This window comes from Pelobates fuscus, chromosome 1 (genome assembly GCF_036172605.1).
Source record: "Pelobates fuscus isolate aPelFus1 chromosome 1, aPelFus1.pri, whole genome shotgun sequence".
In the NCBI taxonomy this organism is placed as follows: Eukaryota; Metazoa; Chordata; class Amphibia; order Anura; family Pelobatidae; genus Pelobates; species Pelobates fuscus.
Genome location: NC_086317.1, coordinates 161,595,717 through 161,739,895, shown reverse-complemented (window position 1 = coordinate 161,739,895; position 144,179 = coordinate 161,595,717). Strand labels below are relative to the sequence as shown.

The 144,179-nt window shown below is 43.6% G+C and overlaps 2 protein-coding genes across 2 annotated transcripts; both read right to left on the bottom strand.

Moving 5' to 3' along the window:
* Positions 1 to 26,061: 26,061 nt before the first annotated feature.
* LOC134608587 (cathepsin E-A-like) lies at positions 26,062 to 94,045 on the bottom strand. The gene is made up of 9 exons (XM_063451511.1): positions 93,889 to 94,045; positions 74,523 to 74,676; positions 73,424 to 73,541; positions 63,923 to 64,041; positions 57,055 to 57,254; positions 55,082 to 55,204; positions 35,258 to 35,405; positions 32,596 to 32,688; positions 26,062 to 27,716 (listed from the first exon to the last, which is right to left on the bottom strand). The coding sequence occupies exons 1-9, from the start codon at positions 93,951 to 93,953 to the stop codon at positions 27,306 to 27,308; spliced, it is 1,431 nt and encodes a 476-aa protein (XP_063307581.1). The 5' UTR covers positions 93,954 to 94,045; the 3' UTR covers positions 26,062 to 27,305.
* A 32,353-nt stretch (positions 94,046 to 126,398) lies between these two features.
* Positions 126,399 to 129,666, bottom strand: LIPT1 (lipoyltransferase 1). The gene is made up of 2 exons (XM_063444353.1): positions 129,602 to 129,666; positions 126,399 to 127,543 (listed from the first exon to the last, which is right to left on the bottom strand). Exon 2 carries the CDS (start codon positions 127,535 to 127,537, stop codon positions 126,419 to 126,421), a length of 1,119 nt encoding a protein of 372 aa, XP_063300423.1. The 5' UTR covers positions 127,538 to 127,543; positions 129,602 to 129,666; the 3' UTR covers positions 126,399 to 126,418.
* Between the last annotated feature and the right edge of the window lie 14,513 nt (positions 129,667 to 144,179).

The window sequence follows — 144,179 nt, the reverse complement described above, 5'->3', positions numbered from 1 at the left end:
CAGGCAGGATGCACGTTTGCAAATTATCATTCATTTGCTTTTTGCAAATTTGAAGTACTATTTGCCTGGTGGCAGCGCTAGCAGCCAGCAGGGAAACAGTTAACAAAACCCCTCAGTGGCGTAAGGCTTAATTATGTGGCAACTGGCCAGTGCTTGCTGGCCAACTGCCTCATTAATACAAAGTAAATTTCTGCCCAGTCACTAGGAAAGACCCCACGACTTGGGCATTGTTTGGGGGCTACTCTAAATATTCCTAAGGCAAGACCCCCGCCCTTTGCACTAATATAAATATTATAGGTGGATGACATAGGGTACCCCCTTGAATCCCATTAGTGTGCAACATGTGGGGTCCCTCTTATTAATAATAAAGGTGGGAGGATCTAGTGCCCCCCCACTGTGTGATGGGTGGGGTCTATAAAATTAATAATAAAGGTGGGGAGAACCTAGTGCCTCCCCCATGGTCCAAACCCATGGGCAATGGAAGGGAGACCTAATATTAATAATATGGGGGAAATCTTATGCCACCCTAGCCCCCGCACATAGGCAGTGGGGGTGGGGAGTAGTGGCCCTAATTAATTATAAAATAGGGAATGGACATGCTATTGTCAACTCCCAACAAATAATAGCATGCTTAGCCCAGAGGATAGGGGTCCCCAAACCCCTAACCACCTTCCTAAAATATATTGAAGTCCCTACTTATTCTCCTCACACTATTAATAGTGAAGAGGACAATAAAGCTTAATAAAGTCTTCTTTCTACTAGTTCTTCTGTTCTTCAACCCTAAAAAGGGGCAAATAAAATAAACCATAATAACCAGCGCCACTAAATAAAATAAAAAAGTCTCTATCACAAAAAAAAAATGCTAGATAATCAAAAACGCACCACAATAAAAAAGTCAATTTTCACCTATGAAGGGCTCACCGCAGAATGAGCTTTGATCCCAGGGAATGCTATATAGGCTTTCCCATGCTATATCAGCTATTGCAAAGTGTGGGACAATTTGTGGGACAGGTTGAGTCTATCATGAATTTCAAATTAAAGGCCAACATAGCTGAACGGGAAGCATAGATGACTTTTACAGTTCTGCTTTTGTGACCTTAAATTTGAAATTCACTTTGAATTCCTCACAATTCCCACTTTTGGGAATAACCCTGAAAGTAGCTTTCTACTCCTTACAGTGAATAAATGGATTACTGACTTTAAAACATGACTTTAAAAACTTTACTGTGGATGTATTGCATGGGGTTATTTAACGTATAAAAAGAAAATGACTAGTTTCCTACACAAGGAGTGGTACTACTACCACCTGGTAGTAATAAGATCCCTGCAAATATACCTAAGTAAAAATATATGCATACATACTACCAGGTGGGACCAATCCTCGTGTAGGAAGCAAGTCCTTTTCTTTTTGCAATTTGAAATATTAGGGTTACGCCCTCGGAGAGTTCTTATTTGTCCGACTATTGAGTTGGACCCACAGTTCATGTAATTCCAGATTTGAAACTTTGGCATTCAATTTGAAATTCACTTTGGATTCCCAACACGTCTAACTCTAGTAAATAACCCTGTAAATGACTCCTCAGTAGCAGAGAAGTCATTCTTAAATTATTATTATTATTGGCATTTATATAGCGTCAACAATTAAGGGAACTTTAACAACAAATTATTCAAACTATTACAGATTTTGACAAGAACAATAGGCTGATGAGGATGCTGCTCAAAAGAGCTGACAATCTTGGGGAATTGTGGTATAAAACCACAATAGGAAGGACAGTGTGAGGAAATGGAACTAAGTGATAGGGTGGAAAAATAGCATAATTAGGTGAGAGTGAAGTGGAGAAAAGACTCACTAATAAAGTGTTAGTTACCCTTGTGGTCCATATGATTTTCTGCAGAGGTGGGTTTTTAGGGGTCAAAGAGCAGGGGAGAGTTTTAGCTGCTTACGAGAAGTCCTGCAAGCAGACAGAAGAATTCACACTTTTGGTGACTTTCCCACAATAAAATAACATCAATTGGCAGTTCATGTTGCCCACCCTTCTTTTTATTTTTTTTGTGACCGCCAGAGCAGTATACCTATGAATTAGTTTAGAAATTTAGCAAGGGTAGTGTTGTTAAAAGCTATGTAGGTAAGAGCTACAATTTTTAAATGAATCCCATAGGGCACTGAAAGCCAATGTAACGATTGACAGTAGGGTGATGTATGAGAGGAGAGGTGGGAGATAAAAATAAGTCTGGCAGCAGTCATTACAGACTGCATGGAGGCTGTATGGTGTCTGGAGAGACCAGTTAGGGGATTATTACAGTAGTCAATGAGTAAGAATTATAAAAGCATGTAACAGCTTCTTATTATTAGCATATTCTGTAAAAAATAAAAAATAAAGGGTGGGTGTGTGTAATGTTTTTAAGGTGAAATTGGTAGGATTTGGTGACAGACTGAATATGAAGTTTAAAGGTAAGGCCAGAATCAAAGCTAACACTAAGGCAATGGACTTGGAAGGAAGAGCTGATGCACATGCCACCAACATGCTGGGAGAGTGACAAAAGAGAATTAGAAGAAAAGAAGCTCAGTTTTAGAGAAATTGAGATTTAGAGTGGACATCCAATTGGAGATGGAGGAGAGGGTCAACCTAGGGATATGATGAAACACAAAAAAAGGATAGTGTCATGATGGCCAAGGGAGTGAAGAGGAAAGAGAGCACGATCAATAGTGTCAAATACAGCAGAGATGTCTAGAAGAATTAGTAGTGGAGTGGTTTAAGTAGTGGAGTAATAGCCTTTGGATTAAGCTGCAATTAGATCATTATCTACTGTATTAAGCTGCAGTCTCGATACAATTTAGAGGTAGTTAGCCAGATTAAAGAGGGTCAAGGAGGAGGTTCCAGAAGCTTTGAAGAGAAAGCAGAGATATGAAGATTGTTAGAAGGGGAAGATAAATCAAGTAATGTATTTTTTAGGAGGGCGATATCAGTAGCACGTTTGAGCGAAGTAGGAACAATACCAGAGAAAAGAGAGCAGTTGAAGATATGTGTTAAGAATAACACAAGGCAATGGGTGAGAAATCTGTGAGAGCAAATGGGATCAATAGGACAATTGGGGGGAGGAGAAGAAAGGAGAAAAGGAGCAGACACTTCTTGTTCAGTGCCGAGGAGACAGCATGAAGTGTAGAAGAGGAACAGTCTAAGTCAGGTTGAAAGAGAGGGTAAAGGGTGTAGAATTATTAACAAAATATAAAAAAGAGGAAATATATTTTCTCCTTAGTCGAAGATTAACGAAACGTCAAATCTATGACTAGGAAAAAATTGGTCAGAGTGGGTGGTACCAGCTCCACCCAGTTGGGCATGAACCCTTTAGTTGTGAGAATAGAAAAACACACAAGATACTCGGATGTTATCCCTTTAAGAGAGAAGGGGGAAACTACCAAGCAAGCTGGTAAAAATACAGATGTAGGTACACATAGATGTTGGGCCAAATAAATCTTAGAATCTAGAGCCCAGTGGACAGGAAAGAATAGTAAATAAATGGGGATAAATTGCAGAGCAATGCTAAATATAATCGATACGGTGCATAGAGGGTATCTCTAGATCCACTAAAAACATAAAGACTTTATTGACCTGTTAAAGAAAAAGAGATACAGTAGCAACTATGTATCGATAAAAAAGCTCTCTGGTTCCTCTAATTACCTATAATGTCTACCCTTGGTATGAAAAGCGAATCCATTGTTCTAAATGCTATTACCAAGGGAGTTATAGGTGGAGGTCCCCTAAACAGCGTAATATCTTCAAAAGTCCCTGTGTGATAAGTCAATTACGAGATATAACATTCAATATGTACACAGTGTCCAGTCTTGAAGGATGTTAGACCAAATCTTGGATATAGCAAGGAAATAGACAGTGATAGGAAGTGTCTAAATAGACAGAGAGAGATACAGTAGGATCAGGGTAAAAACTGACATAAAGTCAAAACCTGACAAAAGTAAATAGTCTCCTATGCTGTTTCTATTTCCCTTGCTTCTGCTAATAAACACCTTCATGGGTGTTCTGCACTAGGTCATTAAGCTAAATGCTGTTAGCCTGTCGTATAGAGTTAGACTCCAGAGAAAATCATTCAAGGAGATAGTAATGAAAGTTTGTGAGAAATCATAACCAAAAATGTGAAGAGGAAAAGGAGGATTCCCTCAGTGCATCGTGAGCGGTGCTTAGTGCAGTGTCAAAGTGCTGTGACTCGGGAATCCCCCCAGAGATGATCCGACGCGCGTTTCGGAGTAAGCAACTCCTTCGCCAGGGACCAAGGGTGTAGAATTATTTCCTTAAATAATTAGTCTTGTCAGTAAACTAGTAATAAGGTTAGTAAGGGGGGTGGCCACAAGCAGATGCCTGGGATTTTGAGTGTATATACTAATAAGAGATGAAAAGTGTGATTGTTTTGCAAAGAAGAGGGCTGTCCTGTATGAGTGCAACATGAATTTGTAATGGAGAAAGACTGATAAGGTGCAAGACATCTTCCAGGAGCATTTTGCAGAATGGGAGCATCTTTGTATGTAGCAAGTTAACTGACCATAGGCATGCGCACAGACACACCCTAATGCAGCCGGAGTGCCGGCTGCTGATCAAGCTAGCAGGGAGATGGAAAGGTCTCTCTTACCAGCCCTGTGTTCCATGGTCCCCTCCCCTTCCTGAGAAACCAAGCCAAGCAATGGCTGCCACAGTCCCCAACCGGCCCCTGATCCAAGGGAGAGGAGGGAGAACTTGGGCAGGCCACGTTCTACACCCCTTTTACTGTATAAGAGCGGTGCAGACAAGCTGCATTTTCCATTGGACCACCAGGGATCTGGATCCCTCCCTGGCCCAAGGTAAGCCTCAGCGGGGAAGAAATGGCATTTTGTTTTTTCTTTTTAATTAGAGCTCATTATCTGCCCCACTACACCACCTAGCCCTCCATCTAAGCCTCTACCCCCCTAGTGTATTATGTCTGTAGGACTGACTGAATAGCTTGAAAAAACTGCATTCCAGCACCAAAATACGATTTGTGTGCTATTTTTAATAGGGTTTGTGGCGAAACCAACCTCGCCACTGGGCCCTGGAGAAGCCTGTTTGCTAGCCTCCTACCTACTGACTATGGCCCCTGGGTTATTTGGGGCATATTGTACTGTATATTGCTGCTACTGGCCCTTTTAACAGCATCTATGGACATATTGGGACTTTTGGGACTACTGTCCCTTTAAGACTGTGAAGCATATTCGAGTGTACTGCCTGTAATATTATATGTATTTATAGATGTGTTAAGTGTATCCTGGGTGATTTGTATGCAACATTCATCTGATTGTTCGGTAGAATCACTCCATTCAGTATATTGAGTGAAACTACCGAACAACCAGACCACCCAGGAATGAGTGTGCCTCCAATTACCGTTTGCAACAATGTTGCAAACAGGTAATTGGCAATCAGTGCAGTGTGGTCTTTGTCCTCTGGGTGGCCGCCATTCGGGAAACAAACACGTGGCGGCGGCCATCTTAAACTACCGAACAGCGGTGTTTTGCCGTCGAGTGTCTGGAACTAAAATCGGACACTTGACTAGGCAAACACCGCTGAGACCTCCATACTTCCAGAAATTCGTATAGAAACTACCGAATGACCCACCGTTCGGTAGAAAGAACCCCACAAACAAGGGAATTCATTCAAACCCTCTCCAGGCTCTATAACACAGGCAATTCGCCTGTTTTCATTCCCTTGTTTGTGACCGACCGCAGGGCCAAAATGCATGGAACTGTTTTCGGATACTTTACCCATGCGGTCGGTCAAATCTTTGGAACCTCATATCTCCCGAACTGTTAATCCGAATGACTTGAATTTTGGATATGTTGTCCCCCTGAATAAGGGCTATCCAGCGATGCTGGATTTAAAGGTGTAACCCCTGTTTTTGGGGTACATCCAGAACTTGGCTGGAAAAGTGTACAGGATAATTGGGTTTAATGTTATCTGAGGGGAGGGGATGTGTGGGCTGAACCATGTATGTGATTGGTTATTTTATGCCTCCCCCTGGGTGTGGCCTGTATGTGGATTATTGTAATAAAAGCCAGGCTGGATGAGCCAGTCCAGAGTTCCTGTTTTTACCCTCAAAGTGATGTGTCGTCTCATTATTGGGGGAAGGATTTATTGAATGCTGTTCCAGTTGACTGCTAGGAGTACAAGCCTATTCGTATGGTTCCTATTCAATGGTCTACAGCATTCATATGCTTGGGAGAATTTAAAAGGTTTCTCGGATTCGGTGATTGTGGTGTCTGCCAGAGTGCTTGGAGTCCTCAGGAAGCACTAGGAGCATCCATTAACGGAGGTACCAGGTCGGGGTGCCAGGTGATCCGTTACATTGGTGGCAGCGGTGGGATGGCGTCCTAGTGTGAGGTAAAGCAGCTCGGAGACACAGTTCGTTTGGATTTACAAATTGAGGGCAACGCTAGCAGTCGTGCAGCGCCCCTGGGAGCAGACAAGTATGGAAGGTTCTGGCTCTGGAGATGATTGGCTGGCCGAGGTGAGGCAGCGAGTGGCCGAGTATGGGGATGATATACCCATGGAGACACGCCGGGTGATCTGGAACCAGGTCATGGCCGAGCGAAACACAAGGCTGGACCGAGAATTCCGGTTGGCAAAAGAGAGGAAGTATGCTCAGCAGCAGGAGCGTTACAGCAGCCGAGTAGAGGCTGCATCCGAGGAGGTTAGCCGTCTTTCCCTGAGGCGGCGGGAGGAACCCGAAGTGGGGGTCCTCATAGACTGGTCCTGTGAGGAACCACAACAGGCAGGTAGAGATGGGACCAAGGTCTCTCCAACGGGCCCACCGGGATGCTGGGCAGCCGGCCCAGATCCCCAGCAGCCAGAGTTGCCAGGTGGGGAAGCAGGTGGCCCTTACTCACAAATGTTGAGGGGCCTCACGGATTGGTCCTGGGAAGACCCACAGATGGCAGGTGGAGATGGGACTGCGGTCTCTCTACCGGCCCTACAGGGATGCTGGGCAGTCGGCCCAGATCCCCAGCGGCAGTGTGCGTTACAGGGAGCTGAAAGTGCCGTTCTTGCTCCCCAGCGGCAGTCTACGGTGCAGGGAGAGGAGCCTGTTATCCCCTCTCCCCAGCGGTTGAAGGTATGTAAGGGAGAGGAGTTTGTTACCCCCTCTCCCCACCGACAACCTAACCCACCAAGGGGAGACAGTAAACCCCTCACCAGCGCAGATGGGACCGTGGTCTCTGCGCCCAAGTTACAGGGAGCTGAAGGGGCCGTCCTCCCTCCCCAGCGGCAGTGTGATTTGTTGGGAATTGGGAGCCCAGTCTCCATTCCCCAGCGGCAGTGTGAATTGCAGGGGATTGGGAGCCCAGTCTCCATTCCCCAGCGGCAGGCTGAGTTACAGGGGGCAGAGGTAGTTGGTCCTACCCCCCAGCAGCAGAGTGATATGCCGGGAAGGCAGTGTGAAGTGCAGGGAGAGGAGAGCAGCGTTCTCCCTCCCCAGCGGAAGGCTGAGCTACAGGGGGCAGAGGTAGTTGGTCCTACCCCCCAGCAGCAGCGTGATTTTTTGGGAATAGAGAGCCCAGTCTCTATTCCCCAGCAGCAGGACACTGAATTGGGAGGAGAGACAGTCGGTCTCCCTCCACAAAGACTGAAAGTAGGCATGGGAGAGGAGATTGTTACCTCCTCTCCCCAGCGGCGGATCATCAATGGGCAGAGTGTTCTAATGGGAGAGGAGCTGGTTACCACCTCTCCCCAGCGGCAGCTTAATGTACCAGGGGGAGACTGTAAGCCCCACACCTGTGCAGATGGGACCGTGGTCTCTGCACTTCCAGCACAGGGGGTAGGGACGGTCGGTCCTGCCCCCCCACAACAGGGCTGTTTAGCCAAAGGGGAGACAGTCGGTCTCCAGCAGCAGAGCTGTGTAACTAAAGGGGAGACAGTCGGTCTCCAGCAGCAGAGCTGTGTAACTCAAGGGGAGACAGTCGGTCTCCAGCAGCAGAGCGGTGTAACTCAAGGGGAGACAGTCGGTCTCCAGCAGCAGAGCTGCGCAGCTAAAGGGGAGACAGTCGGTCTCCAGCAACCAGGCTCCAACCAGACTACTCCTGTAGTAGTGCTGGCACCAGGGCAGAGTACCGCTGGTCTCTGCCCACTCAGCAACCCACCAAAACAGCCTACCAGTCCCCCACACAGCCGGGGTGAGGCACCTGGACCTGGACAAGTTTTTCCATTACTCAGGTGTAGTAACCATTCATTGTGGGTGGACTGTACTGCTGTTTCTGTTTTGTGGGTGGGCTGCTGGACTAACAAGGGCACTGACCGGCAAGAGGTCAGGTACCCTGTTAGTCTGTTTGGAAAAGGGGAGAAATGTGGCGAAACCAACCTCGCCACTGGGCCCTGGAGAAGCCTGTTTGCTAGCCTCCTACCTACTGACTATGGCCCCTGGGTTATTTGGGGCATATTGTACTGTATATTGCTGCTACTGGCCCTTTTAACAGCATCTATGGACATATTGGGACTTTTGGGACTACTGTCCCTTTAAGACTGTGAAGCATATTCGAGTGTACTGCCTGTAATATTATATGTATTTATAGATGTGTTAAGTGTATCCTGGGTGATTTGTATGCAACATTCATCTGATTGTTCGGTAGAATCACTCCATTCAGTATATTGAGTGAAACTACCGAACAACCAGACCACCCAGGAATGAGTGTGCCTCCAATTACCGTTTGCAACAATGTTGCAAACAGGTAATTGGCAATCAGTGCAGTGTGGTCTTTGTCCTCTGGGTGGCCGCCATTCGGGAAACAAACACGTGGCGGCGGCCATCTTAAACTACCGAACAGCGGTGTTTTGCCGTCGAGTGTCTGGAACTAAAATCGGACACTTGACTAGGCAAACACCGCTGAGACCTCCATACTTCCAGAAATTCGTATAGAAACTACCGAATGACCCACCGTTCGGTAGAAAGAACCCCACAAACAAGGGAATTCATTCAAACCCTCTCCAGGCTCTATAACACAGGCAATTCGCCTGTTTTCATTCCCTTGTTTGTGACCGACCGCAGGGCCAAAATGCATGGAACTGTTTTCGGATACTTTACCCATGCGGTCGGTCAAATCTTTGGAACCTCATATCTCCCGAACTGTTCATCCGAATGACTTGAATTTTGGATATGTTGTCCCCCTGAATAAGGGCTATCTAGCGATGCTGGATTTAAAGGTGTAACCCCTGTTTTTGGGGTACATCCAGAACTTGGCTGGAAAAGTGTACAGGATAATTGGGTTTAATGTTATCTGAGGGGAGGGGATGTGTGGGCTGAACCATGTATGTGATTGGTTATTTTATGCCTCCCCCTGGGTGTGGCCTGTATGTGGATTATTGTAATAAAAGCCAGGCTGGATGAGCCAGTCCAGAGTTCCTGTTTTACCCTCAAAGTGATGTGTCGTCTCATTATTGGGGGGAAGGATTTATTGCATGCTGTTCCAGTTGACTGCTAGGAGTACAAGCCTATTCGTATGGTTCCTATTCAATGGTCTACAGCATTCATATGCTTGGGAGAATTTAAAAGGTTTCTCGGATTCGGTGATTGTGGTGTCTGCCAGAGTGCTTGGAGTCCTCAGGAAGCACTAGGAGCATCCTTTAACGGAGGTACCCGGTCGGGGTGCCAGGCGATCCGTTACAGGGTTATCTATGTAGCCTTCTAAGTGGCGATATTGCTTAGGGAATTACTTCCTTCCCTTTGCAGGGCTGCCTCCAAGCAGCAGGGTATAGGAGGGTGGATTTGGGAGAAACGGTCCTATACTTAGCAGTGCTGCGGCTTAGCGTTGGATACTCTACCAAGGGATGCATTGAACTTGGCTTAATAAGACTGATGTGTGGGGGCTTTTATATGGAAACTCTGTTGTTTGGTATTATGATAGGGACATTATTATTTAGTATGCTTATATCCTGATCTAGGTTTATTTGGATACCATATTGACCTATGATTGGCTGCAGATATTTTGTTGCCCCAACTACCAATTTTGACACACATAGCCCCTGTATAGGTGATTCAATCTATTGATCTGGGTTAGACTAGACTGGCCTTGAGAGATTTAGGATTATTGTTTCTTTACTTTTATACTCGATACCTTAATTGGGGATTTTTGATCAGTAAGGTGTGGAATTTTCTCTAAATTCTATATTTTACATTGATTATAGTCAAATATCCTGATCTTTGTTAACAGGTATCTCTTGAAATTATATTATGAAATAATTATGAAATTATATTCATAATCCTATACTCATATCTCTGTAACCAAAAACAACCCCCTACAATATACCTCCGCTGGCGAGTTAGGTGTATAGCACCAACTCTTTAAGCTGGTCTTTCAAACACACTAATTTCTCCTCTCTTTCCCTCTCCTCTGAACCCCACAGACTATCATTAGTAAACGGGAATGGTAACTTTGTTTACTACAGTAGATAACAATTTAGCTGTGGAAGGGCAAGTCGTTTGCTATCTTTATATACGGTTCTTGATGACTAATACTACTACACCAGTATCTATCTTAGGAGAGTTAATAGCTCCATGTGGCAGGCTACATAGCTTCCCCCTTTTTTATTAATTTTTCCCTGTCACGTTTTCTCATATTTATATTTTTCTTTACTGGTTATGATTTTATGCTTATTAGCATGTGATTCATTATTATTAATAAAGATTAGATCTACGTCTGCATAGCAATAAAAACCAGGATACACTCTCATTATTCATGAACTCATTATGACAAATCTATAGATGTCAAGCCTACCTGTTTTGAAGTCACACCGACAGACTCTCCATAGTGTGGATGAACCACATTGTTACAGAACAAAGGTTAGCCAAGAGATTTAAAAACCAAAGAAAAAAAAAAGTTACCTGCGCTCTCATATATATGTATATTTAAACAAATGGAGGTCATTTAGTAACTCCAATGGCCACTGGAGGGAATGCCCGCCTGCCAACGTCAAGGCAGACCCCCCTAGACGGGTCCTACTCTAACCCTTCACCTTGCTTCCTTGAGCTTCTGGCAAAGATATCTCTAATGAGACAGAAAGGGGTATTTTTTATATACACCCCTATATACTTATTAGGGAACACATGGGATGCAACATTGTAACCTAGCTGTGTGATACAAAAAGTGAATACAAAAAGAAAAGTCCTGCACTCACTCCCATCACTCCTGGGCGGCAGCAACGACCACATTACACATCAGCTCCAATACATATAGTAAAAAGCCAAGAGATTTACTAAAATTTAAAGATTGCCATGCAGTAGTTGTGCAAATACAGTGTACTTGGTAAAATGAAATATTTTGCTAATTTCAGAATCATAACCTTTGCATCACTTTAGGGCCAGGAGCAAAATCATTATGTAGGCAATCAGAAGTTAGTTTGAATATTTCTCTCCATTATAGTGTGATCAGTGAACATCAAAAGAGATAGGAGCACCTGTATTTCCATAAATTTGAGGACAATTAGAAAGTGTATGAGAGTAAATATGCTGAAAAGGTTAGGGATCCAGATACCATCTAAAAATAACTTTAAATGGGTTATATATTATATATGCTTTCCTGTAGGGGAAGCCCTAATGTGAGCACGGCTAGCGTGGCGCATGCACATTAAGCCTCGCCGACGTCAGTCTGGAGCGGAGGCGGAGCACAAACCAGTGCTGAGGGACATTGGCGCTGGTCTCAGGTAAGTGACAGAAGGGTATTGTAATCCCTTCTCCACTGTGGGGTGGGGTTAGGAGGCAATATAGGGGACCTATGGGGAGCTAAAGTACCTGGAAAACAAAGTTTCCCTCTCAACTTGGGTCAAGCAAATAGTTTCAAACTGAGTAGTGGGTATATTCCAAAAACAGGTGTAATAGCACAAACAATTTCAAATTGTAGACAGCAAAAATGTATTGGGATTTATATGGTTATATAATATTATAATAGTACAGTTATGTCCAGTTGACACATGTAAGCTGTTATTTCACAAGCTGGTAAATAAATATAGAGCACAACATGGGTATTGCATAGAAAAAATATACAATATACAAACAAAATAGCAAATTGGAAACAAATTGAGAGCAGGTGGAGGCTTAACGGTCACCTCGTAATGTAGTGCAAGTGAGATGTAAACTTAGCAAACTCTTTATGAACTTTGAAGTCCGAAATATTCATTGTTTTCGGTGTATAGTTTTATACAAATGGGAAATTGTAGGATTTCCAAAAAAAGCATATCCCCTTCAGTGTGGTTTTAGAGTGGATAGTAATATCGATAAGATAATCTGTGTGTGCAGTCCGACTGGGGGAGTGGTAAGTGGATCTTGTTTTCAACGTGATATCTCTAAAATGGAAGACACTCGGAGCAATCATATGTTCAGCATGTGCTCGTTTGGTATTGTATTGCTCTGAAAGGCAACATACAGTATCTCACAAAAGTGAGTACACCCCTCACATTTTTGTAAATATTTTATTATATCTTTTCATGTGACAACACTAAAGAAATCACAGTTTGCTACAATGTACAGTAGTAAGTGTACAGCCTGTATAACAGTGTAAATTTGCTGTCCCCTCAAAATAACTCAACACACAGCCATTAATGTCTAAACCGTTGGCAACAAAAGTGAGTACACCCACCCCTAAGTGGAAATCTCCAAATTTGGCCCAAAGTGTCAATATATTATGTGGCCACCATTATTTTCCTGCACTGCCTTAACCCTCATGGGCATTGAGTTCACTATAGCTTCACAGGTTGCCACTGGAGTCCTCTTCCACTCCTCCATGACAACATCACGGAGCTGGTGGATGTTAGAGACCTGGCACTCCCCCACCTTCCATTTGAGGATGCCCACAGATGCTCTATAGGGTTTAGGTCTGGAGACATGCTTGGCCAGTCCATCATCTTCACCTTTAGCTTCTTTAGCAAGGCAGTGGTCGTCTTGGGGTCGTTATCATGTTGGAATACTGCCCTGCGGCCCAGTCTACAAAGGGAGGGGATCGTGCTCTGCTTCAGTAGGTCACAGTACATGTTGGCATGGTTCCCTCAATGAACTGTAGCTCTCCATTGCCGGCAGCACTCATTCAGGCCCAGACCATGACACTCCTACCACCATGCTTGACTGTAGGCAAGACACACTTATCTTTGTACTCCTCACCTGGTTGCCGCCACACACACTTGACATCTGAACCAAATGAGTTTTTCTTGGCCTCATCGGACCACAGGACATGGTTCCAGTAATCCATGTCCTTAGTCTGCTTGTCTTCAGCAAACTGTTTGCGGGCTTTCTTGTGCATTATCTTTAGAAGAGGCTTCGTTCTGGGACAACAGCCATGCAGATAGTGGATGCATGGAATAGCCTTCCAGCTGCAGTGGTAGAGGTTAACACAGTAAAGGAGTTTAAGCATGCGTGGGATATGCATAAGGCTATCCTAACTATAAGATAAGGCCAGGGACTAATGAAAGTATTTAAAAATTTGGGCAGACTAAATGGGCCGAATGGTTCTTATATGTCGTCACATTCTAATTTGATGCAGTGTGCGGCGTATGGTCTGAGCACTGACAGGCTGACCCTCCACCCCTTCAACCTCTTCAGCAATGCTGGCAGCATTCACACGTCTATTTCCCAAAGACAACCTCTGCATATGACACTGAGCATGTGCAATCACCTCTTTGGTTGACCATGGCGAGGCCTGTTCTAAGTGGAACCTGTCCTGTGAAACCGCTGTATGGTCTTGCCCAGCATGCTGCAGCTCAGTTTCAGGGTCTTGGCAATCTTCTTATAGCCTAGGCAATTTTTATGTAGAGCAACAATTCTTTTTTTCTGATCCTCAGAGAGTTCTTTGCCATGAGGTGCCATGTTTAACTTACAGTGACCAGTATAAGAGAGTGTGAGAGTGATAACACCAAATTTTATACACCTGCTCCTCATTCAAACCGAGACCTTGTAACACTAACAAGTCACACAACACCGGGGAGGGAAATGGCTAATTGGGCCAAATTTGGACATTTCCACTCACTTTTGTTGCCAACGGTTTAGACATTAATGGCTGTGTGTTGTTATTTTGAGGGGACAGCAAATTTACACTGTTATACAGGCTGCACACTTACTACTTTACATTGTAGCAGAGTGTCATTTCTTCAGTGTTGTCACATGAAAACATATAATAAAATATTTACAAAAATGTGAGAGGTGTATCTTTTGTGAGATACTGTACATGTTTTCTTAAAACATTGTTTTTTAGTTTAAGCAATCCTTTAATATTTGAGTCGAATTTATTTTCTGTTAATTGTGATTGACTGACACATGCACTTAACGTTAGACATGTGCAATTCGTTTCGTTCCGTATGTACATTCGAATGAATTTCGTGCAATTCGGACATTCGGATGCTTACAAATGTCTGAAGTTCGAATTGCTGAAGTGGGTTAGGGTTAGAGTTAGGGTTAGGGTTTAGGGCTAGGGTTAGGCCAAAGTTCCGAATTGCCGAAGAGCCGAAGCAGTAAAAAATTTTTAAATTAACCGAATCAAATTTTTTGCCCATGCACATCCTTACTTAACTTATATAAATTTTAAATAAATAATAAGAATTAAATAATAAAGAAAACTTTGATGTTAGAAATAGAAGCATGTATTACTAATGTTATAGACTCATAGACCCTCCTTAAGTCTAAAATGTGATAATGATGATCTCAGCCAACCTAATTCTCCTCCATATTCTTCTCCATTAATGCACAGTAATTACTGTGCTGTGTTAATCAGCATCCCCTCAGATATGTTGTATTCCAATGTATCTCAATGGTGGAGTGTGCGACATCTTCATGATAGACATAAGGTCACCGAATGTCAGTCCGGCAAACATTGGAAGAAACACATCTGGTGGCTGTCTGAGTGATGGCCATTAGAAATGCTCTGAGAGTAAGGTAAACACCGTGTTTTCACATAAAAGGCAATACTTACAATGGTGAGAGTCATATCCAGTCTCTGGATCCCCATCATAAGGTTCTTGTTGACAAACCATATCAAGTCAGACTGGTACTTTTTGCTAATCCTTCACAGATAACATCTCTTTTGAATTTGGGTACTTATTTGTACTTATTTATTAGGGTGTTTGCTATTGTAACACAGAAAGCACCAGGTATTTTCTTTAATTTAGGGAAAAAAAGGTGACTGGTATTAGGAAGTGGCAGCGGGTAACTCACTGAAGCTACTTGTTGTTGTTAAGGGACAATGAATTCCATGCCAAGATGGGAGAAACTGATATTGCTAATGTAGAAGTAAAATCATCCACATAATATTAGAAGAGCTGGAGACATTGGAGATCTAGATAAGAGACCACAGGTGACACAAGATTCAGATAAGTGTCAAACCATTTGAGAATCATTTGACTCCTTACACTTTAAGACTAACTAAAACAAATGTTTATTTAATAACACAGAATCTTTTACAATGACAGTTCTCCTTTAAAACAGTGCCTCACTATAATGCATTGTGGCGTTCTGCAGTAACAAACAGCGTGGCTGTACTAGAGCAGTGCTTCTCAGCCTCTTCTAAGCAAGTACTATATCACATTATTAAGTTGATGTACCCTTACTGTCAAAGATCCAAAAAAATCCAAAAATGAGGAGCAAGTGGAAAAAGGAGATAGGAGGTAAAGGTAATTGAAAGGATAAGAGTGAATTTGAAAGAAAATATAATAATAATGGATGAATAAGAATGGGACTGAAAATTGGAATAAGGAGAGAAATGGATAGACTGAAAGCTATAATGGGGAGATGGAATAAAGAAGGTAGTGGAGATATTTAAAAACGGAGAGTGAATGAAAACTCTGGGTCCCCTTTAAGTTGGTTCATCAAAATTTGCTTCTCCACACCAAAATACATTGGACAGCACAGCTATGCATAAATGTTAAATGGAGTGATAACGTGATTGGAAACAATAATAAGATATATACTATAACTGATTTCCTGTACTCATGCTAAGTGCCTCCATTAGATCAGCTTCCTCGCCCTTCCAGTGGATTTCAAACCCAGTCATTGAAGCTGGACTGAGATCTCTGGGGACCTTTTCCTCTTGACAAGGCTGCAGTGGTTATATCTCTTTTCCTCTTAAGGCTTTCACTCCTGTACAGCCTATTTTCTCAATCCGTAAGTGCACTAAAGGCAGGGATTACGCTAAGAGGTTTCAAGCTGGCCACCTTAGCAACCCCCATTAGGTAGCCGGCTAGTGGATAATGATGGCAGAGGTGCAATGGAGCTGTGGACTGCCAGCACCGCTCCCTCGCATGCCCTAATGTGATGCCAAGAGCCAGGTTATGATGTCACCCTGGCACTGGCATCACTAAACAGTGAACAAGGGAGCATTGCTGGAAGAGCATAAAGATTACAGATTACACAGGCTCCCCGCTGGACTCCAGGGAAAGGATCACCCTGGACCCAAGAGACAGGATCCTCACTGGATCCCAGGGAAATGATCCACTCCAGCTTTCCCAAAGATAGTGAGGCTGGGTGAACTTAAATAAAAATAATTTTAAATGAATAATTTGTGAGCGTGTATGAGAGAATGTATATGTGTCTGTCAGTGAGTGTGTGTTTGTCATTGAAATTGTGTGTTTGTCTGTCAGTGTGTGTCAAATCAGTGAGAGTGTGTGTCAGTAATTGTGTCTGTCAGTATGTGTTTAATCAGTGGGTGTGTCTGTCTCTGAGTGTGTGTGTCTGTCAGTGAATGTGTGTGAGTCAGTAGGTTTGTCTGTCAAGTCAGTGTGTGTCAAATCAGTGAGTGTGTGTTTGTCAGTGTTCTCTGTGTGTGAGTCAGTGTCCTCTGTGCATAAATGTTTGTGTGTCAGTATCATCTGTGTATAAGTGTACGTGGGACCTTTTTTGTGATAAGCCTATCATGGCTTACAAAAGGTCCAAAAACATCAAAGCCCTGGTAGCATCCTATTGTGTTGCTCTATGCCCTGTTACATGTTCCAACTAGCTCACCCCTGTACAAGGAATGCATAGATGTGGACAGTGTGTCAACTGCAACAGTGTTGTGGTTGGCACTGGTTTCACCAGTTAAACAGGTAAACAGTTCTTGATCAAAGAATTCCTTAATTGCCAGTTGGATCAGGAGATTTATCTTATCAAATATCCCTGTAAACATATGGAATCACAAACGGCCAGAACACTGATCCTCTTCATACCCCTTCCCAGTTTCCGTGTATACATAACTCCATGGCACCAACAACGGGCACCTACCCAAAGGATGAACAGAACTCTGCGAAGCAGTCGCCTCGACAGAGCAACCTAGACCTCAAACCACTATTAGGAACACTCGTAACGATGTGCAAGGTCTGACCACAATGAAGATGCACCTCCTAACAGAGGCCCAAACCTGTACACAGTCATAATTATTTTGTACCCAACCACAGAACGTCATAACCGACATTGCAGAAGGTTTGATGCTATATGTTGGTGCCACACCCTACCCTTTCTCTTCTGTACCCCCTATCAAATGAAAAACAGAATGTTAAAATATATATACAGGGAGTGCAGAATTATTAGGCAAATGAGTATTTTGACCACATCATCCTCTTTATGCATGTTGTCTTACTCCAAGCTGTATAGGCTCGAAAGCCTACTACCAATTAAGCATATTAGGTGATGTGCATCTCTGTAATGAGAAGGGGTGTGGTCTAATGACATCAACACCCTATATCAGGTGTGCATAATTATTGGGCAACTTCCTTTCCTTTGGCAAAATGGGTCAAAAGAAGGACTTGACAGGCTCAGAAAAGTCAAAAATAGTGAGATATCTTGCAGAGGGATGCAGCACTCTTAAAATTGCAAAGCTTCTGAAGCGTGATCATCGAACAATCAAGCGTTTCATTCAAAATAGTCAACAGGGTCGCAAGAAGCGTGTGGAGAAACCAAGGCGCAAAATAACTGCCCATGAACTGAGAAAAGTCAAGCGTGCAGCTGCCAAGATGCCACTTGCCACCAGTTTGGCCATATTTCAGAGCTGCAACATCACTGGAGTGCCCAAAAGCACAAGGTGTGCAATACTCAGAGACATGGCCAAGGTAAGAAAGGCTGAAAGACGACCACCACTGAACAAGACACACAAGCTGAAACGTCAAGACTTGGCCAAGAAATATCTCAAGACTGATTTTTCTAAGGTTTTATGGACTGATGAAATGAGAGTGAGTCTTGATGGGCCAGATGGATGGATTGGTAAAGGGCAGAGAGCTCCAGTCCGACTCAGACGCCAGCAAGGTGGAGGTGGAGTACTGGTTTGGGCTGGTATCATCAAAGATGAGCTTGTGGGGCCTTTTCGGGTTGAGGATGGAGTCAAGCTCAACTCCCAGTCCTACTGCCAGTTTCTGGAAGACACCTTCTTCAAGCAGTGGTACAGGAAGAAGTCTGCATCCTTCAAGAAAAACATGATTTTCATGCAGGACAATGCTCCATCACACACGTCCAAGTACTCCACAGCGTGGCTGGCAAGAAAGGGTATAAAAGAAGAAAATCTAATGACATGGCCTCCTTGTTCACCTGATCTGAACCCCATTGAGAACCTGTGGTCCATCATCAAATGTGAGATTTACAAGGAGGGAAAACAGTACACCTCTCTGAACAGTGTCTGGGAGGCTGTGGTTGCTGCTGCACGCAATGTTGATGGTGAACAGATCAAAACACTGACAGAATCCATGGATGGCAGGCTTTTGAGTGTCCTTGCAAAGAAAGGTGGCTATATTGGTCACTGATTTGTTTTTGTTTTGTTTTTGAATGTCAGAAATGTATATTTGTGAATGTTGAGATGTTATATTGGTTTCACTGGTAAAAATAAATAATTGAAATGGGTATATATTTGTTTTTTGTTAAGTTGCCTAATAATTATGCACAGTAATAGTCACCTGCACACACAGATATCCCCCTAAAATAGCTAAAACTAAAAACAAACTAAAAACTACTTCCAAAAATATTCAGCTTTGATATTAATGAGTTTTTAGGGTTCATTGAGAACATGGTTGTTGTTCAATAATAAAATTAATCCTCAAAAATACAACTTGCCTAATAATTCTGCACTCCCTGTATATATATATACCTGTACACTGGAATGTTGATCAGACCTCCAGGCCTTTGATCGTTTGTATAGGGGAGCACAAAAGCAGCTTACGGACCAAAAAATACATTATTATCTCTTGGCAATTCTCGTCACTCGGTGTCTCAATTGAGATTCCAAGCTATACAGCTAATCAAGAAACCTCACCCTGGTTGTTCTCTTACAGATTCCCTCAAACGTTTTGAACTATGCTGGATTTACAAAATATTTTCCCATGTATTGAATGAGGAAGGCAACTTCAATCCTTTTAGATAGGATTGGCATTGGACTTGCGGTATGTTTTGGTTATTTTTCTGGGATTCGTCTTGCTGCCTCTGTTGCTGCCTACATATACTCTTTTTTGCTTCTTAGTGTTTAATTTTTTTTTTCTAATTCTTTATTTTCATTGTGCAAAGATTGACATACAGATTTGAAATGCCATGACGGCAGTAATAATTATTCTAGGAACATACATCAAAATGTTGTGTCATAGCATTTGAGGATTGTGCACATTTTTATAAGTTTAATAAACAAGCTAAACTGTTGATCTAAACAGAAGGTCTGACTGAGATTCATGTTTATCATGTTGGGGTTACACACCAAAGATATTATGCCACTGGCCCCTGACAACAAGTATACAACCTTAACTAACTGTGATAATTAACAGAATAAGCAAAGAAAGCAATATAAAACAATGATGCAACGGTACTGGGTGCCTGCTCTGCCAGGAGGGTTAAGTAGCTAGCAATGGAAAAAAGCAAGCTAAGCTAGCTGGGTTAAGTACTGCTGTGTGTGGCCTAGCGTGGTGGGAGGCCTGTGGCAGGGTATGGTCCTGTGTTTGCAGCTACCCGATGCCCTTCAGTGGGTATCTACAGTCCTGGTCAGTGGAGTGTCCAGTCAGGCAAGGGAAGTGCAAGGCTTTGTTTGTCCCTGGTGAACTCAGGTAAGTACAGGCTTGGGGAGTAGAGTTGATCATCACCTGGGACAGCAGCCCTCCTCCTTGGTGCTTTTCCTTTTGATGAATCAGATCTCTCACAGGCTGCGAGTTGTGCCGTTGATGGTAGGGTTCAGCCAGAGCGAGTCGGCAGCCCCTGGCAGTCTTCCCCACTTTCAGCAAAGCAGCAGTAATTCGCCTGGTGGGCTGTAACTTAATGAGGCATTGCAGGTGAGTCGGCTCTGCTATGACTTTTTTCCTCTTACGGACTGTCCTCCGCTTCTTAATTTGAGTCAATGCTTGTGTGATTACCGATGAGCGGCAGACCCCTGTGGTGTGTGGTCGCAGAGTGGAGGTTACCCGTCCGTGCTTAGTGTTTCATTTTTACTGGTGTTTTTATCTTTAGAAGATTGGAATTTCTTTGTCTTTGGAATTATTGTTGAGCCACCTCTGTTTTTTGGATATTGAGATATTCTGAAGTGAAATATCTTTGCACAAGTGTTAATGCAGAACCCAGGGAAAATATCATGGATATCATGAAAAAACCAATTAACACACTATAATGTGAGCATCTCACAGACTATGGAACATTGTATTCACTTAGATCTGTTTAAGATACCTTTATGGTATCTTTAGTAAAATAATTTATTTTATATGGTTGGTTTTATTTACTTCTTTATGTTCACATTTCCTTTATCATGTGTTCACCATTACTATATGATTATTTTTTCCTCTTTTTTTCTTCTTTTTTTTATTCATCTACAGGTCTCATTAGTTGCATATGTATTAATTTTTTGTTTTTCCGTTTTTTGATTTTTTTTTCGTTTGATTGTTTCCTTGCATTTTGCTGTTTTACATTACCCTCTATGGGAATCGTAGCTTTAGAACGAATATCCATTTTATTTACATTTTGCTCTGCACCGTGCCATGTCCTGCCCTGGACCCTGTGGAACACACTCACGTTTCAAGCCTCCGGCTTCAGCCCGCGCATGTGTTTAACAAGGGTCTATTTTGTAAAGGATGGCGTGGTTGAGCATTCTACTTTATGTTTCACCGAACTATGCCTCAATCAGACGGACGGATGTTATGCCACATTTTTGTTTACAATGATTAATTGATCCTGTACACCCTCAGGGTTCAGGTGATGTTTATTTTTCTTATATTGTTATTTTCTGTTGTATCTTTTTGTAATCCTTGACATCCACAATCATGTGATCGTGGATCGTATCTATATTTCTTTGGTTTGGTATTGTCTTCTTCTCACACAAAAATGTTTTTACTTATTTATTTATATGTATTTTGACTTTTTGTATTTCATGTAACATTATCATTGATGGGTGCATGCCAGTTTTGTTTCCTGTTTTCTGTTTAGTTATCCATGTTTTTCTCTTTATTTTTTCTATGGTTTTGCACATCAGGACATGATCACAATCATCTCTTCCTAAGCTGGTCTTAAAATTGGTAAATACAACCCCAGATGAACAACACATGACATAATACACCATTCCATGATTTATGTAAAAAAAAAAATAAGTCATGTGTGAAAAACTAAGTACATCCTTACTGTTTCCATATGAATTAAGAAGCTAAGTAACAGACAGGTGCTGCTAATCAAATGCTCTTGATTGATTTATTAATTGACCATCAGCAAGTGTGACCATCCAAGCCAACAGTTTAGCAGTGTGCAGGTCTGGAGCATTCAGGTGTTTAAATATTAACAGACCTGAAACATAGCACAACACACCTCACTTCGCATTTCGGTTGTTAGCACGCAATTGTATATTAGCACATTTAGTACAAGTAAATTGGTGTACTGTGTACTCTTTGGTTATTTTTTTGTATAAGTGTGTGTGTGTGTGTGTTAGTATCCTCTGTGTGCAAATATGTGTGTGTGTCAGTTTTCTCTGTATGTGTAAATGTGTGTGTGTCAGTGTCCTCTAGGTGTAAATGTGTGTTAGTGTTCTCTGAGTGTGTCTGTCAGTGTCCTCTGTTTGTAAATGTGTGTGTGTGTGTGTGTCTGTGTACTTTGTGTGTATCTGTCTGTGTCAGTGTCCTCTGTGTGTAAATATGTGTATGTGTGTGTGTGTGTCAGTGTCATCTGTATGTAAATGTGTTTTGTGTGTCACTGTCTTCTGTGTTAACTCTGTGCATGTTTCAGTCTCCTCTGCGTGTAAATGTGTTTGTTTCATTGTCCTCTGGGTATACTATTGTGTGTTATATTTTCATTTTGTGACTTTTACACTTCAGATTAACAGTTTATACACTATTCCTTACTTACACAATATTCACATTATGTCATATTTACTTAAAATGTAATTCTTTACTATCTTTACAGAACTCACAGAGCTTGCTCACTGGAGTTTGCTTGAAAGTAGACTGTTTAAAGTAGTCTCTTTTAAGTGGGAGTTGAAACAACAGGAGTTTTAACTAAAAGTGAGTTTAAACCAAGAGGGTAAATATTATTTTGCTCACTTGTGTTTTTGGTAACTGGGCATGAGTTCTAGCAAGATTGAGCGTTTTACTCATTGCACATCCTGCTACATGTATGCATGCCTGGATTCATCTGTCCAGGGTCAATACCTCTGTAGCTGGTGTGAGTGAGTGGCTTCTCTTGAAGCTCAGATTGGAGGTCTGGAGAGGCAAATTGCAACACTAAGGGAGATTAACAATCTTGAGAGGAGTCTGCTGCTCACTGTGCAGAGCTTAGTGGGGGCAGGTAGTGGAGTGTGAGGAGACAAGACAGCTGGGGAACAGGAACATAGCTGGATAACATTGTGGGGAGGAAGCAGGGAGGGTGGAAAGATGAAAGGTTTAGCTAGTCCTGATCTTGTGCAGCCTCACAGATTTGCCGTTTGAGTGAAAATGTCAGGAACATCAGCTCAGGAGTAGATGTACTGCAGGAAGCTGTTCCTTCTAACAGCCGTGGGAACAATCCCTCTAGTACGGGTGGGGTTGAGCGTGTAAGGAAGGCTAGACAGGTTGTGGTGGTAGGGGACTCTATTATTAAGAAGTGCAGGAAGAAGGGTTTTAGAGCACTGGGCCGATTTTGTGCCCTAAACAGAAGAGGGTCTGCTGTGCTGGAGGATAGGATGGCTAGAAGGTTGGAGGAGATTTTAAACTAGTGGTAGGGGGAGGGACATAGAAATCTACAAAATGGAGATAGGGCAGAAAGGAGATGGGCTTTAGCTCAGCATAAGCTGGGTAGAGATGGGGCAGGGGCAAGACTAGAACTGGGGAGGTATTCAACAGTAATACAAATTTGCATAAAGTGACTCAAGATAATATTAAATGTATGCTTACTAATGCATGGAGCCCAAATTACAAAATGGGCGAACTAGAGGCAATAGCATACACTAAACAACATGACATTATAGGCATAACAGAAACATGGTGGGATGAGACACATGACTGGGCAGTTAACTTAAAATGGGTATATGTTATTTAGGAAGGATAGGCAAAACAAGAAGGGTGGTGGGATATGTTTGTATGTCAACCACTAGTTAAGTCAAATCTTAGGCATGTGTAGTGTGACGAGGAAAACGTGGAAGCTTTATGGGTAGATATCTGCTTGGGGCTAAAGAAGGGAAATCAATTATTGGTTGGGATATGTTATAAACCACCTAATGTAAATATTAATGAGGAAGAACAGCTGTTAGAGCAAATTGGGAAAGCTGCCTAATAACATGTTAATTATTGGAGATTTTACTTACCTGGACTGTCATGATCTGCTCTGCTCTGTTCTGATGTCTGGACTTGGCTTCTGGTATCCAGTACTCTTTTTGCTATTCTTGCTTAGTTTTCCTTGGTTTTTTGGTTTTGTAGTCTATGTCTGGTTTTCTTTATGCTGGGATTTCTGGGTTCATTCCTGTAGTTCGTCCCTGGATTTCCCAGTCTCCGGGTTTCCTTTAAATGTTTGTTTTCCATCATTCCTTTCTGTTTCAGAGTCCTGCAGGCAGCTGCTCAAAGCTTCTGCCCTTTCTTGCAGGTAAGTGCTATATATGTGTTCTGAATCTGTGGTTGTTTTAGTATACATTAGGCAGTGTAGGACCTGCCAGATATGGGGTACATTGGTGTTGTTGGCAGGCTTATGCAATGTATGATCATATAGTGTGACTAAATCCCCATGATTTTCATATGTAGTACTTGGTTATTTCTCCTCTTGTTTTGCCTATGTTATCTTGTCTTGTTTTAGTTTGTATACCCGGTCCATGTACAGTCCTGTCCAGTCATGCCCATGTTATGTTCATGTTTTCCTCATGTCTTGTGTATATGTTCTGGGTTTAGCTTACTATCCTTCTCTGGTTCTGGGTTCTACTAGTTCTGTCTTGTTTTCATGTTTGGTGCCTATCTCTAGTCTAGCCTTGTTTCTAGTACTGGGTACAATCTTGCTGCAGAGCCTCCCTATTCAGCTCCTGGGAGGTCTGCTTAATTTCCAAGCTCCTAGTTCCTGGTATGCGCTGAAGCTGATTCAGGGTCTTGGTGTGTGGCTGCACAAACGCTGGTGCTCAACACCAGGGGGCGTGCAGTTACCCTGCACCAGACCCTGCTAATCCACCTCCACGCTGAAGACTCCCACTTAACATCAGGCATATTGGGTCCCGGTCCACGCGCCGCCGCCTGGACACTGTGTCTGGGTTCCGGGCACCGGACTACCACCCTGACATATGGCCATAGGCGGCGGCGCGTGGACCGGGACCCATATTAAAAACATAATCTACAAAAATGCTAAAAAGAGAACCACAAATAGTGTAATATTGTTAAACACCATAAAAAAGGTTTAAAGATATATTGCGCTTACAAACTGGAATTTGATAGCAGGCATATAGCAGATAAAATACTGTGGAACCTTCTTTCCTTTACTCCATCTTTGAATATAGGAATATAGAGGGAAAGAAAGGAGACAAATACATAGTGTACAACTGTATATAAATACAATCAAAATGTATTGCAGGTTGCACTCACAGGATAAAATCAAAAGATAAGCTCATCAGAATTAAACACCTTCCCCAGTCTAAAAGGATAAAACCCGGATCTCTGGAAGCCATGTTGAGATGGTTCAGTTCTCAAGGTGAGGTGGGTAGTGTAAATACAAATAAATAAAATAAAAACAATAAAATAATGTAGAATAATTAAATTAACTGTCTCCCCTTGCCCTGCGCATTTTGTCCGGCTGGGGACTTCATCAGGGGTTCCACAGTATCTGTATGGTCTGCTCACGCTGCATCTTCATTTAAATCTGTTTGATGAGGGCACTCTAGGACCATGCAGAGAGCATTGAAACACCACTTTCTGCAAGGTCTACCTTTAGTGGCCTTGCCTGTGAATTTGTCAGTCAGCCAGGAATACATTCACATAAGTCTAATCTACCTCTTCTTTGAGCTGGCCCACCACCTTTCTGGACAGATCCACCACTATTGGGGTGGTAGGAGTGAGGAAATTTGCATCACTGGTCTGCTCCCTTTTATCCAGCTGCGGACAGTGGCGTACATACCATGGTCGCAGGGACCGGGCCCATCACTATGCTTCTGCAGTCCTGGATTCCTTCATCTCAATGTTTGAAAAGTATATTTACCACTCTTGCATAACTGCAACATTGTACACTCACTAACAAAGCAAGAGTAAAATTATCATTGGTTGTATATGTCAACAAGAAGCCAGTGAAAGAGTAGAAGCGGCATGAGCAAGAGCCCTCTTGGTTTATTTCCATTTTCAGATGCTTTTATAGAGCATCACTGAACACCCCACCCCCATAAAACTCAATATTAAGCCACAACTATGACATGAGGATGGCGCAAGACAGGAGAAAGACACTTGCTCAAGCTCCACAACTTATGGTCTATTATTACCCTTTTAAAGCACTTATTCCTGCTTAAGGTATTCACTCTATCACTCAATCTGATGTTCATTGAGCCAAGAGCAAGACTAGTTAGAAATTAAAAGCTTTCCCAGTCAGTGTTTATTATACCTTCCGTTACATATTACTTTATACTCTTAAAAAAACTTGTATTTTTTTATTTATTCTACAGTCAGACATAAGATAGACATAGCATAATGCAATAAAACATATACATAGGTAGATAAATAAAGGTGTGGTGTAGGGTTTCCACTCTCGCCTTACTGCTCCTTCAAACCTCTACCCACCCTCCTTCCCTCTCTTTCTCATCATTTGAAATCCATTCGATTCGCCTTTAAAAACCCTTCTCTGCTAACATTGCCATTATTTATCACCTCCCTGGTTCCCCTCTCCTCTTCCTTGACCACTTTGCTGCCTGGCTACCCTACTTTCCCTCCTCTAACATACCATCCCTTATTCTCGGGGACTTCAACATTCCCATTAACCCACCCCCGACCTCCGCAGCTTCTAAACTACTTTCAATTACTTCCTCCCTTGGGCTTTCGCAGTGGACTAATACTCCCAACCATGTAGCTGGCAATACCCTCGACCTCATTTTCTCTTATGCGTGTACAGTGTCTAATATCTGCAAGACTCTATTTACCCTCTCTGATCACCACCTCTTATCATTTGCTCTCGAATACCCCCTCATCCAACAACCTCAGCCTGTGGTCTGCTCTGCTTTGGTTTGGTTTCTTGGTCTTTCTAACCATATATAAATAAGTATTTTCAGGCTTCAACATTGCCAAAAGTGCTTTTGATATAGCTCTAATTTGTGCCATGTTGTACTGTTTAGACAGATCACTGCGGGCATGCAACTGTTTAGGTCAAGAGCAAGCTCCACCCCTCTATTTTCCCAATTTATTATGCCCACGATGCTGCATAGCCCAAAACCATAAGTGCCTCAGCTCACAAACCTATGCTCAATATCCACTAAGCTCCCCTGCAATCTTATTTAATCATTTCAGAATGTATTATTCCTATTAGTATTTCATTAGTATGCCTATCTTGCCCTATAGTCCTTAGAGACCAATTTATTATACAGCCTGCTTTTTCACTCAATTTATCACGAAGAACTGCTTCCACTAACACATCCTACTCATTCTTAAGTAGTAATCTGTGTTTGATGCCCGCTTACTGTTTCTTCTGTTGATTTACAGTACTTTGTTTCTGTTATCCTGTGCAATGGTTTTTCTAGTGATACATTGAAATGAAAAAAAATCTCTAATTTTACACCCTTTTTAAAAAGAAATTGACAATAAAGCAGACTGTAAAAAAAAAAAAAAAAATGATTATACCAATGGGTCAAGTGAAAAAAGGTACAGGTTTTGAGAAAAAAAAAATGTTTAAGAGTTCTAAAAAAAGAAATACATTTTTATTGCCTAGTGTAAGAGCTAGAAGAATCGATAACTGGATCTTGCACCGCTTGTTGCAGGGGCTATGGAAGGGGCTGTAGAAGGCACTGTATAAGGGGCTATGGAAGGGGCAATTGAAGTGGCTGTAAATAGGGCTGTAGAAGGGGCTGTAGAAGAAACTATAGAATGGGCTGTAGAGCGGGCTGTAGAAGAAGCTATAGAATGGGCTGTAGAAGAAGCTATAGAATGGGCTGTAGAAGGGGCTATAGAAGGGGATATTGTAGGTAGTGTAGGTGCCACAGGAGCAAGTCCCACTCTGTTATTACCTCGATCAAATACAGAATAATATTGTCGAATAAAAACATCGCCAAGAATCCACAGAGGCCCATTTGAAGATGGAATATCCAGGCCCTGGAAACCACTGCTACAGGATCCATTGCCATTATTCACCTGTGGGAGCAGGTAAAGAACATGTTAACTGTACAGATCTGTGGACCTGAGCAATATTGAATTAACCCCAAACACCCTAGATGACAGATCCATTAGCAATAACCTCTCATTACATATAAGTAGTATTACAGGATCTGTCATAGTCTTTTTATATGCAAATACAATAAAAAGAGAATTTTTTAAAAATCTGAATAATGTTTTTTTTTTTACCCTGAATCCTAGAGCAGAATACTAGTATGTGTGATTAAAGGAACAGCTCTGGCACCAAAACAACTTCATAGAAATTAAGTTATTATGGTGCCAGGAGGTCCCTGGTGCTGACTTAAACCATTCGCAAACCGTTTAACACCGAAGTTTGTATTCCAGTGTTGTTCCTTTTCACACCCCTGTCATTCTGCTTTTTGAAATTCTTCATAATGGAAGGCTTGGGCTCTGATTGTCTTATATTGGTCAGCTGACACTCTAAGCCAATCACTAAATCATCATTATAAAGCTTCTGTACCATTTTTTTTTTTATATCTCTGACATTATTAGCCATTCTTTTATTTGTGGTTTATATATTACTTGAAAATTGTATAACTGAGTTTAGAGACAGTGGCAGGAGACTTTATGGTAATGGTTATAATACCTAAATAATGCAAGTGTCCATTTAATCACATATTGCAGCCAAACATATTGGGATATATTATCTTTATAAACACACATGTTTTTTAGTTATTTATTTAATGATATTGTACTTCTTTAATTCTAAAGAAATGTTTGTTTTCTTTTTTTCTATCTATCTATAGAATATTGTATTATGCTGGTGAAACCACTTGTTTAATGAATTTTAGCGGCTATATCATGAAATGTTATTATAAACTGTTATTATAATATTGCAAATAGGGGGAGGGGTCGTTATTTAATGAGTGAGCGAGTTCAAATGGGAACTTAGCAGGACAGTGTAGGCACCCAAACCATTTATTCTTATATAATTAATTATAGTACCTTTACAGCCCTGGCACTGTCCCTCACTTAAATTCAAACCATTGTTTAATAGTTTAACACTGACTAAGAGTCCCTGGTCACCCACAACCCAGCCCTACTGGAGGTATGGATAAGGCAAAGCTTACACACCTCATTCTAGCCATTTCAATTTATACCAGCAGTAGACTGAAAGTGGTCATTCACTGCTGCCCATTGATGCTCATGTGCACCGTGAGGATAAGCTGCGGACAGTGGCATACATACCACTGTCACAGGGGTTGCACCTGCAATCGGGCCCGTCACTACAGGGGACCCGGCTGCCCTGCGGACCCCTGCGACCGAGTGCCCACCATCATGTTTTGTGGCCCCGGCCCACGCGGCAAACCGTCAGGTGGCCCATGCTGTAAGGGGCACCCGATGGGTATGGATTTCCAGGGGGCCCGGTCAGCGTGACCGGGCCCCCTGTGATGACATCAGACAAAGCTGGGAGGAAGTGACTGCCCCGGTCACTCCTCCCAGCTATCAGAAAGCCGCGCGGGAGGAAGGAGAGGGAGTCAGAGTGGGAACTCTGACTCCCAACAGGCTGAGCCCTCACTGGACCCCAGGACCCTCCTGCAAAAGGTAGGAAACAGGAGGGTGACTTAAACATTTTATGTGTGTGTCTCTGTATGTGTGTGTGTATGTATGTGTGTGTCTGTATGTGTCTGTGTGTATGTGTGTGTCTGTATGTATGTGTGTGTATGTATATATGTGTCTGTGTTGGCAGGGGGGTGTATGTGTGTATGTATCTGTCTGTATGTATGTATGTGTCTCTGTGTATACAGGGAGTGCAGAATTATTAGGCAAGTTGTATTTTTGAGGATTAATTTTATTATTGAACAACAACCATGTTCTCAATGAACCCAAAAAACTCATTAATATCAAAGCTGAATATTTTTGGAAGTAGTTTTTAGTTTGTTTTTAGTTATAGCTATTTTAGGGGGATATCTGTGTGTGCAGGTGACTATTACTGTGCATAATTATTAGGCAACTTAACAAAAAACAAATATATACCCATTTCAATTATTTATTTTTACCAGTGAAACCAATATAACATCTCAACATTCACGAATATACATTTCTGACATTCAAAAACATAACAAAAACAAATCAGTGACCAATATAGCCACCTTTCTTTGCAAGGACACTCAAAAGCCTGCCATCCATGGATTCTGTCAGTGTTTTGATCTGTTCACCACCAACATTGCGTGCAGCAGCAACCACAGCCTCCCAGACACTGTTCAGAGAGGTGTACTGTTTTCCCTCCTTGTAAATCTCACATTTGATGATGGACCACAGGTTCTCAATGGGGTTCAGATCAGGTGAACAAGGAGGCCATGTCATTAGATTTTCTTCTTTTATACCCTTTCTTGACAGCCACGCTGTGGAGTACTTGGACGCGTGTGATGGAGCATTGTCCTGCATGAAAATCATGTTTTTGAAGGATGCAGACTTCTTCCTGTACCACTGCTTGAAGAAGGTGTCTTCCAGAAACTGGCAGTAGGACTGGGAGTTGAGCTTGACTCCATCCTCAACCTGAAAAGGCCCCACAAGCTCATCTTTGATGATACCAGCCCAAACCAGTACTCCACCTCCACCTTGCTGGCGTCTGAGTCGGACTGGAGCTCTCTGCCTTTTACCAATCCATCCATCTGGCCCATCAAGACTCACTCTCATTTCATCAGTCCATAAAACCTTAGAAAAATCAGTCTTGAGATATTTCTTGGCCCAGTCTTGACGTTTCAGCTTGTGTGTCTTGTTCAGTGGTGGTCGTCTTTCAGCCTTTCTTACCTTGGCCATGTCTCTGAGTATTGCACACCTTGTGCTTTTGGGCACTCCAGTGATGTTGCAGCTCTGAAATATGGCCAAACTGGTGGCAAGTGGCATCTTGGCAGCTGCATGCTTGAATTTTCTCAGTTCATGGGCAGTTATTTTGCGCCTTGGTTTCTCCACACGCTTCTTGCGACCCTGTTGACTATTTTGAATGAAACGCTTGATTGTTCGATGATCACGCTTCAGAAGCTTTGCAATTTTAAGAGTGCTGCATCCCTCTGCAAGATATCTCACTATTTTTGACTTTTCTGAGCCTGTCAAGTCCTTCTTTTGACCCATTTTGCCAAAGGAAAGGAGGTTGCCTAATAATTATGCACACCTGATATAGGGTGTTGATGTCATTAGACCACACCCCTTCTCATTACAGAGATGCACATCACCTAATATGCTTAATTGGTAGTAGGCTTTCGAGCCTATACAGCTTGGAGTAAGACAACATGCATAAAGAGGATGATGTGGTCAAAATACTCATTTGCCTAATAATTCTGCACGCAGTGTGTGTGTGTGTGTGTCTGTGTATATGTATGTGTCTGTGTGTATGTGTGTGTGTCTGTATGTATGTTTCACACCGGGGGCCCCATGGATTGTGTGTACACCACTATCTGCGGAGGACTCTTATTTAACAAAAAAACATTAAAAATTTATTGATGCTGAATGACAGGACAGCCTCAGGGGACTTTACACACTGTAACCAGTTAAATAAGATGAAACAGTAACAGTACCTACAGTGTACGTTTAATATTAAAGCACTTTGGACCTTGAGAAAGTCACTTGGACAAAATCGTGTGTCAGTGATTTTGCGGTCTGGAAGTCCTCTTTAACACTTTACCCTGGGAGAAAGGAGCTCACAAACTAGAAGAAATCTCATCCTTAAAGTGACAACTACTGCTTATCGTGTTGTTCCCATTCCCATTGTGGTAGATATTCCTTGCCAGAGAGGACAAATTGCAAATTTTGCTATTTGTTTCTTTGAAGCACAATTTTCATTTCTAAGTTTAAACTTGCTAGTAGCGCTTTTTTACTCTTTTTCACAGTGTTACACTATGATTTTTTTCTGTTCCTCTATGTCAGGCTTTCCCAAACTCCGTCCCTCCAGATGTTGCTGAACTACAACTCCCATGATTCTCAGCCTATTTAATTCCAAGAATCATGGGACTTGTAGTTCAGCAACATCTGGAGGGCCGGAGTTTGCGGAAGTCTGCTCTATGTGATTAGAATATATCTTATCTTTTGACACATTGTATATTAGAGAAATTATTGATATGTAATTGCACCTGACTTCTGCTGGGAATTATTCACTATCTTTAGTCATACTCACTTAGTTCCCTTTTTATTTATTTTATATCTGTTTACATACTGCCTTTTGGAGTTGGGCACTAATTCTGGCTGCATTTGTGGGTGGCTTTTTATTTATTGTTAGCCTGTAATCAGATATTGTAACCCTCTATTCATAGGGTGGTCTGTGGAATACACCATCATATTCTGTACATACTGAATATTAAGCATGATTACTTTTTGGTTTGTTTATTTTGCCCGAGATAGAGATATTGATGCTTTTTGTGAACAATAATAATTTGTACGAATAATTCATTGGTTATATGGAACAAAATAGCAAAGGCAATTAAGGCCATTTTCCACACCTGAAAGAAGTAAATATTTGGCCGAACGACTGACTAATTTCAATTTTAAATTGTGCTCACCAAATATTACTGGATGACCAGCTATTACCAAGTATGCCTCACTATTTGCAATGCTTTCTTCTTATGTACTGAATTGCCCACAAGATAATCTACTAAAGGATAAAGCAGTATATATAGAGTAATTATGAGGCGATTAAGGCAATCCATGCACATGCACCAGAAAATAATTAATCAGCTCATGAAAATCAATTCAAAATCATTTGAATTTTTATGAGCTAATTAATTTTGTTCTGGTGCATGTGCATGGATGATTGCCTTTATCCATCCAAAATAGTAAAAAAATAAAACATTATGGTAAGGCTGCCTACACATGTATAGAGCAGGATGTGACCAAGACTTACTGTATATTCCGCAGGTGATAGTGTGTACCCGATTTCATTAATAGTAAAAGTCACACTGGCCAACATACACAAGTAGTAGCAATCAAATTCATACTAAAAAAGAAATACAAATGAAAAACAGGATAGCCTAGCATTAGTACTGTAGCAAACAGAAATATTAAATTTACATTCATAGCTCACAGAGGGTAAAGAGAAAATGTGAGAGAAAGAGGTTTAAAACAGGATGACTAGTAATTGTAAATCCATTCAGCTAGTATTCTACTAGCATGGCATTTTTGGGGGGATAATTGTAACACATTGTGCCAAAAACAATTCATTGTAAAGCAGGCATTTTCTTAAATCTTTGATCCAGAGCACTGCTATTTATCATCAGGTAAGAATGTAAAGAAGCTTGGATGTGTACGATCTCTGGGATGTGTGACATGCAGACACTTAATCCCTTCCAAGAACTTTAACCATCCACTCACTGGAAAGACATAAAGGATCAGACATAGGATCAGCTGCCATACTGACTTTGTAATTTATAAATTGACAAGTCAGTCTGGACTTCACTATGTAGACAAGACTGAGATTGCTCTCTGTGAAAGAATAAAGGGACATAGAACAAGCATCCATCTTGCCTGGATGGGAAATCTGATAATCCAGTGGCCAGACATTTTTGAGAAAAGAGCATCCAGAGCATCCACTGACATTGTTTAAATGTATTGCAATAGATCATGTCCGTATTCCCAAAAGAGGGAGGACAGACCAATGCTGCTTTTCCAATGTTTCTACATTTTGTATACAAAAACTTAACACTTTATCTCTCAAAGGACGTAATGAAAAATGCTACTTTGCTACTTTTTCATAGGCTAATAATGAGTACAATCTCTCCATTTGATCCATATCAAATTAGTTTAAGTACCTTTATTAGTATTTTGTAGCTATTTTATTTCTTTTTCTGAACATTTCTTTTCATGATTGCTTTTACTTACAGCTGTTTTTTTTATTATTATTTTTCTCCTTGTGTCTGCCATTTTTTTTTATTATTACGGGTCTTGGATCCATACAGTGTCACTTCCTCTTTTTAACCCCTTAAGGACACATGACATGTCTGACATGTCATAATTCCCTTTTATTCCAGAAGTTTGGTCCTTAAGGGGTTAATTATTTTGCACTGAGGAATTATGTTTTACTATTTGTTTAAAACAGATCCTGTCTGGATCTCCCTTTGTTCACTTTCAGACTTATGGAATAAAATGCACATAGGCACTTTAATAGTATCAAGATCTATAGTAGGGCACTTTATTTAGTGTTTCAAGATTCCTTTTACACCTTAGAATTTTGTAAACGTTTTATATAGAAAGTTGGCACAAGTTGAGGCATACTTTAATACATTATCATTAGACAAGGGTACGAAGGATAGTCAAGTTCAAAAATAATCTCGTTATTGCACCATGCAAAGGGAAGGAACCATGGGAAGTGAATATATGTCCCCTGCTGAATTACATGCTAGCCCATAATATTAGGGAGGATGGTGGGGGGGGGGGATAAAAGTGTAGAGTAAGAGTCTGCTTTTGGGACCAGTTCAGGTTGATAAAAGTGGACAAAGGGTGGTCCTTTAGTCAAGCTCCATGGCCTTTGGCAACTTTGTCATTGGCTGTCCTCACTTTCTCCCAATGTAGCACCACTTCTGGGACTGGCACATCACTGCCACTCTGTTATCGCTCACATAATTGTGAAAGTTAACACAGGTCCATTGGAGACCTTATCATTTGACATGCACACCCAAGAAAGGACAGAATATGGACATCCTGGCCACCACGTCTTTGGAACACAAAGATGGTGGCGCAATTAAGGAAGACCCACTAGGACTGGCACAACATTGGAAAAGATAAGGTGTAGGCCTGGAGCCTAAAATGGTTGGCGCTGGAAGAGAGCTATATGGAAGCATCCCAGGGCTGTGAGCCCGGGCATATAATTAGTGACAGAGCAGTTTTATTACTACCTAACTCTTGTGGACTAATGTAAAAAAGAAGGCAAGTCATGAAACCCTAGAATTGAGTTGCAACATAAGTTATTGAAAAATAAAGATTGGGCAGAGAAAAGTTCACATTCTCGCTGCTTAGACCTACATTAAAAGAAAGTAGCTAAGAGAGTGATTTGAGATAAGTGTATGTAAATGCATCTGAGGATAACTAGTTCTATTATAAGCAACACAATTCCTCTCTAGAGTCTTTGGCATTGGCATAGGCAAATCTGGGGGTATAAAGAAAATCTTATAATCTGACATTTACCAAGATAAAATATATTAAAACACACTTTTTTTTTTATATAAGCTAAAATACCTATCTATCTATCTATTTATCTAATCTATCTATCCTTTGTAACAAGCATTTCAATAAAGGTACTTCTAAACTGACTTAGGTTAAAGTAACTATGCAAGAAATATGTAAACTAAATAATTATAAACATTTCAATGTATTCTGTTAAAAATGTTTGGCAGTATCACTGCACACATGGAATAATTTATTTTATATCATTATGGAATAAATAAGAATACCAGGGTCCATTTGTTAAAGTATTTGAAAACAAAAATATGTATTTTTCTGGTGGCAACAATCAAAAGAACCAGAATCTGGCCCAACATTCAGAACATATAGTGTTATGGTGTCATTCTCACCTCTCCATTAAAATCTATGTCTCCGAGTCCAGTAAGATTCAAAAGCAGAGCAATTGCAGAAGTAGGACCAATAAGCATGGAGGTACCAGTGTCTAATATGGCCTGACATCCTTCACTGCAGAGTGCAATCTCATTTGCCACCTGTATGCTGAAAGAAGTATTAGTGTATTTTAATGTACCGTATATACTCGAGTATAAGCCGACCCGAATATAAGCCGAGGCCCCTAATTTTACCCCCAAAAACTGGGAAAACTTATTGACTCGAGTATAAGACTAGGGTGGGAAATGCAGCAGCTACTGGTAAATTTCTAAATAAAATTAGATCCTAAAAAAATTATATTAATTGAATTTTTATTTGCAGTGTGTGTGTATGAGTGCAGAGTGTGTGTATGAGTGCAGTGTGTGTGTATGAGTGCAGTGTGTGTATATGAATGCAGTGTGTGTGTGTGAATGCAGTGTGTATATGAGTGCAGTGTGTGAATGCAGTGTGTATATGAGTGCGTGTATGAATGCAGTGTGAGTGCAGTGTGTGTGTATGAGTGCAGTGTGTGCAGTGTATGTATGAGTGCAGTGTGTGTGTGAATGCAGTGTGTGTGTGTGAATGCAGTGTGTGTGTATGAATGCAGTGTGTATATGAATGCAGTGTGAGTGCAGTGTGTGTGTGAATGCAGTGTGTATATGAGTGCAGTGTGTGCAGTGTATGTATGAGTGCAGTGTGTGTGTATGAATGCAGTGTGTATATGAATGCAGTGTGAGTGCAGTGTGTGTGTGTGAATGCAGTGTGTATATGAATGCAGTGTGAGTGCAGTGTGTGTGTGTGAATGCAGTGTGTATATGAATGCAGTGTGAGTGCAGTGTGTGTGTGTGAATGCAGTGTGTATATGAGTGCAGTGCGTGTGTGTGTGTGAATGCAATGTGTATATGAGTGCAGTGTGTGTGTGTGAATGCAGTGTGTATATGAGTGCAGTGTGTGTGTGAGTGCAGTGTGTGATGCAGAGCCTTGGTGGGGGGTGGGCTTTTTAATATATTTTTTATTATTATTATTTTAATTTTTTTTGTTATATTATTATTTTTTATTATTACTCTTTTTATTATTATTGTATTATTATTATTTTTTTTGTTATATTATTTTTTTTATTACTCTTTTTATTATTATTGTATTATTATTATTTTAATGTTTTTTGTTATATTATTATTTTTTTATTACTCTTTTTATTATTATTGTATTATTATTATTTAATTTTTTTTGTTATATTATTAATTTATTTATTTTTATTACTATTATAAAAAAAATTTGTCCCCCCTCCCTGCTTGCTAGCGTTCCATGGAGGGGGGTTCCTTCCCTGGTGGTCCAGTGGGATTGGTAGTTCAGTGGGGGGGAGGAGGGGGGCTGTGAGAGATGTTACTTACCTCTCCTGCAGCTCCTGTCAGCTCTCTCCTCCTCCACGCCGTCCGGTCAGCTCTTCTGTCAGCTCACACTGTAAGTCTCGCGAGAGCCGCTGCTCTCGCGAGATTTACACTGGGAGCTGACCGAGGTGCTGAACGGACGGCGCGGAGGAGGAGAGAGCTGACAGGAGCTGCAGGAGAGGTAAGTAACATCTCTCACAGCCCCTGTCTGTATTATGGCAATGTAAATTGCCATAATACAGACTATTGACTAGAGTATAAGCCGAGTTGGGGTTTTTCAGCACAAAAAATGTGCTGAAAAACTCGGTTTATACTAGAGTATATACGGTATATTAGTGAAAGTGTATTAAAGATAGAGGTGAGTGCAGGAGGCTTCATATTTGCTTTACTTTCTTTACTCAAACCTCCCAGCAGCAAAGAAATGGTTAACAGTGTAATGTAAAAACAACCAATCACATAAAAGGTATCAGTAACAAAGTAATGAAGCTCCTCCCACTTTCTCTTTCTTTACTGCTTTCCTCCCAGGGGAGTCTATTCCAATTATCCTGCAATTAAAAAAAATAAAAAAAAAAACCTGCTATTATATTTTGTATGTTCCTTTAATCATACCTTTAAAGGAACACTATAGTCACCTAAATTACTTTAGCTAAATAAAGCAGTTTTAGTGTATAGATCATTCCCCTGCAATTTCACTGCTCAATTCACTGTCATTTAGGAGTTAAATCACTTTGTTTCTGTTTATGCAGCCCTAGCCACACCTCCCCTGGCTATGATTGACAGAGCCTGCATTAAAAAAAACTGGTTTGGGGGGCGGGGCCTGACCGCCATGCTGACCGGTCGCAGGCCAGAGAGGCTCCGGATGACTTTGGTCCCAAATGGCACAAAACCTCAACATTAACACAATTTGAGTGACCAGAGACCGTCTTGAACACCCTGGCAGGAGCCACCGCAGTCCCTGAGATCGGGAGTTCCAGAGCCCCAGGGAGCGAAATGGGACTTTGGGGCCTGCGGCCCATTGGGGTGGAGAGCGGGACGGCCGGCCGCCGTCCTGCTTGTGAACCTGGCCACCCTGCGACAGCCCTGGGATATGCCTTGCAGGCCCCGCTTCCCCCCCCATGGACCGGGGGGGTTATCCCGGTCCCCATCGGAGGGAAACACTGCCCTACATAGCTATGCGCCATGAGCCAGGGCACTAAAATGGCGGCGCCAGGATCCACAATGGCCGACGCAACCTCGCCGGTTTGCATGCGGGACCACAGTGCTAAGCAATATCCCTACCCAAACAATCCTGCCATCCGACTACATGGCGAGCGGGCTGGGGCTGGAGGGTAGCATCAGCATAGGGGGCCCACGGAAGCTCCACTCACTCTGTCCAGTAACCCTGCTAAACCACTTACCCAAGCCGATACCACAGCAAAATCGATGACTCTCACCGCCCGCACACCACCAGGCACCGCTTGCCTACACCACGAGACTTTTATATACAATCTCCCATACCTCTTCACCCACTCAGGAGGGCTCAGACCAGACCCGAACCTACTGACTACACCATTTGCAGCAAGCCCAAGAGATGCACCGGGAGAGACATCGCTAGAACCTCAGCCTAGAAGGACACTAACACCGAGTCACGCGAACAGGCAATGGCCGACCATGTGTCCACTACCACCCACGAAGCATCGGATACTGAAATGTGCAGTGTGCAGATCCCTGAACTTTTGAGCAGTCTGGGTGATGTTATACCTGTGGATCATTGCCTGGCCTTAGCATGTTTAATAAGTTTTATTAATCATTTTCTGTTTTTTTCTGTTTAACCACCTAAAAATTGCTAGCATTAAGGGCACCCTAAAAAAGAACGTTAACTAACCTTCACTCACGCATAACCTGCATTAGAAATGTTCGGCTCCAGCGCAGATTCACACTTATGATGAGCCTTAAAGATATACCTAACTTGTGATGCTGGAGATTAGGCCTGTCGTTAGAATATACAAGGCAGAGTGTATGTTGTGATGATTTAGACCAGACGTCATTGTATAAAATGCATGTCCCTCTCTTAAGCGTAGATAAACGTACCCAAACCAATATCGAGAAATTGAAACGATGACACTCAACATGAACACTAATCTTAAGCTACTGTACTACACGTGTATATAATTTACAATTACATCGAACACTCAAATGTTTATGCTTAATACGTTTACAATGTAAAAATGTTCCTAGCCTGTTTCATTCAAAAAAAAAAAATGTGCTGTATATTTCTGCCATTACAATGTACACCATCGAAACGCCTGTAACCGCTGTTGTGGCGCCAAAGGCTACTCTGTTAAGTAATCCAATGCACAAGAAAAATAAAGAATAAAAAAAAAAAAAAACTGGTTTCACTTTCAAACAGATGTAATTTACCTTAAATAATTGTATCTCAATCTCTGAATTGAACTTTAATCACATACAGGAGACTCTTGCAGGGTCTAGCAAACTATTAACATAGCAGGGGATATTGTCGAACATAGCAATGTAAATAGTACCACCCATATTGTACATATTGAAACACTGTACCAATTGAACCAAGTCGGTTACTAACAAACGCTAGCAATGTGATACTTGTGAATCCCTTCTCCCCTTTTTTTCTTCTGTATCCCTAGTTTTGACTTATGACAAAATAAAAATTGTCAAATTGGAAAAAAAAAACATAGCAGGGGATAAGAAAATCTTAATTTTATAACAAGACACGGAGGCTCATATTGCATATCCCTTTCTTTACTGTTCACAAATAGCAGCAAAGGAAACAAACAGAATGAAAAAAGAATGAACATGTGATAACATAGGCCCCTCCCCACTCAGGTCCCAGTATAACAGGCAGCACTTCCCTTCCATTTCCCTCTTTCTTTGCTGCTCTGACACAAAGATAAGTACATGCCATATTTTTTCTCCTCATATTCTCTTAATATACTGATTTTGTTCACTGATATTTCCTATTTACTTGTATTTATTTATCCACTTATTTATTCGGTTATTTATTTATTCTTTTATTTCTAAAGTTAGTATTTGTCTCATTGTACACTAGCCTCAGGGCCCAGACCTCCCCTGCCTATGTAGTCTTGTCTCCTGTCTGTTTCTTCTGCTCGGGCGCCTTTCTGCGCATTTTCTCCTTCTTGTTTGGTAGTTTTACCGCGTATCTCGCGGGTGCCGCGAATCCCGCGAGATTCCCGGCGGCCATTTTCTGACATCCTGTCCCTACATCTTAGTGTGTCACTGGTCTGAGCCCTGGTGAGAGCGTTTTTCCTTGCTTCTTGCTTCGCTGTTTGGGTGACTAACCCATACGTTCTTTATTTTCCTATTACTCCTGCTAGTTTCCCATCATGCCTAAACCCAGACTATCTGCTTGGTCCGCTCACTCTGGGGAGTCGGATACCCCACTAATTAGAACTGAGGCCCCTGTCACCTCAGATATCTCGCCTTCTATGGCGGATGGAAATACCCACCCCGGTGGGTCACAGTTTCTAGCGCTACAGCGCTCAGTAACAGACGCCATTATGGCAGCTATGGGGTCTATGTCCTCCACCCTCTCCCACACCATTTCACAGGCCCTCTTGCCCCGTCCTTCAGACGAGCAACTCTCGGGCCCATTGACACCCCAGGGAGAGGTGTCTAAAGAGGGTTTCAAAAAGGCTACCCGTAAGTCCAAACATTCCTCTGCCTCCAGAAACACCATGACTGGCGTACCTTCGGTCGCCCCAGAAATCGTGTCCCATCCACGCAAAAGAGCCTTTCCGCGCCAGGCAGAACGGGCGCGGCTATGGAAATGTGCCAGAGCACAGATTGAGAGCGACACCGACTCAGAAATCGGGTCAAATGAGGAGGCTATGAACAAGTCGGATACCGACTCTGATGCGGATTCCGCCGATGGCGCTCTTGACCTCCTTTCCTCTGCTCAGGCAGAGATGCCCGGAGGCGAGACAGGGACCAGGAACCCCGCGGCTGCGGGGCCCTCCCTCGTGGATCCTTCGGGGGTCCCACTCTTCGACCCGGATGACCTACACCATCCGAGGTCGGCGGAGTGGCTCCCGGCCGACCACGTTGCCACATACCTAGAAAATTGGGTCAGAAAACACTTAAGCAAGGCGGCCCGCAACAAATTGAGGGCGGAGTGTCCTAGGCCTATGGTGCCCAACAAGGTGTGTGACACCCCAGAGGTTGACCCCAAAATGACTCAGTTCCTCACTAAAATGGGCTGGAATCCCCGTAAAGGACTGGAGTCCGCTTTGAAGTCCTGCCAGGACAACCACCTGGACATATTCGGACCTTTGGCCAAATTATTTGACTTGGCGGAAGACGCCAGAGCGGAGAACCGCATGGTCGACCCTGAAGACCTTAGAGGTTGGGTCCAGAGAGCAATTTGTATTGCTGGGAGTGTAAATACCTCCCTATCTATAGAAAGGCGTAAAGCCATATTATTCAAAATTGAGCCCAAACTGGCCAACCTCGCCCTTACGGAAGCGGGCAAAGACGCCCAAGGACTCCTCTTCGGAGATTCCTTCATTAAAGATTTAGGGCGCTTTGTGGGAGCATTCACGGCTCTAGACAAGGCCCAAGCCTCCATGAGGCGAGTATTCCAGGGGCGGGTCTCTACCAGGGCCGGCAGACTTAGGAGCCGTCTGTCCGGCCGCAGCTACCCCCAATCCCGTGGCACGGGAAGAGGCTCCTTTCAACACCATAATCAATACCAAGAGGCCTCCCGCCCCATGTTTTTTCCATCCCACGGACGTCAATGGCGATCCAGAGGCCTTCGGGGTAACCCAAGCTCAAGACGACCATACGGTGAGTTACCTCATACCACACATTTCTTCTCCGGGTTACGTAGGGGGCAGACTCCAACATTTTTTCCCAGCCTGGTCACAAATCACTTCAGATCCCTGGGTACTGAACACTATTCGGGGTTTCAATGTAGAACTCACCAGCCACCCCATACACATTCCCCCTCCTCGACCGATCCGCTTTTCCCTCCAGGACCGCGGACGGATCGACGAAAAACTTTCAACCCTCCAGTTCAAAGGGGCTATAGAACTAGCACCCCCCAACCCTGCGGGCGTAATAAGCAATATCTTCCTAGTGGAAAAGAAAGGCGGCCAATTGAGGCCAGTCATAAATTTGCGCCCCCTCAATGCCGTAGTCAGGTACCGCCATTTCAAGATGGAGGGTATTCACCTGCTAAGGGATCTCCTCCTCCACGGAGACTGGCTAGCAAAACTAGACCTAAAAGACGCGTACCTGACAGTGCCAATAGCGGAGGCCTCTCGGGACCTCCTACGCTTTTACTGGCGGCACGAAACATGGCGGTTCACCTGCCTGCCCTTTGGCCTATCCTCAGCCCCGTGGTGTTTCACAAAGCTTCTACGGCCTGTTATGGCCTGGCTACGCAGTCGAGGAGTTCGGCTAATCGTCTACCTAGACGATATTCTCCTCATGGCTCAGGAGCGTTCCACCCTCCTCACACATCTACGGCTAGCCATAAACCTCCTGTCACGCTTAGGTTTCATAATCAACTGGGAGAAGTCATGCCTGACCCCCGCCACCCGCTTGGAATTCCTAGGATTCCAAGTGGATTCGGGGGCAGCAACGCTGAGCCTCCCGATATCCAAAATTCGATCCATCCGCAAAGAGTTACGCAGGGCCCTTATCCGGCCCCAGCTCACCTTACGCCAACTGGCACGCCTCATAGGCCTGCTGGCCTCCTCAATCCAGGCCGTGTTCCCAGGCCCACTCCATTATCGAGCGCTACAGCGCCTAAAGATCGCTCACCTAAGAGCCGGGGCATCCTACGCGGATCTGGTATCTTTGGACAACGAGACGAAAGACGAGTTGCGATGGTGGATTCTCAACCTGTCCGCATGGAATGGCAAAGCCATCTTCGGCTCAATGCCAGAATTCACGATCGACTCGGATGCGAGTCTACACGGTTGGGGAGCCCACTGCGAGGGAATCTCAACTGGGGGCCGGTGGTCGGAGTCCGAATCCCGACTACACATCAATGCCCTGGAACTTCTGGCAGGCTCCTTCGCCATCCGCAGCTTCGCCAAGGACCGTGCCCTATCATGTATTCGGCTCCGCATGGACAATGTTTCGGCGGTGAGATATGTCAACCACCTGGGTGGTACACAGTCGGCGGTCCTGGCCAGATTGGCGAAAGACTTTTGGGAATTCTGCCTGGAACGGAACCTGATGGTCTACGCGGAGTACCTACCTGGTCTGCACAACGTCCAGGCGGACTGGGGTTCACGTTATCTCTCAGACACCAGCGACTGGAGATTGGCCAGGAAGGTGTTCTCCAATATATCATATCTCTGGGGACCATTTACCATAGACCTTTTCGCCTCCCGGCTCAATGCCCAACTCCCACGCTTCTTCAGCTGGAGGCCGGACCCAATGGCGGAGGCAGTGGATGCCTTCCTACAAGATTGGAAGGGAGGCCTCCTTTATGCCTTCCCCCCATTTTCCATGATCCCCCGCTCACTCCTGCAGGCCCGCAAACACCGGGCGGAACTGGTCATGGTCACCCCATTCTGGGAAACGCAGTCATGGTTTCCCCAAATGCTCGAGATGACGTTGGACTACCCTCGACTCCTGCCGGGACACCACGACCTGCTGCAAGACCCGACGGGACGCTATCATCCCCTCCGGCTAGAGGGCTCTCTCCCACTTCTGGCATGGCGAATCTCCGGGGACCCTGGGAAATCCAAGGAATTTCGGACGCAACTAGACACTTATTGGCAGCAGCATGGGCTCCCGGCACTAGACGGGCATATGGGTCAGCTTGGCGAGCTTGGGCTGGCTGGTGCATGGCTCGGAACGAGGATCCCGTTTCGGCCTCTGTAACAACGATCCTGCAGTTCCTGACGTCTCTCTTCGAGGCCGGTAAGGCTTACAGGACTATTAACCTTTACCGTTCCGCTATCTCAGCGATTCACCAAGGTTTCGAGGGCCGCCCCGCGGGACAACACCCACTAGTGTGCCGACTCGTCAAGGGTTCTAGATTTTCAAGGCCACCCAGGCCCCGCTACTCCACGACCTGGGATGTTTCCGTTGTATTGGCTTTCCTCTCATCCTGGCCCGCTAACGCAGGACTCTCCCTCAAACAGCTGTCCGCCAAATTGGTTTGCCTGCTCTGTCTCATCTCATGCAAGAGAGTCTCGGATGTCAGTGCACTGGACGTCGATGCCAAGTCATACACCCCGGACGGGGTAACTTTTAACATCAGCAGGCGCACTAAGACTTCCATCAAAGCGGTATCATACCCTAGTTTCCCTGCCTCTCCTTCACTATGCCCAGTGACCTGCCTTCGCGAATATGAAACTCGCACCGAACCGCACCGCTCTACTGTCTCTCCTCAGTTGTTCTTATCTTTCCGTCCTCCTTTTCATCCAGTTTCCAGCACTACCTTGTCACGCTGGGTGAAATGGCTGCTGGCCCAAGCAGGCATTGATACTACAGTATTTGGCGCCCATTCAGTACGGGGGGCATCAGCCTCTTCTATGATGTCGGCAGGCGCCCGCCTAGAAGACATTATGACGACAGCTGATTGGTCTAGGGAGTCTACCTTCCGAGAATTCTACTTTCGGCCGGCCCCACACACATTCGCTGTGGTAATGGATCAGCTTTAAACTTGCAATATGAGCCTCCGTGTCTTGTTATAAAATTGCATGATTTTGCTATTACATGACGAAAAGTCATGATTTTATTAAAGACACGGAGGCGAGTATTGTCCCACCCTTTTTTGTTGTTCTTACACACTGGTAATTATATATCTCCCCACCCAAATTACTCATACCACGACACACCGCATAGTATGGTTCGATACGGTAAGTGGGGCCATCCTTAGACTTTGTTGTTTTCAATAATACTGGATATATTAATTGTTTTGTGGGACTGTACATACGGGGGTCTTTTGTTCTCACTGGTGTAACCTTGAAACTAGTTGCAAGTATCGACTTTAACCTGTTTGCTCCTGTCCTTTATATCTTTGCAGCTTAATCCGGCAAGACATCTAGCAATGGTCCGGTTTATTGGTCTCCTCCCGCTGTTCTCCATCGGTCCTATGGATTCTATGGTCACACTTCCCAGTTTTTGATGTTCTACCTTCTTCGGTTTTATGCTATTACCTTGGGACTTTATTCTCACACTACTCTAGTTATGGACATTGTTCTTTGGTCGCATCTGCAGAAAGAGGGAAATGGAAGGGAAGTGCTGCCTGTTATACTGGGACCTGAGTGGGGAGGGGCCTATGTTATCACATGTTCATTCTTTTTTCATTCTGTTTGTTTCCTTTGCTGCTATTTGTGAACAGTAAAGAAAGGGATATGCAATACTCGCCTCCGTGTCTTTAATAAAATCATGACTTTTCGTCATGTAATAGCAAAATCATGCAATTAAACAGAACTTGCAATAAAGAAAGCCTAAATAGGGCTCTATTTACAGGAAGTGTTTATGGAAGGCTGTGCAAGTCACAAGCAGGGAGGTGTGACTAGGGTTCATAAACAAAGGGATTTAACTCCTAAATGGCAGAGGATTGAGCAGTGAGGCTGCAGGGGCATGTTCTATACACCAAACCTGCTTCATTAAGCTAAAGTTGTTCAGGTGACTATAGTGTCCCTTTAATCATTTATATCATTATTGTGCTTGGATTGCTTTCCCTATTTTACTTACCGTATATACTCGAGTATAAGCCGAGTTTTTCAGCCCATTTTTTGGGCTGAAAAACCCCAACTCGGCTTATACTCGAGTCAGAGTCTGTATTATGGCAATTTGCATTGCCATAATACAGACTGGGGGGAGAGGGGGGCTGGCAGAGCTGTACTTACCTTTCCTGCAGCTCCTGTCAGCTCTCTCCTCCTCCGCGCCGTCCGTTCAGCACCTCGGTCAGCTCCCAGTGTAAGTCTCGCGAGAGCCGCGGCTCTCGCGAGACTTACACTGGGAGCTGACAGAGGGAGCTGCACAGACCGCGCGGAGGAGGAGAGAGCTGACAGGAGCTGCAGGAAAGGTAAGTACAGCTCTGCCAGCCCCCCTCTCCCCCCCACTGAACTACCAATGCCACTGGACCACCAGGGAAGGAGCCCCCATCCCTGCCATATATCAAGCAGGGAGGGGGGACGAAAAAAAAAAATATAAATAAAATAATTAAAAAAAATTAATAATAAAAAAAAAAGGGGTATAAGGACCACTATGGGAGGGGGGGGGGTATAAGGACCACTATGGGAGGGAGGTAGTGGGTTAAGGACCACTATGGGAGGGAGGGGGGTATAAGGACCGCTATGGGAGGGAGGGGGGGTATAAGGACCACTATGGGGGGGGGGTAAGGACCACTATGGGAGGGAGGGGGGGGATAAGGACCACTATGGGAGGGAGGGGGGGGGATAAGGACCACTATGGGAGGGAGGGGGGGGATAAGGACCACTATGGGAGGGAGGGGGGCTATAAGGACCACTATGGGAGGGAGGGGGATAAGGACCACTATTGGAGGGAGGGGGGTATAAGGACCACTATGGGAGGGAGGGGGGGTATAAGGACCACTATGGGAGGGGGTGGGATAAGGACCACTATGGGAGGGAGGGGGGGTATAAGGACCATTATGGGAGGGAGGGGGGGGTATATGGACCACTATGGGAGGGATGGGGGGGGGATAAGGAACACTATGGGAGGGAGAAGGGGGATAAGGACCACTATGAGAGGGAGGGGGTGGGATAAGGACCACTATGGGAGGGGAGGGGGAAGTAAGGACCACTAGGGGAGGGGAGGGTAAGGACCACTAGGGGAGGGGTGAGTCAGGACCACTGGGGGGGGAGTGAAGGAACACGGGGGTGGGGAGGTAAGGACCACTGAGGGAGGAGGAGGGGAAGTCAGGACATATGGGGGGGGGAGGGGGCGGCAAAAAATGTTTTGCCTACGGCGGCAAATATCCTTGCACCGGCCCTGCACACACTGCATTCACACACTGCATTCATGCACACACACACTGCATTCATGCACACACACACTGCATTCATGCACACACACACTGCACTCATACACACGCTGCACTCATACACACACGCTGCACTCATACACACACACATACGCACACACTGCATTCATTATACACACACTGTAAATAAATATTCAATTAATATATTTTTTTTAGGATCTAATTTTATTTAGAAATTTACCAGTAGCTGCTGCATTTCCCACCCTAGTCTTATACTCGAGTCAATAAGTTTTCCCAGTTTTTTGGGATAAAATTAGGGGCCTCGGCTTATATTCGGGTCGGCTTATACTCGAGTATATACGGTAATCTATTTCTCATTATCCTTGTACTATTATATCTACTCTTATTGTTCTCCTCTCAGGCCGACTTCTCTAGTATTCCCAGTGCCCTTCCAGTGTGGGGGCTCCTACACTGTTTCCCCCAACACCCAATCCTACTTTCGTCCGTAATTACTGCTCAGGGCACCTTGGCTTCCGCGGCCGGCCTGCTCTGTCTGCTCAGCTTTCCCTTCCTCGCGTCTATCACTGTCACTCAGCTTCGTCCTCTCCTTTAATCGCGGCAGCCATTTTTCAAAGTTTGTTCCCGCTGTTTTTCCCTCTGCCTTATCACCTCACCTCGTTGGCTCGGCGATTCGGCGGAAAAGCAATCAGACGCATGGATCCTTCCTGCTTCACTCTTCTAAGGGTAAGTTTATTTTGCATCAACTCTATAATGTTGTAGCGCTTTCCATTCTACTTTTAGAGGATTTTTATGCTGGTTACTCTCTCCTTTCCATCTATTACAGATTTAAGAGGCTCTCCCTTACAATGTTATGCCTTACCCCTGTCACCAACCCCTTATATATCACACATAAATTCTTGGTCTACCAAATTACCTCTAGCTTGCATCGATTATTGTCGGTGACCCCCACTGTGATTATTAGACATTTGCAATTCATTTAGTTCCGAATGTGAATTCGGATGCATTTCTGTCAATTCGGAAATGCTTCCGAATGTCTGATGTGCCAAAGTGCCGAATTGCCAAATTTCCAAAGTGTCGGATTTCGGAAGTGCCGAACCGAACCAAATTAGAGAAGTGCGAATTGCTGAAGTGCCGAATTTCGGAAGTGCCGAAGTGCTTCGGATTTCTGAAAAGTGGTAAAACAAGAGAGGGAGGGAAAATTACGTGAATGATGACAGGAATCTTTACCAATAAGCTAATTCCTGGCACTGGGAGCCCTATAGATGTGTAAGTGGTTGTGGTGGTTAGGGGTAGGGTTAGGGGTAGGGTTAGGTGTAGGGGTAGGTTTAGGGGTAGGGTTGGGGGTAGCGTTAGGGGTAGCGTTAGGAAGCCCTACAGATGATCCGAAGTGCCAAATTACTGAAGTGCCGTTTTTTTTTTTTTTACTTACCCAAATTTCCGAATAACCAAATTTTGCACATTGCACATCCCTAGTGATTTTAGTACCTCTGCTGTGGGTGAACCCCACCATATTATTTTGCCTTTTACCTTAAACTGGTTTATATTTTGTCTGTTTTTTATTTGTTGATATTGTGGGTTATCCCAACTTCTGTAGATATTAGATTTAAAAAAAAAATAATAGTAGCTAACCCCACTTTCAACTGTTTAGTGGCTAACACCCATAGGGTGTGTAACGGACCGTTTTGCACACTAGAGGTTAAAAAACGTTTAGGCAATATTCCCCTTTTCAGATGCACAGACAGCTACTGCAATCACCAATCTCCCGAACTGCAAACACATGAATACTCAAACTCCTGAACTGCAAACACATGAATTCACCAATCTCCCGAACTGCAAACACATGAATTCAGCAATCTCCCCAACTGGAATCAGGGTAATGCTCCAAACTCCTGAACAGTTTACACACGAATACTGTAAACAGCCAAACAGGAAAAACCATACGAACAGTTTACACTCCTGGCAATCAGCATACAATCCAATTCCCCCAATAACGAAACGACACTTCATTTTGAGGTCAAGCAGAACTGATTTACTGGGGCTACCTGCCCGGCTTTTATGCAGGTCTCCCACCTGGTGGACACTCCCCTAGGGGAACAGATGGGAAACTGGGAAACATATTGGACATTGACCAATCACAAGCTTACAATCCCACAATGCATCACAATCCCTCCTCTCTGTCCTGGAGATAATTGGGAAGTAATCCAATTATCTCCAAGGACAGAGGCAAAACTCCATTAACCACATGGCAGAAAAAGGACAATAAAAGACATAAAAATACATACTGTTACATTTATCACATAGAACATACACATTCTACCCCAGATAGCTTAGATCTGAGCGCACATTATTACCGGATAGCGCTCAGATCACATACATACAGTTCAATCGCCATGGAGCCAAAGTCTTTCATAAAGTCTTTCGGGATACGGCTGGGCTCCATGGCATAGATATCTGGGGTAGCATGGCTTTAACAGTCCGCAGAAAGGCACAAACCAGCCTTTCTGCAGGGAAAAAGAACAGTGTTAAACATGGGGCCATAGTCCAGCGGCAGGAGGCGGGCGGTCAGGCTCCTCCAGTGGCCAGTGGCAAGGTTGGTTCAGCCACAGGGTGACCCTCAACTGACTACGGGCAAAACCCGATTACTGTGTATCTCACCACTGATATTGGCTGACCCAACTGGTGAACAAAATTTCACATACTTAGTTACCTTATATATTTTTAAATAACTTAACCAATATGTCTGACCTACCAGATGCCTCTATATCGGCAGAACTGCAGAGTCAATCCCTATTTTCCTGGAAGTCAGAATTTGACCGACCGCACGCATGGTCCTATGCCCAAAATAGTGCCATAAAATCGCGGCTAATTGCCACTGGGGACCGACCAAAACCACAAAGTCTTCATGCCGAAAATAGTTACAGGGCAATCGCGGCTAAGTCCCCCTGAAGTCTATTCGCGGTTTTGGTCCATGCGAACAGCTGCCGGGGAGCTAGTGGTTCTATGCGCACGAATGGAAAGTGCCGAACGAGGGGATCTAAGGGGAATAAAAGATGGGTCTTTACAGTCAATGACCTAACTCATAGTTGGTGGGCAGGAGGCCAGCTTCCACACCCCTCCAGGAGTCCGTGGAAAACGTCTGTGGAAAGCAGCATTTGTCACAGTCAGCACCAGGTGCACTGGGCTCTTAATCTGGTCCTGATCGGAATCCCCACATACCGAAGCTAACTACCAACGTGGACCGGCATTGGGTAGTATTATGAGCACCCGGTCTAAGTGATGACATTGCCCCTTGTTATATTCACCACTTAGCTGTGAACCATGTGTGCCAAATTTTGGAACATAGTGGATACCTGCAGCTTCTATAAGAGACTTACAGTTGGGTAAAGAGGAATGGTCAAGAATTACTCCTGACCGTTGTGCACATCTGATCTGCAACTACAGGAAACGTTTGGTTGAAGTTATTGCTGCCAAAGGAGGTTCAACCAGTTATTAAATCCAAGGGTTCACATACTTTTTCCACCTGCACTGTGAATGTTTACATGGTGTGTTCAATAAAAACATGGCAACATTTCATTCTTTGTGTGTTATTATATTAAGCAGACTGTGATTGTCTATTGTTGTGACTTAGATGATGATCAGATCACATTTTATGACCAATTTGTGCAGAAATCCATATCATTCCAAAGGGTTCACATACTTTTTCTTGCAACTGTATGTCTGTGAATTTATCCCTTGAACACATTAACTAAGATTGTTTTCTTTGTGGGATATGTGACTGCTACATTGCTGCTTTGAGATTGTTACAGTGTACATATCATTTCCATTACTTGCTGCTATGGTATTTTAATATTGTTTTTATACTGTGTTTTCTTATTGAATTTTTGCTTTTATTTAATTTTTTTAAAATAATTTTTGCGTTACTAATAAATTCAATACTTTTCTATCATTTATGTCAATTAGTTTTTGCTTTGCATTGTCTACACCACGGGTAGTCAACCTTTTAATACCTACCGCCCACTTTTGTATCTTTGTTGATGGTAACATTTTCAGGGATGGAGGACAATGCTGCAAGCCCTGGTGGTCCAGTGGTGGCATTTTCACTTTAGCCTTCAGCTCCTCTGGCTGCAGGCTGACTCTCCTGTCTTCCTTCGTGCACAGCATTGTATCGGAGTGTTGCCATACAGGCAACGCTCCGACCAACCTGCTCATGGGAGGTACACAGAGCCTCCCAGGCTCTTCCCTCCTTCTGGAACTAGTGCCAGAGGGCCGGTGAGGAAGATCTTTGATATCCTCACCAGCCCGAGAGGGCCTACAGATATTTGATCTCCTCACCAGCCCGAGAGGGCTTACAGCAAGGCTGGCTCTGCTCGGGCCAGCAGGGGAGATCACTTCATCTCCCCTGCTGGCCCATGCAGAGCCAGTCTTAAGACCCACTGTGCATTTTCTGCAGAACCCACCACTGCACACCTGAAATCCCAAACCACTAGTGGGTGGTAGGGACCAGGTTGATTACCCCTGGTCTACACTCTGAGCTGTTTTTTTTTTTTCTCCCTTCTCTTCCCTAAATATTTGCTCCTGGTATTGTGTTTTACTATTAGACTATTAGTTAGGTTTATTGGTGGCCTTTCCGTACAAGTTTTTATAGAGGTGCCATGCCAACAGGGGTGCCGGGCGGCTTACACAGCTTGAAACAACTATGGCTTGCCTACCTTAGTGCGCCCTGGTAGGTGAGAGATTGCACCCCGGCCGGTCCGCCCACCCTCAGAAAGTAAGCCTTGTGTCATTATTGGCCGGTGGGGAGGGGCTCAGAGCATTTTTTTTCTGCAGATACGGTTTTTCATGTCAACACTCTGATACCATCAGTGTGAAGCTCATGAGAGGAAGGCTCCTCTTTTGCTTCCGGTTAAGGGGCAGAAGTAAAATGCAGGAAGAGACCCCTGGACCACCAGGGGATCAATATCTTCCCCTCCCTAGACAAAGGTATGCATGAGAGAGGGGGAATAATCTTTAATATTTTTAAAAATGAAAATTATTAATTAAAAAAAAGTGGCTCTCTCATCCCCTCCTTCAAAGCCCTGTCACCCCTCCTACACACACTACATCCTTATCCCACCCCACACTATGTTCCCTGTACACACTATATCCTGTCCCACCTAACACTATGTTCCCTCCACACACTGCATCACTATCCCACCCACACTATCTTTGTGCTCAAAAGTTTGCATACCCTTGGAGATTGGTAATATATGTACCATTTTAAAAGAAAACATGAGTGAACAGGCAAAACACATTTATTTTATTTCTTATGAGATTCATTTTCAACTGTAGGTTATAACAGAATGGCACAATCATAAAACAAAACATGGCAACAAAGAAAAAAGTAAATGATCCCCGTTCAAAAATCTGCATAGCAATAGTTCTTTATACTATGTATTGCCCCTGTTATAGGTCTGGTGTAATGATTTCTGCCGAATTAGGCTGACAGGTAGACACTTACTCACTGACAGACACACACACAGGCAGACACTCACTGACATACATACACTCACTGACCGACACAGACAGGCAGACACTCACTGACAGCCACACACACACACTCACTGACACTCACTGACAGTCAATCACAGTTAATCACTCACTGACGCACAGGCTCAAACATCCAGCCCCCCTGCCTCCCTGGGGTCCAGTGTGGAGCAGCTCCTCACTCCTCCACCGCACTGTTTAGTATACCAGGGCCAGAATTACGTCATATTCCGGCTCCCAGCATCACACAAGGCGCGAGAGGGAGAAGTAGTGAGCTGCAAGACGAGCCTCCCTTGCTGCCGCCTGCCCCCTCTCCTCCAGCATTTATCGGCAGAGCAGGTACCAGCCATCAGGGTAAGCAGGTGCCTGCTCTGCCCTACTGAAGGACAGCTTTGGGGGCGCCCTGAAGTGTGAAAGGGCTCCTCTTGGCACCCCCATTTCCAAGAGCCACTCGCCCAGCGCTGAGGCCCAGGACAGGAGGAGCCCACCAGGAAATATCTCGGTCGGCACCCTAGGCGAATGCCTAGTTCGCCTAGCAGTTGCGCCGGCCCTGCCCCTTTAGCATCAATGATAGCATGCAGTCTTTTGTAATAGTTGTCTTTGAGGCCACAAATTCTTGCAGGTGGTATAGCTGCCCATTCATCTTGGCAAAATGCCTCCAGGTCATGCAAAGTCTTTGATCATCTTGCATGAACTGCATGTTTAAGATCTCCCCAGAGTGGCTCGTTAATATTAAGGTCAGGAGACTGCGATGGCCACTCCAGAACCTTTACCTTTTCCTGCTGTAATATTAACCGTAAAATATGGTTAAATATGGTTGACAGCCATATTTTACGGTTAATATAAGCCATATCTATGTAACTATATAGTTTTAAATCTGTTTTGAGTTTGTTTTAAAAAAAAAACTTTTAATACTTGTTTGTAATTGGTGTAACAGATTTTGGCGCCATTTTTAACCACTGTGTACTCTTACAAATACTGTTCTATGCCAGGTATATTGTTCTATTACCATTTTTGATAAAGCCTTATAGGTGAAACGTGTTTATGGTTTTAAATTGTGTATTTTATAACAATAAAAGTTATTTTTGGTTACCTTTTCTATAGGACCAATCTTTTACTTATTTTATTGTATTTCACATACACTTTTACTATTATTATTCCTGGCATTTTTTATTGTATCCTGTTCCAAGAAATCCATAGGTGGGGATAATTCCACCAGCGCTGTGGCAATAGAGCAGTATTTTCTGCTCTACTCTTGTGAGTATATTTTATTGTATTTATTTTATTGTTCTTACTGAGAGCACTATTTGCTGTTTCTTATACCTTGTGGAATACGACGGAACCCAAGCCAGACGGACGGGCCTACCCTTCCAGTACATCCTTTAGTGGGGATCACTAGCTGGCCCTAGCTCCATCAAATGTGAGTGTACAATCCTCCTTTTTACTTACTTTTACCCTTGGAGCTACAATATTTCACCATTGGCAGTTTTTTGTGTTTTCTTTTATCTTCACATATACGGATTATCTACAACCCGGACGGATCAACTCCTGAGGATTGTACACATACCCTATCCATATATCAGAGAGACGTTTTTTATTGTTTTTATCATTTGATTTTTACTGAACATCTGGATGGACTCTGTTTTATTTATTATTTTTAAAATACTGTAATAGAGACTATTATACACAGGTTTTATCACTTGCTGATTATACACTTCAACAAATTGGTTTCTATTTTATGGTACTGTTTTCTGTACAATAGCGCAGCCCTTAACTCCTCTTCTTTCCACATACAGTCACTAGCAGACACGCATACACTCCCACTAACAGTCACACACATAGTAACACACTCCCTAACAGACGCACTCCCAGACATAAACACACTCACTAACAGACACACACACACACACTCACTAAGAGACACACACACACACTAACACACTCACATTAACACACTCACTTGTTTGTTTGTTTTAAATTCACCCCCCCCCCTTTTCCAGCCTCCTTACCTTTGCGAATGCTGGGGGGGTTCTCCCTTTCCCTGGGGGTCCAGTGCCTGCTGGGCGGGCTAGTGGACCGGCGGGCCGGCGGGCTGGCTGACTGCTGGGCAGGCAGGTGGCGCTGGTGAGGGAGCACTTTTCCCTGAGCTCTCTGCTCAGCTCCCTCGCGCGCCGCAGAGTGATCTTGGGAGCCGGAATATGACGTCATATTCCGGCTCCCGACATTCACTCTGCGGCGCCGCCCGCCCGACCACCCGACCACCTGGACTGTTAGGCTAACAAGACATTTGCCCTGGGCATTTGGGGGCAGCTTTTTTTGCCTCGCGGCTAATACGTCCCTGCATGTATAACATATTCAGTTGTTAATTATGAATGCATGTTTGAGGTTATTTTATATTTGCAATATCAATTCATTAAATCCATTAAACTGAATGCGAGTTACACCTGAGCTTGTACTAGGTGAGTAGGACCACTACGGATTACATATTTCCCATCACGTGCCTGTGACATACTATATCCCATTTTAGTTTTTTTTCTTTCGCCCTATGTTTTAACTGGATCAAGAGAAACCGCTATCTCAAGACTCTTACGAAGGAATAACATAATAAGTCTATGCCTCATTATCTATGTACCTCCTTCTAATTTTTATATATTATCTTTGAACTTTTTTACTCTAAGTACAATTTCTATCATACTTTTAACATATACTTAAAAAAAACAAAAAATAAAAACTGTGGCGCAACCTAACAATTGTTCTATTGTACATTAAACTTCCTGTATCTGACTTTTATTTTGGGGGGGAGGAGGGATCAGAGGGCACCTTAGAATTCTGTGCCTATGTGCCCTGCCTGTAAGTATGTATGTATATATTATACGTTTGTTTTTCTATTAGAAGAGTAAGGGCAAATGCCATCTACTTACTTGTCTAGTTGTATCTGCCAATAGCCCTGGTAAGTGACAGGTACCCAGTTCAGTTGTCCAGTAAAGAGAGATGTGTCAATACCTCCAAATGTCAGCTCCCCTCCATTAGATAAGTTAGGATCACTGAAAAAAGGAAGATCAAATTACTATTAAAGTGTATGCTAATAAAGACATGGAGGTAGTGTGACCACTAAAGTCTACATTATGTTAGCGTTGCCATGTTTTCCTTATACAAATTGATATGTAGTATGGGAAGTGCTGTATTATGTACAAGTCAGATGTTGCAAGCAGTAAATAAGGTGATAAATTAATCAGAAATCCTGTAAAACATAATCACTACATACTTCAGGGCAGTATTCTCATGAACTAACTGTCAATATGATAAAATTATATAAAATTTAAGTCAATGTGACCAGGAAAACATGAAGGAAGTGGCACCCAGTTATAGGGTTAACAGGTGCAAACCTAGAGAGGATAGTAGTTTAAATATATGTTTTAAGATTATGGTTCCTTAAATCTTAGGACACCACTGGAATATACATTCAATGCTGGATATGGGGCTTCACTGACCTAGAGCTTAAAGGACCACTATAGTGCCAGGAAAACAAACTCATTTTCCTGGCACTATAGGGTTATTAGGTCCCCCCCACCCTCATAGCATCCCTCCCGCTGGGCTGAAGGGGTTAAAAACCCCTCCCTCGACGCTGGTGACCTCTCCTCCTCCTACCGACGTCAGCTCTGAATGCGCATGCGCATTCAAATCGCCCATAGGAAAGCATTACTCAATGCTTTACTATGGACGTCCAGCGTCTTCTCACTGTGATTTTCACAGTGAGAATCGCGGAAGCTGCCTCTAGTGGCTGTCAATGAGGCAGCCACTAGAGGCTGGATTAAACCTCACTGCAAACATAGCAGTGTCTCTGAAACTGCTATGTTTTCAGCTGCAGGGTTAACACTAGAAGGACCTGGCACCCAGACCACTTCCTTGAGCTGAAGTTGTCTGGGTGTCCCGAAAGTGGTCCTAAAAAGCATGAACCCAATTGAAAAAAATTTAATTTGCCTTTTTGGTCATTTGTGCAGAGAAAAGCACATCTGCGACTAAACTGGTGATATACATAAAACAAGAAAGCAAGTTGAAATATAGAGAACTCAGTTGGGTGAGCATGGGGTAGAAGTTATCACTAACTGCCCAGAGAATTCATCATATGTGTCATTGGGCAAAGAAGATCAATATGCATTGGGCAGAGAGGAGTAGTGTCTATGTGCAATGTGTTTTCAGGTACATTTAAGTCCAACAAGTTATCAATTAAGGCACAGATCAGATACAAGTTAGATCAGATCAGACATCCAAAGCTACCTTAGCACTTAAGCTCTTATGAACAGTGTCTTCCCCAGTACTTGGCCAGTGAAGGGAGGTTATCGGAAACTCCCCCAATGTACACTATGATTATGGCATTAATATTCCACAGCAGCAGCAGATCACCAATATAAAGATTTTTGCAGATTGGGTCTATATCAAAGTAGCTTCAGCTCGAGTAGCCCTACATTTATCTGGCCATGTATACATGTTCCAGTATTGCTCTGCAGGGTGGACCCTGCTGCCATTATATGCCATTATATCTTGACAGGGATACACTGACAGAAGAGCTGCGGAGACATATGTGAGCCATCTCTGCCTTCTCAGCTCTACTCTGGATTTATCATTATCAGGAGAAGGTTGGATTAAAACATCAGCAGCTGCAGATAGATACAGTTTACTGCCATCCAGTAACAGTCTGTGTGCAGACTGTGACATGGTACTGTCTTGAGATTGGGGACCCCTCACTGTGTGGTGTGATGTTACAAGAAATAGTACATGGATGGCATGAAATTCACAGTGCTGAATGGATTTTGATGTAGTGTTTAAATAATGGGCCAATCTCTTGGATAAATAGAGGTGAGGTCAACAAATTGGCATATCTTAATGTTGTTACCTGCTGAGATAGAAAGCAAATACTGGGCTTTCCACTAAATGCTGATTAATCATGTTATCAAACACAGGAGTGCAACCGCCTGCTGCCAGAGAGGGATATGCGAGACCCAAGATCCCATCAAAAGGCATATTCACAAAGGCATTTCCTGGTTCTAATATACTCTCACCAAATGGTTGATTGCGCACTGTGATATCTTGAATCTGTAGAAGAATAGAAAATAGAATATTTACAATTATAATTAGTTTTATATAGCTTCTTCATCGGTCCCCTAAACACAGTAGTTGCTTTTGAGAGTTACTCAGCTTCTGAAAATGTATATATTATCTGTTATAATGTTACCATTCATCTACTGCACATCCATCTGAAGACATCTACAGAAACAGGAGATGTGTTTTAAAGTGTGGAATCGGTAGAACCACTGCTGCTGGAAACACTACAACTCCCATGATGCTTTGCTACCTTTAGGATGCAATAGAAGCATGGGATTTTCCACTTTTAAACACCTAGAGCTCTACCATTTGCCTATTGAAAGTCTAAATTAAGTCAATTGTTCTCGTGTAAATAACCTACTCTGGTGTCTTTAAAAAAATTGTTGTGTTAGATGACCACAAGAGACGCCTAATATTTAAGGTGCTGAGGACCTTGAAAATAAGCGTGGTTTGTGTTCAAGAGACACACTTTAAAATGGTATCATCCCCGGCTTGATTGTGAAGCATTTTGCTATGCAGTTTCATTCTACTTTTAGGTCTAACTTGAGGGGTGTCTCTATCCTGTTTAGTGGCATGTCATACTATTAAGAATATTGATGATCTGGAGGGTAGGTTTTTATTTTGGATTGGAAAAATAAACAGTGTGGAACATACAGTAGCTAGAGATGTCCCGAACAGTTCACTGGCGAATAGTTCCTGGCGAACATAGCTTGTTCACATTCGCCACGGATGGCGAACATATGCGATGTTCGGTACGCCCCCTATTCGTCATCATTGAGTAAACTTTGACCCTGTAGCTCACAGTCAGCAGACACATTCCAGCCAATCAGCAGCAGACCCTCCCTACCAGACCATCCCACCTCCTGGACAGCATCCATTTTAGATTCATTCGGAAGCTGCATTCCTTTTTTTTTTTTTTTTTTTTTAGATAAAAGTGTGTTATATTTGAGCATGCTAGGCTAAATGTGCGTATATCATGGCTAGTTGCACTGAGGGTATGAGTATATAGCAGTACATTGTTGTGAAAGATGGCTGTCATGTTTAGGATGTAGCTTGCACGTTATCAACTGTGTATTTATATCAGCAGCTCCACCACTAGTTATAAATCAAGTGTGAGTCGCCCCATGAGATGAGACTAGTGAATAACATAATACATGAACGGTTAAGGTAAAGGCATGTAAGGAACTACGACAATAAACTCTTTAGGAGGTTAAATAATTACATGTTTAAACGCTTGCTACGTTACAATTAGTTAATGTGCAGAGAGCAGTTCATGTGATCAGGCATGGTGTGGAGGATCGGCTATAGTGGGACATGCTTGGCAGGCTGCTGTTTACTGCTTGTGCTCATCCGATCCCTTCTGGGCGCCAGGTGCAGACCCTGGGAGTCCCTGATACCTGGAACAACAAAGGCAAGTCTCTGGCTGAGTGCCGGGTTCGCGGCTTGAGGTGGTGGAAGCTTGTTTTGTCGGGTGGTCGGATCTGTCCCGGTGGTGCTTCACGTCCGGTGCGGGATTGTGGTGGCTTAAAGTGGAGGCGAGTGCTTGATGTTGGGCAGGTTCTGCATTTCTGTTTGTGCCTCCGGTCCCGTCTTCGACGCCTTTTGCGTTGGTGGATTTTATTGGGGACTGCTTCGCTTAGCTGTGGTGGAGCTTGTTGGGGCTGTGGTAGAGCTTGTTGGGGCTTCCTGCTTGTTATTTGCTTCCAAAATTGATTAAAGAATCTGTCCAGCTTAGACTCAATATCCTGCCATGCTTTGCTGGTACCAGGAGGACACGCGGCTGCCGCCATATTGGGAGAGTCGCAGATGAGTATGTCAGCCTGGGCGGCTCTGTGCGTCCATTAGCTCCAGACAGCCTCTCAGGGGTGGACCGGGATAACCCCCACCGGTCCGAGGGGGGGGTATCGGAGCTCCTGCCGGGAAGTAGCTGCTCCTGGGCATCTCAGGATCGGGAGATCGTCCGCCTCTCCCGCCTGGTGACCACCAGGCCACACGGAGGTAAGTAAGACTCTGTCAAGTTGCTGACCGCTATTAAGCATGTCGGGTCGGTCAGGTAGGAGCAACATTGCTGGGTCATCCCCTTCTGGGGTGAAATTCACTTGTTGATAGCTGCTTAAAGTGAGATATTGAGGGAGCTCACACGAAGTGCGTCTTTCCTCCATGACAGCTTGCCCCGCTAGGCCCCGCCCCCCGGAAGCTGCATTCTTAGTGAGAGGAGGGACAGTGTAGCTGCAGCTGATTTAATAGGGAAATCGATAGCTAGGCTAGTATATTCAGTGTCCAATACAGTCCTGAAGGACTCATCTGATCTCTGCTGTAAGGACAGCACCCCCAAAAAGCCCTTTTTAGGGCTAGTCTGCTTTTTTTTTTTCTGTGTAATCTAATTGCAGTTGCCTGCCTGCCAGCGTGTGTGTCAGGCTCACAGCGTATACTGTGCCCACGTGTCCAGTGCCACCACTCATATCTGGTGTCACAATAGCTTGCATTTAAAAAAAAAAAAAACATTTTTGACTGTAATATAATAGAAGTCAGTTTCCTTCACACGTGTGCGTTTCAGGGCCTGCCAGGGCACAGTGTCACACCAGGGCAACTCATATCTGGTGTAACAGTAGTGTACATAAAAAAAAAAAACTAGAAATGTGACTGTGAAATAATAGCAGTCAGTTTCCTTCACACGTGTGCATTTCAGGGCCTGCCAGGGCACAGTGTCACACCAGTGCAACTCATATCTGGTGTAACAGTAGTGTACATTTAAAAAAAAAAATTGTGACTGTAATAGATTGAATAGCAGTTAGTTGTCTGCAAGCGTGTGTGTCAGGCCTATAGCGTCTACTCTGCCAACTTCTGCCAGTGCACAGTGCCACTCATATCTGTTGTCACAGTAGCTTGCACGCATAGTACCACTAATCGAAAAAAAAATGACAGGCAGAGGCAGGCCACCCTACAGGAGCCGTTGTGGTCATGGTGCAGTGATTCCCTTTGGCCCTAGAATAATGCCCAGTGTTCAGAGGCCACGTACCCTGAACTCGAAAAGTTCTGAGGACATAGTTGACTGGCTAACACAGGACACCCAATCTTCTACAGCTTCCGCTCGGAACTTTGACGCACCATCCTCCTCCAGCTTAGCTTTGGGCACCTCTCAAGTTACCACTCGCCCGCCTGCCGCCACCACCAACACTAGCACCATAGCCGCTTCACTTGATCTGTCAGAGGAGTTATTTACACATCAGTTGGAAGAAATTAGTGATGCGCAACCATTATTGCCAGAGGATGTAGATAAAAGGGATATGTTTAAATGTACACTACTGTTACACCAGATATGAGTTGCACTGGTGTGACACTGTGCCCTGGCAGACCCTGAAATGCACACTAGTGAAGGAAACTGACTGCTATATTACAGTCCAAAAAGTTTTGTTTTTTTTAAATGCAAGCTATTGTGACACCAGTGAGTGAGTGGTGGCACTGGGCAAGTGGGCACAGTATATGCTGTGAGCCTGACACACAGGCTGGCTGGCAGGCAGGCAACTGCAATTACATTACACACAAAAAAAAAAGCAGACTGATGTTCTAGCCCTAAAAAGGGCTTTTTGGGGTGCTGTCCTTACAGCAGAGATCAGATGAGTCCTTCAGGACTGTAGTGGACACTGAATACACTAGCCTAGCTATCAATTTCCCTATCAAATCAGCAGCAGCTACACTGTCCCTACTCTCACTAAGAATGCAGCTTCACAATGAATGTAAGATGGATGCTGTCCAGGAGGTGGGAGGGCCTGGGAGGGAGGGTCTGCTGCTGAATGGCTGGAATGTGTCTACTGACTGTGAGGTACAGGCCAGGGTCAAAGTTTACTCAATGATGATGAATAGGGGCGGACCGAACAGCGCATGTGTTCGCCGTCCGTGGGGAACGCGAACAAGCGATGTTTGCCGGAAACTATTCGCCTGCGAACAGTTCGGGACATCACTATTGGAGTACTTTCTCAGCTAGCAGTTTATTCTCCTCACCCAACACCATGTAATCGCTTAATTTTCAGGCACAATCTGGATTTGAGAGACTCAGATAGATGAAGAACAATGGAAGCGTGGTCTGACCATTTGACATCCAAGATTTCAACTTTGACAACAGAAGACAATGTTATTTCATCCAGTAAAAAGCGATCTATCCTTGAGTACATATTGCACAAAGTGGAATGATAGGCATAATCTTTTTCTCCCTTTTGTAGTGCCTTCCACACATCATATAATCTATTTTCAAATAAGAAGTCAGTGCATAACTTGGCAAATCGGTCTGTAGAATAACCCTCTGCTAAGCTGGATCCCTCTCTGTTGATGTCTAAATCTCGGTCTAAAACAAAAATTAGTGTCACCGCAAATTACAAGTTTATTTTTAAGTATTTTACCCCATAACATTTTTTAAAAATTCAGTTGCCCATTGTTTGGAAAATAAACATTAACAATAGTAAATGTCCCTTAATTAACATTTTCCACCCAAATAAGCAATCTGCCGCTTTCTTCAATCAATACCTTTTCAGTAACATAAGCATAATTTATATTAAAAAAGAGAGATGGGACATGACTGCCCTTAAATATGAACTAATGTCTTCACCCTCCCCCCTCACCCCAATATACCGCAACAGGGCCTTCTTGCCGGGCATGAGACCGTGGGACTTCAAGGGCCTCGAGCGCGCAGGCCTCCAGAGAGTCCACCAACTATATGTGGGGGACTCTGTGGTCTCATTCCCGGAATTGCAAACCAGAGCAACCCTAACCCCATCTGACTTTTTCAGATACCTTCAACTCCGAAACTACGCTACCCGAACGACAGTAAAAACCGCCGCCAAAACCAAACCGACCTTTTTCGAACAAATCTGCCACACATAGGCATACCAACGGGGCATGATCACCCGACTCTACTCCCACCTCTGTTCCACCACCAAGGAATGGGGCACTCTACATTACACTAATAAATGGGAAACCGACTTGGGCGAATCACTAGAGGGTATCGACTGGCAAGACATATGGGAGGCCAACTCAAAAACCTCTATATGCGTCACAATGCAAGAACAATCATATAAAACAATGTTCCGGTGGTACACCACGCCAGTCCAATTGTACCATATGAAAAAAAGACACCCACAGACCTCTGCTGGCGGTACTGCGGAGCAAAAGGGACATACACCCACATGTGGTGGACCTGTCCCCAGGTTAGAACATTTTGGGAAGGCATCCAAACACTGACATCCCAGATTCTATCCAGACCTGTCGAACTAAACCCATGGGCGTTCCTCCTGGCTAAACCATATGATAATTCGCCCAGGCTAGAACAACAGCTGTTCAACAAAATCGCCCTAGCAGCCAGAGGGGCCTTGGCCCAAACCTGGTTACGACCCACCACACCCCCCATGACCACAGTACTCAACAAAATTAAGGAATGTCACCTTATGGACAAAATGACAGCCCAAGTTCGAGGCTCCATAAAGTCATTCTCCAGGACGTGGGAACCATGGGAAAACTACATTGACAAACAATAATGACACCCGGATCGACCAACGAACCAACACATAATACACCAAACAAGACGTCATCCTTAAACCCACCTATGTACCCCCCCCCCCTTCTCCTTACCCCCAACCCCCACTTCTCTTTCTTCTAGGCCGAGACAACCGGTACCCCGGCCTTCTATACACCACACTAAGCTACTGAAATACTACCTCAGTTAAACCCATTGTTACTTCCTGTTATGTAAGCAATTTCTCTTCATGTTCTACAAAAAACGCTGACAGACGGCGACTACGCCACAAGTGCAAATAAGACATATTAGGTATACTGCCATTCTCCATACAAACTGCTCACTTTTGAACCATGCACTGGCTTTTGCGCAAGCCTACATTGATAAAATATGTCATATCCTCTGTCAACGCAAAAATAAATAATTATAAAAAAAGAAAAAAAAGAAAAGAGAGGCACTCCTCTGGATTTGTTTATTAATGTGGAGTGAAATTGTATGGGAAACTTTTTAACCATAATGTTCCTGAAATTGTTATCTCTTAGTGGTTCTCCTGAACACATGTTATATCAGCCTTCTGAACCTTTACCTCCTTGGTCAAAAGTCTCCTTTTATGCGGTGTGTTGAGACCCCTCACATTACATTACAAGAATTTTAACACCATAATATGGGATATAAATACCAATAGGTCACAAGGGTCACAATATTGCAATCATGTTTTTTCCAATGAGGGAATCTACAGCAACAACTGCACAAAAGTATAAAAGCTTTGACATTATTGAGCAAGGAAGTTTAGAAGTCAAAAAAGGATCCAGGAGAACACTCACAAGATCTAACCATAGTAGTATGAATCTATGTTTTATTCAACATTGTACCAGTGAACAGTTGGTAAAGCAGAACAATCAGAGTTGTATTGAACCAGATATAGGATGGATACCCAATAATAAAATGTAAAAAAAATAGAAAAAAAATTAAATATTAGGAAAAATAACTTGGTTAGTAGCTCCAAAATAGAGCCAATAAAGCAATAAAATATTTACAAAAAAAGTTTAGGCAGTGGGAGTAGGAAAAAAATATGATGTCGAAAATGAATTATACCAAATAAGTTTTCATAATGCACAGTTAATGCAATTCAGATTGTATCTTTTAAACTCACCGTAACCTGATCGACCGCTATTTCGCAAGTGACATTGCCCGTGCCATACTGGATGAAGAATAAAGATCCATTAGGAACGTAGGTGCGTGACTTGCTGGACTGGTATCTGGAGTGTGTAACTGAGTAGAAATGATTACTTATGTAGCGAATTTCACTAGACACAATGGTCACCAAACTATATAAACAGTGGTGTATCCTGGTTTTGTGCTGCCCTATGACGTCATATTCCGGCTCCCAGCCTCACTATGCTGTGCGCAAGGGAGCTGTGCAGACAGCTCAGAGGAAGTGCTCCCTCGCCAGCCTCCCGCACGCCCGCCAGCGCCGCCCGCCCAGCATGTCAGTTAGCCACAAGGCTAACAAGGCATTTAGGGCGGCGTTTTTTGCCGTCCCCTGGAAAATGCCGCCCAAGGCAAATGCCTTGTTTGCCTCGTGGCTAAAACGTCCCTGTATATTATGACATGTATCTATGTGTGTATCTGTGTGTTTGTGTATGTGTGTATGTATGTGTCAGTGTGTCAAGGTGTGTGCATCTGTGTGTCAGTGTGTGTATGAATATTTATGTGTCACAGTGTGTAAGTGTAAATGTGTCTGTGTGTATATGTAAATAAAGGTGTGAGTATGTGTATCTGAGTGTCAATGTGTATATATGTACACTGTAAGTATGTGTGTGTAAAGGTGTGTGCATGTATCAGTGTGTATCTGAGTGTGTGTGTATGTGTCAGTGTGTGTATTTCTGTGTCAATGTGTGTGTGTGTCAGAGTGTGTATATGGGTGTCAATGTGTGTGAATGTTACAATGTCTGCATGGATCAGTGTGTGTTTATTTGTATTTGTGTGTCACAATGTGTGTGTTTATTTTAGTGTAGTTGTGTGTGTATCTGCATTTGTGTGTATGTGTCAGTGTGTGTATTTGTGTGTCTGGGTATATGTATATATCAGTGTTGTTTCAGTGTGTGTATCTATGCGTTTCATGTATGTGTGTTTATTATTGTAATCCCCAAGTCTATAAATCTTACAGAGTAGAAAATGACTGCATTTACTCTTTGGCAAATTAAAAAATGTTTTATACGATTCTGTCTCCGAATTAATTTCAATTTCATTTAGAAGCTGTAATGAAGTGAATATTAATAATAACATGAGTGAGAGCCATAGCTTAGGGGCCCCACGTATTAGTACTTATTCATTAGTACCAGGTAAATTATCCTTTTTGTGGTGAGTGGGGAAGGCCCTAAAATCGCACCGGCCAATGAAACAACTGAGACCTTCAACATTTTACCCTATATGTGGTGGGCTACGAATGACTATAAATGAGCAGATGAGGCTTTGGCCCAATCATTACTCCATCCCTAGGGAAGTGAAATGTTTTCTTATTAAGTGTACTTGTATCCAAGACTATATTGTAATAGGAGGAAAAGAAACAATTCCATGTGCAGCGGGTGAAGAGTGAATAATAATGAACAGTTCCCCTGCTCCTACCTAGAATTATCATGTTGTCTAGAAGTGCAATATTATTATAACAATATTCCTTGTTTGGAGACCCAACCTCCTGACCGGTATATGTATTATTAGTAAAGTGCACTAATTAGCCCTTATCCTGCAACAGATGAAATGAAAACATAACAAGTGGGACCTGTTGTCCAGCTACCATAAACCTGGGACCTTCAATTAATTTTGTGGAGATCTACCCTCAAAAAGAAAGTGAACATTAAACGGACACTATAGGCAGTCCGACCACTTCAGCTCATTGAAGTGGTCTGGTTACAGTGTCAATATTGCACTTAGTGCTGCAATGTAAAACAACTGCAATGTTGACATTGCCACACTAAGACAGCCTCTAGTGGCTTACTACCAGACGGCCACTGGAGTCATTTTCAGTTGCATCAGTCCGGTAACTGATGCTGGACATCCTCACACTCTGCACGAGGACATCCAGCGTCAACTGTTTCCCATAGGAAAGCATTGATTCAATGCTTTCCTATAGGGAGGGCCTAATGTGGCGTGCACGACACTTGGCACCCATGCGCAATTATGTTACCTTCATCGAGCGACGTCAGAGAAAGCGGAGCCGCAACCAAGCGCAGATAGGATTAGGTAAGTAAATAAAAAAGGTTTCTAACACTTTATTCACCAATGTGGGGGGTGCAAGGGAGTTGCGAGGCAGAGGGAACTATAGTGCCAGAAATATAGCTTTGTATTGCTGACATTACATTATAGTCAGGTTTTCTGACTATGGTGACTATGGTCAAAGAGATGCCCAGGTTTTTAAGACAGTATTTAGTTTACAGCCTTCTATTTATTGGAGAGCTTGGGGACATCTTTTCTTATATTTTTTTCTAATCCTAACAGCAAACCAGGTCTGGAGCGTCCAGTTGTGCAAATGTCCTGGGGGCCGGCAGGAGGGAAAAGCACACCGCTCCTCTCCTGCCAGTCACTTCTCGTAGCATGGCCGAGTGGCAGCAAACCCTTCCAGCCTGCCTTCCTTTCTGCAGTGCCACGGACTGTGTGGAGGAGGCAGGGATATGAATGCATCATATCTCTGCTCCCCCTGTAGCACACAGCGCGGCTGGCACCTAACAGGGTGGGAAACTACCACCAGCCCCTTTTTCAACGGCATGGGAGGACTTCCTTCCAAGGAGACTGGAGGGCAAGAGTAGGAGAAAGCAGAAAGAAGAGGGGCTGGGGGCATATATGTATTTTTGCCTGTATCTATATGGGAGAAATTTTTTTTTTTGGGGGGGGGGGAAGGGGGCCCGCAAAATGCATCCTCATCTGTGTAGTCAAAAATCCTTGCACCGTCCCTGCAGCAGATCCTTAATCCTAAACTTGTTTATAACCAGGGGACAAAGCTTCACTTTATCAGCAATACAGTACAACTAAGAATGGGGGAGATGCATGGCTTGGCAGCGACAGTTAAAGCCATTGTAACGTCTTCTAAAAAGCCTTAATATGCAAAAGGCAGAGAAGGCTGGCAACAACTGGGCAAAGGCTAAACATAAAGCACAACCACCACCCCTGTGTGTTACAGACAGGGAAACAGAGGGGTCGGGAAAGCACTAGACTGCAACAGGCCATGCAGGAAACAAAGCTCGCTAATGGATGAAGCTTGCATCACACATAGAGTCCAAGTTGAGAAGACTTTTTTCTCCTACAACACAGAACTACAATTCAAAAGTTGGAACCATGACAGCTCAACTAGAACACACTGAGGCCAATGAACGGTTAGACAAAGTATGGGAGATAAACCAGCAGCTCAAACTAATGGCTTCTGAAACAGCAGATCTAGAAGTCCTTACCTAGCCTGTTGACTCTCTAAAACCTGGAGAAAGTAAAGTTGGCTCTTGATAAGTTACACTTAGTGGCTACATCACTCCAATTATGGAGACTGAGAAAAACCTTCTATGCAAAGAGTAACAAGACATCAACTCTTCTCACAGCCAAGTTGCATCAAAGAATAGTTGCAATGAGAATAGCTTACATTTTGAATAATACAGGAGAAAGGATTCTGAACCCAGTAGATAATAGTGATACATTTGCCACATATTATTAGTCGCTCTACAATTTGAAAGATGATCATTCCACTACCCGATCTACTGATGAGGGTATAGATAATTATTTGGCATAGGTTGATCTTAAACAAGTACACCCAAAGCACCAAACATGCATAGTGGCTTCACTAGCAAAAGATGAAGCAGAGAAAATTATCTGTAAAATCTCCTGGGCCAGATGGGTCCTTATACAAAAGGGATCAGATGGGATTTGTGACAGGGAGGCAGGCATATGGCAGCATTTGCAGCTTTTCTGATGTGACACATTAAGCCTTCTCTGCTCCTATCGTGGAGAAAGTGTTCAACAGAATTCATTATTGATACCTGCATCAGTTTATAGTACAGATGGGTTATCCACTGCAGTTTATTAAGGCAGCATTTGCTTTGTACAGTTCACAAAGAGCAATGGTTTCACCTTTTGGCTTCATACCTCAAGAATTTAAAATAACAAATAGTGCAAGGCAGGGGTGCCCATTGTCACCCCTGTTATTTGTGTTAACTATAAATCTGCTGGCAGAGTCTATCGGGAATCTTCCTAATATCCAAGGGGTGAAGATAGGGGACATTACTCACGGACAACATTATAGACAATGGCAAAATATATGCACAAAACAGACAAAATTGGCCAAGGCCCAATATTTATATGAAAATCTGAACAATAACATCTCAAACCCTAGAAACTTTTGTAAAGTCATAAATAAACTAAAAACTCCCCCAATCCACTCCCAACCCTCCACTGTCAAAGTGGATAACCAAGCCCTGCAACTTCCCTTAGATGTAGCAAATGCCTTTAACAATTATTTTGTAGGATGCTCTACTGCCCTGATTGCCAAACTAATAAATGACACACATCCTGAAACTACAAATGTGGATCAGGTCCCACTAAATTTGCAAAGGCCCAATATAGACAAGTTATTTTTTAGACCTGTACCTGTTAGTGTCATTAAAAACATCTTAATAATCTAAAAATGGAAAACCAGTCCGGACCTGATCAAATCCCAGCAATGCTGTTGAAGCTCAGTGCGCCGGCAATTGCTAAACCTGTTGCAACTCTAATTAACGAATCCTTGGTGTCTGGATACATACCCAAACTTTGGAAGACTGCGAGAGTAGTGCCTATCCATAAAAGTGGTGACACTAATTTGGTTTCTAACTATCGCCCAATATCATTGCTCCCGGTATTGTCAAAAATCTTAAAAAAATGTGTCCATACTCAACTGTACTACCAACAATCAAACTATCTGACCCTTGATCAATCGGGCTTTCGCCAGAATCACTCCACTACAACTGCCCTCTTAAAAGTTTGCAATGACATCCAAACTGGCATGGAACAAGGAGACCTAACTGGAGCTATTTTCCTTGATTTTGCTAAGGCCTTTGACACAGTAGACCACGACATTCTACTGCACAAACTCAAAAACTCAGGTATTGGTGATCATTCGCTAACCTGGTTTCGATCGTATGTATCGGATCGCTCGCAATATGTGTCGATTTCTGACAGCGACTCCCTCCCTCTTCCAGTCACGTGTGGTGTTCCCCAAGGTTCCATTCTCAGCCCCCTACTATTTACATTATTTATAAATGATCTGCCTAATGTCTGAAATCCTCAAATCCTCAAATGTACGCATATGACACAGTAATCTATGTGAGCAAATCCAATCTACCGCAGCTTGAGGCTGTGCTCCAAGACCAGTTTACAGAGGTAGAAAAGTGGATTGCAAAAAACAAACTCTTCCTGAACACTGACAAAACTGTCACAATGATCTTTGGAACAGTACCTAAATTACACAATTCCCACCTATCCATCAAAACAAATTCAAATGGCACACTGACCACAGTCCACTCTTTCAAATACTTAGGTATGATGTTAGACCCCAATCTATCTTTTGGCCTGCACATAGAAAAGCTTGCATCTAAACTTTATCCAAAACTAGGTGCCCTGTACAGAAACAAATCCTTCCTAAGCCCTACAGTAAAGGAAAATATGTCAATCATTGATTATGGGGATGTAGTATATACATCTGCATCGCAATCCCACATTAATAAACTAAACACATTGTATAACTCGTTCTGCCGATTAGTGCTACAATGTAATTACAGGACCCACCATTGTGACATGCTAAAAGAACTAAGCTGGCTGTCGCTGGAAACCAGATGCACCCTTCATCTTTCTAGCCTTGTGTTTCTCGGAAACTCCCACCCTACCTGAAAAAAATGCTTTCCCCAGCTGTTCCCACTTCCTATATCCTCCGATCTAGTACCAACACTTTACTTAGTCTACCTCAATACAAAAAGAAAGCAGCCCGATCCTCCTTCTCCTACAGAGCACCGCAATTGTGGAACGACCTCCCGCACAATTTCAAATCTTCCCCAAGCCTAAAGTCCTTTAAGAGGGTCCTCTCTACATACCTCAAAACAGAATGCACCTGTCATGGTTGATTTATATATCTCCTACCTGTTCTATGTTAGATTTTGTATATATATATTGTTTTTGTATTTTATTGTACCCTAATGTAACAATGCAATGATTTGTGGACCCAGGACATACTTGCAAACGAGAGAAATCTCAATGTATCTTTCCTGGTAAAATATTTCATAAATAAATAATAATACATTTTAGCCATGATAAACCAGGAATTTTCTCTAGGATATCTTGTAACAGTTTACCAGGAGTTGGAGCCCAGTTGCAGGAGATGACACAGGGAGGAGGCAAAAACCAAAAGTTCAGTACAGATTAAGGGGAAATCCAAAGGCAGGGTCAGACAAGAAGCAGAAGTCAGGGCTGGCAGCGGAGTAACATAGTTGGTTAATCAGGCAGAAGTCAGAGTCCAGGAAATCAGTCAAAAGAGTAGCAAAGATCCGGCAGGAAAAAAACCAAACAAAATGACCAGATACTAGGTCTCAGGCAGAGCTGGCTTTTACAGCCTGCTGATTAGGAGCAGCTGACCATAATTGGAAAGGGGCTGCAGATAGATCAGCACTGCTCCATCCAGGCAAGGAGTCAGGAAGCAGAATAATGCAGACAGATACTGAAGCTGGGTGGACAGCACGGCAGAGAATCTGACTTTGATGCTGAAGCTGTGAGTTCAAACCCAGCAAGGGTCTCTTAAAGGGGTGGTCATGGGGTGGAGCCAAGCAGCCGAGCTGAACAGTCGCATGGCAAGAGAGCTCCGGCATTTTCAGGCCCAAACACAGCCTTTGCACACAATTAAAGCCACTTTGGGCTCCCTGCGATGACCAAGGGGGATAGTATCACAAGATGGGGCGCAAGACCAAAAAAATAAAACCCGACAAACCGAGGCAGGGACCTAATATTGCGGATCTTCTGCAGCAGACAAGAGAGATCACTAGGCCCAAGATGGCCGCCTACCCAGAAACCTACTCTGACTTATCAGACGACCTCTCCTCAGGGGATGAAACAGTGGACCTACCACCCGTGCAAAGACCAACACTGGCCGCCAAGCGGCGGATACCTCACCGGTAACTACAGCGGTACTAAAGGCGCTCCTCGCGGACCTCCAAGCGAATATTCATACAGACGTAGCCTCACTCCGCAACCACATTCACGGCCTGACAAGCCGGATGAGAGCACTTGAGACTGCCTCCAACATCTGCTCAGACCAACTTGCCTCACTACAACAAGAGGTCCAAGGATTGCAGAAACAAAACGAGGAATATGAATGCCGCTTCACAGCACTGGAGGAAGTACGCCGGGCTAATAACATAAAGGTACGGGGCATCCTGGAGAACACTCCACAGGCCGAAATACCGCGCCTACTAGTGGCCCTATTATCACCACGGCAGGCAAAATCAATCATAGTGGACGGCTTCTTCCGAGCCCCAAAGCCGGCCTCGGTACCAGTGGCAGCCCCACGGGACCTGATCGTGCGGTTCCAGCAATACTCAGCTAAAAAATATAAATGGCACCAAGCTCGCAAGCTAATAATCCAACACGAAGACACCACCCATGAAGTACGTGACCTCCAGGAAGCCACAGTGCTACTACCCACACTGGGTCTCCCTCAGGACTCTCTACATGCAGTTGAAATTCAGGGAACAAACAAACCGGCACACAAGTGGAACCCCGGAAGAGTGACACCATTTGTCCCGCGCGGACCAACGACCGCACCGAGTGGAACTGTGACTACCTGAAATATATCGGACACTGAAACGTGATGTACAGGACTCAATACCCTAATTGTTAAATATATTTACCAGTTCCGCAGCCACGATAAGTTTCTTAAGCTGCTACAGTTAAATACTTGTTGACCGCACTCCTTCAGCAGGAAGGTCTGTCGACCACATTGCTTCCCCCCCCCCCCCCCCCGCCTGACATAAGCCTAACTTATCTCTTGAGCTTAACCCTGCCATAGCCGGGTGTAATACTTAATACCAGACATAGGTATAACTTGCCCTCCAAGTGGAACACTGATGGCGCTACAATGCTGCTTACATGCCAGTAATACTCGCTACGATAGCAGTGCCATCAGGATGAAACACTCGATTGTATGACTATCCCCAGTAGGGCCTCTGCACTTTGTTATTTTGTTACCTTAGTTTAAGTTATCTTAGTTTATTGCATTGTTAACTCACCAGGGAACGATACAAGTGCACACAATACTTGCATGGGTACACTCCCGGAGGTTAGCGGACCCACACAAGGAATATAACCCCACACGTTCCCTACAAACCTTTAGGCATGTCGATCTCAAGGAAATTATGTGATATTACATGGCTAGACCAGAATGCATCTTCTAGTCTTCTCTCTATAAAACAAAAAATGTGCCTAGCATCTACTACCATATGTTTATAATCCAATGTTTTACGATCTGTGTGCGACAATCGTTGTGATATTGCACACATGTATGTTATCCTCATGCACGACCTAAATAAAGAATTGAAAAAAAAAAAAGGGGGTGGTCATGCCTTGCTGTCTGCAGGGTTTGGGCTGTGCTGTCACATATCTGCATCGGAAACTAGGCTATTTTAGTGCCATGAATTATTGAAAGAATGCAGGCCCACCCTATGTATTGCAGTCCTGACCTTAATTCTTTCTCATGGGCCAAATTCTCTTATAACTGAAAAAAAAGATATTTCCCTTACTAGAACCCATTAGAAAAAGCATAATTTCCAGAACACATTTTAATATTGTTGTGGGCAGGGTGATAGATCTTTAGATGTCTTTATTACCCAAATTATTGAATTTATTGTGCAATATATCCCAATATATATCCCAGTCCTTCTTTAGTAAGGTTAAAAAGAACATTAATGGTAGAAGGAAGAGGCAACGGATTAAAATGAACACCCTTCAGAGACACAACTATTTTGGGGAATGGGGGTTCCAGGCTCACATTGGAAATCATTAGAATGTAAAATTAACATTTTTGATGCTTTGTGTCATGTCCTGATATGATTGGGAAACTATGTTTGTTGTGTGTCAAATAATGTGACTTACTTTCTGTACATTTATATTTTCTTGCAAAAAACTAAAATACCTTGAAAGAAAATAAAGATAATCATTCCATTAACCCCAAAATGGAGGCATAACATATATGTCCCACTACTAAAATAAGCTTGCACTGAAATGGCAATGGCAATTTCAAATGGTAAAATGCCCCATCTCTGATCTAAATAGCTCTCATATCCACAGACATGGATATTTTAGATCGGAGATTAGACATGTTTGCCCTTTGGGGTGGCTAAAAAGCCACTAGATGGCAAACAGGCTCAGAAAAAATAAAACTGAACACCCTTCCTCTACAGCTTAGGAATATGTCTAGAGGAGAAACCAAATGTATTTTGTCCTGTCTAGATAAAGGAGGACATAACTCTGTAGTTCTATATATTACTAAGCATACCTGAGAGGGAAAGAAACATGCCCTGTGGAAGCAGATTTGTGTTAGGAATTATAATAAATACTGTACATCTTCTAACAGATAAAAGCACGCATGTCTTACCACATGCTAGACTTTGGCAATTTATAGATGGAACCCATAAGTTGGATGAGCCAGTGTCAAACACAACCAGGAAGTTCTGAGGAGGGGAACCAATGGAGATCTCTCCAAAATATTCCACCTGGAAAGGACAGAAGAGAGAGGACAATTGCTTAGGAGATATATTACAATATATTGTGCATGCATGAAGGAGGGGAACCTATAAAAGGGTGAAGCTAATAATGTTACAGATATCCCAATTAGCTTTGGTGCTCTGAAATCCCATTAAACCATGGTTTGGCGGAATGGGCTTTTCAAGAGGCAGATATAATGGGCCTCAAATAGATTTATATACACTTAAAGGGACACTCCACTGCCAAAACAGAAAATAATAATACAAAATAACTATGTAGTAGATATAGCATTGTGTGCATTAAATTACAGATTTGTTTGCATTGGGGTATATCTAAAAACAGTTTATAAAAACAGCAAATCTCTTACCGGCAGCTTTTGCAAGCCCCACACTTTTTCCTCAGACCAAACTTCCTGTGGCTGTCCAAAGACACACTTTCCAATTTAGCTCAAAGAGAGGACTCAGCTGAGCTTAACAACCAGGAAGTAACAGGACTGCTTGTCTTGACAGCCAAGAGCAGTGAAACAAGGTTCACGCCAATTTTTATTGACATCTGCCCTTTTTGTAAAATAAAAAAAAGAGGACACACTCTTCCGAAATCTCACTTTAATTTCATACATTGTGGCTGCTGTGAATCATGTCTACATTATCTGCTTGCAAGTTTAGGCCACAAGCTACTAGTTAGTCTGCTTGTGCCAATGTTTTTGTACCCCAAATCCAAGAGTACTGGGGCAACTGTCCTGTTTAGCCAGAGACCTTGAATAATTTGGCATTATACCACTTTAGGCTTCCCTATGGAAATTAAGTACACAGCCTTCAAGCAACTGACTTCAGCATAGTAATGTTAATATTGGGCCTCTTGAATAATATACTTCTATGTATTCTCTTTCATCTTCTCTCTTGCTACTGTGCCAAAATTGTTATGGGGCTGTAGTCTGTAACCGATAGTATTCAGAATCTTGTCCTGATATAAGTCATTTGTATACTCACATCAAAGAAGTTAAAAAGGGGCTCATCGATGATCTCTGAGTTGTTACATGACAAACAATACTTGGCCAAATTGAATTGTTGTAAGTCCCATAGTGGTAGCTCTCCTCTTTCTTTCAGGATTTTTCTGAGAGATGTCTGCCTTTTCAGAGGAATCCTGTACAATGAAAACATGTTCTGTATCACCTTGGATGGAACAGATGAGATGTTTGCTTTTGAGGGTAGCTAGTTGAAAAACAATCACTAAGTCGCAGTTAAAGGCTCAAAGAAGTCAGGCTTGGATGAGCCAGTTGCTGCTGGAAATACATATCTAATCAATCTACAAATTGAGGTGGACCTAGACCTTAAATGGCATTTGAATTGACAATATCAAAGCTGTTATGGTACTTTTTGAAAGTAAACCAAAATGTTCAAAGTCTATCTGTTCCTGTCCAAATCAATAAAATTAAATTGCGTATATACGCTGAAGTAATTAAGTCTGACACACGAGGTTCAGGTTAAAATAACTTCGAGAAAGTTTATTGGCAAGTGAAGTAAAAGCGGGCGCGCAGGCCCTTTTAAGAGGCATTTTGCGTCATCATTGATTATTAGAATATCAGCAAATAAACATCATCAATTGGATTAATTGTTAAGTGACGGAGTTAGTGTCTTACCTATTGGTTAGTAAAATTAAGAGGTTAGTCCCGTGCCCACCCATCAGAGGTGGGATTATTCTGGACACGGGTGGGGGACAAGGGGGTCCTAAGCGTCATTTTACACGGTCAGTGATATCAGGCTTTATGTCCAGGTGCAAGGTCTCTTATGAATAGAACATTTCATTACTACTGTGTTCTGTGGCCTTCAAACTGTACTATCTTACAAGCTCTTAAGGAGTAGCCAGCAAGTCTTAAGGAGTAGCCAGCACCTCCTGGTACTTGTCCTTGAAGGAAACACGGTCTTTGTCTACTGTATTAATTGGGTTGAGAAGTTCAGTCACGTAATGTAGTTTTAAAATGAACAAGTTAAGTCATGAGGACAAAATGGAGGATTGAAGAAGTCAGGTTAGGAGGACAAAATGGAGGACGAAGTCACAGTATAAAGTTAAAATGGAGTTAGTACAATAATTCAATACAAGTACAATAAAGATTTTTAATAATTCCACATCAGTCCCCCCTATGAAATGTTAGATTCTAAGAGATAAAACTTTATTATATTAGTATCAGAAGACGTGTTAACCCAAAGGCACAGAAACCCCGTGGCTGCTAGCTAGATGTTAATGCAAAGTGCAAGGCTGTCCCTAGATCTGACCCTAATAGGCTAACCATCCGTCAGTATGGCTCTCGAACGCTTCACACCCAAGGGTATCCCATGGCAGCTGACCCACCACTTCTCCACATGGGGCCTTTACCATTCACTGACAGATGCTGTCCCTGATCTAGTCCCTTCCTAGAATTCCTGCACTTTATCAACAAAAGGGAATGTTTGCAGCGGCAGACAGGGTGAGTTGATGTCTTGGAATTCTTGGTCATCAACTTCGAGATGGGTCAAAGTGGGTGCTGCTTGGTCAACAGTCTTCATGAGGGATTTTCTCAGACATGGGAGGACACAACAAAAGAGAAGAGCAAAAATAAAAAGAAAAATTAGTATAGCCATACCAATCTGCATTAAAGCCTTTTGCCATCCTGTCATCCAACCAAACCATCTTTCCCAGGGATCTTTTATCCCAGAATTCCTTTTTAACTCTTCAGACAGGTCATTTAATTTTTCTATAGCTAGTGTGACTTTACCATTAGGGCCTGTGTTTTCTGGGATGTAGGTACAACATGTCATAGTGTCGGGCAAAATCTTACAAACCCCTCCTTTTTCGGCTAAGATCATATCTAGGGCCATTCTATTCTGGAAAGTCATTTGGGATGTGGCCTGCAACTGTTCGGCCAACCCCTGGAGGGCGTCTCTGGTGTAATTGACAAAACGCTGTTGATTGTAATAAATGTAATTTATCCAATTTAGATTCTTGTTTGCGGTAACTATGGTAAAAATTGATTCAAATCCTGCAGCAACCTCATCTCTTGCTTTAAACTCATTGGGCACCCCCCTGGGCACTCCAATGGCATCAATGTATACATGAGGATCAAAACTTCCTTTCACTGGGGCGTCACGTTTAACCTTAGTGTGGCTGAACTCATGGGTGTTGAGGTGTGTGTCAGAAATAATATGTATAGGCATAATGGCCTTAGTCAAAGTACACTCTCCCCACCATTCTGTGTCCATTCTGGATCTTAGCTGTAAATCCCCACACAACCAATAAATGTCTCCTAGTGACCTAGTGTGATGTTGCAGCAAACGTACAGGGACAGTTCTGTATGTAGCACAATAGCCTTTGGAAAAGTTACCTACAAATTTACCAATACCATCGTACATGGCATAGCAAGTGTAATTACCTTTATATACGGTAATACCATCAGGGGGTTTGACGTCTTTGGCTAGAAGAGGATACTCCTTTGTCCATGCAATACATATGGACCTGTTAAAATTATAGTGATAGGCAAAAAGGCTTAAAACACATTCTTCTATATCTACGGGTAGGATTAAAGGTACGGTACCCAGGTGAGGCCGGGCACCTCCACACACATAACATGCGGTTCTATTATGCTTATTAGCATTATATTTCATCCATTCTAACCATAAATTCACATCATTAAAACCTGTTTCAGCGGCCATGGTATCTTCAAAAGTGGGGTTAGCAATGGCCATCATGTCCTGAAAGGTCTGGATATGGGGTTTTAATGGGTTAGGGACCATATGGGTGGCCCCTTGCCACTCAGAAGAGTTGCACATATCTTTGAGGTAGAAATGCCCTAATTTCTGGTAGGAACCCTTTTTCCAGTACATTCCCATCACATACTGGTCTGCATCTGTTGGGCTTGGGCGCTCAATGTTAAGGATTAATTTCATTGGTGTGCTCCCCCCAGGCTTTCTCAAAGTCATTCTCTGGAGAAGCGATCTACCATGATCATCTACTTTAGCTACGGCACTTTTTGGTTTGTAACCCCAGGCAGGCCCGGCATTCCATCCCGCCGCCCCCCAGTGATCACAATTGTGCCCCCATTGTTTGTCAACTACACAAACATATGGGTCTTTCGAATGAGGGATATCTCTATAGATGCTCTGGATTTGTGGTGTGGGAAATGGGCATTCTACAATATCACAGTAGTCAAAGGTATAAGTAGCCACCTGGGTGCATGATGAATTATACCAGAAGGTGTACCCACTAATGTCTTTGGTAATGGCTACTTGCTGGGCCTTCATAAGGCTAATTAAGGAGAAGATGTACCAGAGATACATGTTTGTGCGATATTCGCTTCCTCTGGGGCAGGAGATTTCTTGCAGTGGGAAGCGTGGATCCAATTTGGCCTACCGGCCAATTTGACGGAGGTTGCGGTAATCAGGAGAACTTGGAATGGACCGTCAAATCTTGGTTCCAGGGTATTTTTCCGCACAAACTTCTTGACCAGGACCCAATCTCCGGGAAGTAGGTTATGGGAACCTGTATCCAATTCGGGATCTGGAATTGAAGAGAAAACTTGGGCATGTATTTTGTTTAGGACATTTGCAAGTTCAGTTACATAGTCTACTAAAACATCTGATTGGAGTTGCAACTGCTGCGGATAATAACAACCTAGTCTGGGTGCTGTCCCAAATAGAACCTCATATGGGGACAGTGAATGCTTCCCTCTAGGTGTGTGCCTGACACTGAATAGAGCTATTGGTAGGCTTTCTGGCCAGGGCATCTTTGTTTCTTGTGACATTTTTAACATTCTGGTTTTTAGAGTGCCATTCATGCGCTCCACTTTACCACTACTTTGTGGGTGGTAAGGGGTATGGAAGGCTAGGGTCACCCCTAGAGCAGTCCAAATTTCTTTAGTCACAGTTGCTGTAAAGGCTGGGCCCTGATCACTCTCAATAACTTCTGGGAGTCCGAATCTACATACAATATCTGTAAGTAGGCGCTTTGCGGTTGTTTTTGCAGTGATATTGGCCACTGGGTAGGCTTCTGGCCAGCCTGAGAACATGTCCACTATTACTAGTGCATATTCATGGGGCCCACTCTTGGGCATTTGGATGTGGTCGATTTGAATTCGTTGGAAGGGGTACATGGGCTTTGCCAGGTGTTTCGCAGGCACCTTAATTGGTCTTCCTGGATTGCATTTTGCACAAATGACACAGGCCTTGCAAAAATTATTGATCAATGTTGTGATTCCAGGTGCTTCATAATACTTCTGTATGAGGGCGGCCATCAATTCTTTTGACAGGTGTGCAGGCCCATGTGCCCATTGGACCACTGCTGGGTATAAATTTCTGGGAAGACAAAATTTGAAGTTGTTGTAATATATTCCGTCCTTTTGGACAGCTCCTTTCTTTTTCCATTTCTGGATTTCTTCAGGAGTGACTGCAGCTTGCTGTTCTTGTAAAATTCGCAAATCAGTAGGAAGAGTTTGCAGAGCAAAAATAGGGACTTCTTCTTCTTGTCCGGACACTTCTTCATCCACTTCCTGCAAATCCCTGGCCGCTAACTTAGCAGCCTGATCAGCCAAATGGTTGCCCTTTGCTTCATCTGTATCCAATTTCCCATGGGCCTTTACTTTCAAAACGGCCACTTCTTTGGGGAGTAGGAGGGCATCCATTAGCTCCTTGATTGCAGTGCTGTGTTTGACTGGTGTACCGGCGGTGGTAAGAAATCCTCTAGTCTTCCAAATTAGGCCGAAGTCATGTGCCACGCCTAGAGCATATCTTGAATCTGTATAGATGTTGGCACGTTTTCCTTCGGAAATTTTGCATGCTGAAGTCAGAGCCTGTAATTCAGCTTCTTGTGCAGACATTGCTGGCGGTAAGGATGATGATTTAATAACTTCATCTGTTGTGGTTACGGCATATCCTGTATGATATGTTCCTCCTTCATCGGCATATCTCGATCCGTCCACAAACAGGGTAAAATCCGGATCTGGTAATGGGTTCTCATGCACAGTTGGTAAGTGCACTGTTTCCATTTTCATCTGTTCAAAACAGTCATGAGGTGTTTCTGGGTCATAATCATTCTTTATGACCAGATCTTGGAATTCCTTTTCCAGGAAATGGCGTGGCCATGCTTCTAGAAGGTCAGTTGTTGGGTATTTGACAATACCATTTTCCTGTAGCTGTTCTTCAGTCATGGTGGCCCATAGTTTTGCCATGGGCCCAAGATCATTCCATGACCTTGTCTTCAACTTGGTAACAGGAATATGTGGGATAGCAGTATCCCAATGACGGTAAAGGTAGTTAAGTTGTTGAGGTAGCTGGATCAAGACCATACTATTGCCGTCAGAGTCACAATAGAAGTCTTGTGCAGTAAGCTTTACATCGGTCCGGTGGTAAAGTTCATCTTCATAGCAAGGTTCAGGGGTAATGTTTGGTTTGTACCACGTGGTGCAGAAGGCGTGATCTGGGCCTTCACAGAGAGGTTTTTCACCTTCATAAAATGTCAAATGTGGATGCATGACTTTCTTAATACATCCACAGAGCAGGTGAATGTAGGTTTCATCCGTGATAAATCCATAATAGATACCCCCCTCAGGGAGTGGAAGAAGAGTGGACGGATTAAGCACCTGACATCTTTGGATGGAAATGTTGTCAGGCAAAAGAAGATGACACTGTAAGCGCAGGTGTCTGGCTGGAGACACGTGCTTGAGCTGGACTTGGTTGATGATGGCAGAGATGTCATGAGGGGCCAAAACAACCAGAGGGTGGCCAAGGACCAGGTCTGAGGTCTTCTCTATGAGTTCTCTCGCAGCAAAAACAGCCCTGAGACAGGAAGGAGTCCCTCTGGCCACAATGTCCAGTTGACATGAGAAATATCCAATAGGCCTCTGGCGGCCTCTTAAGTCATTAGTTTGGGTGAGTACTCCTGTTGTGTGGCCTTGTCTTTCAGAGACAAACAATTTGAAAGTTTTGGAGTAGTCAGGGAGGCCCAAGGCAGGAGCAGAAGCAATGGCTCGTTTGAGAGCAGTAAAATTGTCCATAGCTTCTTTAGTTAAACAGAAAGGGTCAGACTTAAGTGCGTCATAGAGAGGTTGCATGAGCAGAGAGGCTTCTGGGATCCATGCTCTGCAATAGGAAATGAGGCCTAGGAAGGCATGAAGAGACTTAGAAGTCCTTGGAGGCGGAATATCCAGCACAGCTCTTACCCGGTCCCGAGTAAGATGTCTGGTACCTTGAGATAGGCAGTGTCCAAGGAAAATTACTGAAGGTTGGCAGAACTGTAGCTTGATGAGCGAAGCTTTGCATCCTTGTTCTGCCAAATAACAAAGCAGACTAATTGAGCACTCTTCGGTGGTGGGTATGTCATCTCCACAGAGCAGCAAATCATCCACATACTGAAGCAGAACAACTTCTGGGTGCTCGGCTTGCCATGGGTCAAGGATGGTGGCCATGGCCTTTGCAAATTGACTTGGTGAATTTTGTGCCCCTTGGGGCATGACAGTCCAGGTATACTGTTGCATCTCATGAGTGAAAGCAAACAGATATTGGCAGGATGGGTCCAGTGGGACACTGAAAAAAGCATTTGCTAGGTCAATAACTGTGAAGAATTTTGCAGATGGTGGGACTCCAGAAAGCAGAGTATGAGGATTTGGTACAAGAGGGGTGTCCAGGACTGTAGCTTCATTAACAGCACGGAGATCCTGAACCATCCTGTACTTCTCTGGCTCACCCTTCGGAGTTTTCTTCTTCACAGGAAATAACGGGGTGTTGCATTCAGATTTACATTTGACAAGGGCACCCTTCTCCAAGAGTGCCTTAATGTGGACAGAAATTGCAGCTGACTGTGCTGGTTTTAATGGATATTGTGGTTTTCTTGGTAACTTAGCTCCTGGAATAAGCTTTACCACCACAGGGGGAACATTTAGGTGACCTATGTCCTCTGGGCCTGAGGACCATAACTTTGCGGGCACCTGTGTTTTTAATTCCTCTGGGAAATTGGACCTTAATTCTGCTGTCTCCTCACGGGGCTTTTCTAAATGCAGCATCAGAGGCAAAGAGCATAGGGCTGAAGTGTCTGATACAGACAGGGGTGTAAACATTTCTACCTGCCCATCCGGGGTAAAAGTGATGGATGCTTGCAGGCGTGAGAGGACATCAGCACCTAACAGGTTAATGGGGCATGTGGAGGATACTACAAAGCGAGCGAGCAGGCTAGAGCCAACTCGTAGCGGGGTTGTTAGAGGGCTATGTCTCGGCTGGCCATCCACTCCAACACAAGAGACATCAATGTTGGACAGGAAGGATGGGTCTGGCAAGTCTCGTTCTCGTAGAACACTACGGGCTGCACCTGTGTCAACAAGAAATGTGGTAGGGTGGCCTTCAATGGGCAAAGTTACTGTAGCAAGTGGCCCCCCCTTATCCCCTGTAGACACTGCCATAACAGGGGTTAATGACACAGGCTTGCCAATTTCCTAGTCATCTGGTTCCTCAATTATTGGAACCTCCTTCTCAGTCTTAGGGGCCGGGGCAGGCCTGTGTGGCTTTCTTGGCTCTCTCTTGGGTTCCGGGCAGTCACTTTTAAAATGCCCTTTGACCTTACAATTAAAACAAACACCTTCCTCTGGTCTGGTACCCTTGGGAATAGGGGTAGTGCGTGCCACCATGAGGGGAGCAGAATTTGGCCTTCTAAGGGTCTGGGCAGACTCTAGGCCCCTAGCAACTAGGAGTAAAGTATCTAGGGGAACAACCTTATATTCGGGGCGTGCAGCAATGATTCCCTTGCGTATTGGGTCTTTAACACCTTGGACGAACGCACCGGACAACATTTGTGAATGAATCTTATCAGTGAGATCAAACCCCAAATCTGTAAACATTTGGTACAGTCTTGCATGAAACCTTTCCACTGATTCTCCTTTTTCTTGAATAACATCAGTAAGGCCAGCAGCCTGATCCGCAAGTTTGTCCTTAGCCCATTCTCTTAGTTGGGTGCAAAAAGTTACTCCAGAGGGGTAATCAACATCACTGTTGAGTAGATTAGTACTGAGGTGTCGGGCCATGCTCGGCCAATATGCATCCCCTGCTTTAATAGCACAAATACTCAGTAGATCACGCCATGCGGCGGAATAAGTCTTTTGAATTTGAACAACCCCTCGGTAGAAGGGCATAGGCTGTTTTTCTGGGTCAGGGAGTGATTTCATTAGAGCACTAGCTTGAGTGGGATTGAAAGCAACATATTTAGGAGGGGCCTGTTCTCCCCGACCCTTGTGGCCAAAGGGGTCATCGATAGAACGATGAGTTGGGGCTCCCGCGGCAAGCTCTGATGAGACATGGGACACCCTGTCCATCTCGTCATCATCGAATTCTATGATATTGGCTCTTTTTCGTGGTGCAGGGCCCGAATGAGGTGAAAGGATCGGTGGTTGGGAACGAGCCCCAGATGCAGGGGTGGCTAGCGAGTCATAACCTGGGGATAAGTAGTCACCGGGGATTACCGGCATCAGGGCCGAACTGGGGGCCGCCATATTGGTGGCCGGAGAAGGTACTACATTAGGGTTAAGGGAAGAAGCGGCGGCCATGTTGGAAGAGGGCACGTCTGGGGCAGACTGTGCCGGACTGGGCATGACCGGAACCTGGGGAGTGGCTTGGGGAGTGGGTAGTGGATATCCGGGATAGGGCAGGGCCATGGGATATGGGAAGGGGTAGGGCCAGGCTGGGGAGGGGAAGGAGGTGGGGTATTGAGTTGGGGTGGAGATGGGAGGGAACGGAGAGGGATTGGTAGGGGTGGGTGTAGAGGGAGGAGCCGGGGCAAGGGTGGAGGAGGTGGTTAGTTGGGCGGAGGAAGAGGGGAGGGGATCATCAACGGAGAGAGAGTGTAGGGAAGGAATGGCAGATGAAATGTTAGGGGGAGGTACAGCAGGTAACGTAGGGATGGATGAGGATGATGGGAATGTTAGAGACGGGGAGGGGGAAAAGAAAGATCCATCAGAATTCAGGACTGGGCAGACAGGGGAGGTGACGGGATGGGTGTTAGGAGGATTGGGAGTGGGGAACATAGTCAGCTGGCTATCACCTACTGCTGACTGAACCTTGGGGATAGACGTCCCCTGGGCGCCACTTTGGGGCGCTGGCTGAGGGTAAACTCCAGCAACACAATTATTATGATACACAAACAATTTCACACCTTTGTGATTTATCTCTTCCTCAACCCAACCTTCTAGTTGAATAGCCTTCGCTACTCTATACCATGCTTCAGCAGTCTTTAATAAACCATTATCTGTAAGTTTGCCTTTCTTTTCTGTCAGTAACCTACGCCAACTTTCTGGTTGCAATCTTCCACATGTCGGTACAGCAATTCTACATACTTTCGCAATCTTTTCAACACCTTTAACCATTTCCTCACCCTCTCTGTCTTCGACTAAATCACATGCTAACCAGCCCTTACTGGGCTTGCCTAAATCCTGTCCCATAATCCCTTTACCCCTATACCAGCGTCCTAGATATAGGGAGAGAGAAGGAAAACTGGACAAGAACGTCTACAATGCTCGACTGCCACCCGAGAATCGTGGGATTTTCTCAGGTGCGTCTTCCCAAAACGTAGACTAGTCACTGAATCCGCCTACCCGGGGTGGTAGACACGGATTGGAGCGAGGTGAGAAGTGTGTGACCAATCACTTCTCTTTTAAGAGGAATGGGAGTGGATAGTATAATAATATAGGAAGTATAGGAAAGATGAAAGACAAGGAAAATCCTTAGAGACAGACACAGGAGTTCATGAGACTCCTAATTAGACAAACAAGACAACAATACAATTGAAATACAGTGCATGCATCACAATTCAATTGAAATTAACAATAATCCCTTTCCTTTACTCGTGTGCTTATTCCAAAGTCACCTCCCTCAACCCCGTAGTGTCTCCGCTCGGAGAACGACTTTCATAAGTCTCACTACCAGCGGCCACGGAAAACAAGCAATGCCTACTTGAATCCCCCCAGGAAACAGAGCCCCCCTCACAAATAAAACAGAAAACTGGAATTTCACAAGCCCCAGCGCTCAGGGTTGTGGTTACCAAAGAAAAACCGGACTCCCCTCAGCCGGAGCTGTGGGTTACCAAAACCGGACTCCCCTCAGCCGGAGCTGTGGGTTACCAAAACCGGACTCCCCTCAGCCGGAGCTGTGGGTTACCAAAACCGGACTCCCCTCAGCCGGAGCTGTGGGTTACCAAAACCGGACTCCCCTCAGCCGGAGCTGTGGGTTACCAAAACCGGACTCCCCTCAGCCGGAGCTGTGGGTTACCAAAACGCTAGCTAGACTGTAAAACAGGCAACAGAAGACCCCCAGGAACACATCCACAGGTCCACCCCCCCCTTTTATCCCAAAAGGGGCAAAATACAAACAGATATGCAGACAAACCGAAGACCCAGGCAAATTCCCTCAGGTCCACCCCCCTTTATCCCAAAAAGGGGAAAACAAGCAAGACAGAACCCCAGGCAAATCCCCTGCAGGTCCACCCCCCCTTTATCTCAAAATGGGGAAACAGGCAAACAATTCAAACACACCCAGGCAACAGATAGACTAAAATGCAGGTAAACAAGTGAGTAACGAGACACCGGGCAAGATATTACCTGTCTTTGATGTCCTCCCGGGAAGCAGTCACAGACACGTGGACGGGTCAATCAAAGGGGCTGGAACGTACCGGTGGCTCTGCAGAAGTCTCTACCGTGTATCTGGAGGTGATCAGTCTCCCTTCCTTCCCCCTGGATTCCTCCGTCCACCCTTGTCTTCCTTAGGACGGCTCACCGGCCAGACATAGCCCGGTGCCCCACGTTGGGCGCCAAGTTGTTATGGTACTTTTTGAAAGTAAACCAAAATGTTCAAAGTCTATCTGTTCCTGTCCAAATCAATAAAATTAAATTGCGTATATACGCTGAAGTAATTAAGTCTGACACACGAGGTTCAGGTTAAAATAACTTCGAGAAAGTTTATTGGCAAGTGAAGTAAAAGCGGGCGCGCAGGCCCTTTTAAGAGGCATTTTGCGTCATCATTGATTATTAGAATATCAGCAAATAAACATCATCAATTGGATTAATTGTTAAGTGACGGAGTTAGTGTCTTACCTATTGGTTAGTAAAATTAAGAGGTTAGTCCCGTGCCCACCCATCAGAGGTGGGATTATTCTGGACACGGGTGGGGGACAAGGGGGTCCTAAGCGTCATTTTACACGGTCAGTGATATCAGGCTTTATGTCCAGGTGCAAGGTCTCTTATGAATAGAACATTTCATTACTACTGTGTTCTGTGGCCTTCAAACTGTACTATCTTACAAGCTCTTAAGGAGTAGCCAGCAAGTCTTAAGGAGTAGCCAGCACCTCCTGGTACTTGTCCTTGAAGGAAACACGGTCTTTGTCTACTGTATTAATTGGGTTGAGAAGTTCAGTCACGTAATGTAGTTTTAAAATGAACAAGTTAAGTCATGAGGACAAAATGGAGGATTGAAGAAGTCAGGTTAGGAGGACAAAATGGAGGACGAAGTCACAGTATAAAGTTAAAATGGAGTTAGTACAATAATTCAATACAAGTACAATAAAGATTTTTAATAATTCCACATCAAAGCCAAGTTTAACTCCATCGACAAGTGAAAAAATGGTTAATGACACTTGTTAAACAACCCCCATAAAATCAGGTTCTGAAGTGGGTTACCTTGACAGAATTACTAGAAAGGGTCAATAAGATATCCTGATATCAAGTATCACTTAATCAAATGTCCCTTTAAAATATGGGATTCTACAAGACCCCTATTGCCGTTGTAGGTTTTGACAAATAGAAATCCTCTTTATCCATCTCACACAGATTTAGGTAGAATAGTAAGTAGGTAGGGGGCTTTGGTGTAAGAGATCATATGTGTGAGGGCCAGGGGATACTCAAAACTCAATTACCCTGTAAATGATTATGTTTTAATGTTGGTTTTGTCAAGCAAAGTAAGATTAATTTGAAATCAGCCTTCCTACAAAAATATCAGGGCTATGTAATAGGGACCCAACTTTTTTTTCAGCAAAGTTAAGCCAAAATTTCAATATACTAACTAGCATTAATTTGCTACAATTCCAATTAGTATAAGGTTCCAACCAGAGCACAATTGTTCCACTGGAATGCATAGAGACCAAGATGCAACCTTGGAAATTACTGGGAGCCATTAATATCCACTTCCTTGGATTTTTAATAGTATTGTTTTTCCTTATAGCACCTACACACACACAGCACCCTCACACACACAGCACCCTCACACACACATCACACAAACAGCACCCTCACAAACACACACACACACAGCACCCTTACACACACACAGCACAGAAACAGCACCCACATACACACAGCACCCACACACATACAGCACCCTCACACACACACAGTACCCTCACACACACAGTACACTAACAGCACCCTCACAAACACACACACACAGCACCCATACAAACACACAGCACACTAACAGCACCCTCACAAACACACACACACACAAACACCCTCACCCACATAGCACACTAACAGCACCCTCACACACAGCACCCTTACACACACACACACACACACATTACCCTCACACAGCACACACAGAGCAGTGTATGTATGTGTGTGTGTGTGTGTGTGTGTGTGTACAGGGAGTGCAGAATTATTAGGCAAGTTGTATTTTTGAGGATTAATTTTATTATTGAACAACAACCATGTTCTCAATGAACCCAAAAAAACTCATTAATATCAAAGCTGAATATTTTTGGAAGTAGTTTTTAGTTTGTTTTTAGTTTTAGCTATTTTAGGGGGATATCTGTGTGTGCAGGTGACTATTACTGTGCATAATTATTAGGCAACTTAACAAAAAACAAATATATACCCATTTCAATTATTTATTTTTACCAGTGAAACCAATATAACATCTCAACATTCACAAATATACATTTCTGACATTCAAAAACAAAACAAAAACAAATCAGTGACCAATATAGCCACCTTTCTTTGCAAGGACACTCAAAAGCCTGCCATCCATGGATTCTGTCAGTGTTTTGATCTGTTCACCATCAACATTGCGTGCAGAAGCAACCACAGCCTCCCAGACACTGTTCAGAGAGGTGTACTGTTTTCCCTCCTTGTAAGTCTCACATTTGATGATGGACCACAGGTTCTCAATGGGGTTCAGATCAGGTGAACAAGGAGGCCATGTCATTAGATTTTCTTCTTTTAGACCCTTTCTTGCCAGCCACGCTGTGGAGTACTTGGACGCGTGTGATGGAGCATTGTCCTGCATGAAAATCATGTTTTTCTTGAAGGATGCAGACTTCTTCCTGTACCACTGCTTGAAGAAGGTGTCTTCCAGAAACTGGCAGTAGGACTGGGAGTTGAGCTTGACTCCATCCTCAACCCGAAAAGGCCCTACAAGCTCATCTTTGATGATACCAGCCCAAACCAGTACTCCACCTCCACCTTGCTGGCGTCTGAGTCGGACTGGAGCTCTCTGCCCTTTACCAATCCAGCCACGGGCCCATCCATCTGGCCCATCAAGACTCACTCTCATTTCATCAGTCCATAAAACCTTATAAAAATCAGTCTTGAGATATTTCTTGGCCCAGTCTTGACGTTTCAGCTTGTGTGTCTTGTTCAGTGGTGGTCGTCTTTCAGCCTTTCTTACCGTGGCCATGTCTCTGAGTATTGCACACCTTGTGCTTTTGGGCACTCCAGTGATGTTGCAGCTCTGAAATATGGCCAAACTGGTGGCAAGTGGCATCTTGGCAGCTGCACGCTTGACTTTTCTCAGTTCATGGGCAGTTATTTTGCGCCTTGGTTTTTCCACACGCTTCTTGCGACCCTGTTGACTATTTTGAATGAAACGCTTGATTGTTCGATGATCACGCTTCAGAAGCTTTGCAATTTTAAGAGTGCTGCATCCCTCTGCAAGATATCTCACTATTTTTGACTTTTCTGAGCCTGTCAAGTCCTTCTTTTGACCCATTTTGCCAAAGGAAAGGAAGTTGCCTAATAATTATTCACACCTGATATAGGGTGTTGATGTCATTAGACCACACCCCTTCTCATTACAGAGATGCACATCACCTAATATGCTTAATTGGTAGTAGGCTTTCGAGCCTATACAGCTTGGAGTAAGACAACATGCATAAAGAGGATGATGTGGTCAAAATACTCATTTGCCTAATAATTCTGCACTCCCTGTATGTATGGATGGATGTATGTCTGTCAGTATGTCTGTCAGTATGTCTGTATATAGGCATGTATGCCATTATGAATGTATTTTTGTGTATGTATGGATGTCAGTGTCTGTATGCATGTATGTCTCTCTGTATGAATGTATGTATGTATGCCAGTATGTCTGTATGTATGTATATATGTATGTATGTCTGTATGTCATTATGAATGTATGTCTGTGTGTATGTATGTATGTGTGTATGTATGTCGGTGTCTGTTTGTATGTCAATGTGTATGTATGTATGTATGTGTCTGTATGTCCTCATGCATGTGTCTGTATGTATGTTAGTATGTGTCTGTCTGTCACTATGTATGCCTGTGTGTCTGTGTATGTATGTCTCAGTATGTGTGTGTTAGTATGTATGCCTATATGCGTGTATGTCTGTTTCAGTATGTGTGTCTGTTAGTATGAATCTGTGTATGTGTGTGTGTGTTTGTGTCTGTGTGTGTGTGTATTCCTGTGGGCGGGATTTGGAGGTGGACCCTTTGGGCGGGATTGGAGGCGGGCCCCAGGGGGCCCAGACCCTAAGCTGAGTTAGGGGCCCCAAAATTTCAGGTGGCAGCACTGTCGCCTAATTCCCACAGTATTAGGGAGCTATCTACTTAAAAGCTGAAAGACCAAAATTGATATTTTAGACAATTTTACTAATACTAGGTAAAATTACTTAATATTAGTAAATAAGGGAGTTTAAAATCTCACTCCTGTCCCTTCTAGCTATGCCGCGAATATGGGCATGTCTACTGAATGGTGAGCAGCCAGTTGCACCCACACCTAAATCTAATAAAGTGCACCATGGTGAAGTACCTATTAAAATATTTAACTTGGGGGACATAGTGACTCTTGGCCCCATCTCTTTAGTGGTGGGTGGAGGCTCCAAGTGATAAAAGGGGGGGCTAATTGTAAAACTAAAGTCCATCCCACAATGACTAGCTGTCCCCAAGGCCTTTGTCACTCTCCCCGCTGACAATGGGTCCCCAAGCCCCTAGTCACCCACCTCCCCCCCCCCCCTCCCCAGTGACTAAGGGTCCCCAAGCCTCACCCCCAGTAACATAAAACCAAAATAGCTGCTTGTGCCAGGAGCACACATATTCTCAACTCCCTACTGGGATTACCTTTAAAACAAGTCATTGAGGAGCCAACTCGAAAGGAGGCCATACTGGATTTTATGTTAACAAATGGAGATTTGGTATCAGATATTACTATAGGTGAAAATTTAGGATCTAGTGATCACAAGTCAGTGTGGTTTAATATGAGAAAAGTGACTTAGTCACACCACACAAAAACAAAAGTTTTAAATTTTAGAAAAACAGACTTTTCTACAATTAAAATATGCATAAAGAGGTCATTATCAGACTGGGATTATTTAAAAGTTGCACTGCTTAAAGCAACAGAAAATTCCATTAGGCTTGCCAGTAAGGGTAGAAAAATGAAGAAACCACTGTGGTACTCTGCAGAAGTGACCAAAATAGTAAAAAAAAAACTTTTGCATTTAGTAATTATAAAAAAATACAGATCTATAAGATTAGGCAAAAAGAGGCAAAGCAAGTTATAAGAGCATCCAAATCACACACAGAAAAGAATATAGCACAGTCAGTAAACATATGCAATTCATTTAGTTCCGAATGTATATTCAGACAATTTCGTGCCATTCGGACATTCGGATGCTTACGAATGTCCGAAGTGGCGAATTTCCAAAGTGGCGAAGTTCAGTCGTTCGGAATTGCCGAAGTTTGGAATTGCCGAAGTTCCGAATTGTCAATGTGCCGATGTGCCGAGGTGCTTCGGATTTCTAAAAAGTGGCAAAACATGAGAGAGAAGGAGGGAAAATGACATGAATAATGACAGGAATCTTGACCAATAAGCTAATTCCTGGCACTGGGAGCCCTATAGATGTGTAAGTGTTTGTGGTGGCAATCCTGGCACTGGGAGGCGGGAGCCCTATAGATGTGTAAGTGATTGTGGTGGCAGTCCTGGCACTGGGAGCCCCCCGCCCATTAGAGTAATGGGCAGAGGGCTCCCAGTCGAGGAGTAGTCCCACAAGATTGGAAATTAGTAGGTAGTAAAGAGGCAATTATAGGCCAGTAAGCCTTACTTCAGTAGTGGGGGAAATGATGGAAACCATGTTAAAGGATAGATTTGTTGAACATGGGATTGTTGAACATGTAAAATCACATGGATTTTAAGATCATGCCAAACTAATATTATAGATGTTTTTGATTGGGTAACTAAAATAATAGAGCAGGGTGGTGCAGTAGACATTGCTTACCTAAATTCCAGTAAGGCTTTTGACACTGTTGCACATAGAAGGCTCATCAATAAAGTACAATATTTAAGTTTGGATTCCAATATTGTTGAATGGGTAAGGCGGTAGCTTAGTGACAGGCAACAGGGGGTTATATTCAATGAAGTATGGTCTTGTAACCAGTGGGATACCTCAGGGATCTGTACTTGGGCCCATGCTCTTTAATATTTTTATTAGTGATATTGCAGAAGGTCTTGATGGTAAGGTATGTCTTTTTGCTGATGATACTAAGATATGTAACAGGGTTGATGTTCCAGGAGGAATAAGCAAAATGGCAAATGATTTCGGTAAATTAGAAAAATGGTCAGAGTTGTGGCAGCTGACATTTAATGTACATAAGTGCAAGATAATGCATCTTGGATGTACATACCCAAGGGCAGAGTACTGAACATTTGATAGAGTCCTAACCTCAACATCTGAAGAAAGGTATGTATGGGTAATTATTTCAGATGACTTAAAGGTAGGCAGACAATGTAATAGAGCAGCAGGAAATGCTAGCAGAATGCTTGGTTGTATAGGGAGAGGTATTAGCAGTAGAAAGAGGGAAGTGCTCATGCCATTGTAAAGAACACTGGTGAGACCTCACTTGGAGTATTGTACGCAGTACTGGAGACCGTATCTTCAGAAGGATATTGATACCTTAGAGAGAGTTCAGAGAAGGTTCACTAAACTGGTTCATGGATTGCAGGATAAACCCTACCAGGAAAGGTAAGTTTGAATTTTTCATTCCACTTCAGTATCATTGGAAACTGCACGTTGATCATAGTGGTGTGTTCAAGCTGTGTGGCTGGTGTAACACAATGTTGCTTACTGTCTGGCTAAACATTAAATGTGACAAAACCAGGGTTATTCACCAAAGTGAAAATTCAAAGTTAATTTAAAATGTAAGTAAAGCTGACTGGTTTTACTTTCAATTTGGAATTCATGTTGAATTCTTACTTTAGTGAATAACCCTGTAAGTTTATATTTTGTATTTTATTTTTGAACATTGCATTTTTTAAAGAAGAAATAGCTGGTAACTGCAGAAGAAATAACTATATATTTTAGTTTGCCTCATGAGTAGAATTAACTGTCCTTTGTGGGCTGTTAATATATTTATTTTGAAAAAAATAAATACATAAATGAATAAACAAACAAACCCTGATGCACATCCAAGTGCAATGTACTTATAATACTGATTCATTTTTAATATGTGCTGTAAATTAGATGGTGCGCACAATATGTATTTAGACAACATTATCTTCTCATTAGCTTCAAGGTGCCTTTTAACGGGCATTCGATACATTGTAAGTTTATTTAAAGCTCTGCTATAACTTGCACGTTAATAATTTTTTTACAAGGCGTCTCATATATATTTACATGCAGAGATCAGGATTTGTTAAATTAATATCCCAAATATTAATATTTCCAGTACAAACCATTTTCTGGCTACTTACATGTATGTAGTAGCTAATTTGTAAGCACATACACAGACAGGGCTGGATTAAGGCCATAAGGATTTGCATAAGGGGCAGAAGGAAATGAGAGGCGGCACAGCCTGTGGGGAGCTCAAAAGTCTCCCTCACCAGTTAGGAGATTCTCCTGTCATGGGGCCAGGCAATACCAGTCCTGCCATTACAGGCCACTGTCCTCCCACTATAGCCATTATTTGCCCACAACACTACAACCTCTATTCCTCCACTACAGCCCCTATCACCCTATCATTCCTCTATAGTCACTATTAGCCCCTACTACAACTCCTATCACCCTATCATTCCTCTATAGTCACTATTAGCCCCCACTACAGCCCCTATCCTCCCACTACAGTTCCAATCCCCCATCACAGCCCTACCCCCCTACCAAAGCCCCTGTCCTCAAACAACAGCCCCTATGCCCCCACCACAGCCGTTAACATCCTGCAACAGCACCTGTTACCGCACCACTGCAACTATCCACCCATCACAGCCTCTATCCCCCACACTACAGCCCCTGTCTTTCTACTATAGCTTATGTCCTCCCCACCACATATACACTATTCGCACCACCACAGCCCTTGTCCCATCCACCACAGCCATTGTCACTCCACCACTGCTCCTATTCCCCACTACTGCCACTATCTCCCCTACAGCACCTATAAAACATTTTTTACCCAAACAAAGCCCCTATATAGAGAGAATTATATATATATATTTATATTTATTTATAGTGCATTGAGGAAACAAGCCTTGCGGCAGCAGGCAAGTCTGACCCTGTACACATAGTCCCCTTCAAGTTTAGCTTAATTGTTTTTCTTATATCTGTATGATGCCAACTAACAGGTACATACTTTGAGGGTAATTGGAAAATTTAGGCAAAAAAAATCAGTGTTAGAATGTCTCCACCACTTTCAATAAACAGCTGGAAAACTGCTAAGAAACTTTGGACTTAACTTATTGTTTGGGAGCAATCAACTGACACTTTTAGCCAATTTAAACAACCTAATAAAACGTATTGAAAAATATAGATGGACTCCAGCATATCACAAAGCTCCACTGTTAAAATGTTAATATTGCAACACCAAACAATTTAAGCAGTATTTACAGACAGGGGTCAGGACCAGATATTTCCAATACTGGGTATAATTATTACCATCATATAGTCCTCTAACAATCTTCAGAAAATGCCAAATGTATCCATTCATTCTAAATTTACTAAATTAAGCCACTTCGGGGGTGAAAACTGCAGACAGTGACAATTTTTTTCTATTTTTGTTTCTCTTTTCTAGTTTACAAAGTCGATTTGCCTTTCAGGATTAATTGTTTTGGAAAGCAGTGAAATAGAGGAAGACAAAGTGCTATTTACCGTATCATTCCATGAATCAGGACCACCAGGAGCAAAACGCACAAGATCTGTTTGATCATCGTCATAAGTAGAAGCTTGGATTCTCTGTATCTGCTCAAACTTTAAATCCACTTTATAAGCTGCATGAACAAATCCCATTCAACCAGATAAGACTATTTGCAATACAGAGTAAACAGGGACCTGATATCTTTCAATTCCCCTTATATCAAGGTTGGATTTTTCATCCACTCTGCTTCCGGGTTTATGCTTTGCATAAAATATGCATCTGGGGAAAACCCCAAGACCATAAAATAAGGATTTTTTTTTTTAATTACTTCTATATTTGCTTTATAAAACTTTGAACATTAATTCTCCCTAATGGGGCACTGTGATGGTTCACATTTTACAGATCTTTCCATTTTTTGTCAGTTTTGTTCAATAGTATAAAGTTATATATTTGTAAAAAAATTGGGTTAACGCAAAGTTTGAGCTATGTGCGTCAAACCAAAACTGGAGCAATTTTAAAGCAAACTATGCTAATGAAAGAAAATTTAGAGAACTTCACAATAGTCACATAGTTGCATGTACAGTAATATAGGCCTAAAATGGACTACACACCTTTAAGTTTTAACCTTTCACATATCCATATTACCGCTGTTGATAAAAGCTGGTGAGGAAACCAATTTGAAGAGATTTCCAATTTTGACCCCAAAGAGACAGTCAGATTTTTCTTTGGATCAACAAATTGCCACTATTACCTTCATATTAAAAGACATGAACACTCACTCTCCTACACACCGTGATGTACATATCTAACACTCACTCTCCTACGCACAGTGATGTACACATCTAACACTCACTCTCCTACGCACAGTGATGTACATATCTAACACTCACTCTCCTACGCACAGTGACGTACATATCTAACACTCACTCTCCTACACACAGTGATGTACATATCTAACACTCACTGTCCTATGCACAGTGACGTACATATCTAACACTCACTCTCCTACGCACAGTGACGTACATATCTAACACTCACTCTCCTACACACAGTGATGTACATATCTAACACTCACTCTCCTACGCACAGTGATGTACATATCTAACACTCACTGTCCTACACACAGTGATGTACATATCTAACACTCACTGTCCTACGCACAGTGACGTACATATCTAACACTCACTCTCCTACGCACAGTGACGTACATATCTAACACTCACTCTCCTACGCACAGTGACGTACATATCTAACACTCACTCTCCTACACACAGTGACGTACATATCTAACACTCACTCTCCTACACACAGTGATGTACATATCTAACACTCACTCTCCTACGCACAGTAATGTACATATCTAACACTCACTCTCCTACGCACAGTAATGTACATATCTAACACTCACTCTCCTACGCACAGTGATGTACATATCTAACACTCACTCTCCTACGCACAGTAATGTACATATCTAACACTCACTGTCCTACGCACAGTGACGTACATATCTAACACTCACTCTCCTACACATAGTGATGTACATATCTAACACTCACTCTCCTACGCACAGTGATGTACATATCTAACACTCACTCTCCTACGCACAGTGATGTACATATCTAACACTCACTCTTCTACGCACAGTGATGTACATATCTAACACTCACTGTCCTACGCACAGTGACGTACATATCTAACACTCACTCTCCTACACATAGTGATGTACATATCTAACACTCACTCTCCTACGCACAGTGACATACATATCTAACACTCACTCTCCTACGCACAGTGATGTACATATCTAACACTCACTCTCCTACGCACAGTGATGTACATATCTAACACTCACTCTTCTACGCACAGTGATGTACATATCTAACACTCACTGTCCTACGCACAGTGACGTACATATCTAACACTCACTCTCCTACGCACAGTGATGTACATATCTAACACTCACTCTCCTACACACAGTGACGTACATATCTAACACTCACTCTCCTACGCACAGTGACGTACATATCTAACACTCACTCTCCTACGCACAGTGACGTACATATCTAACACTCACTCTCCTACGCACAGTGACGTATATATCTAACACTCACTCTCCTACGCACAGTGATGTACATATCTAACACTCACTCTCCTACGCACAGTAATGTACATATCTAACACTCACTCTCCTACGCACAGTGATGTACATATCTAACACTCACTCTCCTACGCACAGTGACGTACATATCTAACACTCACTCTCCTACGCACAGTGACGTACATATCTAACACTCACTCTCCTACGCACAGTGACGTACATATCTAACACTCACTCTCCTACGCACAGTGATGTACATATCTAACACTCACTCTCCTACGCACAGTGACGTACATATCTAACACTCACTCTCCTACGCACAGTGACGTACATATCTAACACTCACTCTCCTACGCACAGTAATGTACATATCTAACACTCACTCTCCTACGCACAGTGACGTACATATCTAACACTCACTCTCCTACACACAGTGACGTACATATATAACACTCACTCTCCTACACACAGTGATGTACATATCTAACACTCACTCTCCTACGCACAGTAATGTACATATCTAACACTCACTCTCCTACGCACAGTAATGTACATATCTAACACTCACTCTCCTACGCACAGTAATGTACATATCTAACACTCACTCTCCTACGCACAGTGATGTACATATCTAACACCCACTCTCCTACGCACAGTAATGTACATATCTAACACTCACTGTCCTACGCACAGTGACGTACATATCTAACACTCACTCTCCTACACATAGTGATGTACATATCTAACACTCACTCTCCTACGCACAGTGACGTACATATCTAACACTCACTCTCCTACGCACAGTGATGTACATATCTAACACTCACTCTCCTACGCACAGTGACGTACATATCTAACACTCACTCTCCTACGCACAGTGACGTACATATCTAACACTCACTCTCCTATGCACAGTGACGTACATATCTAACACTCACAGGGTACTTCCCTAATAACTGGATTTTTTCCAGATGGACAAAATCCAATGAAAATGTGTGAATTCTGACAATTCTCATATTTACTTATGCCAGAAGGCTTGACCAATTTTGCAGCAATCATCTGGATGCAAAAAAAACCTTCACAAAGCACGTTTAAAAAAAATAAAAATTGGAACCAAATGCATATGGCAGGATGTATATTTGCAAATTAACAGTCACTTGCTTTTTGCAGTTGAATGATAATTTGAAGCACTATTTGCCTGGTGACAGCGCTAGCAGCCAGTGGACAAATAGTTTAAAAACCCTCAGCAACGCACTTGCTAAACAGTCCCCACATGGTGGAAGTGGTCAGACCTGAAGAATAATGGTGGCGAGAAGATGATGGTGCAAAGTATGATAGATGTTACAGCAACATGGATATAAAAAATATACATATGCACATTAAGCGGACAGACAACCAAGTTCAAATATTGTAAATGAAGGAGGGATGGTTCAGGGACAGGGTCAGAGGTACCAGTTGTTCATCGACACCTTCTCATCTATTTAGTAGGACGGACCTGCAGCCGGAGTTGGTACATTAGGTCCACATTGTTGGGAGTATGTGTGGGACTAGCACTAACCATGTTTGCCATATGGTCCACTTACTTGACCATGTCAGTCAATATATTCCTGGAGGATTATTGTACCATTATTGCCTAAACAAAAGTCTCCATAATTCAGATAAACACACTGTCCTCCTCAGCTCCTCTGTGAACAAGTGATGAAGCCTGTTAGTCCTCCTTGGCAGGTGATTGGTGGGTGTCTAACAGTCTCCAGCTTTGTAGTGTAAAACTTTCACTGATGTGGCATAATACAGCATATTTCTTTGGTGGCAGAAAATTACATTGGTGCAAAAGGTGGCAATAACACAATTGACTCATTTTCCTCCATTCAACTTGAAGAAACACCATAACCTCTACTCAAAAGAGTAAGGCTTGTTTCCACCCTCTGCAGGCACTTCCAGCCTACGCGCCCTGAAAACAAGCCACCTGGTCCTATATAACAGCCAAAAAAGTGCTCTAGGACAACAGCATTATTTCAGGCCAGCCGCATGGAACTGTTTCCCGGATTGATTCTCAGCTGCAGCCAATCAAATCTTCTATTGGGTGACATTTCCGCTACGAACAATCTTGGGTGCTCAGGGAGGATTGGGTGCTCCGAGGATTCCAAATGTGGGGGTTAATATTGTATTTCTTAATGTTTTGGGGGGGTTTTCGTTTAAGGTGCCTATGTGTCTGGAGGTCAATTAACTTAGTGTTGTTTAATCTGATCGTCTCCAAGACACAGAGGCGCCTGGGTGGAATTACTATTGTTTCTGGGAGTCTGGGTATAAATCTCTGTGGAAATTTATAATAACTGTTTTTGTTTTCATCCTTCATTAAGTCTTGACTGATGTTTGGGTGGGTTTGCTATATTCACTGAGGACTTTGCAGGATTAGAAAGGCTGTTTGGTGGACATGCTCACCCAGAGTTTTGGAATTCAGTCTCACAACTGAATGTATCCTAGATATCATTCCTCCTCTTCTAGGAGTTGCATTTATAGAACAAGGTGTTTCCCTAATTAAATAGCTCATTTGAGTGGAAATTAGATGTAACTACTTTCAGGGGGTTATTGATGTGACTTAGATGGTCTAGTCATCAGGAATTTAGTTTCTGGATTCTGGTTTCTTAAGTTCAGCCTAGTGCTGACATGAGCCTGGGACTGCCCTATGCTTGCGTCATATTTGCTACAGGAGATGGGTACAGCTTATTACAACATTTCCTGTGGCTAGAAAAGGAAATAAAGAGCATTTAAGTGGTCCTCTTACTTTTGGGGTTCTTGGTACAATTTGCTAAGATCTCTAATGTAATATGCCAGTAGTATAGGGGGCTGGGGATACAGTAAAAAGTAGATAAACTGAAGCTGTCCCCCATGGGCATCCCCATCTTCTGTCTGATGAATATGAAGGATCCCGCAAGAACTAGGAGCCTCCATAGGCTAAGTATCATGATCTGGGAGAACTTGGCTTTCAGCCTGATTTCCTCAGCCACAGCAAGCAATTGACAAAACTTGAACATGGCAGTTTCTGCCTTTTGTCAAGTTTGATCAATCTCAGGTTTTACCATAAGACAAAGTAGTCCCTACATTCTCTTGTGATATCGTTTGATATATTGAAATTTCAATGAAATTCCAACACAGTCAACGTGAGTATTTCATAAAGATTATTTTTGGTGAGGTGGCAGAGTCGCTTTAATGATTATTGATAGTGAGTTATTACATTAATATTATAATGTCTATTGACCAATGCATGGAATTTACCTGAACATTATAATCATAGCTATTATAAATAATCCAAACAAATGTTACACTCAGATGCAAAGCAGCACATACAATGAATGATCATTGTGACATTAAATGTCCTCTAATACCATATCACTATTTAAGGTCAAGTGTTGTACTGTATGCATTGTTACACAGGTATTTGCATTTGCTTAGAGAACAAATAAAATGTACTACGGTATTTCTAGTTTGTAGCCGGAATTATATTTTTGCTTGTAGAGTTGAAGTGCTTGCATTTCTTTAAGGTAAGAAAGATATGAATCAAGAGCTATGTTTGGCCTATACAATGTCATAATTGTCATTGGTTATAATATAGTATAGTTAGGCTTGTACAACGTGTGTGTAAAAGCATTAGTATGGGAACTAAGAAAAGCAGCCATCAACAACAATATACAACCGTTATAGAGCATTATAAAATTATGCCGTTTTCTACAGGCAAAATTATACATTATAAATGGAAACCCACCACTGATTTGCTGTGTGCCAGCAAAATCTGCTTTTCCTGGGTTCACCCCTTCATGATTATCATTTTTAGGGGAGGAAGATCACTCAGCTTAATGTAAGGAGTGGATCATGGTAGTTTCCTGAGGAGCATAGAGGCAGAAATCCTAGTAGACTCCCAGATGCAATAACATGAGTACCGCAGCTTTCCTTGTTGTTGAGGGTTTCGTACAAAGAGAATGAATGGGTGACATGAGGCATTGTTTTCTTGGTGCAACATGCTCCCAGTATCTCGACAGAACAGGGCGGCTTCAGATCTGGCCGTCCCTTTTGTTTGCTATCCCGGGAAATTGCTCTATTGTTGTAAAACTATTCCTCACAGGGACTACCTCTTGCTTTAAGATAAGGTAATTTACCCTTTTTGTTACATTCTCATTTTTTTTTCCATCTTCCCATATGCATATCAGGGATGCTGCAGTAATCACTGACCTCCATCAGGATCACTGATCTCCCAACACCCTTTATCCCTCCCTCTCAGTGGGCTTTCCCTACATTGGTCGTCTGCCCATAAGCACACAATATGGCGAGCCTGTTCTCAGATAGATCAGCTAATTTATGTGAATCAGCCCTGTTGAGATGTTTTACATTACTACATGTTATGCTTTAACCTTATATTTATGTTTACAAGTGTAGATAGTTACCTTATAAACGTTTAGTTGTAATCTAAATATAAGGCTTCTTGAGTGCTGGGTGGTTTATTTAATGCTCTGGTCATTTGGAGGGGGTGGAGGTATTTGTTTGCTTTCATTCAGCTACATATGGTGTACCTATTGTTACCTCTCCGGTTGGCTGCCCGCTTCCCTCTTTCCTTCCATCTAATGCAGCATGCTTGCGTGCAGCGTGCCTATATATGCAACCGAATGTGGTGCTAAATTCGACCAAACAGGGAATTCGGGGCACAGAAATTACGTCAGAGGTCAGAAAAGAGGGATCAAATACCCTCCATGAATAAACGTAATTGCAAGATGATGTAGACCAATGAGAGGTAAAACCTGTCTATATATACTTGCCTCTGCAATTCCTTGTTGCCCTGTTGTGGTTCTTGTTAGCCCAATAGCGCGTTCCTCATGTATCTTCTTTGGTATTTCATTCTGGTTTTGGTTTATCGTTGCTCCTGACTTCTGTAATCCTTTGACCTCAGCTTGTTTAATGTTTATTTGCATTTCTGTACCCCTTTGACATCGGCTCTTCTAAATTGACTTTGTTTGGCCGTTAGCGCGGCAATTCGAAGGACTGGTATACAGAAAGTCTACTTATTGTGATTCAGTCTGTGTGTTCTGATTGTACCTGATCCTGACACCTATGATTCATTAAATACATGGAGGTTCCTATTATGCTTTCTCTTTCTTTTATTTCCCTCACCTGCATAGAAGAAATATGAGAGAATTCATGCAACAGTAAATCAAACTGCATAGAAACACAATAACCAATCACAACTGAGTATGATCCATAAAGGGTGTGACATCATCTAGCACTTCCTCTTTCTTTGCTGCTCCCCCGGACCAGTAAAGTACACCTCAATGTCCTCCCACTTTTTTGCTATATTTTCTTAGTATGTTGTGTTTTCCTGTGGGTGATATTTGTATTCTTCCTATGATATGTATGTATGATTCATAAGATATGTAGTCCCATGGTGAGGGTCTTTCCTCCCCTCTTTCTAGTGATGAGATGACCCATATGGTGTTGGAGGAGTTCCAGGCATTGTTTGACACAACAATATCTAACTCTATTAATAAAGCATTATCTTCGGACATTGGGGTTATGTCCTCCTTAATTACACACTCAATTACTCACATGTTAATGTAAGGACAATACATCACCCAGCAAGCTGACCACACTTTTGCTCTAGCTGCACCTAAACCCAAACCTTCAGGTTGCAAGACACAAGCCAAGCTTAAGCACATTCCATTACTATTGCCTGTCTCAAGTGCCAAGTATACTGTGGTCGCAGATGATGCGCAGCCACTGCACAAACAAGCCCCATAACAGGCAAAACCAGCCAGATTCTGTAAAAATCTGACTTGAGGGAGGGTGAGCTATCAGAGGAGTCATATTTCCTACAGGGAACAGGGTTTCAGAGGATTCCAATTATGCTGTGAAAAATCTCATATTGCCTGGGAAGCAGGCTTCACGTTTGAACACTGGTTGTGCCCGTGGTTCATACCGACTGAGCTAATACTCCTTCCATACACGATCATCTGACTACAAGCCAATGCCCTTCTTCCCATCCCATGGACAACCTTGCAACCTTGAGAATTATGAGGAACACGTGGCACAGTTCCCGGGAAGAGGCCTTATGGTGAGTACACTAACTCACCTTTCTTTCCATCAAGGTTTGGGTGCAGACATGCTAATTTTTGTCATATCTGGGCCATGATAACTTTTGATATCTGTGCAGGGTTAACATTTGAAATTAGTTTCTGTTCCAGAACAGGTTTCTCCACCTTGAGATTTGTTGTTGTTACAAAATGACAAAGAGTTGTTTTCTGACTTGATCATCAAATTGCTGGCTATACAAGAAATTCCATGGAAGACTCTGGGATTTGTGAGCAATCTCTTCCTGGTCCCAGAGAAGGGTGGAGGAGTTCATCCCTTTATCAACCTGAAACCGTTGAATTCCTTAGTCCAATACCCACATTTCAAAATGAAAGGTATTCATTGACTCAAGAGATCTACTGCTGCAATCAGACTGGATTGTCAAGCTGGATCTACGAGATGCTTACCTGACATTCTAATTGCCAAAGATCAGCAAAATTTCCTACAATTCTTTTGGCACGGGAAAAAGTGGAGATTGACTTGCCAGCCAGTCGGTCTGTTGTTGTCTCCTTAGTGCTTCACCAAGGTCATGAAACCAGTGGTGTTGTACCTACGAACTCGGGGTGTCCAATTAATTATCTACCTGGACGACATCCATATTCTCTCTCAATTGATGTCTCAGCTCAAAACACATCTGTCTTCTACTATTAACCTTTTCCAAAAATTTAATAGTATATGGTGGATATGGTGGTAATCCTTGTGCTTGTTTGCAGATGTTATTCCCAGTGTTCTTAGTTGTTGTGCCACAGTCTAGCAGTCAGATGTCCTCAGTATACAGGAGAAGGAATAAAAACTTCAAAGATAGGTTTGGAATCTCCAAGTGATATAAAATAATTGACTTTATTTGGAGATAAAAAATAAAACCAAGTATAATATAGAAGGATTTATAAAACACTAACTTGTTTCATCTACAAAAAAGACATTCTCAAAGTCTATGGGGCCTATCTTGTTTAAATAGCTTTATAACAGTCAGGTGGTGTAATTAGTCATGTGACCAGGAGTTAATTGATTAAAACATTATATAAAACAAAAACATAATATAATAACATCAGAGAGCTGAATAAATACGATGCTATAATACCTGAAAGTGTTAAAATAACTTATAAACGGGGGGCGTGGCCGGGCAGCCGAGCTGAGCGGCAGCCATCCATGCCGGCTCCGGCTCTGGGCTGCATAAACATGCCAAATCCCACAACAATAAGGCACCAAAAACCCACCTGGAGCAGGGGAGAGGCACAGGAGCAAAACGCAGGGACACCTGCTCAGCCACCGCCGCGCAATCCGCTTAACCTGAGCAAGTTGAGCCCATGAGGCCTACACACACACGGCAACGGCAGGAGCCACGAGACCAGATGGCTGAGGGAGAGAGGGGGAACCGGACTCGGCCCCGCTCCCCCCCCCCCTTGGGCCGGCGGGGGTGATCCCGGCCCACGAGGCTAATCTCCAGAGACTGGAGGCAGAAGGGCTGCAGTTTGAGGGGAGCCCTTCCCCACGCCAAGATGGCCGCCGAAAGCGCACGCCGCAGGGAGGTACGCGGGGTCACCTGGGCCCTCGGTGCGACGGATCCCACGGATGGACCCCCCCAGGCGGCAGAACGGACGGCGCGGAGCCGGCCCTTATCCCAGGATTTGGTGGTGGTCCAGGGAAGGATGCCCCCAACTTTGCGAGCCCTGTGTCGCCGGGGCGAGCTGGACCTCTGGCGGACCGGTGGCCGGAGAGGCGAGCACCGGCGACAAGCGTTAGACTGGAGAAGGGTGAGGCACCATGGGGCTGGAGCTCTGACGGGGATCTGTGGAAGTTGGGGAGGTGCAGGGGACAAGGGGACGAAGACTTTTCAGGGGTGGGAGTCTGCCGGACTACCGACATCCCTGAGTGCCCACAACACTGCAGTGTTCCCGGTTGCACGGCCAGAGCAGGCCTGGAGGGGAAAAGAGGGGGACAGATGCATCGGGGGTGCTAGGGTGACCTTGCACTGACCGACCAACGGGACGAATAGGGGCACACTTGGCATCAGCATTCCAGAGGCCACAGTAGAGAGCAGCCTGCACAGCTACAACCTATCTTGCCAGGCACTGCTCTGCCACCTCCAGCGGAGAGGCTCAATTAATGCCGCTATACAACTCCACTTCGCCTAAGCACTGTCCCAAGCAAAGGATAAATAAAACAATGAAGGACAGACAAGGCTAATGGGATTGTTTCATGACACTCCGTTTGTGAAACCGATCTTTCCGCAATTTTAGATTTTAGTTCTTACTTGTATTGATTATTTGATACTACTTCTCTTTAATGTGGGAGCTCTGTGCTATAGCTATATAATTGTCTGCATACATGTTCCTTTACCAGCACTGCATCCTTAGCAACAGCTTACACCAGACTGTGCATTATTGAATGAACCCTTTTAAAGTTGCACCAGCCTGTTTCTCTATATATCTCTTTACCTGTATTACATAACTAGTCATAACCTGCACCAGATTAAAATGCTGTTAATTAAAACAAAACAAATAGCGCATTAGCTCGGTCTATACAGCTTTTGTTGTGATGCCCACAAGTGAATCCTTACAAAGTTTAGTAGGTGTTTAAGTATATGTTTTGACCAATACGCCTCTGCACAGGCGATAATCCGCATATTTCCCTATACGCTAATGATTAAGCCTCTACGTAGGCGACTGTTCAACTTAATGTATGGTATAAACTACTGCTTAAGCCCCTGCGTGGGCAACCGCTTGCCTTTTTCGAACCAGTTTGCAATATGCATTTTTATGTGAAACAATAAAAAATATTCAACACAAAATAACTTATAAACAAAGTTTATTTGGAAAGAAAAAATATATTCACAATTTGTGTGGGATAGCTATAAGCTATAAGATGGTCGCCGCCAGCTTGGTGGGTAGGGCAGCTGACTGAATAAAATAGGAGGGGAAACTGGAAGAGGGGAAGGTGGGAAGGTGGGGAGGTGGGTGGGAGGCTTATCCCCCTAAAACGAGCATTAAAAACACTGACACTGACACTGAACTTTATTATGGAGTGCCGCTATAATGTCCGCGGCCCACACCACGTTTTTGGCGCCGGTCGCAACGTCGTAGTATACTGGATGCCTAGTGTGTAATCCTTAGAGCACGTGTTCCTAATTAATGTTTCCCATGGAACCCTTTGACACAGTATACCAACATCGTGGAACCCCCGAAAAACTATTTGCGCCATAGCACAAACCTTTTATTAAGTGGCTTTGTTGTATAATTTTTAAATATTTTGCTCATAAACTGTTTAGTTTGAAGTGGTTTTTTTTTTGGTGTAGTTCTTGGTGAGACACTTTTTTAGATTGGGTTCCCCCTAAATACTATTTTAGGTTTTTCAGGTAGGATATTTTTTAGAATGTCATCTTCCTTTAGGATGTTCCAGTATTTTCTAATAATTGTTTTCATTTCAAAACTTTTAATGTTATAGTCTAGCACAATTGGGAGGGTGATTTATTTATTTTTGTTAGTGTTGTGGTATTGTAGAAATTGGTTTCTGTCGACTTTAACTAATTCCTCAATAAGAGTGTTTGTGTTTTTTTATCATCGTAGTTTTTCTCTTTCAGTTTTTCTTTCATGAGCTTGTGCTTTAAATGCCTCGTTATTATTGCAGTTGCGTTATAAGTCTTATAAGTTGGCTATTTGGGATACTTTTTTAGCCACGGGGGGTAGTGGCAGCTGCTGGAATCAATGAATGTATTTGTGTAAACCTTTTTAACCCCTTAACGCCGTTACGGCGTTCTATGCCGTCCCGCATTAAATGGGCTTTAAAGCCGTTGCGGCGGCATAGAACGCCATAACGGTTTAAGCCCCAGGAGACACCAACTACTCACCTCCGCCGCGATCCTCTTCTGGAGGGCTACCTGACAGCCCAGGCAGCCCTCCCCCAGCAAATAAGGCCCCCGGGGGCGATGTGATCGCTCTCAAAGAGCGATCACATGGCCCCCTATTGCTGGCTGTGGATCTGCCAGCAGGGGGACTGTCTGAAATGGCAGACAGTCCCCCTGCTGGTGGGAAGTATTTAAAATAAAAAAAAATACACATGCTGAAATAAATTAAATGCATTTTTTTATATATATATATATATATATAAAATATATTTGTGGTCGGTTAATATCGTATAGTGAAATACCTTGTGATTGGAATTAAGTCGGTGTGGTGTGCCGGAACCGACGTAGAGGGTAGGCCTGAAAAAGAGGGCCCCCCTGAATGAATTGTATAAGAGGGAGAGGTGGGTGGGGTGAACAGCGTGCGTACGGCAGGTAGGAAGGGGGGGGAGTAGCGTTTATATGGAACGCTTAACTCCTCCCACAAATACAGGCCTTACGGCCTTAAACTTGTGGTCGGTTAATATCGTATAGTGAAATACCTTGTGATTGGAATTAAGTCGGTGTGGTGTGCCGGAACCGACGTAGAGGGTAGGCCTGAAAAAGAGGGCAAAAGGAAATGCCAGAAAAACACACTTATAGCACTATATAAAATCCGTTGTCTTGCTACGCATGCGTTGGGAATGTTCCTGTATAATATAGCCGATTCCTAGAGCCTCTAATTGTTTGTTCCGGCGTACTGCTACTGGATGTCGTGCTTATCGAATGGATGTGAAAAAGAGGAGCCAGTGGTCCTACTTACTCTAATGACAGGAGTGTGAATGTAGAATCGTATTTAGAAGTAGTTAGGGAATGATTAGTAGGTCACGTGTCTTGATTGTCTGGTTTGAATTTTGACGTGGCGCGGTGTAGTGTTTGTGCCTTCTTAAATTCCCCTTGGGGAGACATGACTTACCTGTCTGATTAGTTGTGATCGTGGAGTTGTAGGGTTCCCGAACCCTTGTATGGTTTCAGGCACATAGATTTAAGAACTGGTTGTGTGGCGCGAATGCTGTTTTTAGGGAGTCTGATACTGCCCGGTATTCCCATCTGTGTACGTACGTTAGTGTAGAGCGATAAACCAATTATCTTTGATATCTTGTGTAAAAAACGGGGTATGGTTTGAAAGGCTTGTCAGAAACGTGTATGTCAGTTTGGAATAGTGCGATCGTGTGCGTATGAAGGTTTGAATAAAAGGTGGCAAAAAATGTAGAAAAGACTACAGGGTGATCAGTATGCCTGTGGAAGTCATGCTCCACTGATTCTTGGAAGAATGTCATGATTCTGTTATATGTATCTTAGAGCAAACGAATAATGTGCTAGATGATAACTTGTGTCGAGCCCCAACAGCCGAGTGACCGAAAGGGGATGATAAAATGCGGATTATGCTTGAGAGATGTGAGTTGGGTGAGGTACGAGACTGAGCGACTCTTGGATAGTCGGCCCTAATAGACACGAAAATGCTGCAATCCCTCGTCCGACGTTGCCTTTTTTGGACATCCTGAAAAAGAACATGACAACAACAATGAACTCAAATAACAACAATACGGTTAAGTAAAATAGAACTGGCTGGCTAACTAGTGCCGAAGCGAAAAGATCACTACCCCGTGACAAGTGAGGCCCTGCTAGTAGCCAAGCGGCTGGTGAGAGGCTCTACCTATGATTTGGGCGTGGGGCTCGAGCCACTAGCGTGGTGGCGGGGTGGTGGCCTCTCGGTGACAGTAAAGATCCAAAAACGTGTGGCCGTGTCAGGTGAGGCCCTAACTATAAACCCGATAGGTGGGCGAATGCGAGGCACTAACTATGATTTGGGCCGAGGGGCGAAAATCTCCGTGTTGAGATTGGGGAGTTGGCCTCGCGGGACCAGCTACGATGTACAGCTAAGGCCAGCTCCTAACCCTAGATAGCCAGTTCTCTGACCCTAGACGGGGGCTTGATAAGGGGGTGTCAGACATTGAGAATTGTTACATGGAAGTGCCAATGTAAAAACACCCAAAACAGGACAGGCAAATTCAAAAGGGAATGCTCTCCCACCCACACAGCAATTGCACTATGTCCAAACGTAAGCGAAGGAAATAGGCAACAGCTGTCAGCTGGGAAGCATTGATCGCTGTAAAAGAAAGCAAATCAAATAAGGTTGTATTGAATGAATAGAAAAACGTAAAGGTTACATGTATGCAAGGCTGAATCTTCAGCTTATGGTATTACTGTAAAATCCAAGAAATGCTGCACATATATGAATTACTGACCCATATATTCAACCAACTGAGCTGTATGTATATATTATATGTTAAAGTTTCCATCAAGAGAAGTACATGAGTAAACACTGTCATAACATACCATGGTATTAAACAGAAAAATCACTCAAGGAGTTAACTGAAAGAAATGTACTAGGACAAAAAAAACAATCACATATGCTCGTACTACACATCGGAAAACAGCACTGAAAACCAGTCTGCAAATGACTAACATTGTAACGGCGTTCGCCTGTTAGTCCATTCGAGTGTTTGCACGTGTGAACAAGCAGGGGCAACCGTACGATATGAATGAGTATTCTAACGGCAAAATAGCCTGAACACGGCTATTTTGCCGATTACCTGACATTCGTATGTTTTGTCGGTTCGATTGCGCAGAACGGTGAGTGGGAGATCGAAGAGGACGCCGGGACTGGAAGTGCAGTGGAGGAGAGACCCGGATGTTCGACTGGACATTCATTCAGCGCTGAAGTGCTTCGGCTGAGTTTCCCCAAACGGAGGGGGAAGCTCTGACCTGGCGGGACGTGCGGCCGTAAACCGGAAGTGCGAGGTCATCGAGAGGGACCAGTGAACAGCGTGCGTACGGCAGGTAGGAAGGGGGGGGAGTAGCGTTTATATGGAACGCTTAACTCCTCCCACAAATACAGGCCTTACGGCCTTAAACATATATTATATATAATACAGTTGCAAGAAAAAGTATGTGAACCCTTTGGAATGATATGGATTTCTGCACAAATTGGTCATAAAATGTGATATAATCATCATCTAAGTCACAACAATAGACAATCACAGTCTGCTTAAACTAATAACACACAAAGAATGAAATGTTGCCATGTTTTTATTGAACACACCATGTAAACATTCACAGTGCAGGTGGAAAAAGTATGTGAACCCTTGGATTTAATAACTGGTTGAACCTCATTTGGCAGCAATAACTTCAACCAAACGTTTCCTGTAGTTGCAGATCAGACGTGCAAAACGGTCAGGAGTAATTCTTGACCATTCCTCTTTACAGAACTGTTTCAGTTCAGCAATATTCTTGGGATGTCTGGTGTGAATCGCTTTCTTGAGGTCATGCCACAGCATCTCAATCGGGTTGAGGTCAGGACTCTGACTGGGCCACTTCAGAAGACGTATTTTATGTTTAAGCCATTCTGTTGTTGATTTACTTGTATGCTTTGGGTCATTGTCCTGTTGCAACACCCAACTTCTGTTGAGCTTCAGCTGGTAGACAGATGGCCTTAAGTTCTCCTGCAAAATGTCTTGATACACTTGGGAATTCATTTTTCCTTCGATGATAGCAATCCGTCCATGCCCTGATGCAGCAAAGCAGTCCAAACCATGATGCCCCCACCACCATACTTCACAGTTGGGATGAGGTTTTGATGTTGGTGTGCTTTATCGACACACATAGCATTGTGTGTTTCTTCCAAACAACTCAACGTTGGTTTCAGCTGTCCACAGAATATTTTGCCAGTACTGCTGTGGAACCAGGGCTGGTGCAAGGATTTTTGCCGCCCTAGGCAAAAGTAAAGTTTGCCCCCCTCCCCCATGTGACATCACAATGCCTTACCCATATGGTCTGCCATGTTAACTAACGCCAGTGCTGCAGTGCCGCCGTGTTTACATTAAAAGGCCTGCAGGGACAGGCTATAGACACCAGAACCACTACATTAAGCTGCAGTGGTTCTGGGGACTATAGTGTTTCTTTAATGTGAGGTAAATTAGAGATTAGTGCCATGAATATTATACTAGATTGCCTACTTACAACCAGATGAGGATGATGATGGGCTCTAGCTGCAGTCTGGCTCCACTGGTCTGGTGTAGAACAGGCTCTCTGGAGGCTGTTTGTAACTGTGGTCACAAAAATCAATGTTCTGGGAGAACAGGAAGCAGCTCCCTTGTTTTTGGGCCCTTTACACAGCTCAAGGTCTGGGTCCCAGGGTCCACCTTCATTTTGGAAAGTTAGAGAGTCAAATATAAGGCTTGCATTTCATTTTTTTCACATTAAAATTTGCCAGATTGGTTGTGTTGCCTTTTGAGACCGTATGGTAGCCCAGGAATAAGAATTCCCCCCATGATGACATACCATTTGCAGAAGTAGACAACCCAAGGTATTGCAAACGGGGTATGTCCAGTCATTTTTAGTAGCCACTTAGTTACAAACATTGGCCAAATATTAGTTTTTTGCTTTTTTCACACAAAAACAAATATGAACGCTAACTTTGGCCAGTGTTTATGATTAAGTGGCTACTACAAAAGACTGGACATACCCCACTTGCAATACCTTGGGTAGTCTACTTTTGCAAATGGTATGCCATCCTGGGGGTAAATCTCATTCCTGGGCTACCACACGGTCTCAAAGGTAACATTACTAATCTGGCAAATTTCAATGTGAAAAAACTGAAAAATTGAATGTGCTATATTTGACCCTTTAACTTTCCAAAACACCGTAAAAACTGTTAATGGGGGTACTGTTGTACACGTGAGACTTTGCTGAATCCAAATATGTGCTTCTTTTTTTTTCAGTAAAAGCTAACAGTATTATGACATTTACAGCTAAAATGTGAGGCGGAACTACAAATTTGAAATTTTTTTAAAATGTATCAGTTTTTTTTATTTTATTCATAATAAATTATATTTCATATATAAATATTTGATATGAAATGAAAGCCCTGTTTCTCCTGAACAAAATGATATATAATAAGTGTGGGTGCATTTAATATGAAAGAGGTGAATTACGGGTGAACAGACATATAGCGCAAATTCCAGTTTTTGTTTACGTTTTGTTTTGATCAGAATGTGTACTATTGACTATCCGTCCTGAAGGGGTTAAAGAAAGCTTTTGTGAACAGCTGATTGTTTTCAATATAGATATCTAAATCTAAAAATGCAACTTTGTTAGCACTGATGTCTGTGTTCAGTTTAATGCCCCTATCGTTATTGTTTAAGAAACATAAAAAGTGGTTAAGATCATCGTTGGTGACTTCCCAGATAAAAAAAAAAACAGGTCATCAATATACCTGTGGTATAGAATAATATTACACCAGATAAAAGTGTCCTCCCAGTCGGCCATGAAAAGATTAGCATAGCTAGGCGCTACCTTCGTCCCCATGGCAATGTCGAAGGTAACAGGAATCATAAAACCAAATGTAATTATTTTTTTAAATGATGTCCAGGTCCTCTAAAATAAAATTGATTAAAGTTAGAGGTATGTCTTTCTCTTTCTCTAAAATCCTTTTTATGGCTTTGCATCCGAGACCATGAGGTATAATGGTGTAGAGGGACTGGACATGTAATTTTGTTTCCATTTAAAATCATTTAAAATTCGTAAGAGACTCATGCTGTCATCTTAAAAACCAGGGGTCTTTAAGTGTCTAGATATTCTGATAGATTTGATAAAATCGAATTATTGCTTGATACTATACGACGACTGGGAGGATTATTTTTTCGTCTTTGTGAATTTTAGGTAAAAAGTATATGACTGGTATAGTGGGGTGCGTTATATTCATATATGTATGTTGTTCATTATTATTATTAAATCACATTCTAATCCTTTCTTTGGATATGTGGTTAATGTTCTTTAATGTTGGGGGTGAGATCTGATGGGAGTTTTTTGTATATGGAGGAGTCATTTATTTGTGAGAGGGGTTCTTTCATGTACATTTCTGCAGGGAAAATAACCAAACCCCCTCCTTTAACTTCAGTTCTAATTACGATACTCTGACCATTTTAAGGTTTAAAAAATAAAGGTCTAAAGCTGTCTTCTCTTTTTTGGTTAGGTTAACCCCTTAAGGACCAAACTTCTGGAATAAAAGGGAATCATGACGTGTCACACACGTCATGTGTCCTTAAGGGGTTAAACCTATATTTATCGGTGGTGATTGTTTTAAGGTCCCTGGTTACTAGTCTTTAAAATGTGTCCAGGTGATTGAAACCTAGTGTTTCTTGTTGGTGCTAGTCTTTCGTAATGGGAGGGCCATGTGCGTGATGATGAGTATTGGTGGCGGGTTTCTTTGGTGGTAACTTGTTTTACTTGGGTTTCTTCCTCTATTTGAAGGGCTAAGTGCAAATTCTCTATTGTTGTGGTATGTCCTTACTTGTTGTTTTTTATAGTCCTGTCTATCTCTTTTTTTTTTTTTTTTTATTAATCACATTTTATTGAGGAAAATAGTTATGTATATCAGTAGATAAATTTGGGCACGCAGGCCCGCAGGAAAAGCGTAAATATAAAGAGCAGGGTTAACATAGTAAGAACTGAATACTATACATTACATATCATAAAGTATAAACATTTACTGTTGCAGGCTCATGTAGCAGTAGAGCGCCAGTGTCAGGTGATGTCTCGTTCCCTCTCGGGAAGCGCATCATCGTAGCTCTTGTTAGTTATGTTAGTTCCCAGGATCAATCAACTGCGGGCTAGGTCTGGGCGGGTAGATCTATAGGCAACTGGGCCTTGTGTTCATGTGTGTTGTAATGGGTTGTGTGAGAGTGTGGGGTAGTGTGGTGTGTCAGAGTGTGGTATAACCCGAGTGGGTTCGAGGTTGTTGAGTGTGATGAAAGGGAGTGGTACTGTACGGTTAAGGAGTGTACAGGAGCAAAGTAGGGTTAGCGGGGGTACATAGTAGTGTATAGGATCCCTAACAGTTACACGTGTTCCTACTCATGATTTCTACGGGTGTGTCGTGCCTGCCCCGATGTGTCGTGGGGGGAAGCCGGTCAGAGAGGGTCCCATCTCTTCGTTTAAGCTCCTAGATCCCGGCTGGCTCGTGTAGTGGTTATATGGTTTACGTGGCGGGTCATGTATTGTCTGAGTGCGTACATCTCGGTTAGAGCATGCTAGGGGTATCGTGGGAAAAGGTGTGTGATGATGGAGGTGTGTGAGTCGGGTCAGATCCGGTCTCATGTGATCTGGTGGGGGTTCTATGTAGGTAGTCAGGGAGTGCGTAGTTGTGAGAGTCCCGTAGGCGAACATCAATGGGTTTCGAGTAGCTCCGAGGGTCATGGTGTGTGTCGTGTCTGATTCGGTCTCAGGTGTTCTCTGCTGTCCTGCCTATCATGGATTTACTGTCTATAAATGCTGGGTCAATGTGTTAGGTGTCATGTATTTGGTCGGGTGTAGGGGTCGCGTATCGTTAGGTCAGTGTCGTGTCTCCCCGTCCGTCCCGTATGGGCGAGGAGAGTTTGAAGGTTCGGCTTTTCCGTCCCGAGTATACCCATGGTCGTGTTGTTGTTATATATTACAAGTGTGTGCAGACTATGGGTGTGTGTCTGTTGGGTGGTCCTGTGCATGTGGGTATGGTCTCTAAGAGCTTTAGTTAGCCGTGTTTGTGTGTATTTCTTGTCAGAGGGATGCGGGTGGTCCGTGGAGTGTGGTAGCGTCCGTGTCAGCTGGTTATGGTTGCTGTAGGTCGTATGAGTGTAAGGTTGGTGTTATTCGGGAGCTGCGTCGCCTTCCAGGTCCAGACCTCCCTTGGCAGATCCCCCCTACAGTCGCGTTCGGAAGGCGAGCCATGGTGCCCAGACAGCCGCGCATTTCGCTACCCTGCCCGTCAGTTCCGCTTGAAGTGTTTCTGCTGCTCTGATGTCGTCGACTCTGTGGATCCACTCGTCCCTGGTGGGGGCGTCTGTTGTCCTCCAGTGTGCCGGGATGAGTGACTTGGCCGCGTTCAAAAGATGGCGTAAGACTGACCTCTTGTAGGCCGAGATTGATTGTGTGGATATGGGCCAGCTCCGCCGACCATTCGGTGTCCTCTCCAATGGTCAGGCGAATATCCGATTTAATTTGTTCCCAGAATGGTGCGATAAGTCTACAGTCCCACCAGATGTGCAGGAGGGTCCCGTCGTCGTCCAGACATCTCCAGCACGTCGGTGGTGTGGCAGGGAAGATCCTATGTAGTAGTGCCGGTGTTCTATACCACATGGATATCAGTTTGTAGTTTACTTCCTGATAGCGAGAGCTAGAGGAGCTCTTATGTTGCCATATTAGGGCTGTCTCCCATTGTGTCTGGGTGAAGGTCTTGTTCATGGCCCATTCCCATCGTCGTTGGAAGGTATTAGTGTCTGTTGTGGGCTCGGTCAGCAGGTACTGATAGAGATTCGAGATGGTCCTTTCAAGCGGTGTGCCTCGGGTACAGAGCTTCTCATAGCGTGTCAGTTCCCTCTGTAGTTTGTCCTTATGAGGTAGGGAGGCTAAGTAGTGTTTCAGTTGGATATACCGGAGAGTGACCATCGGGGTTCTTTGTCGGCCTTCTAGCAGTGTGTCCAGTGTCTTTATGGTGCCGTCTTGAGTGACCTTCCGTATCGGGATGTAGTCCTCGTCCCCCAGGAACCTCCAGGCTTCTGTGGGTAGTCCCCCCCCTATGTTGGGGTTGTGGGCGATTGGTATCAGGGGGCTCGGGGTCGGGGAGATCCCGTGTGTCTCCCTAAGGTTCTCCCACGTGATGAGCGTGTTTGCCACTGGACCCTCGTCTTGTCTCCTGCTGCCCCTCGTCGCCCGTCTCTGCCACACCGATGCCTTCAGTTTTGCTGTGTCGCCCTCCCTGTCCAGGTCCACCCATTGTTTGTCCGAGGTTGTCACGTGCCACTCGAGAATACGCTGTAGTGTTGCTGCCTGGTGGTATTTTTTGAAGTCCGGCAGCGCCAGACCCCCTCTGTGTCTGGGTAGGCACAATAAGTCGTGGCGCAGCCTAGATCTTTCCCCCCTCCATATGTAGCGGATGACCGCCGTTTTAAGTCTCGAGAAGAATGTCGATGGTAAAGCTATGGGTGTGGTTTGGAATAAGTAGAGGACCCTCGGGAGAATGTTCATTTTGAGGACCGCTACGCGGCCGTGCCAGGTTATGTGCGAGTGTGCCCATCTGTTCAGGTCCAGTTCAATCTTCTCCAGGAGCGGCGTGAAATTAAGAGTGTAGATGTCTCGTGGGTCCGAGGGGATCCACACTCCTAAGTATTTCATCGCCTTTGTACACCAGCGGAAGGGGAATAGAGGGCCCAGGGCCTCATATTCCGCCTGCTGGGTGGTTATGTTAAGTGCCTCGCATTTTGCCTGGGTTAACTTGAATCCAGAAATCTGGCCGAATTTGTCTATTTCGGAGAGTATGCAAGGTAGTGAGATCCGTGGTTGGGAGACAAAAAATAGGAGGTCATCCGCATATGCAGCCACTTTATGTTCCGTGTTTTGCCATGAGTATCCATGTATGTCCGGATGGTTTCGGATCGCTTGTAGGAGTGGCTCCAGGGAGAGGGCGAATAGGAGAGGCGACAAGGGGCAGCCCTGTCTAGTGCCGTTCGCGATTCTAAAGGTAGTAGTTAGTGCGCCATTGACCCGTACTGACGCCCTTGGGGAGCTGTATAAGGCCGCGATCCATGTCATGGTCCGCTGTCCAACGCCCATATGCCGGAGAGTTCGGGACATATATGACCAATCCACCCGATCAAACGCTTTTTCCGCGTCTGTGGAGAGTAATAGCAGAGGTTTCCGGTATTTCCGTGCGTGGTGTTGTATGGAAAACAGGCGTAATGTACTGTCCCGTGCCTCTCGGCCTGGGATAAATCCTGTCTGGTCAACATGGATAATGTGCGGTAGGACCCTTTGGAGTCTGGTAGCTAGGACCTTTGTGAGGAGCTTCGTATCGACGTTCAGCAGGGAGATCGGGCGATAGCTGCTGCATTGTTCTGGATCCTTCCCAGGTTTGAGTATCACCGTGATAGTAGCCGTTAAGGATTCCATGCCAAACTGTGCCCCATCTGCTATCCTGTTAATAGCTTTAGTTAGCCATGGTAGTAATAGTGGGGCGAAGTGTTTGTAATAGCCCGTGGAGAATCCGTCCGGTCCCGGGGCCTTTCCCGATTTCGTACCTTTGAGCGCCGCGGCTAGGTCGTCGGTCGTAATTAGCTCGTCAATCATGAGTGCCGCATCTGGGTTTATCCTCGCTCGGATGTTGTCCTGTAGGTATGTCTGCTCTTGTTGTTCCAGGGCTCGTCGATGTGGTGTGTCTCGGGGTCGGTGTAGGTTATATAGCGAGGCGTAGTAGTCCCGAAACTCCCGTGCTATGTCCTCGGGGAATTGTGAGGTGGCTCCCGAGGCCAGGCGAATCTTACGTACCTGTGTGCGTGTTGTTTCTCCCCGTAGTAGCCGTGCTAGGTATTTTCCTCCTTTGTTCGCGTGCGTGTAAAAGAAGTTTTTCGATCTCTGGAGCGAACGTAGGTGTCGTTGTGTGAGGAGGGTTGTCAGGTTGCGTCGGGCTTCTGTGAGTTCAGTATAAGTTTCGACTAGTTGAGAGCGTTTGTGTTGAAGCTCGAGGCGTGAGATGGTACCGTAGAGGGCAGACATCGCTTGTGTTGTTTCTTTTCTTTTGCGGGTCGCGATACTGATAAGGGTGCCACGTATGACACTTTTATGTGCTTCCCATACGGGTACCGGAGATGTTTCGTCGGTCCCGTTTTCCTCAAAGTAGTGTTTCAAGGTTTGAGAGATCTCAGCCCGCACCGCTAGATCTTGGAGTAGGGACTCGTTTAGGCGCCAGGACCGGATCGCCGGCTTGAATAGTGGGGATTCCAGTTCTATCTGGACCGAGCCATGGTCCGACCATGTTGCCGGCTCAATGGATGCCTTTCTCAATCGCGATAGGCCGTCTTGTTTAATGAAAATATAGTCGATCCGGGAGTAACGGTTATGGATGGTCGAGTAGTATGTATAGTCTTTGCTAGCGGGGTGTAGTGTTCTCCAGCAATCAACTAAGGACAATTCCCCCAGGGACTTCCGTATGGATCTGATGTGGGTCTGAGGAAGGCTGCTGTGTCCCGTGGAGGAGTCCGTAAGTGGGTCCAAGGGGGTATTGAAGTCGCCTCCTACGATCAGGGCGCCCTCCGAGAAGTTGTGTAGTTTACGTAATGTTGTTCGTAGAAACCGTGCTTGCTTTGAGTTGGGTGCGTAAATTGATGCGAATGTGAATATTCTATCGGCTATTGTTCCCTTGAGGAAGAGGAAACGGCCCTGGTCGTCTGTCATCTTGTCTAATTCTTGGAATCCTAGGTCGGCAGCTATAAGTATCGCTACTCCTGCCCGTCGAGCCAGCGGGTGATTGTTATAGTAGTTGGTCGGGTAGTAGGTGTTACGGAGCTTGGGCGCCGCTCCGTCTCTGAAATGGGTTTCTTGGAGCATTGCGATTGATATGTGCTTCCGCCGAAGTGTCCTCAGTAGGTGGGAGCGCCGTTCTGGTATGTTTAATCCTCTGCAGTTAAGCGTCATGACTGTCATAGGGGAGTTTTGGTACGCCATGGTCTCTTCCGTTACTAGGTGTTTCCGACCTCAGGAGGTCCGCCTAAGCGGCACTAGGTACCCAGTCGGCGGCGCAGCCCCGTGAGGGTGTGTGTGTAGCGCTGTCCTATGGGTGTCCGTGTGTCCGGTCAGAGTCTATGTAGTAGTTCTCGGTTATTGTCTGTCGTGTCCCCGGTCCTTCCCCTGTAGTGCCAGCGTCCAGTCCTTTCGTGTGTGGGTTTGAGTGTGGGTGTAGGGTAGGTAGTGTAGGTTGGGGGATTAAAATAGGGGTGGGCAAAGGAGGCCCCCCTGTGGGGAGGTATCCCCGATGGATAGACGTTAGTACTATCCCGGTATCTACTTCGAGAAGGAGTAACACTTACGCCTCGGCGTGAGTGACCAGGCGTCACCCCGATGACCAGATCGGTGAGTGAGTGTGCCTGTGGCTCCGTCGAGATATTCGCGCAAGTGGTTATGTGGAGCGATGACTGGGGTCGAACCCTAGATCATGAAGCGTGTCTAGATGTGTAGTTAGGTATGGGTCAATAGTATCCGCTCCAACCGGTTCCTAGCCCGAGTGTTATTGATCATGGGAGATGTGGGTGTACCCAAAGGTGTCCAGTCCAGCAACATATACAAGTGAAGAAAAAAGATTAGTTAACAGCAATAACAGTTGACAAATATAAGGTCCTTAACATTTTCCGTTGGTCATATCAGCTACCACTCATTCCCATCTTGGTTCCCTATCAAGGTGTGGATGTTTCATTCTGTCCCCCCTTTCCTCCCCGTCCCATCCCATGTTTCTGCTGGCCTAAAACGTTATGTGTAGCGGGGTTTAAATAGGTTATGGTAGCTCGCTTTCCCCCGTCTCCTATCCCATGCTTAGTGCCCTCAAGTGCGGGAGGTCCCACTAGGTATACGGGTATAGCATGTAGGGGTGAGTCTCGTCCCCTCGTAGGTCACTGGGGTATGCGTGGTTGTGTTGTCCGTACCACAGTGAGTGGGGGCTACTGTAAAAGGTAGTGGTAGAGGTGTGGTCTAACCTGCATCGTGGGTACCACGGTGGTTCTCCTCTCTAAGTCCCATCCCCCTTCCCCCCCCGTAACGGCCCCCCCTCCGTAGCGTGTTTCTTTTACCCCTGCTACTTCTCTTATTCCTCTCCCTCCCCCACTCGCCACCCCCCCCCCCCCCCCGCAGAGCCCCACCCCCCACTGTGCGTCCCCCAGGTTTCCCTTCTTCATCGTAATATGTTCCCAATTACAATAGTGACATACAGAGCCGACCCTCCGGATCCCCCCCACCTCCCCAGCTCCCGCCCCCCCGTTTGCAGTACAGAGCTGATGTAGTGTGGTGCTAGCAAGATAATTAATGCGTGGTGTGCTTAAAAATGGCATGCATCAGCTTATGTTAACATATTGAATTCAAACAACCAGTGTTGTAAAGGAAAGCAATGATACTTATCACGTCCAATAATCAGATTCTGAGATGTAGTATACTGTTACAGTCCCGGTGTGCGAGTCAGAGAGTTCAATCCCACAATACTGGGCCTTGAGTCAAGGCGAGGGTCCAGCCCGATGGGGGGTGATCCGTTCAGCTTGTCCCGCCATTACCCCCGCCCCAAAAATGTCTGTTAGGAGCCCTTGAGTAGGTGACTGTGGATCAGGCCCCGCGTGTATGGGAGAGGGGGCAAGAGGGGGGGGGTGGGGGGAACAGAGTCCGGAGATGGCAGCAAACGTGGCCGTCAGGTAGAGCATCATCATGGGGGGGTATGGGCCTAGTCCATGGCGTTTGGCAAGTGTAGTAGGCATGCCATGTGTGTGTGGGCCAGCAGTCAGGTCCCGGCCAGTTTGGCAAGGGGAGGACAGTACCTTAATGTAGTGAGTGTCTCAGCATCGATGAGTCGGTGGATCTACGAGGTCGGTATTCAGTTCTGGGCCTCACGTGCTCCGCGTCGGTGATGGGCAGGTCCCGGCGGTGAGTGGTTTCTATGTCGGCGGGGCATACGTTGTGGTCTCATTCCAGGCCCCAGGATCCAATTCGGTATAGGTGTAGGAGGAAGCTCCAGCTCTTCCAGAAAGCTGGGGGCCTCATCTGGCCCGCGGAGCGTTACCCAGCCATTCCGGTGTCTTGCCGATAAGGAGAATGGGAAGCCCCACCTGTATGGTATATTGCGGTCTCGTAGTAAGGAGGTGATAGGCCGCAAGGCCCTTCTAGCGTCCAGGGTGATCGGAGACAGGTCATTGAACAGCGAAATTTGCACACCATGATAGTCCCATGTGGGTCGTGCCCTAGCTGCTTTCATGATAGCGTCTTTCGTGGCGAATGAGTGGATGCAGCAGATTATGTCTCTGGGGCCTTCCTCCAGGGATCGGGGACACAGGGCCCTATGTGCTCTTTCAAATCTGAGCGGTGGTAAGGTGTCGCCAGGCAGGATCAGACGAAATAACGCTGTTAGGGTGCCTTCCACGTCTTCTTCACCTTCTGCCTCGGGCATACCGCGGACCCTAATATTGCATCTGCGGCCGCGGTTGTCGAGGTCTTCGACTGACCTCCTCATTTGGAGCAGGAGGTCGCCTTGTCTCGTTATGGCAGTGTCGGTTGCTGTAATCCTGTGCGTTTGGGCCTCGTGGGAGTGTTCCAAGGCCTGTAGTCGGGCGCCTTGTGCCGTCACCTCCGTCCGGAGACCGGCTAGTTCCGCCCGCATTGCGTCTTGGATCGTGGTGGTCAGGACCAGGAGGTCTGCTTTCGTGGCCATCGCTGCTGATATCGTGCGGAGTTCGTCTCCGATGCCTTCCAATGAAGGTGTGTGGGTGCCGTCTCGTCCTGAGGGATGCGCCGCCATATTGGGGCCTTCGGCCTCGTCGTGCATATCGGCCGGTGCTTGTAAAAAGTCGTCCATCGGACCGTGAGATTGGCTGGACTGTGAGTTTCTGGGTGTCCCAGGGGGGTCACCCCTACGGTTTCGTCCCATGAGTGCTGAAATTTTGCTTTAAATTAGGGCTTTTGGAGAGCCGGTGGAGCGGAGCTCAGTGCTTATGCTTCCATCTCGGTCGACGTCCAGGCCACGCCCCAGTCCTGTCTATCTCAATAGCTTTTCTTTTAACGTATTGATTCCCTTAACTAAAAGGGCTAATTGTTGGGGTTTTTACTTATGAGTATTTTCATAAGTCACAATTTTCTAGTTGTTCAAACCATTCATCCATGAATTCTTGGTCGTCTTGATCTGAGGTGGGCATCCACTGGGAGTAATTTTTTCTTCTATATATTTTTTGAAAGTAGCTCTCTCCCATTTTAGTTTTATTTCTTTGCTCATAGCCTTTTTCTAATTTCATAAAGAGTAATCTTTTTGATTCTCTTTGGGGCATATGGTTGGGATATTCTATTGTATTATTTTCATTGAAAACATTCAAATCAATACTAAAGTTGTTTCTATATTCAAAGACAGACATATTACAAAGGCAAACAGAAAAAAAAAGTTTTAACAAAAATCTGGTCAGAAGGCTGATTACACCACCTGACTGTTTTAAAGCTATTGAAACAAGATAGGTCCCATACACTGTAAAACTTTGAGAAAGCCTTTTTGTAGGTAAAACGCGTTAGTTATATTTGGTTTTATTTTTTATCTACAAATAAAGTCAATTATTTTATACCACTTAGAGATTCCAGACCTATCTTTGAAGTTTTTAACCAGGGGATTCATGCATCAATATCCTTGGTGGTGATCATACCACCTAGGCCCATTGGGATTGAGCAATACCTATATTTGCTCTCCATTTGTGAGTATCTCTCTTTTTATTTTATTTTATCCTGTTCAATACATACAGAGCACTATATTCTGTTTTTATTCCTTCTCCTGTATACTGAGGACATCTGACTGCCAGACTGTGGCACAACAACTAAGAACACTGGGAATAACATCTGCAAACAAGCACAAGGATTACCACCATATCCACAGACGGAGATTGTTCCGTCCACACGCATAAATCTGAAGCTGAACATAAGATCCAAAAAATTGTAAGTGCAATTAGATTTTTCACATTCAAATAGAATTTATAATATACTACACTATATTACGTTCTCTCTTCTTATTCCACATACTGATATGTAAAAGATAGGTAGTTTAGGGATCCTGCTAGTGTACCTAATATAAAGGATAAAACATAGCGCAATATTGCACTCAAAAATTTCAGATGGTAAGAGCGTTTTATAGGTGCCACCCTCGATGTAAATAGGGGGCTTGGGTTCCTCCTTAGGTGATAGCCGTTGGATACCTGGGCCAGTATGGTGGTTCAGAAATCTCCAGCCAATAGGATAATCCAAAACCAGTATTTATTCACATATGACGTATAAATGTATAAAATACATAAAGCAAATATATAAGAAAAGTCCAGAGGTCCTACGCCTTTCGTTCTTAAGAACTTCCTCAGGGACCAAATCACATAAAACAATAATAGTATTAGACAAATCAAACCCCAAAATGCAATCTAAAAACACTCTTCCCTCAGTCCTCTTTAAATAGGGCTAGAGGAGAGGGAGAGATTGAAAATTTTAGTGAGAGGCAGAGCAAGAGAAGGAGACAAAGTGCGGATGAGATACAAGGGAATAGGATCGAGGGAACAGGTGGTGGAGCGGGAGGCACGGAGGAGAGCAGAAACCAATTCTGCTTTAGTGGGTGCAAATGAACATAGGACAGCTGAGGGAGTGTGGTTAGGGGAAAAGTTGGTAGTGGATGGAGAGAGATGAGAGATCTCTTCCGATTGTAGAAATCTCAGTGAAGTGAGTTGCAAAGTTTGTGGCGGTCAAGTTGGTAGGAGGAGGAGGAGGCATGACAGGGCACAGAAGAGAGTTAAAAGCATAAAACAGTAATTTGGGTTTGAGGGAGAGTGTGGTTATGAGTGTATTGAAGAAGTTTTCTTTTGAAGAGGAAAGAGCCAGACTGTAGGAGCTCAGCATAAATTTATAGTGGAGGAAGTCAGACGCAGAGTGAGATTTTCTCCAGCAGCGTTCAGCAGTTCTGGAACATTTTTGGCAGTATCAGGTCAGCTTGGTGTGCCAGGGATGTAATTGGGGGCGCTTAGTGCATTGAAGTGTAGGAGGTGCCATGATGTCTAGTTGAGAGGAGAGATTGGAGTTGTAGAGGGAGGTTGCAGTGCTAGGGCAGGTGAGATTTGAGATGGGTGAAAGGAGACTTTGGAGGTTGGTGGAGAATTCCTGTAGGTCAAGACAATGGAGGTTTCTGCAAGACTGATGTGGTGTACTTTTGGTACGGGGTATGCGGAAGTCAATAGACAGCAGATGGTGGTCAGATAGAGGAAATGGAACATTGGAGAGAAGCAGGCGCAGCACTAGTGGTGGTGGTGTTGGGAGGTGGATCAGGAAACAGCCTCCGTGTACAAGAAGGAAACTGCTTAGAAACACGATTCACAGTCCTGCTGCTAATCTTTGGGCCAAACTTGCTCTGACTGGCACCTCACAGGGTGCTTCTTGTTATAGAGAAAGACGCTTGGAGTAAAACCCCCTTTTGTTTCACTCATTGTGCTACTACTACTAGTAGCAGTACTAGCCACAGTGCTCACCATAAACATCCCTGCTGGTTTCTGTTTACCATAGAAAATACTGGAGGTGCTAGGTTTTGCTGCACTAATGCCTGCTATTGGTGCCTTTCCTTGACCAGGATCTTGCACCAACAGGCCTGAAAAACGAGACAAAGAGCTTGGCCTCCTAGGCGGTGAGTTTGACATAGCAGCAGAACTACTTAATCCGCCTAAGCTGACGCAAAGGTTGCATACTCAAACTACTACCTGTGACGGTGGTGGCGGCTGACTGAACCTCCCTAACTTTACTAGTAGATAAAAGCTAGTTTAAGTTTAAGAAAATGAGGAAATATAATGAAAAAAGTAAAGCATGGTGTTTTGAAACTGAACTTTATTTTTTTGTAAATTGAAAACATATGATTTAAAGTTTCGAACCATGCTGATATATAGATCAACACAGTTTTAAAAATGTATTTAAAAAAAAAAAATAGAGACTAGTACTGAGGCAGATTTATTCACTTCAGTGTTTTCTGAGAGACTATGCAAAACTGCACTGTCTGCCGTGAGCAGTCTGCCAACAAGTACTCCCAGCACGACTACTGCAAACAGAGACACGGGCTAGACGATTAAAAAATGAATTATTCGAGAATTTTCAAATGTTTTTAAAAATAGTTTAACTGGAATTTATATACTATTATTCAAATTAGAAAGATACTACAACTTTTGCTAATACAAAAAAAAAAAAAAAGATGTACTACAGCTACTCTGAAGCTTAGCTTAGTGCAGTCCCATAGTCAATTTGTCATGAATTAAAGTAAACCAAATAAACAGCAACTAGTTAGTTTCACTGATTGCTGTAAAAAAAGAAAACCACACACTAACCGAACTAGAAAAATCAGTTGACATTTCTCTGCTGATGCTGATGGGAGCAAAAAAAAGAAATAGACACTAAAAGACACTTTTAGTGGGAAATGTTTAAAACAACACTAGACTATTTGACTAGTGTTTTCTGTCCTAACAAAGCACAAATAAACTGTACTACAAAAGATATTAGATATTGTAAATTGAAAATAATTATATTAACTCAATTTAAAAAAATGTCATTAATTGACATAAAAAAAAAATGTCTATAGTCACCAGAACAACTACAGCTTAATGTAGTTGTTCTGTTGAGTATAATAGATACCTTCAGGCATTTTTATGCAAACACTGCCTGTTCAGAGAAAAGGCAGTGTTTACATTGCCCCTAGGGACACCTCCAAGTGGTCAGTCCTCAGATGGCCACTGGAGGGGCTTGCTGGCTCAGTGCTGCACAATAAGCAGCCCTGCCGTTCAGCGTCCCCACGCTCTGCATGGGGACGCTGAATTTTCCTCATAGAGATGAAGTGATTCAATGCATCTCTATGAGGAAGTGCCGATTGGCCAAAACTGTGTTTGGCCCCGCCCCTTGCAGATTTTAGCCAATCCGATTGGATAAAAAGCTGCCATTTTGATGGTCACCAAGGGGGCGTGGTCAGCACCAGCGGACCCGTGGAGAGCGGGAAGTAAGGGGAGTTTTAACCCATTCTGAGAGGGCTAAGGGGGTGGGGAGGGGGCAAGCCACCTAAATGGTGGGTTTTCACTATAGGGTCAGGGTTACATGTTTGTGCTCCTGGCCCTATAGTGATACTTTAACTCTTACACCGACTGCCTGGAAAGCAAGCACACACAGCCAGTGAGTGAGTGACACAAAAATCAGTTCAGTCACTGAGACTCTATGCTAGTAGTGGTAATTTTACTGCCACTGATTAAACAACCTATGTGTGTGGATTCAGTTAAAAAGTTAAAACATAGTCGCACACACTTAGCTGAGACTGACAGAAAAGGAACTCTCTCGCTAGCACCCAGAATGAAACACTGCAGAATCTCTATGAGATGAATGCCTAACAAATCAACTAGTATGACTTTGTTAGTTTTAATTTAAAAGGCTAATTTAATTTAAAACTAATCTAGTCTACCCCCAGCGCAGAAGCCCTTATGCCCACTAAGCTAAAGGTCTTGATTGATTCTACGAACTCTAAATTTAAAATCAATTTAGGCTAATTTTTTATTTTTAAATTAAAAAAGCAGAGTAGCTGTAAAACCTGGTTGCTGTAGGCAGTAAGCATGTAGGGAAGGCAGGCACTGGTAGTCAACAGCACAGCAGTGCACAGCTCTCAGAAAGCACAAAAATGAAAAAAATAATTATCGGGAATAGTCTATCAAATTTAACAAGTTGTGAGAAATGGCAGACACACCAAGACTCACAGAAAATCTCTAATAAGCAATATAGCTAGCACAGCGTGTCACCATCAAAGCTTAGTCAAAGAAGGGCAGAGAAAAATCCCCTGCCTGCTTTTATGCAGCTGTTTGGTTAATTATTTTTAACCCATGCTAAAGCACGCACCATTGGATAAGCCCCTATGGCAACATGTCACAGGAGTGAGCTGATTGGACAAATGAAAAACAGCTCACTCCCATACCCCTCCTCTTTGTTTCAAACAAGGCATCCAAATTAATAAATAAATGAATGGAGGCGAATTAGTTCACTCTCCCATCCTTATGTTGTCCATGTGCTAAAGCAATGTATTGAAAAAAGTGGAATGGTTCATCTGAATGCACGAATGACTCTTTCGTTCTGTCCGCGATCGGTCATTCCGCTCACTCTCATCATACCTTTACTTATAAAATATATGAGCGTGAACAGAACAAACGAATGAACAACAAACATAGAAACATCTGTGCATTGAGATTGCTTGCAGTTTGCAATACATACATTAACAGACAGCACACTGCCTGTCTGTAATTCAAAATGCCTAACAACAACTCCAAATGAATGAATGGCACATACCTTTGGCACCCACTTGTTGGTTTAGCTCACTTCCTTCAGATTTTATGAAAGTAGGGCGAAATCATGAATGGGCGCCAATTAGGTCAGTCATTTTGTTCGTCTCTCTATTAGTTATTCGGACGAATGAACAAAAATTAAGATTTTCATTAGAAAATCAATTTTTCTGAATACGAATGCCCAAGTCTAATATATATATATATATATATACATATACATATATATACATATACACACACACACAATCTAATATATTTTGGCATTTCCACTGAACACATTGCCAAAATTTCAAACCTGCTTCAGTCAAGACAGTGCCTCGCCCCAAAAGTAATTCAAAACCATGAATAAAATTTTTAAAAAGTAAAAAAAAAAAAAAACTGTCAACTAACCTCATGTATTAAGGGGTTAGTTATTTTCAAAATAAAAAGTTCACTGTAAATATTTTACAATTCATATGAAAAAAACACAGCAAAGCACAAAATAAATATATTTGCAATATGAAAGTTAGTGTCCAATCTCACACATATATATATTGTCACATTATTGACATAATTTTTTCACACAACAAGTTCCATTTTGTGGAAACGTCCTCATCTTGAGAACATGTTCTTAGTAAAGTACTTAACAGAAATGCAGTTTCTTTGGGGCAAAACTTACTGCCCACTAAACCATTTTGAAGTTCATCAGACAATTCTTCTGGAAGCCAAAAATCAGGAAACTCTATGAAGCAAGTCTCTATGTAACCATTTTTTATTTCCATTGTTAGATTGACATTCAGAAAGGACTGCTTGTACATAATCTGAAAAGAGGTTGCAAGTCCAAATTTTGGTGTTTTTCCATAAATCCATTCCCAAGTGGATAGCTCTCTCTTCTTCTGAGATATACCAGAAAATAATGTTTCATTGCTTGGATCTATATGCTGAACACTGGGTTTATTGTCATAAAGAGCAGAATACTCTGAAGACACAGCTTCCATCACAGCTTCACAGGTCAAAGTAGAGTCTGCCTGAGATAGGTTTCTGACAAGTGATGGCACACTTGCTGTAGCATTACTCTCTATACCTCGGTAAGGGCTTTGTAGAACAAATGGCAGCAGAGAGCTATTTGCGCTACATAAGAGTGTACAGTGATGATAAGCAACATTCCTTCCAAGCTTTGCTGCAGTACCAGAAATTTTAAATTTTTCATCTAAAAATAGGTCATACCTAGGTGTTGCTTGTACATTCAAAAGAGGTTGCAAGGATTTAAGAGCCCTAATAACCAAGTTGAGATTCTCTACTCTATCATACTTTTTCCTTGTTGTGAAGAATGTTAAATTTATGTTTCCGAGGTCATGATAAACTGTCCCACCACCACTCCTTCTCCTTGCCAAGCAGATTCCTTCTTTTCTCATTAGATGGAGATTGCATTCTTTCCAGGGATTCTGGTGCCTGCCAATAACCACAGAAGGTGAATTTCTCCACAAAAATAATACATTCTTCTCCTCTAAGTTCATGTGATCATGTATCCAGTCTTCCACAGCTAGGTTTTCGTAAACATTATTAGAGAGAGAGTGCAGGATAACACCTTGTTTTGTAGAGCTTCCAAATGTTGCTGCTGCCAACCGACATACAGACATTAGGCGTACACTTCTTATCTTGTAGTGAACCAACATTTTGGGCTAACATAGAAGAAAAAAATAATAATAATAATAATTAGCTGTGTTTTTACACACTAGGTAGTAAAAACATAACATTATGTAATGATTCACTAAAAAAAAAAAATAGCATAACATTTATTTAAACACAGGATACATAGTTACAGTAATGTGAATCAACTGCTGTTCAAGACACGAATTATTGCAAAAAAAAAAAAAAAGCAACGTTAAGCTAAAAATGAAAATAAAGTTTTTGCCCGTCCTTTAAAGAAACATGGAGATAAAAAGTTTAGAGATTAAATGGTATATTTTATCTTACAGTTTTCAGGTTGTGAAATAGGCACACAGGCACCTAAATAAATTTTTGTTTTACATATAGTACATCATATCTCACATCATTATGCGAACACTCCATGCACTATGCACCATAACTACTACTAAAGCCCAAGCAGTAGTTATGGTGCCAGTAGTGCCCTGGCATCCTCCTAGAGTAAGGACAGCAACTTACTTGGGTTACCCAGACAGGAGAAGCCATGTGTCTCCTCTGAGCAAAGCACAGCAAATGAGCATCCCTGCACAACCCTTCTTACAACAGTGGAGCTAACCAGATTCTAATGCACAGAAGCAGGGGCTGGAACCACTGAAGCCGAGCAGGACTTAGGTAACTTGTCAAACCGTTCATCTCATGGTATGATGTTTGGAGTGTTCATTTAAAATATTTATCTCACATTCTGTGTTAAATGAACTGCTCAGTACATGACAGTGTACAGCAAATCTTTTATTAAATTCAAAATTATAGCAAACTGATATCCAAATGTAAAATCTAGGGGGGGGAAAGGCTGATTTAGGTAAATTCTGCAACCCAGCTATAGTGAAAGCATTGCAATTTAGCCTACATTTTGCCATCAGACTTCAGTTTGCTACAAATCAAAGTTTTGTGAATAAACCTCTCAAGTATGGGTTGATAAGAATTCCAACTTTTATGACTAAATACGCAAACTAGACAAATTTTCCAAGTCAGCTATGTTTTCATTTCTGCTACTTTGAACTCATATCTAAATTGACTTGAAGGGTTACTGCATCAGGACCACGTCAGTGTTTTGAAGTTGTCACGGTGCCTAGAGTCTGTACGTGCAGCATTTTCCTATGAAATAAGTTCACCCTCTCCATGTCCGTCATCGCCATTGGGGTGTCACTAGACAGCCCGGAAATTCCCTGTCAATTCTGTGTATATTTCTGTGCACAGAGTTTCGTTCGTTGGCTGAGAACGCCCAGCTGATGCTCTCAACCAATGAATGGCCAACAGGATTGGCATCCGGCTACTGTAGCTCTGCATAACCAGATGCACATCGCCGGCCATTAGGAGACCTTAACATCCCGTGGGGACCCAGGTAAGAGGGAAATGCCACGCAAATCACAATGTTGAAAATAACCCTGACTATGTTATCTACAGCTATCATTGAGTTTGGGCAAGCAAATTAATTAATCAACAGGATGGTACACAAGACCAAAGTAGCTATATACCATCATTCTCAATTATGCCACACATCACCAGATTATGTGACTGGTGTCACCTGACACACTGAACTACAAGAAGTAGCAGACTCAGAGTAAGGTCAGTGTGCCATGCACCAAGGACATCTCTTACTGTCTGAACTCCTGTGAGATACAGAAGGTATTAAATAGCTTTTAATAATGTGTAACACGAAAACTCTGGACTCCCCCATGCATAGGATCAGGGGAAAGAAGAAGCCAAAATAGATGACAATTATTATTCAACAGGAAACAACCCAGAAACATGGAATGAGCTGTCATTAACAGCCATAGGGCTTGCTCTACCCTGACCATATACAGAGATAGAGCATTGCCCATAGGGCAGTGAGCAATGCATGGCTGCTTGCTGTATACTGCGATATGGTCAAACAATTAATGTGTCTAAGGGGTTAAACCCAAATTATGACAAACTGGAGGATCATTAAAGGAACATTATGACATGTCTGATACTAGCTGTTAGAGCTTGCCCTGTGAGTGCCACCGAGGTGTGTCCCTTTATGTCGCTGTATAGCCGCTAACATGCAATACCTGTCTTGTTTATTACTCGTGCTCGGAAGCCGGTCTACTTGTATAGCGCGATGACATCATATTCCTTGGCCGGCCGGGCACGCATGCGCAAAGCTGTGTGTGTGCCGCGCCACCTATCGGCAAAACAGTGATAGAACACCCTGTGTTTGTGTCTGGAACCCGTGTAGTGATCTGAATGGTCAATATAAATATATACACAAACCAGGTACTAAACATTACACTATAAGTACAATGGAAAGTGAGATTTTAACTGGCAGGCATGGCACCCCAAACAGTATCGTGGAATAACAGAAATGATGTGTGTGACTTCTTTGTGGCAGAGTGATATGTTATAAAAAGTGGTGCGAAAATGGTATTCACAATGCGATTTGCTTGCTGGTTTCCGTGGTGATTGTCTAATGTTGTTGTTATTTTTACTTTAGACCACTTTATAGAATAAAACATAAATTTTTATAAAGTTCCCTCATGTCCTTTTTAATGCTGCCCTGTTAGGTTGGTCCAGTTCAATGTATGAAAGAGAACTAACTTAAAACGTGTTATCAACTGCAGTGACTATGGCACATATATTCATGTAAACAGTAAATAATTTTATATCAATGGAAGCTAGGTGAGCTTACACGTTAATGGCCATTGCAGTGATAATAAAAAAAAACTCCATGTGACAAATTCCCCTCTCCAAGTGAGTTTGCCTCGAGCTCCTGGAGGAGCCTGCTTGCCAGCCTCCTGCCCACAGGCTATGGACCCTGTAAAATGTAATGTAAAAGTCGCCGTTCGTGTATTTGGACTGTATGGTTTGGGAACCGAACAGCTGCACGAACTGAAGACCACACGGGAGCTTGTTAAGCCTAATTGCTACTTTGTAGCAATTTCCACCGCAGTGTTCTAAGTGTTCGTCTCGGTGGCTTCATTTCCTAATGACGACTACGAGGTGGCGGCCATCTTATTCTCATGAACACAAGCAGCAGCGTTTTGTCGTCGAGCTCATAGAACTATTTTCAGACACTGAAACTCCCGAGCACCGCTGGACTTCCATGATCACCTGTGTTCGGTTTCATAACACTTAGGAAGACACTGTTCAGTGGAAATGTTCCCACGAACAAGGTGAACAAGCTCCAGGGTAATAACATTGACTATGTTCGGTTTTTAAACTACCGAACTAGACTTACCACAAGCCCTGATTCTCTGGAACTGTTTTGGGCATGGGACCATGCGTGCGGTCGGTCAAATTATGACTTCCAGGAAATCCCTGAACAGATCTGGGTGATTTTTGGATATGTTGGTCACCCAGATTGGGGCTATCAGGTGGTGTAACTTTTAGGGGGGGTTATGTATTTATTTATTTTTTTAATTCTTTATTTTTCCGTACATAGATGCGTAACAGGCATGTGAATGGTGCCCCAAAGACATTCCATTCACTTAAATCAGTTACAATTATAACAGTGGGGTATTGAAGGACATATGCACATTGTTTTTTGAGAAGTGATAAAAAGTAGTGATATGACAATAACTTAAATAAAACATGCGTGTCAGGTGTAGTGGGCGAAACATTGCTGCGTCTGCAAGATTTGTTAGGAACCTTGGTACTCTTAGCTCGTATTTGTGGGCATTTGCAGGATACATATATTAGGTTCTCTTGCATGTTAGCTTACGGGCGCAGCAAAACACGTGCAGGACTATGCGGTAATACAAAGGATATCCATGGACATATATTGCTTCAGGGCACATCCTTATGACATCTAGGCGTGTGCCTGTCTGCTGTGTATGGGTTTGTTGTACTTGTTCGCTGCCTCTTCGCTCGCTCCCCCGCGGCTTCCCAGGGCCGGCGGGGGAGCGAGGAAGGAGCTCTGAGCATGTTGAGCTGCGTGTGATAAATGTAGTGGGATAGGAGAGTTATCGGTGTGGCGCACGCAGTATAGACCTATTGTGTGCGTCAATAAAACTATAATAAAACAATAATAAATTTAACTGGCGATAAAAAACAATAATGATAAGCATTGAGTCGTGGTGCCACGAAGTTGCGGCTGAGTGTTATATAGTCCCGACCGGTGCTGTCTGCAGCCTGAGGGTCTCTGGAGGTTTCTCAGGTGCATGTCGCCTCGGAGGGGGGCTGCTTGGGTCATCGTGGTACAAAGATTTTGGCTCGTTCTGGGTCCCATCTGTGTTGCTGGCTTGTGTTCTCCTGAAGAGCATCTTGGGGTAGTCCTAAAGGGTGTAGCAGGTCTCTCGCACCCTGTAGCGAGTGCACCACATGTTTGTCTTCTCCCTTCAGGACTATGAGTGATCGATCGAGGCGCCATCTATACTTTATATCTTGTTGCCTGAGGAGGGCAGTGAAGGGCTTTAGCGACCCTCTCCATGCCAGTGTGCCGCCTGTTAAATCCGCAAAGAATGTTAAGGAATGTCCTTCGAACGTGACTTGAGCTCTGTTCTTAATTGCTGCCTGGATTGCGGCCTTGTCCTTGCGTTGGTGGAAGCGAACTATAAGGTCGCGGGTTGCAGTGGCTGGGGCTCTTTTTGGGCTTTTTGTGCTGTAAGTCTTTGATCTCCGCCTGCATAGCGGTAATGTGCGTTTCTCACGCCGCGGAGGCGTCCTCCAGGGTTCCCAGCCTTCCCGTTATTCCCTGAAGCTCCGTGCGGAGGGCGGCCATGTCCGCCTGTAGCGTGGTCTGGAGGCCCACCAACAGGGTTTTGAGCACTGCCGTGGTTACCGGTGCGCTGTCCGGGTCTGGAGGCTTGGCCCCCGCTATAGGTAAGAGCGTGTTATCAGGCATGTCCTCCTCCTGGTAGAAATCATCCGAGAAGTCGGAGTACGTATCAATGTGGTCGGCCATCTTGGGCCTTGTTGCTTCATGGGCCTGTCTCCACATGGCCCTGATATCTTGGGTCTGTCTCGGCTGGTCGGGCTTTACTTTTTTTGATTTCTGCCCCATGTCGGTTCCGCCGCCTCTCACCGGCACCTGTGGTGATTTGGAGGTGGTGTATTGGTCTGTGGTAGTCAAAATTATGCTTATATCGCTGGAGCTTCAGCGCCATGCGACTTCTCCGCTTCGTGGTTAGGCTCCGCCCCCCGGGTTTATGTATTTTTAAGGTACTTTTGGGGTGTTTGTGAAATGTGTGTTTTTTTGTGCCTGGAGATAATTTAGTTTTTACAGTTCCTGACTCAATTATCTCCCAGGCATAGGGGAGGGATTATCCTGTTTTCTGTGGGAGTGTCATGGGCGTGCTCAACTGTATTTGAACATGTATAAAATCAGGCCATCTGGCCAGATTAAAATTATTCCAGCCTGTACTCCCAGAACTATGTGTCGTCTGGTTACTAGGAGGGGAAAGGGCTACTCTTTAATCACTGTTCCAGTGTGGATGATTCAACGGGGAAAGGACTAGAGCACTAGAGCTCCCAGGACTGAGTTTCGTCCAGTGCCTGGGGGTGTCTAGAGGGAATTCCCCATTCTGCTCCAGGAGGGAGCGGTTCCAGGACCCCAGTCAAGCCACGGTGACTGTGGGCAGAAGTGCTGCGGTTTCTCTCCTATTCCCGCTAGGAAGCGGGCCTTGGCGGAGGTACACAGCCAGGAGTACAGGAATCTCAGTTACACTCTAGTTGTTAAAATATGCATATGGATTTGGGATAGTGCGCAAGTAACTTAAAAAAGATACCGCTTTGTCTCGAAGTCAAGGTTCTACAGAGATCTGGAGTGTTTCACTTTTGAGCAGATATTAACTAAATGTTGCTGTGGCTTGGACCATTTCTCACAAACATCTTTGTCTATCTACAATCCCGTTATTATTTAACCATCAGGGTAGGTATACTATAACCTCAACTTCAACATCCAGTACAAAACTAAAACCAATATATAGTAAATTCAATATTAAAAGGAATACACACAAATTGCAGAAGGGAGGACAATCAGTGACGGAATCTCATTTACACAAACATGGCACTCATCTTAAAACATTTCAATATATACTATCTCTTACCCATAAAGTGCTTATATTGATCTTTAAAGAAATCTGATTTATGTGAAAAATTTGTTGTAATTTATATTATTGTAAGTAACTGCCAATCCACCAGTAAAGAGATTTTCCTAGAATGTGAGATGCTTATGTTTATCTAGCGGATAGCAATTAAACATACATTAAAATTATGAACGAAAAGCAAAAAGCATACGTAAATGCATAAAAAGGTTTATGTTGGTGTTTTTTTTATAAATAGAATGTGAAATTCATATTGCAATAATAACTATTAATAACAATAGACATGATAGTTATATAAATTAGAATTAATAATGTTTGTAGTTTAGCTAAAAGTATACCTACACTGATCAGCCACAACATTAAAACCATCAACAGGTAACGTGAATAAAATTGATTATATTGTTACAAGGGCACTTGTCAAGGGGTGGGATATATTAGGCAGAAAGTAAACAGTAAATGTTTTAATTTTATACTTTGGTAGCAGGAAAATTAGGTAAGTGAAAAGATCTGAATGACTTTGACAAGGGCCAAACAGTGATAGCTGGAAGACAGAGCATCTCCAAAAGAGCAATCCTTTTAGGGTGTTCCTGCTATGCAGGGGTTGGTACCTACCAAAAGTGATGCAATCAAGGTCAATGGGTGAACCAGCTTTAGAGTCATGGGCGCCCATGGCTCATTGATGCACATGGGGAGTGAAGGCTAGCCTGTCTGGCCCAGTCACACAGGAAAGCTACAATAGCCCAAATTGCTGTAAAACATAATGCTGGCCATGATAGAAAGGTACAAAAAATACCCTACAGCCAAACAGGTGATGGGTAGAAGAGAGGTACGTAGCTTAGTACGACAAAAAACAGCTACCCAAGAGGCCTTCCCCTGTAGCGCCTCTAATATGACAGGTATATATAAACAAAAACTGGAATACAGCTAGATCTGAAATACAAAAGATAAAAAATAGTTAAACTGTGAAAACACGGCAATGATTGGTTGCACTCACAAGATAGAACTTCAAGAAGCGCCTCAAAGCCCAAGATAGGGCTACAATGGTCCGTTCTCCACCTTTGGTTTAGAATGGATATTCAGCAGGCACAGGAATTCGGACTTAGTCAGGGATTGAATAAACATGTTTTATCTTTTATTAGGCACAAATCGCCTGATATATAAAAATTAAATTAAAAGCAAGATACAATGAGCAGAATTAAAAGCAGGATTCAGTGAGCATTTTGTCCACTAAAAATTGACTTTTTCAGAGATATAAATAAGCAGCAATGAATAAAAATCAAACATGCATAATCCCAGCCCTCCCTGAGTCCCATTTAAATTGTGCTGATTCGGAAATATTGATTAAAGAATCCTCCAGGTGGATTTGATTCCATACCGATATGATTTGTTGTTGAGGATACAAGCTCTCGTCATAGGTCCTTGCAGCTTTTTTCTCCAGTTGATTCCAATTGCCGGTTAGATTTCCAGTGTTTTCACAGAGCTGATTTGGCTTGCGTTCCACTGAGTATTTCCGGTTCCGGCTAAAAGTTCTGATCATTGTTTGCGTTCCATCTCTGTGGAAAAATGTCCAAATACACTGAAATTGCTACTGGCAGTTCAGTGTACGCAGGGCCGGTGCTTGGATTTTTAGGTACATAGGCGAAGATGCATTTTTCCGCCCCCCCCTCCCCCCCCAAAAAAAATCTTCACCTATGTGCCTCTTAACCAGCCCCTCTCTCCTCCCTGACCATTAATGGTCCCTTGGTGCACCCCACACCCCTTTAGTGGTCACACTCCCCTTCCTGGTGTGTCAGTGTGTACAGAGTGTAGCGGAGCGGAGCGCGGTACAGGAGCTTCAGTTTTCTGTACCCGGCCGAACTGACAGGGAGTGCTCTCTCTGTGAGCACCTCCTGTCAGTCTGGCCAGGTACAGGAAACAGAAGCTCCTGTACCGCGCTCCGCTACACTCTGTACACACTGACAGTCACACACTCAATGACAAACACACAGACGTCACTGACAGACACAGACTCATTGATCTGACACACACTCATTCATTGACATTGGCAGACCCACACTGATTGACACTCCTTGACAGACACACTGATAGTCACACACAGACTCAATGACAAACATACTCTCACTGATTTGACAGACACACACTCATACACTGACAAACACACTCATCATACACTGACAGACACACTCATACACTCACATGCACACACACAGACGCACTCACACACACACGCTGTCACTCACAGACACACACTGTCACTCACAGACACACACACTGTCACTCACAGACGCACACACTGTCACTCAGAGACGCACACTCTGTCACTCACAGACGCACACTCTGTCACTCACAGACGCACACGCTCACGCTGTCACTCACAGAAGCACACACTCTGTCACTCACAGACACACACTGTCACTCACAGACGCACACTCTGTCACTCACAGACGCACACTCTGTCACTCACAGACACACACTCTGTCACTCACAGACACACACTCTGTCACTCACAGACACACACTGTCACTCACAGACACACACTCTGTCACTCACAGACACATACACTCACACACACATACACTCACACACACACATACACACACACACACACACACACACACACACACACACACACATACACTCACACACATACACATACACACACACACACAGACAGACACATACACTCACACATACACTCACTAATTATTTTATAAATAAATAATATCCACCCAGCCTCCCTACCTGGAGAGCTGGTGTGGATGATGAATCCTTCCCTGGGGTCCAGTGGGGCTGCTGGGCGGCGTGCGGCTGTGCTGAGATCAGACACGGCGAGGGAGCTATAACCTCTCTGCTCTGCTCCCTCGCGCGCTGTCTGTCTGCTGATACCGCGGGAGCCGGAATATGACGTCATATTCCGGCTCCCGCGGTATCAGCAGACAGGCAGCACGCGAGGGAGCAGAGCAGAGAGGTTAGAGCTCCCTCGCCGTGTCTGATCTCAGCACAGCCGCACACAGCACCGGGGGCCGAGATGGTGGCCCGGCAGGAGGGAGAGCTTCCCTCCTGCCGGTCACTGAAATCTTGCGCCCCCAGAGCCCGTGTGCCCTAAGGCGGCCGCCTGTGCCGCCTTATGGACGCGCCGGCCCTGAGTGTACGGAACGATCAGATCTTTAGATGTAAACAAAGTATAACATGCATTTATTAAGTTTTAGAGAAGAAAAAAGAGGGGAGATCAAACACAAATAGTTATAATAGCAAAAAAAATAATTAATAATAAAAAACAATAATAAAAACTGGAAAATAATAGTAATAAAGAAAAAGTTAGGAACAATCTACCATATACGTGGTCTGTTGGGTGAAAAATGCCACACGATGTACCTGTCACGTGAGGCGGTACGGAGACCGGGACCCCGGAGTGCCTGATGATTATGATAGGAGTCTCAGCGTGGAAATGGACATTCAGGACGTGGAGCAGGGTAACCATACACCCCATGGTGTTGTGCACCAGGGTTTGTGCGGCCACATACCAGGGCCCTGAAGCAGCTAAAGTGGAAGCCAGGAGCAGATGAAAATATGCAGACCTCCCATGATATGGATAGGGAGGCTGTGCAGCAGATATGTATCCAGTACAGAAACAAGGCAAGACTAGAACAGGCACCTAACAAGAAAACTAGAAGAACCCAGAACATGTACACAAGACATGAGGGAAACATGAACAGGGCAGGACAGGACTGTACATGAACTGGGAAGACAAATTAAAATAAGAGATGCAAGGCAAAACAAGAGGAGACATAACTAAGTACTATATATGTAAAACATTGGAGATTTAGACCTACATAAATGGCTAAGATGTTTGCAGCCCACCACAGCGCCAAAGTACTCCAATTACGGTGGGTCCCAACTGCCTAGATATGTATGACTAAATGAACAACAATAAAACACACACAGTACTTACCTGCAAGGAAATGTACTGAGGAATGAAACCACTGCCTGCAGGAACAGACTGAAACAAAAAGGATTAAATGGCAAAGGAACAGGTGTGGCAACAAAAAACAAACATTTAAAGGAACCCAGAGACTGGGAATTCCAGGAATGGAATAAAGAAATGAACACAGAAAACCCAGCATAAAGAAAACCAGAAAAAACAAGAAAAACTAAACAAGAATTGCAAGAAGAGTACTGGATACCAGAAGCCAAGGCCAGATATCTCCGCAGAACAGAACAGGATGTGACAGTACCAAGTGTAAATGACAAAATGGTCATAAAAATTAAAAAAATATATTAAAAAAAGGACCGCTACCTCCACCTTTTTGCAAGGAGGAAAAGGAGGAGCACTGCCGGAGCCCTGCAAAATGACCTCCAGCAGGCCACAAATGTGCATGTGTCTGCTCAAACGGTCAGAAACAGACTCCATGAGGGTGGTATGAGGGCCCAACGTCCACAGGTGGGGGTTGTGCTTACAGCCCAACACCGTGCAGGACGTTTGGCATTTGCCAGAGAACACCAAGATTGGCAAATTCGCCACTGGCACCCTGTGCTCTTCACTGATGAAAGCAGGTTCACACTGAGCACATGTGACAGAGTCTGGAGACGCTGTGGAGAACGTTCTGCTGCCTGCAACATCCTCCAGCATGACCGGTTTGGCAGTGGGTCAGTAATGGTGTGGGGTGGCATTTCTTTGGGGGGGCGCACAGCCCTCCATGTGCTCACCAGAGGTAGCCTGACTGCCATTAGGTACCGAGATGAGATTCTCAGACCCCTTGTGAGACCATATGCTGGTGCGGTTGGCAATGCTAGACCTCATGTGGCTGGTGTGTCAGCAGTTCCTGCAAGACAAAGGCATTGATGCTATGGACTGGCCCTGAATCCAATCTCTCAGGAGACCATCCGCCAGCTCATCAGGAGCATGCACAGGCGTTGTAGGGAGGTCATATAGGCACGTGGAGGCCACACACTACTGAACCTCATTTTGACTTGTTTTAAGGACATTACATCAAAGTTGGATCAGCCTGTAGTGTGTTTTTCCACTTTAATTTTGAGTGTGACTCCAAATCCAGACCTCTGGGTTTGTTGCAGCACATTCAACTATGTAAAGAACAAAGTATTTCAGAAGAATATTTAATTTATTCGGATCTAGGATGTGTTATTTTTGTGTTCCCTTTTTTATTTTTGAGCAGTGTGTGTGTGTGTATATATATATATATATATATATATATAAAAAAATTAAAAGACATGTAAGTCAAGCTCACAGTACTTCAGTGTAGAAAGTCTCTGGCTCTGTAGGATGCTGTCTGAGTGTGCTCTCTCTTCACTGCACCAATCAATAAATCTCAGACTCCACCACGCTGTGTCTGAATCTGCTTCCGTGTTCAGCATGCACGCCCTGATTTAAATTATGATATTGCATGAAAACTGGGTGTTTATGACTCAAATGCCAATTTACATTTTTAGTTGTCAGCGCATGCATTGCAAGTTTGTAATATGCTGGTCATTTATTTTAATCGCCACCATATGACTGATGTAAAGTATTTTTCTTACATATTAGCAATATTTAACGTCTTTAACCCCTTCCCGACTGCGGACGTATCAGGTACGTCTGGCAGAAAACAGTCCATAATGACCTTGGACGTACCTGGTACGTCTGCACCTATTTTGAGCTCTGGAAGCTCTGATAGTATAGCAGTGATGTACTGCATGTGATGAGTGCCTTGAGGGGTCCTGGCACTCCGTGCATATAAAATAATATATATAAAAAAATAAATATAAAATAAATAAAATGATCAATATTAACTCCCCCCCCCCCCCCCTTTTTTTCTAAAGGCAGTGAATCATGGGGCTTCTGGGGGCGTCCCTAGCATGCCGCATCATAAGGGGCAGGCTGGGGTCATCCAATCACAGCTTGCCCGATTAGCAATTTCATCCCAAGTGTGTTCCCCATTTCTCTGATTAGTGTGGATCTGCCTCCCTCTCTTCACTTGTGTTTTAGTGAGAGAGAGAGAGAGATCTGTGGTTTAGCTAGAGAGATTTAGGTATTTATAGGTAGGGATTTGTAAAATCTTGAGACCCAAAGGCTCTTTTTAGAGCCATTAACCCCTGTCTTGCCAGTGATCACTATAATCACTGGCTCTTGCACAGCAGATCTTTTCTGCTGTTTGTGCCTTTTTCTTTTTTTAGGGGTTCATTTTTTGTGATCTTTTTTGAGACCCAAAAGCTCTTTTCAGAACGATTAACCCCTGTCCTGCCAGTGATCACTATACATATCACAGGCTCTTGCGCAGCATCACTTATTTTGCTGTCTGTTCATTTTTTCAGGGGTTATTTTTTTTTTTTTTTTTGTGACAGGTCACTAAGTAAAGTAATTGTGATCATGGCACATGGGTCACGGAAGACAACCCGCGCTGAGCAGTCATATGCCACCCTTGCGCTAGAGTCTGACGCGTCTATGTCAGACTCTGACCCTGATTTTGACCCTGCCAGGTGCTCAGATACATCATGACTAGATACAGTGTCTACTGCTAGTGATGTATCTGGTGATGTTGTATCTGTGCCTGCTAGTCCCCCTGCCAGAAGGAGACATGCTGCTCCAGCTGGCAGAACTGCTGAGGAGTGGGTAGTGCCTCATCGCCAGAGGCCAGACATCCCATCCTTTACTGCAAATCCTGGCATTAATTTGGATGTCACAGGATTTAGCCCTCAGCAGTTTATGGAGGTGTTTCTGAGCGATGATGTATTGGGGAACATTGTCGCCCAAACTAATTTATATGCCCATCAATTCCGAGCTACAAATCCGGACTCTTTTTTGGCAAAGCAGCAATGGGCCCCCATCGATGTGCCAGAATTTAAAAGATTCTGGGCATTGACTATGCTGATGGGCATCATAAAGAAGCCCTCCATCCGCTCCTACTGGAGCAGTAGCCCCATCTGCTCTACCCCCATTTACTCCCAATGTATGTCGAGGAAGAGGTATGAATTGATTCTGCATTTCATGCACTTCAGCGACAACAGCCTGTGTCCCCCTAGGGAGCATCCCCAGTTTGACAGGCTGTATAAAATCCACCCCCTGATTACCCACTTTGCTGCCAGGTTTGCAGAGGCTTATACACCTGGAAGGAATATATGCGTGGATGAATCCCTGATGAAGTATAAGGGAAGGCTGGGATTCAAGCAGTATGTTCCTTCCAAGCGCTCTAGGTATGGTGTAAAGATGTATAAGCTCTGTGATAGCGAGACTGGGTATACTCAGGCCTTCCGGGTGTACGAGGGAAAGGATAGCCACCTTGACCCTCCAGGTTGCCCAGAACATATGGGAACCAGTGGCAAGATTGTCTGGGACCTGATATTCCCCCTGATGAACAAAGGGTACAACTTGTATACTGACAATTTTTATACAAGTGTCCCTTTGTTCAAGCTACTGTACTGTTTTGATACAGTAGCTTGCGGCACAATTAAAAAGAACAGCACAGGTTTCCCAGGACAACTTGCACGCACCCGGCTACGGAGGGGGGAGACCTCAGCTCTGCGCCAAGAGGAGCTGTTGGCAGTTAAGAACATAGACAAGAAGGATGTGTACCTTCTTACCACCATCCACACTGAGGGGACTGTGGAGGTCCCTGTACGTGGCAGAGCGGAGAGAACGAGGAAGCCAGTGTGCATCAAGGCCTATAACCGTCATATGGGTGGGGTTGATCTGGCAGATCAGCTGCTGCAGCCCTACCTAATTATACGAAAGACAAGGGCCTGGTACAAAAAGGTTGCAATCTACCTAATGCAGATTGCAACCCACAACGCTTTCTTGTTGTTCAAAAAAAGCAAACCCCGGGACGCAACTGAGATTTTTACAGTTTCAGCTCCAGATCATTTTGGGGATTTTGTACCATGATGCACCTGCTCCCTGGGCGGTGATGGGAGAGAGCAGAGTTGGGGCTACACATTTTATTTTTAAAATTCCCCCTACTGCGGCAAAGCAAAAGCCCCAAAAAAGATGCAGGGTCTGTTCTAAGAGGGGGCAGAGAAAAGACAGTGTATATTACTGTCCTGATTGCCCTGGACAGCCTGGACTCTGCATTGGCGACTGTTTCAAACGATACCACACGCTGGCCCATTTTTAATTTATTTTTTAACATTTGCCATTCAGTTTTTTTTTTTTATGTCTTTTTCTTTTGGGGGGGGGGGGGGGTTGTTACATTTACCCCGTGCATGGGGGGCATGGGTGTCCTTAGGAGGCCTCGCAGAAAACAACCTGGGGTGTTTTCTTGCAATAACCAACAGCGGGCTCTCCTAAATCACAGTCAAAAAGCGGTGTGCGTGTGTAAAATTGAGGATTGAACAGTTACCTCCACACACGTTCTTCAACTTGTTTTATCTTTTGTCTGGCTAAAAAAAAAGTTGCATCAAAGCACTCCACATACATGCAATACCTCGGGGTGTCTACGTTTCAAGTATGTACCCTTTCCTGGCGATATATAAAACTGGGGTATGTGATAAGCCCCAAGCTAAAGATAGGCCTATCAGAAGACATACTCTCAATTTCAACTCAAATGGCAAGTCATACAATTGTAACCGTACCTTCCCAAAATCCTGGCAGACCTATGCATGGGGGGGGGCATGGGTGTCCTTAGGAGGCCTCGCAGAAAACAACCCGGGGTGTTTTCTTGCAATAACCAACAGCGGGCTCTCCTAAATCACAGTCAAAAAGCGGTGTGCGTGTGTAAAATTGAGGATTGAAGAGTTACCTCCACACACGTTCTTCAACTTGTTTTATCTTTTGTCTGGCTAAAAAAAAGTTGCATCAAAGCACTCCACATACATGCAATACCTCGGGGTGTCTACGTTTCAAGTATGTACCCTTTTGTGGCGATATATAAAACTGGGGTATGTGATAAGCCCCAAGCTAAAGATAGGCCTATCAGAAGACATACTCTCAATTTCAACTCAAATGGCAAGTCATACAATTGTAACCGTGCCTTCCCAAAATCCTGGCAGACCTATGCATGGGGGGGCATGGGTGTCCTTAGGAGGCCTCGCAGAAAACAACCCGGGGTGTTTTCTAGCAATAACCAACAACGGGCTCTCCTAAATCACAGTCAAAAAGCGGTGTGCGTGTGTAAAATTGAGGATTGAACAGTTACCTCCACACACGTTCTTCAACTACTGTGGGGTGTAAACTTTTCAAATATATGCACGCTCCTGGCAAGAAAATACATTGGGATATCTGATAAGGCCCTCAAAAGCAAGATAGGCAAACAAGATATATAAAATTTGAAAAACGCATATCAGACATTTTGCTTTGCACCCCCGCAGTGAACCCGACAAACGTATGCATGAGTGTTATCGCTGTACTCGGGAGATGATGCCAAGTACATATTGGGGTGTCCTTTGGCAGTAACACCTAACAGGAGCTTAGAATCTATGCACAAAGTAGAATGTGTGAGTGAAAAATAACACCACAAAAACGTTTGACAGAGACTGGTGGTAGAATTAGTGCATGTAAAGTGTTGAAATGCCCTAGGGTGTGAACTTTTCAAAAACATACAGTTTGACGGAGGAGAATTACATTGGCCGGCTTCAGACACGTTCCAACTGGGACATGGGTGCATGATGGCCAGCTGTGTTTTTTTTTGTTTTTTTTTATCATATTTTACTTTTTTTTATTCTAGTAAATTATATGATATGATGAAAATAATGGTATCTTTAGAATGAACATTTAATAGCGAGAAAAATGGTATATAATATGTATGGGTACAGTAAATGTGTAAGAGGCAAATTACATCTAAACACACCCACTGCAGAAATGTAAAAAGAGCCCTGGTCCTGAACGGTAATACAATTGAAAAATGGCCTGGTCACTAAGGGGTTAAATGGACACTTCACATTCTTTATAACATTACAAACAACACACTATTATAGAGAAACCAATACCCATATTTTGCTTATGTCACGAAGTTGATGTCAATAAAGTTATCTGAACTTATTGCTTGGTATGTGAGTGATTATGCTGGCGTACTAGAATTGAAGCATGCCGAAGAAGTAATTCGAAATAATTTATATTATAAAGAAGTAGAAGTTGGGGTATGAAGATTATTCAGACAAGAAAAGAGGTTTGCATCACAAGGAAATAGGAAATTGCTTTCAGGGGCAAGGAACTGGTATAGGCCTACACCGAGGACAGACTGCAAACTGTCAGTGGAACAAACTTAAGGATTGGAGGTCTAAAACCAGATGCTTGAGAGCCGTTGTGATGATATAGATTTTCAATAGTCTCGGTTTTAATTATTTTAAAAATACTGCACTATATTATTTACATATTTTCTTTTTCAGTGCATATGTACCAAGATGTGAGTATTTAGTTATATATAAGAGTACTGCACATGAAGGTGTCAGTCTCTTGCACTTAAAATATATCTGAATCACACTGGTGTCTACTCACAAGAAGCCAAAATGGTTGTACACAGTTTAGTTGTCATAATTTGGCAGTTTTAATCCATTTGGTGATTCACAAAAGGCACATTGTTATTTTATTCAAATTTGGCCTTTTGTTTGGCTGTACATACATACAGGTTTTTTCTGTTGAGAATCTCCAGATAACAGTGATTTAATTATTCACAGGCAG

Coding starts and splice junctions, on each gene's coding strand:
- LIPT1 (XM_063444353.1), bottom strand. CDS start 127,537: ATGTTGGTTCACTACAAGATAAGAAGTGTACGCCTAATGTCTGTATGT.
- LOC134608587 (XM_063451511.1), bottom strand. CDS start 93,953: ATGACGATGATCAAACAGATCTTGTGCGTTTTGCTCCTGGTGGTCCTG. Junction 73,542..74,522: donor CCCTTTTTAACTTCTTTGAT/GTGAGTATACAA, acceptor TGTCCTTTCCAG/GTGGAATATTTTGGAGAGAT. Junction 32,689..35,257: donor ACATAGATTTTAATGGAGAG/GTGAGAATGACA, acceptor TTTCTTTTTTAG/TATGAATTTGATTGCTACTA.